Source organism: Quercus suber, unplaced genomic scaffold (genome assembly GCF_002906115.3).
Source record: "Quercus suber isolate HL8 unplaced genomic scaffold, Cork oak 2.0 scaffold_1, whole genome shotgun sequence".
Lineage (NCBI taxonomy): Eukaryota > Viridiplantae > Streptophyta > Magnoliopsida > Fagales > Fagaceae > Quercus > Quercus suber.
Genome location: NW_027069468.1, coordinates 2,627,132 through 2,750,338, shown reverse-complemented (window position 1 = coordinate 2,750,338; position 123,207 = coordinate 2,627,132). Strand labels below are relative to the sequence as shown.

The 123,207-nt window shown below is 35.3% G+C and overlaps 8 protein-coding genes, 1 long non-coding RNA gene, 1 other non-coding gene and 1 pseudogene across 13 annotated transcripts; 4 read left to right on the top strand and 7 right to left on the bottom strand.

Annotated features, from left to right (window-relative positions):
- Positions 1–9,005: 9,005 nt before the first annotated feature.
- Positions 9,006–15,877, bottom strand: LOC112022151 (uncharacterized). The gene is made up of 7 exons (XM_024054731.2): positions 14,210–15,877; positions 13,041–13,096; positions 11,593–11,862; positions 11,267–11,503; positions 10,654–10,773; positions 10,285–10,413; positions 9,006–9,286 (listed from the first exon to the last, which is right to left on the bottom strand). The coding sequence occupies exons 1-7, from the start codon at positions 15,813–15,815 to the stop codon at positions 9,266–9,268; spliced, it is 2,439 nt and encodes an 812-aa protein (XP_023910499.1). The 5' UTR covers positions 15,816–15,877; the 3' UTR covers positions 9,006–9,265.
- Positions 15,878–21,502: 5,625 nt separating this feature from the next.
- On the bottom strand, positions 21,503–25,063 carry LOC112021945 (dolichol-phosphate mannose synthase subunit 3). Its single transcript, XM_024054513.2, has 4 exons — positions 24,849–25,063; positions 24,031–24,166; positions 23,822–23,929; positions 21,503–21,824 (listed from the first exon to the last, which is right to left on the bottom strand). Exons 2-4 carry the CDS (start codon positions 24,127–24,129, stop codon positions 21,765–21,767), a joined length of 267 nt encoding a protein of 88 aa, XP_023910281.1. The 5' UTR covers positions 24,130–24,166; positions 24,849–25,063; the 3' UTR covers positions 21,503–21,764.
- Positions 25,064–26,493: 1,430 nt separating this feature from the next.
- On the top strand, positions 26,494–30,305 carry LOC112022159 (uncharacterized). Its single transcript, XM_024054739.2, has 5 exons — positions 26,494–26,628; positions 27,106–27,266; positions 27,886–27,937; positions 29,112–29,178; positions 29,993–30,305. The coding sequence occupies exons 2-5, from the start codon at positions 27,111–27,113 to the stop codon at positions 30,081–30,083; spliced, it is 366 nt and encodes a 121-aa protein (XP_023910507.1). The 5' UTR covers positions 26,494–26,628; positions 27,106–27,110; the 3' UTR covers positions 30,084–30,305.
- Positions 30,306–34,768: 4,463 nt separating this feature from the next.
- LOC112022190 (pentatricopeptide repeat-containing protein At1g77360, mitochondrial) lies at positions 34,769–39,560 on the bottom strand. 3 transcript variants are annotated; one of them, XM_024054771.2, is made up of 4 exons: positions 39,366–39,560; positions 36,329–37,927; positions 35,947–36,145; positions 34,769–35,128 (listed from the first exon to the last, which is right to left on the bottom strand). In XM_024054771.2, the coding sequence occupies exon 2, from the start codon at positions 37,893–37,895 to the stop codon at positions 36,453–36,455; it is 1,443 nt and encodes a 480-aa protein (XP_023910539.2). In that variant the 5' UTR covers positions 37,896–37,927; positions 39,366–39,560; the 3' UTR covers positions 34,769–35,128; positions 35,947–36,145; positions 36,329–36,452. The 3 variants fall into 3 exon arrangements, with proteins under 3 accessions (XP_023910539.2, XP_023910545.2, XP_065631165.1); XM_024054777.2 differs by lacking the exon at positions 35,947–36,145; XM_065775093.1 differs by lacking the exon at positions 34,769–35,128 and having other exon boundaries at positions 35,863–36,145.
- A 4,387-nt stretch (positions 39,561–43,947) lies between these two features.
- Positions 43,948–48,753, bottom strand: LOC112022180 (wall-associated receptor kinase 3). Its single transcript, XM_024054761.2, has 3 exons — positions 47,664–48,753; positions 47,401–47,571; positions 43,948–45,250 (listed from the first exon to the last, which is right to left on the bottom strand). Exons 1-3 carry the CDS (start codon positions 48,514–48,516, stop codon positions 44,172–44,174), a joined length of 2,103 nt encoding a protein of 700 aa, XP_023910529.2. The 5' UTR covers positions 48,517–48,753; the 3' UTR covers positions 43,948–44,171.
- A 9,875-nt stretch (positions 48,754–58,628) lies between these two features.
- On the bottom strand, positions 58,629–58,793 carry LOC112022464 (U1 spliceosomal RNA). The gene has a single exon (XR_002883883.2). It is a non-coding gene; the product is annotated as a U1 spliceosomal RNA (small nuclear RNA).
- A 2,785-nt stretch (positions 58,794–61,578) lies between these two features.
- Positions 61,579–62,465, top strand: LOC112028199 (late embryogenesis abundant protein At1g64065). The gene has a single exon (XM_024060866.2). It carries the CDS (start codon positions 61,687–61,689, stop codon positions 62,335–62,337), a length of 651 nt encoding a protein of 216 aa, XP_023916634.2. The 5' UTR covers positions 61,579–61,686; the 3' UTR covers positions 62,338–62,465.
- A 6,472-nt stretch (positions 62,466–68,937) lies between these two features.
- LOC112028312 (histidine--tRNA ligase, cytoplasmic) lies at positions 68,938–75,028 on the bottom strand. The gene is made up of 7 exons (XM_065774927.1): positions 73,486–75,028; positions 72,827–73,006; positions 72,336–72,593; positions 71,758–71,892; positions 71,144–71,425; positions 69,673–69,813; positions 68,938–69,535 (listed from the first exon to the last, which is right to left on the bottom strand). Exons 1-7 carry the CDS (start codon positions 74,650–74,652, stop codon positions 69,236–69,238), a joined length of 2,463 nt encoding a protein of 820 aa, XP_065630999.1. The 5' UTR covers positions 74,653–75,028; the 3' UTR covers positions 68,938–69,235.
- Positions 75,029–82,059: 7,031 nt separating this feature from the next.
- LOC136068774 (probable LRR receptor-like serine/threonine-protein kinase At5g48740) lies at positions 82,060–83,293 on the top strand. Its single transcript, XM_065776428.1, has 3 exons — positions 82,060–82,187; positions 82,293–82,425; positions 82,848–83,293. The coding sequence occupies exons 1-3, from the start codon at positions 82,075–82,077 to the stop codon at positions 83,064–83,066; spliced, it is 465 nt and encodes a 154-aa protein (XP_065632500.1). The 5' UTR covers positions 82,060–82,074; the 3' UTR covers positions 83,067–83,293.
- Positions 83,294–89,237: 5,944 nt separating this feature from the next.
- LOC112022267 (dimethylnonatriene synthase-like) lies at positions 89,238–103,067 on the top strand (annotated as a pseudogene).
- Positions 103,068–113,956: 10,889 nt separating this feature from the next.
- LOC136068761 (uncharacterized) lies at positions 113,957–116,353 on the bottom strand. 2 transcript variants are annotated; one of them, XR_010630073.1, is made up of 3 exons: positions 116,294–116,353; positions 114,249–114,425; positions 113,957–114,166 (listed from the first exon to the last, which is right to left on the bottom strand). It is a non-coding gene; the product is annotated as an uncharacterized LOC136068761 (long non-coding RNA). The 2 variants fall into 2 exon arrangements; XR_010630076.1 differs by lacking the exon at positions 116,294–116,353 and adding an exon at positions 114,518–114,840.
- Between the last annotated feature and the right edge of the window lie 6,854 nt (positions 116,354–123,207).

Below are 123,207 nucleotides of genomic sequence, written 5' to 3'. Positions count from 1 at the left end.
TAATATAATTTCTATCTTTTATCTCCAAAAAAAAACCAAAAAAAAAAAAAAAAACAATCAACATGATAGTGATTAACAAAATAAACAAGCTGATCTACAATTATTTTATTTTAAGATGACAGATACAAAGAAACTTATAAAGAAATCATAGAGCAAGACCTAGTTATTTTAAAATCATCAAAAAGAATACAAACAAGTCTACTATTGATACTAAACAATCAACATGATAATGATTAACACAATAAACAACAAAATCTACAATTACTTAAAATTTCATAAGTAAGAAAACAAAATGAAAATATATAACATATATACCTTCCTAGGGGATTCGATGGTTGAAAGCTGAAGAAAAAGAACTGGTGAAGCTGTGAAGTCGTGAAGGAGAACAAAAAGTAGAAAGGGCAGCCACGGTTTTGAGGTAAAGAGAGGGTAGAGGGTTAAGAGACATGAGGTGGCTAGGGTTTTGATTTTATTGTGTAGATTGTAGAACCTGTATCTGTAGGAAAGGCTGGAGTCTTGAGGAGAAGAAGAAGAGTCGGAGGAGACAGAGTAATGACTGTTGATGAAAACGAAGAGACACAAGGTTCAGCAAAGAGGTGTTAGGTCTGGTTTTGAAGAGAATAAATCATAGCTAAGCTTATATACCTAGGTTTTAAGGATGAAATTGTAAAATTCCCTTTATAAGCTAATCAGGTCAAACAGGTTCAATAGGTTGAACACGAACACAAACCGTTTAATAAACGAGTTAGCTATGTCAACCCAAATTTGACCCGAACCCGTTTAGTCTCAACCCATGACCTGTTTATAAACAAGTTAGCCATGTCGAGTTTGTGGGTCGTGTCAGATTTTGCCACCCCTAGCACTGAGGCTGTCATACTGGTAGAAGTAGGACTAACGAGTTACCGAGTCAAAACATATGAAGACCAGAAAAATCAGTAGGAGCTTAACAGCAATCTGGACCTAGTTGATGAAGCTAGAGAAGAAGCTATGAAGCCAATGGCCAAGCATAAGGAAGCAATGGCCAGATATTATAACAGAAAGGTTAAGGTGAGAAGGTTCAACACTGGAGACCTCATCCTGAGGAAGGTGTCACAAGCAATAAAGAATCCATCCTAAGGAAAACTTGGACCAAGCTGGGAAGGCCCCTATGAGGTAATCCGTCATTCCAGAGAAGGCTTTTACTACTTGAAGTCTTTAGACAGCCAGGAACTACCTCGACCATAGAACATAAAACACTTGAAGAAGTACTACCAGTAAGAAACGCTTTACATTTCAAGTTGCCTAACTTTCATATCAGTATGTATGACAACCATTACTTTCGTCATTCATAAAGTCAATAATACATGAAAGCATTATCCATGCATATTTGTCAATAATTAGCCATGATCTGCCATGTGCAATACATACTTATCAACAGTCACCCATGATCTATCACTATCAAAATGTGTGCAACGCTTAGGAGTCATCCTTGGGAGACGTCTCAAGGATCTCCATCACCAAAAAGCTATTCACGCACAGTCAATGGTATCATAGCCATTAAATTTGTTGGTACACAACTACCAAAGTCGACTAAATCAGAGTTGTTCGAATACAACCAACATAATCGTCATTCAAGATGAAACAAAAATGGTTAACCTAAAAAATGCTCCTATACCACGACTCTAAGTCACGAGTACAGCACAACATCGTCATTCAAACATGACTCAATAAAACATTGTTCAAACACAGCTTAAAAATACTAAATTGTTCAAATACAACTAACATCATCATTCAAACATGACTCAATAAAATGTTGTTCAAACATATCTAAAAAATACTAAGTTGTTCAAACACAACTAACATCGTCATTCAAACATGACCTAATAAAACGCTATTCAAACACAGTTAAAAAATACTAAGTTGTTCAAACACAACTAACATCATCATTCTAACATGACTCAACAAAAGGCTGCTCAAACACAGCTAAAAATACTAAGTTGTTCAGACACAACTACCATCGTCATTCAAACATGACTCAACTAAAAATTGTTCAAACACAGCTAAAAAATGTTAAGTTGTTCAAACACAAATAACATCATCATTCAAACGTGACTCAAGCATAGCTAAAAAAAATGTTAAGTTGTTCAAACACAACTAACATAGTCATTCAAACACGACTCAGTAAAAAGCTGTTCAAATGCAGGTTAAGTATGAGAAAGTTGTTCAAATACGAGCTAAAACTAAAAGTTGTCTCAGCACAACTAACATTGTCACACAAGGTTTCCAAAGCATAAAAGAGTTGGCTACTACAACTAAAAGCAAGAAAACTGTAACCTAGTCTATCATCATCAAAGAAATTGTTTAGTTACCCAAAACAACGAGGCCAAAATAACTGTTTAGTTGCCTAAAACAACAGGCCTAGAAAGAAATATTGTTCTTGCCTTGCAAGGAAATGAAAAGAAAAAGGAAAAGTTACTATTTGTCAGGGACAGAATTTGTAGGGGTTATAACAGTGGCCTTCTTTATTCCCTTGGCAACGTTTATCGTTTCCTCCATCACATTCTCCACGGCGGCCTCAGCAAACAGGAGCTCTTTCTCAACGTCATCCATGGCTAGACCAAAAAAGGTCTAAGCCAAGGTGGTGTTTTGCCATCCATTTCATGAGAAGGTCAAAGCCCTCTACGTAGTACTTGCACAATTCATCAGAATACTTGTCAGAGTCTTTGAAATCCTGTATTGTCATGGCCCCAGCGTTCTCCAGCTTCAGCTCCAGGTCACCAATTTGCTTGTCTTTCAGTTTGCAGAAATCCTTCTCCACTTGTAGGCTCTTCTCCAAGGTTACCATGCGCTCTTTGTCATTCTTAGCCTCGGCAATAAGGATAGCAACCCTGTTCTTAAGCGTCTCATTTTCAGCAGATAAAGACTTGACAAAAGGCTCAGATGTAGCCACCTTCTTTTCTAAATCCAAGAGCTTCCCAAAAACGAATAGGGACTCCCCCCAAGGCCTACAAAGAAATTTTCTTTTAACAGAAGAAAAATAAAAGAAAAAAGAAGAAGCAGAAACGACCAACAACACATACCTGCACAAGCTTTTGGATGTGAGACAACATCACCTTATCAAATGACTTCACCATTAGAGGGTTCAAATCGTCCACAAAAAGTGCCTTGTGGGCCTTCAAAGCTGCTGTGTTAGCATCATTCCAAAAGGTAGGAAGGAAGGATTTACCACTAGCCTTTTTCTTCTTCTTAATCTCCTCCCCACCAGAGGCAATCATCTCCAATGACGAAGTAGTAGAGGTAGGGTGCTTAGCAAGCAAGTAAGCAAGAGGAATTGACGTCACAAGGTCTTTCTTAGAAACATCACCAGTCTTCTTCTTAGACAAGAGACCACTAACGGTTCCACCCTTGGCCTTCTTCTCTTGAACCTTGGCTAATTTCTGTTTGCTAAACCTAGTTGTCATTTCTGAAAGGACGAAACAAAAGTTAAAAAAAAAATTAAAATAAGAAAAGAAAAGAATGAAGAAGGAAGAAACACGCACTCTTTTTCACAATTTCCAAACTTTTCCGAACCTTAGTAGATGGTTCCGAACCTAGAAAGTTCAATGACAAGTTCTGAGGAGAAATGAGCTCGTCAAAATCCTTGACGAACTCGAGATACTCCTTTACTTTCTCAACACGATGCTGGTACCTCTTCTTTAGACGAGGACGCTAGGAAACTGCAAAACAAAGGCACCAATGAGCCATCTATCATCGTCACTAATAAAGAAAGAGGAAAGCAATCAAAAAGATGAGAAAGACACACCAGACACAGGAACACTCCAACTACGAAAAAACTTGAGGGCTTCGTCCAGATCCTCACCAGTGACGAACTCCTAATCACTTCTATGGATAAAAAAGAAGTTTGGCTTCTGATTTTGGAGAGAAGATGGGTAATCAAGGATTAACCTAGAAGCCTCATCCTTCCCTGTGAGAAAACACGAGATAGTCCAAGTTTTATAGAGTGTGGGAACAAAAGTAGCTTCCAAGATCACACAATCATTAAACGAAGATAACCCTGTCTCGAGACCACTAAACCTCACTTCAGACATCTTTAATAACCTAGCTACCTGAGCAGAACGAGAAACTAGAGGGAATAACAAAGAAAGAACGGAAGTGTACGGATAGTCCGCCCCTACAAAGAAACTAACTCTCTCAAGACATTCCCCTCCACAAACTCGAGCAAACAGCCTAAATGAGCAAAAAAGAAAGCTATCAAAGGACAAGCTACCCTAACAGTGGAATAAATCTACCATGGAAGAACCAAAAAATAAACAGAAACACGAAGGACTTACCAGGTAACGTAGGATAGAGAAAGGGAGCTTGGAGAAGAAATAAACCTTAAAACGGAAACTGAATAAAGGAAAAATACAAGGAAAAGAAAAGAGGAGGGAAAAATGCAAAATAACTGGCCAAAACACATGTGGGAAAACCAAGGCATGTCCGCACGACGAGCACATCCTGGACATACATGTGGCATTCAACTACTCAAACATCAAAATCATCATAAATGCATAGCACACGGAATATGAAGTGTCAAACGGATTTGTTCTTATCTCGTCTAAAAGAAGAGGAAACGAACAAAAGGGGCAGCTGATGAACCAGAAATTTATGATCGTCATTACATGAAGATCGTCGTTCACCTAGTGAAGACGTTACGCATTTATTACGCACATTGATGATGAAACATAACGGACGGAGCAACGGTCACAAAATGAGTTGTTAATCACCAGATAAAGATTTTGTAATACATTAGCCGTTGAGCATGAATGCAGCACATCATTGCCCATTAATAAGGCACGTAACTATAAAAGAGAAGACAACAGAAGTTAAAGGTACACACAAATAATCTACGAAATCACTCTTAACTCATTTTTCTCTCTAGAATCATTCTCCCTTACTGACTTAAGCATCAGAGGCAGTTTGGCTAACGCCACAACAGCATGTTACTCTTCCTCTTAGTTCATTTTGCAGGATTCTCATCCACGGAGATGACCCCATTCACAGCATCGTAAAATAAATCAATCTTGAACATATAATTTTATTTGGCGATGAGCATAAGCGGTAGGGGGGGCTGGATTTTCCAAAAACGCCCCCTCCCCCTCTATTTAATGTTAACAATTTTAAATATTTAGTATATTTTAGGTGATGGCCCCCTTAAAAAAAAAAAAAAATTTAAGTATAAATTCTCTTTAATTCATTGTTGTCTACTTTATTTTCCTTTTAATATTGACTTTTTTGTCATATATAAGTCATTAATTTTAGGAGCATTTAAAGTATAAGTTAATAAAAATATATAAGTAAATTTCTTTGGCAAAAGATTTTACACTATGTTTGGAAATGGGAGAAGGGAAGAGAAAAGAAAGGAAAAGGAAGAAAGGGGTATCATTTCTCCTATTTGGTTGTATTATGGAAGAGAAAAGTAAATAAGGTGGAGTGGTGATATTTCTGTGGGGCCCATTGTTTAGGTATCAACCCAATTTAGGTGAAAATGGAGGAAAGGAGAGTATTAATTACATGGGGTCCATCGCTTTATATTATAAAATGACTAATATATTTTTAACGTTTTTAAGAAATTACCAATGGTCTAATGTATGAATTTTCACATCATTAATAAGGGCACAAAGGTAAAAGCGTGCATTTTTTTTCTTTCTCTTCCCCTTACAAACAAACAAGGGAAAGATAAAACTCGCACATTTTCTTCTTTCCTTTCTTTCTTATATCCAAACACATCAAAAGAAATTCTTTTCTTTTCTTTTTTCTTTTTCCTTTTTCTTTCTCTTCCCTTCCTCTTTTCCTTTCTATTCCCTTTCCATAGCTACAACCAAACAGAGTGTTAATTCTTTTCCAAAAATAAAGTTTTATGCATTTATATAGAGAGTTAAAACTACCAGGATACAATAATATATTTGGCTTGGCTCCCCTTGAGAAAATTTTCTTGCTCCACCACTAGGTGATGAGCTGACTCAGCTCCTAATCAAAATAAAATTAAATAAAAAAAACTGAAATTTTAATACTGAACTCGACTAGTTCAGGATGGAGAATGGAAGTGTAATTTACTATTTTATATGGACTTAGTATTCCAGAAGTCCTCACCAATAAAGTCACACGAAGAAGGGAGGCCAAGTAATCATCTAGAAGATTGACACTACGTGTAATTTAAATACGAAATGGGTACGCCACATAAGTAACACATGGCCGTCCGTGCAATTTCGTTCATCGGAAGCATAATGGGATAACGGTCTAGTCAGCTCAGCAGTATTGGAAGGATCTAACTATGTTTTGGTTTTACTAGTCAGGTCTCCCATGAGAAAGTTCAAGGCTATTATATATGACTCTCTATCGAAGATACGAATATATATACAATCCATCACTTTCTTCTGGATGGTCCAGGTCATGGATGACTTTTTGGGTTTGGTCTCAAAATGTCTCTCATTATTCTGCAGCTCATGTGTATTATACCCCAAATAAATCTTAATTTTTTTTTTGGAGTAGATTTATTCTAATTTTTTAAATTAAAAAGGCCATCGATGATATCAATCCAATTTTTTTTAATATATATTATTGCATATTACGTACACGACATTCCATTAAATTTACAAAATTAAAAAATAAAAATAAAAATAAAAAAAACCTCAAAAACCAATTGGACTAACTAATGGATGGTCAAGTTTATTTTTGAAACTTTTTTTTCTTGAATGGGTGAGTAAAAGGATAATGTCTGGCAACAAACTTTGATTGTAGCCCATGGTTATAATTCTTACTCAAAAGTTGACATAGTTATATATTTTAAAAATCTAACCGTTAACTTGCATATTTTTTATTTTCTTAGTACATATGTCAAATTTCTTGTCAATCATATGCTATTTATTATTTAATCTATAAACTTATTTTATTCAGAATATTAATATATATTTATATATATATATATATAAGTGAAGCTGAGAGAAACTCAAATTAGAATTCCAAATTAGAGTTCTAATTTTGCATCATGTGTCCTAATTATTTATTCTTAAAGATTTTTATTTCTTAATTTTAGAATCAAATGTGAGACCACATCATAAATATTCATCCAAATGTGTTATTAAGTACAAAAACCAAAGAGTCTAGAATAAATGAATCGTAAAAAAAAATGTTTCACAATAATTTTTTTTTTTTTTAAAACATAAACAATTTACATTTTATATTAAATCATTTCCTTACAAAATTTTTTAAAGAGTTAACAAAATATAAAAATGAATATCAATAGTATTTAAATTATATATGTATATATATACGAATTATATTATGCATCTTATTGTATATTTTTAAGTGTATCCATACATATGTTTTTAATGTCTGTGAGTCTATTTCTTTGTCTTTAAATGCTATAGGTATAGCTCTATTAGTTGCTTTTGAATTATCTAAAAAGATGTCTTTTTTGCATGGTTTTCAGACCCGGACCGTTTATTGAACCGTAAAAGAGAGAGGTTTAAGGTTTTTGAGGTCGAACCGAGGTTGAACCGGGGTTGAACCGTGATGATGTCATAATTAATTTAATAATTAATTAAAGCCTACATATAGATATTAAATTTATAAAACTAGCAAAATTGACTAATATATCTATATATGTGAGGGAACTTTTAAAATTTTCAGGCATATATTTAGTAATTAAATAAGATAGTTAATAAAATAAAATAATAATCATAAAAACATTAAAATTTATGATTAATTTTTGAAGTAAAGTTTGTGTTAAATTGTTTATATATATATATATAAAAAAAAAAAAAAAGAACCGGGGTTGGACCACTAAAGAAAAAACTTAGGCACAGTACTTTAGGTACTGTTTTTTAGATTTTCTCTTAAAATTCAGTTATGTGGCTACTTAACTAAAAAAAACACTTTCATTCAATGTGAAAAAATCTACATAGCTAAATCTTTAAACTGGAAACTTGAGGAACAGTACGTCTTACTCTAATAATAATAACAACTATATTTTTTAGAGTATTATAAATATAATATGAACCAAAAGATAATGAAAAAAAAGAAAGAAAAAGAAAAGGGTCAGGAATACGTTGATAACAAAATATCATTATCACGTGGGGAGGGATTCAAAATTGAAAAGATGGTCTGACACTTTCAACTCCCACCATTCATTTTCCACTATCCTTTGTCATTTCCAATGCTAGTCACATGCTTGGGTTCATAAAACTTAAAATCAGTACAAACGAAAACAAAAAAAAAAAAAAAAAGCAAAAGAGAATTAAGTCATCTGGAGGAGAGAACGAAACAAAGAAGAAGAAGAGAAGAGCAAGAAGAATGGGTTCGTTCAGGTGACCTACGGCATGATGAAGGCTGCCTGCTGTGAGGGTTGAGTTCTTCATTTGTGCTTTCTTCTTCTTCTTTGTTGTCTTCTTCTTTCTCTGCTTCTTCTTCTTTGTTTTTTTTTTTTTTCCCCCTTTCATTTGGTTCCAAATCTAAAAAACCCCAAGGTACACTAAAATTTTGGCCGGTATTGGCCGAAACTTTTCCAAAATAAAAGGAACCGTGCGAACCATGAAAACCGGCCACGGTTCTCAGAACCGTACGGTCCGATCGCGGTTCAAGCGGTTCTGTGCTTTTTTCGTATGGAGGGGTTCTTATAGTTAAAAGAACCGCAAAGATGAGCGGTTCGAGGTTTTTCCGGTCGGACCGTACGGTCCGGTCCGGGTTTCAAAACCTTGGGTTAGAAAACTACATTCAATGTACCAAGATGTCCAATCATCTTATTAACAGTTTAGTTTGGTATCAGTCTTTAAGCATACATCAGCCTTTACACTATATTGTTATATTCAACATAAATTTTGTGTTGAATGAACAACTATTTTCATGTTATACATCCCATTTACAAAATGAGGGGTTTTTTTTTTTTTTTTTCCTTTTTTTTTTTAATGTGTTTCGCTTGTGGAATTTCAACATCGGGTATTATACAACTATTTTCATGTTATACATCCCATTTACAAAATGAGGGGTTTTTTTTTTTTTTTTTCCTTTTTTTTTTTAATGTGTTTCGCTTGTGGAATTTCAACATCGGGTATTATGCCAAAAAACACAAGTTCTCTCAGTCAGCTTTCAGCAACATCTTCCAAGTTTGAAGTGATATGAAAGGATTCACAAATTCAGCATTACTTTGACATCGCACAATTCAACAAGCAGTGAAGACCTAGGGCTTCCAAAGTACTTAATCCACATAAAAAGAAATGAAACAACAGCACACCAAGTAATACAAGGATCACTTTCCATAAAAATACACCTGGTGCAATCAAAGTCATTACTAGTCAGCATCTAATATATACCAGTAAAAACAAAAGTAAAAAGACAATAGAATGGCTATTGGAGTGTTTACCAATGAACTAAAAATTATTGGAATGAAAAAGTTTTAAACATTTTCTTTTTAATTTATTTTCCCCTTGGCTTGAACTATCAGAACCTAGATATGAAATGAATCAGTTTCCTACCATGAAGCCATGAACTAAAAATACATGCTCAAGGTATGCCATTTTCATCTCTATTATCATATCTAGTAAACCTTCATCCCTCCCTCCCTCCTGTTTCCTTCAGAAGGTTAAAGTTTCTAAAGACTTCATTTTGAACATATAATTAATCAAAATGGAAAGTTTCTGTTTATGCTGTATCAAAGCCACTGTACTTTATAGCAGAATAAAAACCAGGACATAAGTAATAAAAAAAGAATAAGAAAACTTCAAAGTGTATAGAGTTGAGTAACTTGAGTTCAAACTTAAACTGATCGGTCATGTCATGAGCTTGATCAAATAAATGTAACATATTAACCATTTTCTAAAAAACTCATTCCTAGTATGTATAGTCATCTAGGAAAAAATACACACATAAAAGCGACCCAACTTCCCCAATTCAAGATCTTCTAGATGGGACCCATAAAATGGATGGTTCAGATTGATTATGTAAACAATACCTCGTGCGTAGGGATCCAGAGCTGCCAGATATATATATAGGGCAAACAAGCATGCATGCAAGTGAAATGAATAAATATAAATAGGAAGGTATATAAAATCAGTTTCAGATAAATGATGTATCTTTATCAAATGAGGAAAGAGTTTCAAGTGGAAGTGGAAGTGGAAGTGATGTCAACCATAACAAAAAATGCTTAATGACAACAGAAGATTAGTGTTCATTTTCACACAAACATCATAGCATCACATGCACCAAGATTGAAAGGACGCCTATGATGTGAATCTCTCATCAATTTATATAGCATATCGAAAATCATACCTTGATAGACCTATCGGCATAGCCCACTATAAGCTTTCCTTGCCAGCACAACAAAGCTGTTATGACAGAACCACAAGGGATTGATCCAGTTGGTGTGATATCTATTTGGAACTCATCATCTAACAACTCCTACAAGTCAATAGCTAAGTTAATGAGTCAATAAAAAATGGGAAATAACTCAAATTGAGGGGGAAAAACATCAACTGAACAATGGGTCATCCATGCATCGAAGTTTAAATTAGATTCAGAGCTGAAAGAAATTCCAGAAGCCACTAAGCAATACAGCATGAACTCTCAAATGGGCTAACATGAAAATTTCCCAATTCTCATTGTTCACACACAAACAAATACCATATTTTGTATGTGTACCTGTACTTTTAGAATTTTGTCCCAACCTCCAGTAAATAGCCATTTACCCTCCATACCAGTTGTAAAAATGGCACCTTGATGCAATTTCACAGATTTCATTAGCACATCATTCCTCCAGACCTGAAGGAAGTGGGAAAAGCATATGGTTACTTAAAATGAAGTCCATCATAAAAAACAATAACAAACAGCCAATCCTAATTGGCTTTGAGACTCAAGCATGACCAAATGAACAAAATGCTAGTTCTTATATTTTAGGTTCTCGGAAGTTGCTGTCTGTTCATTTCTGTTTGGGAAGTTCAAAGAAGAAAGCTTCTACTTTGTCTCACCATTCAGCTATGATTTTGAACACCTTATAGCATTTAAATGAGGCTGCCTTCTTTTGAATGTGTGCAAAGCAGTTTCAATATATATATATATATATATTGAAACTGAAAAAATTATGGTAAATGCTCAGCCTAAAATGAAAAAATTATTTCCGGCATTTTTTTTTTTAATAGTTTGGCAGGCTATTAATATCACTAACTTGAGAGTATCTTATCATTTCATATCTAAGTGGTGTCAAAACCCCTTGACTAATTGAACCAAGCTCAAGCAAGGTAAAAGAATACAATACCTTGATACATCCATTTTCAAAAGATGCAATGAGCATATCCCCATCAGCAGTAAGGGACAAGACAGATGTCACATTTCCAGGCATGTCCTCCCCCAAAACTGCCAATGCACTATGATCATTAAGACTCCATAATCGAATTGTTCCATCCCAGCTGCCACTGTAAAGAACCCCGTCGCAAACTGCTAGAGTGGAAACTACTGACTTATGTCCATTCATTGTGCAATAAAGTGCCCCATCCTGGGAAAAAAAATCTAGTCTATGTATCATCACATAAAATTGGAAAATATGTGAGAAAAAATAACATCTGTGATAATAATAGCAATTACCTTCAATGACCATGCTTTTATTGATTTGTCTCCACTGCCTGTATAGAGATAGCCATTTCCTGAAATGGTCAGGGCATGGATACCACTATAGCGCCAATCTTTCTCTTCATACCATTTCTTTATAGGATCTTGCCCAAAAGGGACCCTAATGGCCCAAACAAATATGCCACCACTATTATCACCACTTATGCACAGCTGTTCTTCATCCACATAAACTAGAGCCGTGACTCTATGCTCATGACCTCTAAAAGTGTGTACGTGAGAGAAGTCCTGCATGATATAGGCACCAAAGAAATTAATTGGAAAGGATTATCAGAGAAACCATACGATCCCAAAAATAAGCAAAATAAATAAATAAAATGAGAGTAAATCCCTAGACCTTCAAATTATCTTCAAGGAAACTTTATGACATCATACAATCAGTTTCTATCTATCTTCAGTGTTCTAATCATGCTAATGCAAAATTACAAATGCTGTAGTGAAACAATATGCACACTATAGATGACAGCAAACAGGTACACACAACAAGGCTTGCTAATACATTTCAGGGATGATTGTTTAGAATGCAGAACAATACAGAATAAATTATCATTACTACAAGCAATCTTTATCAATCTTTACTACATGTAATCCTGCTATTATACAAGGTTTCCAAAAAGCTAATGACAACAATTGCAACTCACTGCAAAAGGATCTCACTGAAATGTTCAAGCAATCTTTCAAATTATAAATAAAAAAGCAATCAACACTGATGTATTAAGGCTTTTGGCCAGGTTCAGGCCCATTCTGGTACTACAAAAAACTATCCAGGAAAAAATGGTTATAAAAGTCACATTTTTTTGCTAGGTAAATAACTCACTCGTCCAAGGGGATTCATTCCCATACCCTCATCCACCATCCCGTACCTATGGGGAGGGGGAGGGGTTGGAAGTGAAGTGCCATTTGGCCTAAACGCCATTGGCTGGTTCTAAAAGCTACACTGTTCTGTTCTGATATCCCAGATAGCAACTCCCTCTTACATTCTGGATAGGCAATATTCCTATCAATACGCTTGTGTGTGCATGAATGTATCACAGCATGCAAGTATACAAACATAACAATTAAGGTGTGCATGCTTCATGCATAACTTTTATACATCATTTTCTTAAAACTTTTCTTTTATAGAGTTATACTAACTGAATCAACTACACAGAGGGATGTGAAATCGTGCATGTCTAAGGCATTTCAAAAAATTTGCTCAATAGAAGATGTTGAAACTACGCAGATTGGTGCACTTCATCAGTTTGAAATTATCATCAGCAATGATGGAAGCAAAAGACTTGTGAAAAATTGAATTGCTTAACATATTCCTCTTCTTATTTTTTAGGCATTAAATTACTAAACTCCTTACTAATTGAACTAGTTGTAAAACATATAACTTCAAAAAATTGTGACTTTAGAGTGTGTACCTGCAATGACCAAACTTGAACGGTTTTATCAAATGAGGAGCTAAACAGAAAACCCCCTACAAGAAAGAAGAAACGTTGTCATTTGAAAGCAATATGCTTTTTAAAAAAATGAAAGTTACACACACCCAATAGCCAATGAGTTCTAGTTTAATTGCCACTTCCTTCCCTTATAAGATTAAGGTGGAGGGTGAGATCATGGGTTCAAAACCCATTGCAATAACTAAACAATGATGAGCAAATCAGTCAACCCTAAGCTCTACATTTGCAGGCGAAATCCCCCAAGAAAGGATCCAACTGTATCTTAATAATAAGAAAAGTTACGCACGCAGCCAATGGGTTTTCAACTCATGACATTACCCTCCAACCATTCTTATTGGAAGAGGAAGTGACATTTGAGCTAGAGCTAATTGGCATTTGAAAGCAACATAGTCATAAGCTAAAAGAACCAAAGCTCCCCAAAAACGTATTATATTTTTTATATAAGGGGAGGAACAAGAGGAGACTTGAACTATTGACCTCCATTTCTAATGTGTGGTCCCCGGTCGATTGTTACCTTATGGGCTGTGGCCTGTGGGGTAACAACATTTTATTTTAATCATGTTCCTTGATCTTGGGGAGCATAAAAGTTTTGCAAACCGCAAATCAGAATTTCTACACTTTAATAGGAATATTTATATGGGTTAAAAGAAGAATATTCTGATTATGCTCAAAAACCAATCTCACAGCTTGCATACAAAGCCATGTGACAGTGAATACCAAAGAAGTTTCAAAGCTCTGAATACATGCTAATTAATAAAGAACAGAGCATAATCTCCAACTTACAAGCCTCAGTTTTGTATTGTTTTTCAATTATTATTATTGATAAATTCTACACACACTCAGTGGGTCTTGAACCCACAACCTGACCTCCATGCAATTATGATGGGAGGAGGAAGTGCCAGTTGAGCTATAGCTCATTGGCCAACTTACAAGTTACAAGCCGTTCATATGTTCCCAATCAAAGAGAGCTGGATCATGGTAAGGCTTAAACAATTCTCATTAGTAGACATCTTAATCTTCAAGTTTCGGCATTTTGACAGTCTTACACCTGAATAACCAAATGGCCATGCATGGATTATTATTGCGTATGGTGAACAATTATTGACATCACACCATATTTGGAATCATACCTCCAACTGCTAATTCTGTAATACAATCAAGATGGCCCTGAAGATCTTTACATTTGATCACTCCCTCTGAAAGGCCTTCAACAAAGCTTTTGTCAACCCTCTTATCAACTTGATCAAAATCTGCTCCGCCATCTTCTTCCTGTATTTCTGCACTTTCAGTGGGCAACTGACACAGCTTCCCAAAAATCAAGCAATGATATGTGTTATTCTCCTTAATTTCCTGCTCAAAACCACCTGTGATATCAAACTTAGGTTTGATTAACAACTCCCTTATGCATCTCCACATATCAGTTGCAAGCGGGCGACTTCCCTGATCAAAATTCAAACATTTGCAGAGAATCTGACTCAATGAAGCATATTCTGAACCCAAGTTAGTTTCCAACAAAGAACGAACTTTCTCCACCCAACCCGTATTCAAAGTAGAATAATCAGAACCTTTTTCTGCACATATTTCCAAAGTCTCTTCAGTGAATGTTTTTCCAATAATAAGCCTCATTAGCACACAAGCTAATGACCAAACATCCGAGCTACAATCAACCGAACATCTTGAACTTCCACATTCCACTGCAATCCCCTGTTTCTGCAACAACTCAAGCAAAAGCTGAGGGCTCAAAAAAGCCTCATTTTTCAATAAACCACTGAAAATCACTCCCATCTCATTGTCATCAATTCTTAACTTACCAGAAACAGCTTCCACAACATTCTTTCGAAGCTTCCTTCCAGCCACCAATACCGCACTCAAATCAACACAAACACGACCAAAATCATCAAAACTAAAGCACGAAAGATCCAAACACCCAATAACCAATCCTTCAAAATGCAAAGCAATCACAGCCTCACAAATTCCCGCACCAATCATCGCAAAACCAGAAATCCCATCTTTACTCAAACCCTCTTCATCTTCACCAAAAAACCTATCTCCCAAATCACCAAATTTCTCCAACAAACTCCCATTCTGCCTCTCACACACTAAACTCAAAAACCCACCTTCCAAATCACCCCACAAGCCAAAAACTTTACACACAAACTTCTTCTGAGCTCTCAGAATCAAACCCAGTTCCTCTCTCTCCTCCTCTCTCATCCCACTCAAACAATTCATAACCTTCACAACATAGCTATAACGAAACACAGAAGAATCATCATCAGCATGTAAAGAAACAAGGCGTAAAACACTCACCCTTTGGTTCTCATACAAGCCAACACGAATCATCTCAGCTTCCTCTCCTTCTCCTTCAATCAAAACAGCATCGTTGGGTAGAACCCATTGTTTCCAGAGAGAGAAGAACTCGTGAGACCAGAACTGAGGCAAGAAATGGTGGGATTGGGAATGGCAAGGGTCGTAATTCGGAGGAGTTTTATCGGGTTTATGGGAATTTCCGGAGAGGCGGAGGAGGTCGATGTTTTTGGGGAGAGCGGTGGGGCCTTGTGAAGGGTAGTTGACAAGTTGGTTACATTCTGGGCAGCGAATGGTGTGAGAATACCGTTGGGGAAGGTTTAGGAGGCAGGCTTCGCAGGCGGTGTGACCACAAGCGAGTACGCGGGGGATTACGGTGTCGCCGTCGTAGTTCTGGAGGCACACCGGGCACTCCGGCGACTCTATCTCCATCACCCAAATATTATTATTATTCAAAAACCAGTATCAACGTTTTTGTTTTTCGTTACATGGCGCTCCGTTCTGTTGTTTTTAACTTCTTCTTGAACGCAACGTTTTTTTCTTTTTCTTTTTTTTGGATAAATTGAACGCAACGTTTTGGTAACGAAAGAGAAAAAAATTTTATTTGAAAGTGGGTTGTGTCCTCTAAATATAATAGATTCTAATATTGTCATATCTAAAATTAAAAATTTTGTTAAAAAACACATTGTTTATTAAAGTTGAAAAGTGGATTGGAGTGAGCACAAGAGACGGTTTATTGCAAGCAGTTCCCAAATACACTAAAAACACGAAAAAAAAAAAATATATTTGTCCTTAATTTACAAACTATGTAATAAAATGCTCATGTTTTGAAAATATTTAACAAAATATTCTCTTTTTTAAAATTGAATTTAACAAAATCGAGGTATGTGTAAAACTTGATATCCTTAAAATCGAGTTATATGTATATTTTTAAGTGGAACTTGACATTAGCAATGTCAAGTTTCACTTAAATTTTCAAAAAAAAAAAAGAAATTTAAGTAACAAAATATGCACAGAACTCAACATTGCTAATGTTGAGTTCCACCTGTAACTCGATTTTGTTAAAATCAAGTTTAAAAAATAAGGATATTTTGCTAAATAATTTCAAAACATAGGCATTTTGCAACATAGTTTGTAAATTATGGGGCAAATGCCCATTTTATCTGTTAAAAACACTTTAAAAGTTTTCATTTTTAGTGTAATCTTGCAGTGTTTAAAACACATTGTGCGCACAACTCTTTTTTTTTTTTTTTTTTTTTCATCACAATCCCTATATAATGTTTAAAAGACTGTTTCAAACCCAGTTCCTCTCTCTCCTCCTCTCTCATCCCACTCAAACAATTCATAACCTTCACAACATAGCTATAACGAAACACAGAAGAATCATCATCAGCATGTAAAGAAACAAGGCGTAAAACACTCACCCTTTGGTTCTCATACAAGCCAACACGAATCATCTCAGCTTCCTCTCCTTCTCCTTCAATCAAAACAGCATCGTTGGGTAGAACCCATTGTTTCCAGAGAGAGAAGAACTCGTGAGACCAGAACTGAGGCAAGAAATGGTGGGATTGGGAATTGCAAGGGTCGTAATTCGGAGGAGTTTTATCGGGTTTATGGGAATTTCCGGAGAGGCGGAGGAGGTCGATGTTTTTGGGGAGAGCGGTGGGGCCTTGTGAAGGGTAGTTGACAAGTTGGTTACATTCTGGGCAGCGAATGGTGTGAGAATACCGTTGAGGAAGGTTTAGGAGGCAGGCTTCGCAGGCGGTGTGGCCACAAGCGAGTACGCGGGGGATTACGGTGTCGCCGTCGTAGTTCTGGAGGCACACCGGGCACTCCGGCGACTCTATCTCCATCACCCAAATATTATTATTATTCAAAAACCAGTTTCAACGTTTTTGTTTTTCGTTACATGGCGCTCCGTTCCGTTGTTCGACTTCCTTCTTCTTGAACGCAACGTTTTTTTCTGTTTTGATAAATTGAACGCAACGTTTTGGTAACGAAAGAGAAAAAAATTTGTTCTATTTTGTAACCCACCACCTGTAGTGGAGCCGATAAAGCTAATATATTTTGTAAAAGACTTGTGAATTCTTAATTTAATGTCATCCCATGCTTTATCCCAAAAAAAAAAAAAAAAAAGAGAAAATTTTGATTTGAAAAGTGGGTTGTGTCCCCTTCTAAATATAATAGATTCTAATATTGTCATATCTAAAATTAAAAATTTTGTTAAAAAATACATTGTTTATTAAAGTTGAAAAGTGGGTTGGACTGAGCACACCGGACGGGACTAGGACTGAGCATAGACCTAGCTAATCCGACTCACCCAACCCGACCCGAAGGGTCTTGGGTAGGTTGAATGGATGCTTGGGTTGGGTTCAGGTCCAATATTCGGGTCTGCCTTGGGTTCGGGTTGGTTTATGGTCCAACCCAACCTGATCAATCTTAAAAAAATTAAAAACAACTAATGTATCAGACAAGTGAAACCGATCCAATGCCCCCATTATGAACTATTTCAAATAAACTAAAATACATTAAGATTCACCGTAATCAAAAAGTAAAACACTAAAATATTTTCAATTAACACAAAGGAAATTAGCTAATATTGCATTAAAATAGCAAAGATAAACCATAAATCAAACACTCTACGAACCCAGGAAAAGAAAAAGACTGATATTTGCACCGAGTTTCGCAAGATTCCAAGAAAAATGGAGGAACAAGTCAACAAAGTACAGCAAACTCCCAAAAAAAATGAAATTTGAGAAAATAAACCCTAAAATCTCAAGCTAGAGAGAGTGAAAGACAGACCTAGACATGGCAACGTCGTGAGAGAGAGAACGAGAATGAGAATCTTAAAAGGAGTGGTACGTGCTAACGTGCGCAGGTGGTGAATGGTCGTAGCTGTTGCTATTGCTATTGTTGTTGTTGTTGTTGAAAGCATTTTTTCGTTGGAGACTCAGCCTTGTTCATCGTCTAGGGTTTTACCTTTCAGCCACCATAGCAGAGAGAGAGAGAGAGAGAGAGAGAGAGAGAGAGAGAGAGAGAATTTTATTATAGAAACGGTGCGTTCAACCCGAGACCCATACTTTTCGGGTTGGATCGGGTTTCTCCCTGATAAACCCAATTGTTATCAGGTCGGGTTACGGGTGGCAATAAAACCAACCCAACCCGACCTGATATCAATCCTAGATGGGACAGTTTATTGCACGCAATTTCCAAATACATTAAAAAATTTGGGATTGTTTACCTCTAACATTTTGTGTATTCTTGCAGTACACTCAAAACACTTTAAAAAAATTTCATTTTCAATGTATTCTTGCAGTACACTGTGTGCACTCCTTTTTTTTTTTTTTTTTTCCATTACAATCCCTATATAATGTTTTAAAGGACTGTTTACCTCCAACATTTTGTTTAATATCAAAACAACCTACTTAGAAGGCGTTTGGATATGGATGAAAAAGGCAAGCGTTTGGCTTTTATATATATATATATATATTTTTTAAATTGAGAAGCACGTGAAGATGTTGTTTGTCACTGTTCACGGGACAATGACAGACATTTGACTAGAGAATAAGCGGTGGACAATGCACACTAATGGGTCCCGTGCATTATTTACGAGACCCACAAACCTCTCTTTTCAGCAAATTTTTCATTAAAAATGGGTCTCACAATATTATTCACACATTTAAAAATTATTTTGTTACAGTATTTTCAATTTTCACTTTTCAGCAAAATTAACGGTATCCAAACGCATCCTTATTATGGATTTTTAAGGTTCCAAAAGTGGCCAAATTGGACCCTAGAGTAACAAGTAGTAAAAGTCTAAGGAAGTATTAAAAGAGAAGGGGATCTATCATCTATCTTAAGGGGTACAACTACAAGTTTGTGGTTTGATTATAAATACAGTCTCTCTCTCTCTCTCTCTCTCTCTCTCTCTCTCTCTCATAACACCCCGTCTGTTTTGATGTAAAATATTTTCAAATGTTATTGAAAATATTTTCATTTTACCGTGTTTGGTTATCTACATAAAAATGGCAAGAAATCAGTGGCGGCTTTAGGTATATTTTTCAGGGTAGTCATTATGACCAAAAATTAATAAAAAGAGAGCTTCATATATTGACCAAAACACACACACACACACACACACGCACACACACACACAAAAACACAAAGTTTGACACTTTTATGAATTTTCTTTTTTTGAAATTTTTACATAATAGTCTCATTATCAATGTTGCAAGTTACATCTCTTTCAAAATTTTAGTTAAATAAAAAATTTATTGGGTTTTTTTTTTGTTTGCAAGGACCTAATATATTGTTAAAGGGGCCAAAATTTAAAGATAAAGTTTGACTACATGCTTAGTTGTAATCTAAGATAACAACTCTCACTAAACAAATTAACATGGCTATATATTTTGAAAATCTAACCGTTAAATTGTATGTTCTATATGTTTTTAAAACATGTCAAATTTCATGTCAATTGGATATTATTAATTATAAACTTAAATTTTTATGTAATTTTAGACTATAAAAAACTCAAAATTTAAAGATTTGATTGATAACATAACTATTGATCTTTGATCTTTTTGAAATTTTGTAAGTATAGAAGATATAAGAAAAAAAATGTTATCTACTGGCGAATTTTTCATAATTCACATCTAATAAAAAAAATATTAAGTGAAGTTGTAGTTTTAGTCTATAATTAAGTTTTTTGCCAAATTTTGTCCAAAAGTTAATTATATCGAGCCTAAAAAATTTTAGCGTGGTCACAAATATTTTTTAAGATAATAAAATCATAAATTTTTTAAAATTTATAATGATTAATTTTTTTTACCAGGTCAGGGTGGTCCTATGACCACTTTGAACTCCATGTGGAGTCACCAATGCAAGAAATTATTTGCAAGTATTTATTTCATGGTAAAATGAAATAAATTCCTAATCTCACGATCAATCAAATCCAAGCAACCACCACCATATTGGCACAAACCCAACCACCACTACTCCACTGACCACTTAAACCCACATCCACTAACCACTCAAACCCACAACACAGCCGCCACCATAACCCTCCACTGACCACTTAAACCCACATCCACTAACCACTCAAACCCGCAACATAGTCACCACCACAACTAAGCCACAACCACCACCACAACCCACAACACAACCACAGCCACAACTACAACACAGCCACCACAACATAGCCACCACCACAACCCACAAAGCATTTCAGCTGCCCACCATAATTCATAAACTATTTCAACTACCCACTGCAACCCTCAACCCAGCCACCATGATGACCCACAAACCATCCTAGCCATCCACCATCACTCACAAACCCAGCCACCCATGACCCATAAACTATTCAAAAACCTAGATCTGTAAACCACACGACAGTACAAGGGAAAAAGAACCCCCCCAAAACTAAGAACCAATGGATGAATCGACGATGGTGTAGGTGGCCAAGAATCGGTGGAGCCAATGACGACAATTAAGAATAACAAAAACAAAAAACAAAAACTCAAGTGGAGCTAGTGATGGGTGGCACCAATAAAGGGTTAAGCCAGTGATAATTGGTGTTGAGGAAGGTGGAGCTAGTGATTAGTGGGAGAGAAGGATTAATGGTGGACTGGGTTTGTGGGTGCAAAATTAAGAGAGCATGAGAGGGAGAGAGAGGCAGATGTGTGTATCGGGGGCACTGAGAGTGCAAATGTAAAATATTTTATCAATATTTCAAGTGTAAAAGATTTTATACTTGTTTGCCTTAGTTGTTTTAGTTGACTAAAAATATTTTACTTTGAAACAAACACAATAAAATGTGAAAATATTTTCCTGAAAATATTTTACTTCAAAACAAATGGAGCATAAAAGAAATTAACAAATTTGAGTGTGTTGGATCTTAGATCACATACTACTTCAGTAGGTCCTCGAGAAGAAAAAAATATCTTACTAGACGGTTTAATGAGACTTCTCCCATAGCATGTGTGGATGCTATGAGTTGTCATGAGTCCATCTCATTAGATTCCAGCTACTTGTTGAATAGGGGCAACTTATTCTTTGATGATGCCCATATCAGTGGGTCACAACTAATAATGTCCACCATTTTCTTCTTTACCCAAACAAAGTTAAACAAATTGGTAGTAAATTTCTCTTTAATAAACATCATATGCAAGTTATAATAACTTTTACATATGTTCATCCAACATATTCTGCGTCTATAGTTTCAAATACCGAACCAATTTTAGAGAGCTGTAAGAAAACTCTACCTCATTGAACTCAACACTCACACAACTTATCATCCAATTTGTACCTCAAGCTGTGATCATATAAAATTGAAACTGTCTTAAAATCACCCTGGTTCTTCAAAAGCGCCATAAGAGAGAGCCTTCAATCATAGTCCACATCAACTCCTCTTTGCTTCAAGAATTCTTTGGCCTCTGTAATGTCCTGTGCAAAAAGAATTTACGATGGTTATGCATACCGGAACCCCCTTGAACAGATTTAACCCAATACAAGTGCCATTCGACCTAATATATTGCACAAATATAATAGGAGAAAATTAAGGGTAGAGTGACAGAGAACACACAACAAAAGAAAAAAAGCTTCTGTCCAGGGGTGAAAATGCTAAGTTGTGCATATTGGATAATGATAAGAATCCAGTCAGTTCCAAATTCTATTTTTCAAATATTTCAATTATAAGAGCATTATTATGGACCAAGAAACTAAGACTACACAAAATAGTTAAATCCATCACCAAATACATGTAGCATTAGAGATATATTACTGAACAGCACATTTTTCAAATCTTGATCTGGACAAACATTAGGATTAAACTCAAAACACTCTGGAAACACTTTGATTAGTTATCAAACTAGAAATCCTAACCATCACTTTGTTGCCTTATCCTCTGACCAAAAATCCTAACAATGCTAGAGATCCACAGTTTAAGTAATGTAAAATCCTAAGCTCGACACACTTATGTTCCACAACATAGTGATCCAACACGCTTTAGAGTCACTTATAAGTCAGTAAGCAAGCCAATTAAGTATAAGGGAAACATAACAGAACAAAGACCAGGGCAATTGAGTTGCAAGGAGAAAAAGAAACTCAACTTTGATAGCCTTGTTCAAATTGACTAAGAGAGCTTTTTTTCCCCTTGAAAATGGGTAAGGGAGGGCAATTGCCTCCTTTACCCCTCCAAAAAGGCTTATCCTTCCCCAAAAAGAAGAATTCTCTTCCCCCCAATATCAACTTTTTTTTTTTTTCTTCAATTATTTCCACAATTTTGTAATAGCTCTTTTAGGATTTTTACAATAAACATAGATTTTGAATAATTGGAAACATCAGCCAAGACAAAAAGAAAAAATGCTAAATACTATTTAAATGGAAAAAAATGATTTTGTTGATGAGGATTGTAACTTCTGTGCCATTTGAATCTGTAAACAGACAAGAGTTTGACATTATAGATAAAATTCCATAGGTAGGTTAAATTAGATCAGATTGTTTGCTCAGTAAAAACTAGAAATTAACAATTAGAAGACATTTAAGATTTTAATGCATATTACTTTTAAAAAAAATTCTAATGCAAATCTTCCCCAGTTCCACTATTTAAGCTAGCTCTTGACACATGCAGTGTATATACACAAATAAAAATTTCCTTAGACAATCAAAGAAAACACAACTAGCCAATTACAAGAGAGAATGAGAGCTATTTCTGGGAAGGGGAGAGGAAAAAGAAAACTGGAAGTGGAGAGCTAGTGGAAAGATGGTTACCAAAATTTTAGAATTTTTATAATAAAATAACCATAATTATTTAAGTTAAATAGAAAAAATCATCATTGAAAACAATATAAGGGTTTTCTTAATAAATAATGGAATTATATCATAGTAAATACTATTAACACATCGGTATCCACACTGCTGACCATGATTTGCTTTACCAGTCCAAAGAAAAGAACATGGTTGGAAAGTATGCCTTGAATTTTATGGTCTGATAATCACAGCATTGGCATTCAAAGCAAAGCATATTCAAATACAGCAAGACTCTCTAGGAACTTATTATCCATTGGTGGGGACTGTATAAGTTGAAAGTCAAGTACATACAGTGTAGTCCTAACTTTTGAACAATTGCAACCACAGAGAAACTTGGGAGAAGACACATTAGATTTCTTTTTCCAACAGTCTGGACAGTCTTAATGAATTTGGAAATCCAATTCATCAAAGATATTTCAGATAATATGCCCAAAGAAAGGTGGAAATCATCTTACTATATAGATGACCATTAAAGTGCACTATTGCCCATGAGTTTTTTTTTTTTTTTTTTTTAACATTAAGCAGTCATTACGTTAACATGACGTTTTGTTTCTTGCACAAATACAATTGACTGACATAAATTTACTAATAACAAAAAGGTTAATAATTTACTAGGGTAAAGGATTGAGAACCTTTTGTAGCAACACTGCTTCCTGAGGACATGTTGGAAAGTGCATCAAACCAACCCCAACCATCAAAAGACCGTAGCACCCAAGTGACACAACGAAATATACTGGCAACTGGAAAGTAACAAGACAAGACATATAATCAAAACTAAGCAAAGGTGAGAAATACCACAGGCCTTCAACTGCTAGACAGATCATAAGGATGAAATTCTCACCAACCAAGCATAAGAATGTGGGACCACGGTCTCAAGAAGACCGATCCAAAAGGCAGATACTGCCACCAGCAATATCAGAAGCTTCACGATGTGCTTCATATGGATGTTCAATTAGACAATGCTTCTTAATTCCTCCCTATATGAAACAATACCATACAGTAAATGGAAAAAAAAAATTGTATATTTCCATAATTTATGAAAAACAAGGCAGGTGAATATATGTTTTAAGTTTGATAGCCATTTCGGCTTATGTTACATAGATAGGTAACCCAAGATGCCAAGTGTCTATGTATTACATTATGTCACATAGAAGCACGGCCACTTCATTTGGGTTATCGAACTGGTGTCGTACCCATTATGTCATGTTATAATTTTTCAGAAATTACTCATGTCAGCGTGTTGTACCTGTACCGTGTCTTGTCATCCTAGTTCTGAAGTTGCAATCCATCATTCAGAATAGGGCTTATAGAGAAAATGAAACTCTTAACCCAAACTAATGGTCAAGGCACTATTACAGTTTAAGGGTTTTAGCTCAAACTGTATTTATAGAGAAGAAAATTGTAAATTTCACGTCTTTTAACTAATTTCCTTGAGCATAAGCAGTACAAGATAGTATCTCATTGAACATATTTCTAAGGACAAAACACAATTCATATCTTGAAAAGTTGTTTTATTGTTAAATTACATACCCACAAATACAATGCAACAATCATAACAAAAAGTCAGGAGTCAGCTATACCTGAACTGAAGCAACCTTGAACAGAATAGGGTTCCAAGTTTCTAGGGAAAAAAAAAAAAAAAGCAACAGAGGTATTTACCTTTGTGAAAAGAATTCGGCGCCGTCTGGTATTTGCTAGTAAGCTTTGAAATCGGGATTCGAATGTGGTGTGGACTGAATCAACGACCAAAATCGGCGAGAGAGAGAGAGAGAGAGAGAGAGAGAGACTGGACAATCTGTAAAAGAACCGCTATGCCCCCAATTGAGACAGAATATCAAAGAGAGAGAGAGAGAGAGAGAGTTGAAGAGAGAAAATATTTCTTACTAGTTAATTGCAATTTAAGTTCCTAAAAAAATTGCAATTTACACCTGAGTAATTTTGATTCTGTGCTTTTTAAAGTTTTAAAATTTACATCCGTACCTCTAACATTATATATCATTTGCACTTAAGTTCTAAAGAGTTGTCTGTAAACCATTAAAAAAAAAAAAAAGAGTTGTCTGTTAACGTAGTTTTATTTTATGATCTAAAATTTGAAACTTGAAGAAATATTAAAATTGTCCCAAATTGATGATTCATGTAAATTGCAATTGAGTGAAAATAATATCTTTCTTGACTTTAAATTCATACCCTTAAATTTATGTATAGTTTTGAATTTTTTTTTTTTTAATACCAAAAATAGGGTTCAAACTACAAAAGATTCAAAACTATACATAAATTTTAGGGTATGAATTTAAATTTTGAAATTTTAAGATACAGTCAAAAAAATTTCAAAATTATCCCAAACTATAAGGTTCAAATTGCAAATTTTGTCTAATTTCTATCTATAAATGACGTCGTTTCCACAACACTTTACACTATTTTTACAATAAATTTTAGGTAGTGTACTATCACTTGTCACCAATAACGTGTCATCTAAGATTTGTTGCGAATTCTATGAGGGAATGTGCAGACTAGCATAGTGAGGAGAAAGAATATCATAAGTTAAGATGCGTTTGAAAGAATATAGCAAACTAGCATCTCGAGTTTTATAGACTCGATTTCAATCTAAAACTCGAGAGTTAAAGACTCGATTCTCACTTGGTGAGTTAGCTGTATGATGCCACATAGATCTCGAGTCTTAGGTACTCGAGTTCCAAAAAGCAAAACTAAGTCTCTAAGACTCGATTTTTGTACTTGAAGAACATCAGATCTGAAGAAGAACAGAGGAAGAACAAAGAGACGATATGGTCGATTGGACGATTGAACGCTGGGTGAGCCAATCTAGTTGATTCGATGATTGAACGCTAGGTGAGCGATTGGATGATCTAGTCTTCCGATCTGTAGCTTCAAAGAACGAAGAAGAAGAAGGAAAAAATAAAACGCAAGGAAGAAGAACGTGTAGGAAAAAATAAAACGGTAAAACTCAAGTTCTAAAAACTCAAGTTCCATGTGGATATATTTCTACCTCAAATGTCACCGCTTACAAATCAAGACTTAAAAACTCGAGTTTTATCTTAGAATTTGAGTTTTAGATACTCGAGATACTAGTTTCTCACATTATTTTGAAACATGACAATTAATGAAATTATTTGATATTTAAAGTTATTTGAAAAAAAAAATTCCAAATTTTATTTATTTTTTTAAAAAAGATTTGTTGTGATGATACCGTGACAGCGTCTGTAGTTTAAGTTATATTAGTCAATTTGTTTTCACAAAAAGACGGGTTTGCCCCTAACAGATTGCTATAATGTCGAAACAGCTTTATTATTAAAGTCGTGGGCTGGGGCGAGTCGGGTCGGGGAGTACCCTAGTACTTAGTCTGACTGACGAAACGAACGGACTTTCAACTTGGAAGTTGGAGGAGAAGGGGATCTACAGCTTTGCTTGCTACGAGTCTCAGGTATTCTCTCTCTCTCTCTCTCTCTCTAAATTTACGAATTGAAGAATCGAATAGGAAGAAGAAATAAATAAGTGTGTTGGATCTTTAGATCAAGTAAATAGTTAGGGCAAATGAATTTTTATTATGATTTGATGAATCCAGTAAATCTATTATCGCAGACAATTTCGGATGATGCCTTTCGATTTTGAATGTGAAAAAAATATTGCATAATGCTCCTCAAATCTGTGTCCAATTGTATTTCAATTTCGTGTCTTTGGCTCTTAATATGCATTTGAATGTAGCTTTTTTTGTTAAAAGATTATATTCTTATTTTGCTGCAAAAGCCAAAAAGCTAGAAGAAAAATAAAAAAATGTTGCGAAATAGACTAATGTTGATTTTATTTTCTGTTTGGTGTTTTTATTTTTATGGGATTTGTTGTTTGTGAAATTTTGGGTTGTTCTTTCCAATGTATGTCTGATTGTCTTTGCAATTTGAAGTGTCGATGGCAGGGCCAGGGAGTTCCATGCTTTATTCTTTTCTTCTATTCATAGTCATCCTCTCGCTTCAAGAAGTGTATAGAGGGAAGTTAGCATCGTCGGAGCTATTCACCATACTCGGGGGGTTCACCAGTTCTCTTATATTTCTTGTGCTGCTGACTGTGAGTTCTAATAGCTTTGCATTGATTTTTTAATTTTCTTGTGTGACAATCACATTGATATGTGAGTCTCTCTCGTGCCACGTTTATTGTTTCTTCTATTATATAGTATAATATGGTAGTATACTCATACCTAAATGAAACCAACTTTATATAATCTCGAGAAAAAGGGAAATTTATTCACTTTTATCACTATTAACATGGTTCTTTCCACCATTCACATAATTTTTTGTAGTGCTTTTTTCTGCAATTCCGAATATATTTTATGTTATGATGTCTATCTTTCTTAATGTATCTCTCCGAGAATAGCTGTAATGCAGCATCTTGTACATATTATTACATAAGAATTATTCTGTGTAGTTCACAGCATTTTTGCATTTTGAACCTGAAGCTTCTTCTGTCATGAATAATTAAAATATGTAAAAAAGGGGGGAGGGGTGGGGGTGGTGGGGGGTGGGGGACTTCACATACACAAAATATATACAAGTCAGAAAAGCGGTTTCTTTATAGTCTGCCACAAATCAACAAGCTGAGATTGCATTTGATTTTATCCTTTATAGTGCATGACTCATACAATTGGTTGAACATCTTTATTTGCATTTGACTGGTGCTTTTCTTGCAGTTCATTGGAAATTTCCAGGAAACATGTGGCACGAGGACTGGGTGGGGTGCTGGTGAGTGTGCCTTTAGATTCATATATTGTTTGCTTACTTATTGTTATTAAGAAGAATATTATTAAAGTCCATCTGAATGATATAGATTAAAACCCTTTTCAGTATTCCTACTCTTTACACTGTATTTTCTCCAATCAAAGGCATTATGTGCACATGGCATTGCTCAAGTAAGGATCTTAATTTGCTTATCTATGGAGCATCACACATGCTTTTCTTCTTGCGTGGTGTTACCATATCTGCCAAGCCCACAGCTCGATTAGATGCCAATTTTTAATGCTTGTATGTACACAGTGAAGCCACCATCCATAAGCTTGCTTTTAAGCGCCTGTGTGCATAGGTCTACCTATCTGGTCAATGAAACCAGACTCGCTCTCTTATGTTTATGTTTAGCATGGGCATTTGTGACACTCATTTAGTCTGTTTTCACCATCCTATTAACTTTTGTGCACTTGCATTAAGGCTAAATAAGAGCCTCCATTGTCATTAAATGCAAATGTTTCTTATGGAGGATTTTTGTTTTTGGGTTGGGCGGGGTGTTAAAGAAGAAGAAGAAGAGATATAGACTACTAAGATTCTTCTAAAGGAGGAAATGCTTTTATATTAGGGTTTTCAAGTTTGACCCACTCTATAAAAAGAGGAAAGCAAATAGAGGATATGTGTTGCAGGATTAAAATTTTTCCATAACTGAAAAAGGCTGACAACCAGTGTTGTCATCCCTTTTTAATAATTGTTTTTGTGATTAAGAATGAGCTCTATCTCAAATAGAAACTTTTCTGTTGTAAGGGCAAGGTGGAGGGTGAGTCGTGGATTCAAAACCCACCAAGTGTGTTCAAGTTACCAATAAAAAACATATTGATTTGTAATTAATGGTCTTTCTGCTAATATGCATTGCACATTGACATTCAGTAGCAACTGGATGTCTTCTGAAAAGGAAGATGAAAATTATAGGGGTTTCATCATTGAAAATGCTGTATTTGTGTACTTAATAGCTTCAGAAACATATAGGACTTTTGCTTTTCACAACTTTAATAATCATGTAAAGATTCAAGGGGACATTGGAACTCTAGGCTTCCTATTTAAGTGTCATTGTGTAAAACAATTATGATTGTAGGCTTCTCATAAATTGCTACATGATTATTTTTTTGAAGCACTATTGTTTACATCTCTTTTGCAGTCATAATAGCAGAAGCAGTGGCTCTGATTGCTGCTAGCACTGTCCATCGAGTTTGTATAACAACATGGTATGCAATATAATGATCATTGAATTTTATTATTTTTTTTTTTGTAGTTCACATGAGTGCATGCTACAAGGGATATAGTTGAAAGCATTAGCAACACCAGTTAGTTTGAAATGACTTCTGTATTTGTTAGAAAACATTTTGGGAAAGTGCCATTAATGATTGTCAAGTTGTTTGGAATGGGGCATCAACAGACACAAAGGCCACAAACGTATCATGTAGACTTCAGTTATTTTCAAAAAGAATGAAAGAGCCCTTGCGAAGAAGTAAAATCAATGTTTAAATGAATAGGAAAAGTATTGATTGGCGATTGTCATAATCACAATTTATATGCGTTGTATTTGTTGTAGGTTGTAACTAGTGCACAAGGTGCCCTCTTATGTGATTTACATGCATTTGTATGCATAATAGAAAGATTTGTTTTTCGCTCTGGCAATTGAAAAACAGGACTCATTATGAACGTATTGGACATAGAGATAATCAGTTCCTTATAAATATAATATCTATGGTATGTGAATTGGGAAAAATTAGGGCGTGTATATACTGTATTAAAACAAGTTGGAGTGGTGGTTTGGGATATGATCCTCAATTGAACTATAATTTTTTTTTTTTTTAAAATAATAATTTTTGGGCCCAATGGCAATACAACTGCAATGGAACAGTAGAAACGTTTTGACCGGCAGATTTACAAGACTTTTTAACATTAGAAAATAGATAATTTTGGATCCAATCAATTGATTGCTCACTTTTATCTTTCAAGTGTCTTGAGAATTTATATAATAATGACATTTTTTGTGTTCTTATATTTTGGTTGCAGTTTCCTATTCTCAGTTGGATTGCTATATGAGCTCAACAAGCTTTCTGGGATGATACTATTGAAAAGTGATTCTAAAACGAAGAGGCTCTGAGTGGGGAAATAAACTTATTATGAGCTGCCATTTGAGCTTTGTTGTTACTCTTCGTTTCTAAGTATCATATAGACATTGCCCAAAAGGACAAATGAGTATTACTTAGAGTTGTATGAGATATTTGTCAACAATGATCGCTATTGGCTCATTGCTGCCAGGAGATTTTGGGACAAAACTTTACCATTGGTGGTAGAAATATAGATCCTTTGATGAGGTTGATAATGGAGTTGCTTATTATAGGCTTATTAATAACTTAATTAACCTTTGTAACCAGCATGCTTGACATGTGAGTTTTTTATTTTTATTTTTATTTTTATAATTCAATAGCTAGGGGTGGGAGAATGTGGAGAAATTATAAGATGCATATGGTGGACAAGTGATGTGATTCACCATTTCTATTAAAAAACTTCCATCTGTTTAAAATTGTTAGTTAGAAATTTTTTTTAAAATAAAAATTAATTACTAACTCAGCAATTTTAAACAAGTGAAAGTTTTTTAGTGGAATAGTAGACCACATCACTTATCCACCAGAGAACTCTATAATTTCTCAAGAATGTGAACCCTGAATGTTTGAGTTGACCTTGGGTGTTTTTATTTTTCCGACGTGTGTGCATTCATTGCTACAATTTGTAGTTATAGGAAGTTGCTCTTCGCCTCTTCCATTTCAATCAATAAATGAGAAAAATATGAGTGCTTGGTTAAAATATGCCAATGAACCTGAAATTCACATTCGTACGTGTAATTTTCTCAATAAATCATGAGTAACCAAAAAGGACAAGCAGCTTAACATCAATACTCGGAACCTGGATGAAGCATAGCAGAAGCATCTTGTTTATTTTGTTAAAAGATAGAACTCAACTAATTTCAGCTCAAGATGTGAGTGGAATGATCCAAGGATGTATCTGCAGAAGACACAAGTTTTTTACTGCCTAATGCATAGTACAGAATCTCTCTCGCTGGACAAGTAAGCCAGGAAGATCAAAACAATAAGGTTTAAAACATGGTGCTGCTTTTATTTTGAGGTCACTCTTTCACTGGATACCTATAGATAGTAGTAGCCCTTTTTGTTGGGTGGAGGGGGGGATTTTGATTATTTAAAAAAGCAATTGTGGAGTAGAGATTATGGAGTTGTTTGTCTTTTGGATTTCCCCGTTGTCTCTGCCATGATCCCCTTAGAGAACAAATGAACCATCTTGTTACCATAAGGTAATCCCATGGGGAATTGCTGAGAGGGCTCCGATGGTTATATAAAGATTTCTATGTAAAATTCAATAATATTCACAACCTTGATCAACATGAAATATATAGTTCAATCAAAATATAACCAAAAAGGTAAAGAGCAAAACACATTAGGAATGAAATCCACTTCTTTAGTATATAAGGAGCATTCTCTTTAAGCATAAAACTATCGTCATTGTCATCTTAATTTGTGTAACCCTTATTATCTTTGTCATCAACTTCATTTAAATTAACTCTCTTTTTCGTTAAAAATATGTTGTGAACTTGAACCCATTGCCCTTCCTAGTCAACCCATTCTCATGTTGAACCGTTCTTTTTCAACTTCAGCAGCCCTATTAGCATGCTGCTACCACACCTAGTCAACCACTCTATTGCACATGAGATTGGTCATTGGATAACAAATCAGGGGCAGATATCCCAAGTAATAGTATTAAGATATAAAACTATGGTCCTTAAAGTTTATATGTTGAGTGCAATTAGTCCTTAAAGTTTCAAATGAGCATTTTTAGTTCCTAAAATTTAAAATTTAAGCATTATTGGTCCCTTTGTTAAGTTCTTTTAGTTTTTTTATTTGTGTTTAACAGAATTATGATGTGACAAATTTTTTAATGACATGACAACTTAGTTGTAGGTCTAATCACAATCCTAGTCCAATTTAAAAAAAAAAAAAAAAAAAAAAAAAAAAAAAAAAACTGTGTTGCTAGCTAAGCTATCAAATCATCAATACTAGTACCATCTTCCAAATGTTGCCGTTTCTCACCACACCAGAATGACCAAATTGTTCATAAGTCATAACAAACAAAAAAGGCTTGCCATTGGGGTAGATGACTCAAATCCAGTATCATTGTTAACAAGATCTTTGGTGAGAATCTTGGAAGAAAGATGTACGGGGCAGGCCCTAAGCCCATTGGGCCTTAGGAACTGGCCTTACGGTACGGTCCATAACCCCGACCCTGTTGGACCCATGGCCTTGATTTAGACACACTCTAAGGCCCAATTTGAGCCCAAAAACCATAATGAGTCCATCCTATCTCGAATATGTTAAAAGCAAACCTCTGCCGACCATCTTTAACTTGGTCGGGAGTGTGTTTGCTTAGGGGTACCCAAGTTCTCGGTAGCTCGGTTATTTCCTTGGGGATATCGCTGCTGAGCAAACTTTTGGAGGCTGGAGTCAGTTCCAATGCCATTACCATTGTTTTAATCAAAGCATATTTTCATCAGGAATAATTAAGTTGGACCCAACCCGCACGAGTGAACTGAGGGAATAATCATGACGCCTCCACCAACATAAGGCTATAAAAAGGAGAAGAGAACGAGAAATAAGGGGTTGGCAATTCTAGTGAGAAAAATAAGAAAGAGTGAGTAAGAGCAAACAGGCGAGACCCAGAAGTGAGTAACCTAGAGAAGGAAGGGTGTGCATTGAGATTTAGGGAAACTACAGAGGAATTTAAGGCGGAATTGCCCATAGTAGGAAATACTAGGCCCACTATACAAGTAGATTGTGAGCCCAAATTCCAAGCTCGGTCCACATAGTAGAAATTGGGTACGCACAAAAGAGTTGATCCTCATTGGGCTGAAGTCGGAGGAGATAGTTCAGGAGTGGGCTCAGATCCACTATGGAGGAAGAACAAAACCCATACTAGCACACCCAATGCAAAATTTGAGTCAAATGCACCATCTTTGTGGCTTACAAATCAATTGACCAAAAATGAAAAGTGATTGGCACAAATATTAGTAAGGTGCAACAATGACAGTCATAACCATAAGCCCATAACTTTTCTTCAAGCTCACTTTTCTACATTTTTAGTTAAGTAATTTCAAAACTCAAGCAAAATAGACGATTGATCTAAAGGCTCTAGACCTATATATAGTGTGGCCGAAGTATGGGCAATATGGTCTTGGGTTGCTAGCAAGTCTTTATCATTTGTTATGAGCCATGGTCTTGGGTTGTCGGATCTTTTGCTAGTGTGTTGAGAAATGCAGGAGTTTGGGAGGGACAATGGTGGTGATGGTTATTATGGCTGTGAATTTTTTATATATTTTTAAATGACTAGAATTAATTAGACCTAACAACTACGCGCCACAACATTAGAAAATTGACACATCATTATTCTATTAGACACAGACAACAGATTAACAAATCTTAATGGAGGGACCAATATTTCTCACTTTTAAAACTTTAGGGACTAAAATCGCTCATTTGAAACTTCAGGGACTATAGTACTCAGTAAGCAAATTTTAGGGACCAACAATGTATTTTCGCCTTAAATTTAATAAGTGATTTGGGGAAGGGAAAAACAAAAACCATTTTTTTTTCACAGACAAACTTTACTCCAAACCTGGTTGAAAGAATCTCCTCCAATCGATCATTTGGCAATTCATAAGACCATGTACATGTGGTAATTACATGATTCATTAAATTATTTAAATAAGTAACATGACTATTAAGTAAGTCAAATAACTAAATGTATATGTGAATACTCATTTAACTTGCTACATAGTGGTTGAATGAACTTGTGGTTGACACAATCAATGAGTTGAGTTGTAGCTTGGAATTGAAAAGTGCAAACAATCATTGTCACGTTTTAGAGGTTTTTAGATATGTTTATGTGAAGTCATTTTATGGTTGGTGGATGACAATAAATAAGTTTAAGGCAAGCAAAGGCTAATGGGCTATTTGGATTTCATGTTTTCCATCACCCATCACTTTGTTTTCATCACCCCTAACTCAAAACTGGTGGGTCCCATGGTAGAAGGGTGTGTTTGGATTTGTCTTCAGTTTTTGTTTCCATCATTCAATTCTTTGATTTTTGAGTGATAAGTTTGCAAAACTAAAAATAACTTTTGGGTGTTTTCAAGTTATGGAAACTAAGTTATGTTGGCATTTTGGTAAATATACACACATTTCTAAGACCCACGGTCAAAGAGAAGTCACACCAAGGCGCAACTTTTGATGGCAAAACCAATAGCTCTCTTCATCAGGTTTTAGCAAGATCACTCCAACTTCATATCACCACAACTCCAAACACAAAGAAGCCTCTGCCCCGCCCTCACCTCCTCACGCACGCACTCATTGAGCCCATCTCAAAACCACCCTATACAATTACAGGATCTCCATACCATTACAAATAGAACCACCCTATACTCTAATACACATTATCACAGCACATCGAAATATATAAACCTTAAACCATTGTCTTCTTGGTAAAAAGAAGACAATCATCTATAATACTATTGTTCAAACAAGATTGAGCTATTTTCTTTTAATATTACTTCAGCAATTAAAAATTCCAACAAAATATAAACAACACAGAAAATCTTTAATAGATTCAAAGCCTCTAATATTATCCAAACAGGAAAAAATCATCAAATTCAAGCTAAACCAACATATGGGTAAGCATAATAATATAATATAAACAAAAAACAAACCAAAAAAATTTCTCCTTTATTATTTTCTCAGTAACCAAACAATAGGGAAAAATAAAAGCAAACACAGTTTCAAGCTAAAAGCTAACAGTTTTCTCAAAACCCAAATGCCAAAAACATAAATCAGATCCATTTTCCAATTCAAACTTAGAAAGTAGCACCGTTACAGGTCGGAGGAGATCGTCCGTGACAAATCAAGGAAATTGGTCATGTTTCCATAGATTTCATCAGCGCTGCTGGGTCATGATGGAAGAGATTGGGGTCGCCGCTACACGTCAGAAGAGATCAAGTGGCGCTGGTGACAGTGGAGATCGGCGTCACAAGTCCGAGCTTCTTTTATTTTAGCTGGGTTCGTCTCTAGTTTTGGGAGAGTAACAGGGCTGAAAGGGAAAAGCAAAATGAAATGAGCAGTGAAAAAAATGAAATGAAATGAGTGTGTGGTGGGTAGGCTAACAGAACTCACTAACATGGTGCTCAGGCATGGATCCCACAAAAAGTACACTTTTTTGAGTTATTAGAAGTTGGAAACAATGTACCAAACATGCCACCTTTAGGAAGTTGGAATATTTTAAGTGATGAGTAAAGGGATAGTGGACATCCAAATAGGGCCTAAGCTTCTAGCCAAATGGGTACATAGTCTATGCACCTTTGGCATCCCCTAATCCCTTTCTTTTTCTCTAATAAATTCTTACTAATAAAACAATTTATTTTGATATTTCATTAAATTGCTATGCCATAGAAGGAATTAAACATGTTTTTTTATTCGCAAGTAAAACACGCCACTGTAATTTTCAGTCCCTCCTTGTGTTAATTTTCAATTAGGCCTTGCCACCAGATTTATAGCTCCATACCATGAATGTGGCGTCATCATAGTCCATAATTTCATTTTCCGTATTTTGAAAGTTACATATTCCTCGATGAATTTTCCTCACTTCATTTCGCATGAAGAAATAAATTTGGCTCCTAATTTCAGTTGAAAATAGAGGCAGCAAATATGAAAAATTAACTCCATTTGTTTGGTTACATATGGGAATCATAGTTCCAGAGGCATTATAGACAAGAAAAATAAGTTAAGGCTATCCACTTGTTCTTCTCAAAAAAGAAAAAAAGAAAAGAAAAGAAAAAGGCTATCCACTAGTTTATTTCATTTAATTGTTTCATCCAAGTATGGATTTACATAGTTCATACAAACACATACCAAGTTTGAGTGAGTTACTTGTCACCTTCCTTTTGTCACTTACAAAAACCAACCCAAAGGCATTTTGAAATTCATTTTTTTTCTTTCCCAACATTTTTCAGAATCTGCTGTACTTCTAGCAGCCTAGTCGAAGATATGACTGACTGCCCCTTTCAATTTGATTAGATTTCTGTAATTACTTAGTGCCATCAACAAAGATCTGCTCAAGGAAGCATATATTGTTAGTAAGGATAAATTTTATTACTCAAAACATAGATTACACAAAACGAACTTTGAATCAATTTTTAAATTAAAGAAAAAAAAAAGCATTAAACTAAGAAATCTAATGAAGTTGATTAATAAATCCAGAGTGTGGCTTGAATAAAAAGGAAAGACAACTGACCTGCAAAAGATGATCTTTGCTCTAATTACACCGTGAAGTATCCAGGATTACAGCTCCAAATCACGTACTTGCTAATCAACAATATAAGCAGCTCTAGCGTTGATATGTTGCTAGCCATGGCTTCTCAATCACATAAAGGCTCCTTGACCAGGAGATTCATTTTCTCCTGAAGAAATTTGAGTACATCTTCTCTTCCTTCATTTAGAAGCAACTGTCGTAACCTCCCAAATGTCACACCTGATGGTCGAATACCCTTCTCTATCATCTCTTCCAATAAGACACAAGCTTTGGAAACATTCCCCTTCTCACAATATCCATTTATAAGGACTGAAAATGTGTGCATGCTTGGGATAAACCGCTTCAACCTCATATACTTCCACACTTTAAGAGCCATCTCTAGCTCGTCCCTCTCACAAAACATCTTTATCATCATTGTATACGTGTCTGCATCTGGTTCACATACCTTGATCATCCTGCGAAAGATTCTAAATGCCTCATCAGTCTCTCCACGGAGAATCAAGCTATTTAGAATAATGTTGCAGGTCCTTGAATTCGGTGTAACACCCTTGGAATCCATGTCATTTAAGACCCTATACACATTCTTTAACTTGTTTGTTTTACAGAAAGCACTAATCAAGGCATTATACACTGCCACATCAGGCTTGATTCCATTTCTTTCCATCTCTAAGAATGTATCTACAGCATCTTCAATCCGGTTTTCTATCCCATACGTATGAACTAAAACACTATAAATGAAAGATGTTGGCTTGCATGTCCTAGTATCCATGTTCTTAACAATTCCAAGAGCTTCATCAACTCTCCCTGCCTTGCAAAGGATGTCAACCATAATGCCATAGGTCACTATATCAGGATTACAACCCATGTCAACCATTTCTCGGAAAATCTCCCTTGCCCTGGGCAGATTTGGAGACTTTCCCCATCCCTCAAGCAATATACTGTAAGTCTTTGGGTCAGGAACAAACCTATCCTTCATACTGTCAAAGATCTCCTGAGCCTTCCTCACATTCCTGGACTTGCACAAAGCACTTAGAAGACCATTGAATGCTGCTAGATTTGGGGTGGTATCATATTTCTCCATGATGTTAAATGTGTAAATTGCCTCCTCCACCTTCTGAGCCCGGGAATACTTTCTCATTATAATGCAAAATGTCTCAACATTAAGCATGCTTTTGTTCCTCATAGTATTCACAAGATCCCACATGATCTGATATTGCCTAATCTTTGCCAGAGACTCAATCATGCTGTGATAAGCCCTGACACTGTGCACATAATTTCGTTGTTTTCCAGCCCATTCAAAGAATCGATATGCCAACATACCAGCATTCTCAAATCTCTTGAGTACATCCTCAACTACATCTGGAGAAACTCTTATTCCACTTTGGTTAAGAGCAGTATCAAGAGCTAATGCTGGGCAAGATATCATAATTTCACAAATTCTTTTCCTTGGATCTAAAACCTCTGTTGTTAGTTCACTAGAACTGTACATCCTAACAAACATCATCCCTTTAAAAAATAATTTGTTGCGGTGGTTACAAATTCTAATCATATTGTTGAACTGAAGAGAGAATCACAATTTACCTGACACAGAAAATAAAATAAATCATATTAAATATCACTGTTGAATGACCCTCACCATCTTGGGACATTTTTTCACCATTATGTGCATTACAACAGAATAGAGGAAATACCTTAAATCATTGTAGAATAACAAGTTGAGATTTTGATATTGCTAATTATTTGTAGAAAAAGGACCCACATCCCAAACACTTAAACACTCTATTATTATATAGATTGGAAAGCAATCCTACACTGAAATGCAAAGCTATAGCTGAAGCAACACATTATTGGTCTCTCAAACAGAAAGAATCATTCTAAACCACTTAAGAGAATAACATGTTCAAGCCAGCAACATATAATTACCAATCAACTATCAATATCATATGCAAGTTTTGACTAGGCTATTTGGGATGATGAGCTGTGGGAAAAGACACAAGGTTAGTATTAATATCTTCAAATCACTATGAAAACTATCATAACTCATGTTTTTATTGTGATTGACAGTTCTCTCTCTCTCTTTCTCCACAATGTGATAGGACTACTTCTGAAGCAACAGAAAACTATAACTGATTTAAAATAAGTCTAGCCTCTGCTACAATTGAAGAAGAAATTAATTTCCAATGACACAGCAAACAGATTACATTCATTTAAACTTTATAGAAACATGAGCGCAAAGTCAGTTAAGGAAAATGAAAGCAACTTCTTAGCATTATATCCTGGACCTTAAATTTTATATATTCATAAACCAATCAAATTCAGACAAAATAACCACCATGTTTCCATTGTTTGATTTCAGAAAATCAACATAACAACATAAACAGTAGTGTTTAATGCCCAAATATAAATATATAACACCAACCCAACACAATCATAAGACAATATACAATAGTAATTCAAAGTTGGTAAATCAACAACCATAAATAATGTGATCCTAAGACTCTAGCTAGCTCCATAACTATAAGTTTACCTAGTACATAATAGTTGATCCCTTAAATTTATTCCTGTAGCTTACAAAACCCGTTGTAAACTGGAGCTATAAAAAGGGTACAAATATTCTGCACAAATAATTTTATACTAGTTCAAATTTTTTTTTTTTTTTTGGGTTTATGATGGTTCCAAGATATCATTCAGCAATGAAGATAAAATTAAACTCAATTTTCTATCTTTGTTCAAGTTAATTTTGCAATAAAACCAAAGCAAATAATATTGCTTTGACTGTACAGTTATCACTACAGACCAGCACAAACATTTTCACAAACACCTACCGTGAATAACTATAAACTATCACAGAAAGTACTAAGTTTCAGATAATTTACCACCCATATAAACAAAAAACATCTTCCCAAATAATATGAATTCAATTTTAACAGCCAAGAAGAGAAACCCAAAAACCACACCCCAAATGTCATTGAAAAAATCAACACAGATTACGAATATGACTATGAATATTTATACACACCTCTCTAGCAATGAAACCACGAAATAGGGCAAAGATTTTTCAATTTCGTTCCTTCAAATTCAACCGTGTTAATTTACTCTTGTGTTGGTGGTGGAAATGGGATGCCACGATTTTCCTCTTCGGTGAGTAGACTGTGGTGTCTCTGACTGTCTACTGTCAAGCCGTGCGTTTTGGGCACCAAGGATGATGGATCATGTTTTCTCACGTGTGAGCTAAAATGACATGTCGTTTTTTACTTTTTAACGGTTGAGAGTTGAGACTTTTTTATTTTTTTATTTTTTAATTAACAATGGTTGAGACTTTGATGTGGCTGGATTTTTTCATGGAACATTCCTCTCATATCGGCAGATCATACATACAAAATAATAAAGAGTCCGATTAATAGATTGGTTAGGGTATTTGTTAATGATATGGAAGAATTATGACTGGTACCATGAGCTTAACCCGTCAGCTTCTGCTCTGGCTGACGGGTCAAGTTGTGACGTAAGCTAAACAATGAAATGCATGCTGACTAAAACCAAGACAAAACCGACGGGCTGAAGTCCCAAGTCTAACTGACGGCAATTGGAAGACCCTAGGCTACTGAACGAAGTGTGAAGCTGACACTAAGCTGAAAGGAAGTGCAGGCTGACGGTTTTAGAAGCTGACGGCTCCACGCAGACCATAACTTGGTCACCACGCATTGGTTTTAGGGAGATTGCTTGCATTCCACGCCCAGTATCAGAGTCCTATAAGGAAAGGATTCCGCAATCTACGCGCATAAGGATTCCTATAAGGAAAAGACTTCTACTCCAAAGAAGAAAGGTCCACCCTTTACTACTATAAAAGCCCCAATACCCTCATAGGCCGAGGTACGCATAATTAACCCCTCTCTAGCACTCTAGAGTTGAAAGAAGTTCTAACTTGACCTTCGGAGGGTATTTGGCCGGCACCACACCGGTGCNGTTTGTGAGAAACAACACACCCACGCCACCACCGATCACATCTATCACCACTACAACCATTGCCACCACAAATCACAACCCACAACCATCACAAATTAAGGCAAACCCAAAAATCCTAAAATAAACACCCAAAAATCATGGAAAACCCAAAAATCCACCTCCACCACTCTGATTAAAAAAAAAAAAAAAAAAACAACAACAACAACAACAACAACCACTTTTTTATATATAGGTTTCTCATTTTCATTTTTTTTTTTTTTTTTTTTTTTTTTCCTATAAATAGTTTCTAAACAAGTTGGGTTAGTTGAGTAGGTCGAGCTGACATGTATTTTCTCACATAATTATTTTTTAAACATGTATTTGTCACTTGGTAAGTCATGTAGTAAATTACTTGTTGTAAAATGCATTACTTTGAAATAACTGGATTTGGCTTATCTGCGGTACTTTTTTAGCTGGACATGTCCTTTTATTTTAAATATACAATGACAAATGGTAGTAGGTTTTAGTCTCCACATTTTATTTAGTTAGTGGGTAACATAGTAGTTTCTTATTAAAATAAAAAGAGATTCCAGTTAAAAAAGTACTTGAGGTAAGCCAAACCAGAAATCACCACCCATATCAAGAAAGCGCTCAATAAATTGAGACTTGTTCAAATAATTATAAATTTATTCAAATGCAAACATTGCTAACTAAAATAAAATAGAACAAACACGAAGGAGTCTAGGCTCTAGTCTACTATTTGAAAATCTAATTAAAACAAACACACATGTTTTACTTCTACACAATATCAAAATCTCAAAACATTAAAAAATAATAATAAATAAAAATTACAAGCCAAACTCAAATTTAATAATGTGAATGCGAATAAGCTTGCAAGCATGACACTAGATTTAATTATGTATAATATTATATTTTCATATGTATAGTTGTCTATAAATATATTTAGGCAAAAAGTGGAAATTATACCCTCTAAATTTGACTAAAATTCATTTCAGTTCTCTAACTTTACTTTCATTCAATTGAATTTTCGAAGTCTCGTTAAAAAATTACCATTTTTTTTTTCTCACATGAAAAACATCAATAAAATTAATAAAAATATTTTATAGATTTTTTATATACGATTTTTTTTTCAATTTTTTTCATTAGTAAATTGTATGCTTAGTTGCAATTTTTTAAACAGAATTGGACAAAATGCTTGAATTGAATAAATTTGAAACTAAGAAAACTCAATTGAATGAAAGTAAAGTTAGATGATTAAAATGAATTTCAGTCAAACTTAGATGATGTAGTTTGCATTTTATCCATATATTTATATAGACTTAAGATTGTGTTATATAAGTTTGTAAATAGCTTCATGTAATATCAAATTATTATTTATAATTTATTGATAATATAAACAATATATTCATAGCAAAATTTCATGGATTTGTAAAGGGGTAAAACAATTTTGTCATGTTGTTACTATATTTAGGAAAAGAATAAATTAATTAAGTAACTCGTGAACAATTCAAGCTTATTTGATAATAAAATGAACTAGGCATAAACATATAACCTTTTTTGGTAATAAACTCGAGCATGACTCGTGTTCAAAATACAATAAAATGTATAATTCTTAACTTTTAATACTCAACTCATATTCAAACTAGTTTTATATTACACTAAAAAACCTTAAGGGTTAAGTGTTGCATAATTAATGAGTTACCTATAAAATGAACTAGGCATAAGCATGTAACCTTGTTTGGTAATAAACTTGAGCTTGACTCGCGTTCAAAATAAAATTAAATAAACAAGTCCTAACTTTTAATACTCAACTCGCATACCTAGTTTTATATTACACTAAAAAACCTTAGGGGTTAAGTGTTGCATTAACAAGTTACCTATAAAATAGTAAAACATAAGAGTTAAAGTGTTGGATAAAACATAGGGGCCGTTTGGTATGGCATTTTAAGCAACAATTTTCAGTTTATAAATAATATTACACGTATTTCCACACAATTTTTTACCTACATGTATTTCCAAAAAATACAAACAACATTATTAGAATAACGTTACTAAACGGACCCATAAATACAGTACATTAGATTCCCCAATTATATTTAAACACAAAGTTATATTGAATTTAATTTTCCTTGAAAAATGAACACTATTTGCTTTATGATGCAACAACGTGTTTGAATTTGATTGAAGAATGTAATATATGCTTAAGTTTTGCCCTAAGTATTACACTCAAAATCTAAAAAAGTTCCATATTTTACGGGTGATTTTTGGATATTTTTAAAAAGAAAAAGAATCAAAACAAGACAAGAACTTAAAAAGGTGTTGGGCTATATGAAATCTAGTTTGTGTTTGATCCAAATTATAACTCGACCTGATGTAAAAATGTTTTAGTTTTTAATGAGAGATTTTCTAAGGCTTAGTCCATGCATGGTGACAATTTTTTGGCCTGTTTTTAGGCCATTGAGAATCTTTTGTATGGGATATATATAGTGAAATTACTGCAACTTTGTGACATAGGCAAATTGCTAAATCACATAATTTATTGTATCATGTGATTGCATTGAGTGTATTGGTATGTCATTTTTACCATGTACTCTCATATTCAAACTAGTTTTATATTACACTAAAAAACCTTAAGGGTTAAGTGTTGCATAATTAATGAGTTACCTATAAAATGAACTAGGCATAAGCATGTAACCTTGTTTGGTAATAAACTTGAGCTTGACTCGCGTTCAAAATAAAATTAAATAAACAAGTCCTAACTTTTAATACTCAACTCGCATACCTAGTTTTATATTACACTAAAAAACCTTAGGGGTTAAGTGTTGCATTAACAAGTTACCTATAAAATAGTAAAACATAAGAGTTAAAGTGTTGGATAAAACATAGGGGCCGTTTGGTATGGCATTTTAAGCAACAATTTTCAGTTTATAAATAATATTACACGTATTTCCACACAATTTTTTACCTACATGTATTTCCAAAAAATACAAACAACATTATTAGAATAACGTTACTAAACGGACCCATAAATACAGTACATTAGATTCCCCAATTATATTTAAACACAAAGTTATATTGAATTTAATTTTCCTTGAAAAATGAACACTATTTGCTTTATGATGCAACAACGTGTTTGAATTTGATTGAAGAATGTAATATATGCTTAAGTTTTGCCCTAAGTATTACACTCAAAATCTAAAAAAGTTCCATATTTTACGGGTGATTTTTGGATATTTTTAAAAAGAAAAAGAATCAAAACAAGACAAGAACTTAAAAAGGTGTTGGGCTATATGAAATCTAGTTTGTGTTTGATCCAAATTATAACTCGACCTGATGTAAAAATGTTTTAGTTTTTAATGAGAGATTTTCTAAGGCTTAGTCCATGCATGGTGACAATTTTTTGGCCTGTTTTTAGGCCATTGAGAATCTTTTGTATGGGATATATATAGTGAAATTACTGCAACTTTGTGACATAGGCAAATTGCTAAATCACATAATTTATTGTATCATGTGATTGCATTGAGTGTATTGGTATGTCATTTTTACCATGTACGGGTCAGGGATGTTCAACAACGGAAATAATGCAAAGCTTGGCATGATGGCATATACCAGTACCAGATTTCTACATGGACCAATAATAAAGAGAACACACTAAGGTTATCAAAAAACGATAATAAAAGATAGTTGCATGACATCGTGGGAGATGTTCATCTACCTCTCAAAGCTCACTAATTATACATAGGATTACATGCTATCAATCCAAATAGTTTCATTATACTATGATAGAGTTGATCTCGATATTTTTAATCGCCAAATGTCTCACTGTTCAACATTCACCAATCAATGGCCCGGTCACCTCCGTTCAATTTGATTCAACATTATCCCACGGATGCTTCTCCATCTTTCTCAGTCCATCTAACTCAATTGCAACTTCCTTCATAGTAGGCCTCTCATCTCCTTTTAACTCTAAGCACTTCGCTGCAAGCTTCGCAAATTCCTTGACTCGCTCCATGTTACTCTGTTCCACTATATCATCTTCAAGAATTTCAAACAACTGATTCTCTTTCAATGAGTAAAGAAAGTACATAGCTAGACTTCTTTGTTCTTCAAGCCTAGCAAATGAAAGTGCCTTCTGTCCTGTTAGTAGCTCCACAAGGACCACTCCAAAGCTATAAACATCACTTTTTTCTGTCAATTGATTTGTTTGCATGAATTCAGGATCCAAATATCCAAGAGTTCCTTGTACTACAGTAACTAATTGCTTTTGATCTCGTGGAACCAATCTTGAAGTTCCAAAGTCAGCGACTTTTGCAGTAAAATTATCATCGAGCAGTATGTTTGTAGACTTGACATCTCTATGAATTATAGGTATAGAAGCTGCGGAGTGCAAATATGATAGTGCGTCTGCTATTTCTATAGCTATCCTCAAACGAGTATTCCATGATAATGATATGGTGGATGTGATGCTTTCTTTATGTATGTGATTGAAGAGGGCACCATTAGGGACATATTCATAGACTAATAAAGGAACTCGTGTCTCTAAACAACAACCTAATAATTTGACTACATTCCTATGGTTGATTTGGGAGAGAACAACCACTTCGTTAATGAACTGCTCTATTTGGTTTTCATCTACGGTTTTGGACTTCTTAATTGCAACAATCCTATTATCTGGTAAAAATCCTTTATAAACTGTGCCATAACCTCCTCTGCCAATGATCTTGCTCTTATCATAGTAGCCAGTAGCCTTTTTTAGCTCTTTAGCAGTGAACATTTTGAATGTTTTACTAGATCCTTCTTCACTAGATGGTTGTTGTTGCAAAATCAATCCTCCATTTTGTCGAAAATATTTTTCTTTAAGCTTGACTAGCCTTCTTTTCTTGATTGCAAAGTACAACCAAGAGCAAACCACAACTATAGCAATTAAGCTTATTCCAGCAACTGCATATATAAAATTAAGAAGTTGATCCATTATTCATTTTGTTGCAAATCAAAAATACTAATTCTATCTATAGAATAAGGTAAATATTTAAATTTCTATTATTCTTAAATTTGATGGAGAAAAATTAAAAATAGAATTAATTTTTGGAACTTCAGATATCAATCTAATTTTTTTTTTTAAATTCTACTAGGATACTAATAGCATGCTAGTTGGTTGAGGTGGCTTATCACGGGAAGACAGAAACACACACACAGAGGATTTTTAGGGATAACTTTACCATTGGAGTTATGAAATTTTAAATATTTATTATGAAATGAGTAAATTAGAATTTTCACGCCACCAACATTTAACCAAAAATTGTCTAGCATTATATTGATATTTGTTTAAATTATTAATAATGTGACAAAATCTAATAAACTCATTTTATAATGGATAGATACAATACTTAATGATTTTAGAGGACACTACTTCAAAAAAAAAAAAAATTTGTTGGTATCTGTTATTTATTTTGTTAAATATTGCCTTATATTCCTAATTAGTTTTGGTTTGAATTTCCTTGAAGCAGAAGAAAAGGTTTGATGCTATGTAAATAGCCATTGTTGTAAAGTGTTTGGTTGGTTTTGTCCATGGTTCCTCCCACATGGGGAGAGGAGAAAAAGCTCATAGAAGAACATGAGTGAGTTTCTTTGAAGAGTAGTTAGTAGATTATTTGGACTTGAAAGATTACTTGTGGTCATGGTTTTCAGATTCGGACCGTTTAACGAACCAGAAAAGGGATATGTTTAAAGTTTTTAAGGTCTGTGATGATGTCATAATTAATTTAATAATAATAAAATACAAATAAAGGTATTAAAATGGAAAAAAATTAACAATTTTTTTTACTAAAAATATGTCTAAAAAATTAAACAACTTTCAAATGAATATTCACCATTTTTATAAGGTTAATAGAAACTAACAAAGCATAAACAAGTTTAAAAAATTGTGTTTAGTAATCTTTCCAATAAAAAAATTATCTAAAATAAAATCATTTTCAACATAAATATAAATTGTATATTCACATGTAAAAAGCATAAATCTTCAATCTCTAATAAAATTATCAAATAATAATAGATTGAGAGGGGCTAATATAATAAATTGGAAAAATATAATCTAAATTGGAAATAAATAAAATATTAAAGCCAGGAATGACACATCAAAGGAGCATAGCCTATTGGTTATTGTAGGAGTATTTGACCTACTAATCACTGGTTCTAACAACCTTGCTGGATTTATACTCAGTCTAACAACCTTGCTTGCGGTACGTGTTGATAATTTGTTTATTTTGTAAGTGTGAGAGAGTTATTGGGTGTATTAGAGTTTTGGGTTTGTGCGTTTTGTGAGTGTTGTTTGTGTGAGTTATGTGAGTGTTGATTAATGTTGTTGTAATACATATTATTGATAGTAGATATTTTGGTTGGTATTGGTTGTGGATATAGGCATGACGTTGGCCGAAGCACATTAAATATTGTTGTATTTTGTGAATGTTTTATTTTCTTGTTTATATAAATAACATGCTTCTACTAGCCCCAAATCATAATAAATGATGTTAGAACTTCTACTTTTGCACAAAACATTTCAAAATGTACAATTCAAATAGTAAATTTAATGGTTTTCAGCGTTTGAAATGTTCTAAGTTCTAATATTTACATCAAGAATTGTGCAAATGTGGTAGTGTAGTATGGATGTGTCCTTATATTTATTGAAGCATGAACCCTATTGGGAATTGGGATGTACCATTAAATGTAGATTGGGGTTATTAATGTAAAAAGTAGTGGGTGGAAATTGTCCAATACTCTAAGTTGATCACTAGTGAAATTAGATGTGTTCCTAGGTTTATTTTAAATTTAATGCCAAATGGAATTAAAGTTAATTTATATCCTTTAAAATTTAGAAGGATGAAATTGCAACTTTTTAAATTTAGACAAAAATCCAATTTGAACCAATTTTAGGGACAAAATAGTTTTCTTTTTAGTCTATATATAAAATTTTGGACACAATATATTTTTTTTAAAAAAAATTTATGAACTAAAAACCTTTATTTCAAGGAAAGAAAATTACAACACAGCGGGCAACTCAGGCAAAAGAAGTAAATATCCATAAATATACTTACCAAAGGCAATCTTAGGCACGAGTAGGGGATCCGCAATACAACCTTCACCATTTTTTCTTCCATCCCCATGGTGCCATTTTGGACAACCACATGTATAACCCCCTTTTTTGTTGACACAATGTTTTGCTTTTGTGCAATCATTGAGAGTTGGATTCTCACACTCGTCAATGTCTGCGAATCAAGTCAAAAATAAGAACCCCATAGTACTATAATCATGAGAGCAGACACATACATCCAAACCAAACTTATGGAGTAATACAAACCTTGGCAACCTTGGGAAAGGTATGGGTTCCCTCTGTAACCCGACTTGCAGTTGCATCGGTATCCTGAAAAGTTAGCGTTGTCTGTGCATTCGCTATTTCCCTCACATACGATTTTCCTTTTTTTTTTAGCTGCTTCTTGACATTTCTCATTCCCAACTGCCCATTTAAGCACCATAGGGAGCTTGTCATTTGATATGTTACGGAGCCAATGATGGGAGAAATTGAACTTTCCTCGTTCCACCACAAAAGCATAGCCGCAGGGATTGAAGTTTGATACAATTGTATGATTTTTAAAACTTTTTACTTCTACTGATATAGAATCTGATCCATCAGGAATTTCTACCTCGCAACACCCAACACCGGAGCATGACCCATCGACCACATTGCGGAGGCTATTACATACAGACGTGCACCCGATCGTGTACCGTTCTCCTTTCTGGAACCCATGAAGGTATGCAGAAGTGTCACATCCAACAACGGTGAACTTATTTTTGACCTTGGAAATGGTGTACGTGGCTGTAGAGAGGGAGGCATTAATCTGTTCCTGAACTTCACCTGTCTTTTTGTAACAGTCTCGGGCTACAAATTGCATGATATGCAAGTCGTGAGCCTCAATGGATATGTTTGTAACAGTGAGAGTACCTGTTTTTGCTACTTTATTGCTGCAATTGATGAGGAATGTGTCATCCAGGGAACAACCTTTGGTCAAGCCAAATGGATATGGAATTTCTACGTCTCCACACTTGTTGGGGCAGCCATCAGGCGGATTGACTAGAGATGCTGCTGCCACCAGTACTGGTGATACTATCAGCCATATCAGTGATATCCGGACGAGCATCCCATGTAAGCCCATCTCCTCCAACTTTGCTTCTCAGCAAAAATAGTCTTTTATTTTCTATTTTGTGTTTGGATGTGCTGAAACTTTCTAGCAGTCCTGCACCTTTGGAAAATATTATATCCTGTAGCGGGACTAGGAAACCAAAAATTTGTCCTCCGTCGTCATAGAAGGGACCAAGGGACACAACCCAACTATCGAAGATGCAGTGGGGGTGCCACGTTGACTGCAGGGTGTTTCCAGGAACACCTTGAACTGAAAAAAAAAAAAATATATATATATATATATAATTAAATTTGGGCTTTGGGCAGTGGGCTTGCTCTGTTACAATTTTTTTTTTTTGAGCTTTTTTTTTATTTTATTGAAAGTAGACAGATAATTTTTTTTTTTTTAGGATGTTCTTGATTTTGCTTGAGGGTATTCCTATTTTCTTTTGTTAAGGGTAAACAAATAAAAAAAAANAGCCAATCAAATAAAGTCTTTAGTCTTAAAGAGAGAGAGACTCTCATTTCAATTAAATCACTTTCAAACTTCAGTCTTCAGATAAAAAGGAGAAGACAAAGAGAAGTAAGAGTCTAAGAGAGAAAACCCATTAGAGAAAAAGAAAGAGTCAGAGAAGAAGAAAAGATAAATAGCTTGAGGTTGAGGGAGCAGGGAGGCTTAGGCTGAGGGGCGACGCCGTCGGGTTGGGTAGCACGCGAGGCGACTGGCGAGGTTCGCAGGAAGGAATCTCCAATCTGGTCTATGCTATTCCAATCTCTGATCCGACTAGCGAGTGGCGAGGCCAGATGACCGATCCCGATCTGACTAGCAATGACCGATAAGCTTGTGCTCAAGTTTAAGGTAGAGGCACTGTCCGTTGGTCTTGATGACTGATGAGATTTTTCTTTACGTTAGGTTTCTCCTTTTTTTATTCAGTTTTTGCTTTACTTGATGAATCGGCAGACCATATATTTTTTTTTTTTTTTTTTTGAGAATCTGTGGGTGCACACATCATATTGGGTTTGGGCCATATGTTTTGTTGTTGTTGTTTGTTGTTGTTTTTTTTTTTTTTTTTTTTTTTTTTTTTTTTTCTTTATATTGGGTTTGCTTCCATCTATGTTTAGGATTTATGTTGGCTTTGGGCAGTGGGCTTGCTCTGTTACAATTTTTTTTTTTTGAGCTTTTTTTTTTTTTATTGAAAGTAGACAGATAATTTTTTTTTTTTTAGGATGTTCTTGATTTTGCTTGAGGGTATTCCTATTTTCTTTTGTTAAGGGTAAACAAATAAAAAAATTTAATTATATATATATATATATATAAGACTAAAGACTTTATTTGATTGGCTTTTTTTTTTTTTTTTTTCTTTTTTTTTTGTGGGTGAAATTGATTAGCTGAATTGTAATTTCTTAGCTTTATTTTAACTTTATTAATATTTGTCCTGTTTTGACTTTATCCGTTGGTGTTGGTGTACTTTATTAATATTTGTCTTGTTTTGACTTTATCCGTTGGTGTTGGTGTTGGTGTTGGTGAGTTATTGAGTTTGTCTTTTAGTGTATTGTGTATTGTGATTTGTGATTGTGATTTTATCATTTGATTTAGGAATGGCAATGGGTCAGGTTCGGGTCAGGTTTCTTTATACCCGAACCTGACCCGCGGGCTTGAACACATTACCCAGACCCGCCTCGATTAATAAATGGATTTTTTTTCCAATCCCAAACCTGCCCCGCAGGCCCCACGGGCCCCGTTTGTCATGCCCAGCCCTAAATCACAACACAAACACAAACACAGATATTAAAAACACAAGTTTCAGATTTATGGATTTCCCTTTCAAAATCACAAACACAAACACAAATCCTAACACAAATACAAACGCAGATTTCATAAACACAAAAATTTCAGATTTTCCCTTTCAAAATCACAAACACAAATACAGATCCTAACACAAACATAAACACAGATTTCACAAACACAAAATTTTTAGATTTTCCTTTTCAAAATCACAATTACAAACACAAACACAGATTTCACAAACACAAATTTTAGATTTTCCCTTTCAAAATCACAAACACAAACACATAAACCCTAACACAAACACAAACAAAGAGATCACAAACACAAAAATTTTAGATTTATGATTTTCCTTTTCAAAATAAAAAACACAAACACAAACAAAGAAAAAACAATGAAAGATGAAATGAACCAAAAAAGAAAAAAGAAAAATCACGGGCATGGGGCTGAACAAATAGAGCTATGAGGTTGAGTGAAGCCATGGGGCCGTGAGGTTGAGCGAGCCCGTGAGGCTGTGAAAGAATAGTTGAGCGAGGCTATGAGGGGGTGTCGGTGGCAATGCATGAGAGCTTGAGAGAGAGAGAGAGAGAGGGGCAGCTGAGTGAGAGAAGTGTATATGGGTAGGATTTGATATAAGTGGCATATATATAGTCAAGTATTTTAGTAATTTTACTTAAAGTTTTAAACGGGTTGGGTTGGGTCTAGGTTTGGGCCAGATTTTTAATAAAATTTGAACCCAACTCAGACCCGCTTCGGGTTTAAAAAAAAAAAAAAAAACCCAAAACCGGCCCTATTCTTTATCGAGCTAGGTAAAACCCTACCCATTAGGGTTGAGCTAGGCTGGGTATCTGTGGGTCTGGCAAAAATTGCCAACCCTAATCTGATTGGCTCTTGTGATTGGGGCTTGTCTTTTGAGTGGGGGGAGGGGTAGATGGGGGCATAGGGCCATGGGGCCAGGTGAGAAGTAAAGGCATGAGAGGCAAGCAGTGGGTTGGCAGTGGATAGTGCACATGGGGTATGTGCTAGTGCACAGTAAGATGTGTGCTAATAGGTAGTAAAGAAAAATAATGAAGCAACTAATAAATAATAAATAATAATTTAATTAACCAATACATTATAAAAAACAAACAAATTAAATTATGTTAGGCTAAACAACAATTAATAATTTTATAATTAATGGAACAACAATATAACAAATTATAATTTTTAAAAGACAAATAAATTAATGAAACAACTAAACAAAAATAATTAATAATTTTATTAATATTTCAAATAAACTTATAGTTTATTGTTTATTCTTTTGCAAGAATTATGGAAAAATATTTGATAAAAAAATCACAATATTTTATTATTGTTGTTGTCAATATATAATTTTTTTTTATTAAATTATATAATTTATACTTGTTGAGAAATATTCTAAAAAAAATTTATGGAGCCGCCGCTCCGAAGATGCTAGGACTATCCTTGTTTAAGTTGAATTTTGAACCCCTTTACTGTCAAAACTCACAGGTGCAATTGCGTCTTAATTTGTTTTCAAGTGTCTACTCAATGTTATATTATGTGCCCAAACGACACACCAAACAATTTTTATGTGCAAAAAAGGATAAAAATGTACACGTGTGAACCTAGTGCTAGGGGCTTTGAGCAGTTTACATTGAAGTCGTTTACAGTGCATAGTAGCATTCATCATCATCTGTTGTGATGCTAATACGTTTATCTTATGTCAACGTCTCAACAGTCTCAGTGCTCATGTGCACTGAATCCAATCGTTTAATAAGTAAAAAGAAAGTCTCAAAAGAAAAAGGAAAGTGGTCTACTGTTCCAAGCTAAAGAGGCTTTAATAGATAGCGGCTAGCTGATTACGATTAACAATTGGCCACCAAACTATTGTGAAAATTTTTGTTGCTTTTGATATTTTATTTGTGATGGAAGCCATATTTTGTTGTTTAGTGGTTGCAATCTGATTAAGCGGGGGCAAAAGTAAAAGTGGCAAAGCACTCAAACAACAAAAAAGAATTCAATGGCTCATTGTGTCTGCATTTGTTGCAATCAAAGTCCGTGAGTGTGCAACACATTATCTAGAGTTGATCGATTAAAATCTCATAAAAAAAAAAAACAAAGAAAAGAGAGAGAGAGAGAGTTGATCGATTCAGAATATTGGAGGGTGTTTGGATTGAAGTATTTTGAGTTATATAACTCAAAACTCATCACTCAAAACCCAAAATTCGTGAGACCTACTAAGTGAAAATTTGTTTGGTTGAGTTTTTAGTTTTTGTTTCCATAACTTATATCTCAAATTTTTGAGTAATGAGAATGAAAACTAAGAACTGCTCTGAAGGTGATTTTAATTTTTAAAGAAATGAGTTTAATAGCATTTTCGTAAATAAGTGTAATCGTGTAGGGCTCCTGTCAGTGACTTGTCACCTCTCTACTCAGTACCGTTGCAAGCTTTACTCTTCCTTGGCTTTAGCTCTACTTTGGCTTTAGCTCTAGCTTCACAATGAAGGTCAGGATGTACATGCACCCACTGTTCCCCTTTGTTTTTTTTTTTTTTTTTTTTTACTGGAGCCATTACTACAATTCCAATTCCCCATTCACTCATCTCACCCACCTCTCTGAACCTAACATAAATTTCTTCCTTTACTTTCTTTTCCTTCTTATATCACACGCGGGAGGGAGCAGTGATTGTTCTGAACATGCAGGCTATGGCTCCACCAAAAAAAAAAAAAAAAAAAAAAGGTGTAAAGTTGAGTTATGAGAATGAGAAACACAGTTTTGAGTTAAGAACCAAACAAAAAGTTTTAGTTTTGGGATTTTGATGAGATAGAGTTTTGTGATACGAGGGATAAGTTTAGTGATGAATTATAAATTATGAATTTTGAGTAGCCTCAAAACCAAGCATGCTCTCACTATTCACTCTCCTCACTCTTCCCATACTTGCAGCGTTTCTTTTGAGTTAGCAGCCTTGGTTTTATAATTCACGTTGAGGTCAGTTTGTCTTGGATGTGGTGACAACTCCTGCCATTCTTGGTCCCGCCATTGACTCTCCTTGTGCAGAGAACTTTTTTGCTCCTATTGGATATTCATCGGCCGGCGACCTAAACATTTTGGACACGAGAACTAAAATGGTTTTTTTTTTATATAAATATTTATGTATTTATTAAATTAATATTTATTTAATATTTTATATTATAATATATTACATTTAAAATATTTTTCTTTCTACTAATAAACCTCTTAATTTTGTGTCAATATTTTTCCAATTACCTAGATTATAAATATTTGAAGGAATATAATTCAACATGTCATTATTATTTTCATTTTCTTCTAGTTGAATTTCATTATGGTGAACTTGTTTATTTGTGACATTTTCATCATTATTTTTTTTTCTTCTAAATTTTTTGAAGTTTATTATCAAGATTTGTTGTATTGCAAAATTGAACATCATTTTATCTTGCAATTTTATCATTTCATTATCTTTTAATTCTTTTGGTGAATTTCTTGCTTGTTTGTAATATTTTCATCTAAATTTGTGTTATATTTTATTATTACTAATAACAAATTTATCTATTGATCATTTTTTAGACTCAATTAATTTTTTTTCTTTTTTTAAGTTNTATTCACCTCCTCACCTCCCATACTTGCAGCTTTTCTTTTGATAGCAGCCTTTGGTTTTATAATTCACGTTGAGGTCAGTTGTCTTGGAGGTGGTGACAACTCCTGCCATTCTTGGTCCCGCCATTGACTCTCCTTGTGCAGAGAACTTTTTTGCTCCTATTGGATATTCATCGGCCGGACCTAAACATTTTGGACGACGAGAACTAAAATGGTTTTTTTTTTTATATAAATATTTATGTATTTATTAAATTAATATTTATTTAATATTTTATATTATAATATATTACATTTAAAATCTATTTTTCTTTCTACTAATAAACCTCTTAATTTTGTGTCAATATTTTCCAATTACCTAGATTATAAATATTTGAAGGAATATAATTCAACATGTCATTATTATTTCATTTTCTTCTAGTTGAATTTCATTATGGTGAACTTGTTTATTTGTGACATTTTCATCATTATTTTCTTTTTCTTCTAAATTTTTGAAGTTTATTATCAAGATTTGTTGTATTGCAAAATTGAACATCATTGTTATCTTGCAATTTTATCATTCATTATCTTTTAATTCTTTTTGGTGAATTTCTTGCTTGTTTGTAATATTTTCATCTAAATTTGTGTTATATTTATTTATTACTAATAACAAATTTATCTATTGATCATTTTTTAGACTCAATTAATTTTTTTCTTTTTTTAAGTTTTCACATTTAGATGCATATTTCTAATAGACATTTTTAAGCAAACAATATATTTATAAAGACTAAAATAAAAAATAACTTTAAAGTATAAAGCAAATGAGAAATAGAACCTGATTTATATAAAAAGTATTGTTATAGTTCCACCGAATAATAACAACTTTTTAGCAATCTCAACCTGCATAAATAAAAATTTATTCATTATATTACCAATAACTAATATATATAATATATATAAACACAAGATTAAAAAAAAAACACAACACTGTACAAGCCCAGCGCCTCAGCCCAGCCAAGAAGATGCCTGCCAAGATGGCACCCACAAAAAAACATAAAACAAATCCTATTGCACCTATAACAAAAATAAAAAAACAAAAAAAAAGCTTGAAGGCCCAAACGTGGTGAAACGTCCAGTACACTGCCCAGAGAAAATTAAGTCTTTAACAAATATAAAGAAGAGTCTAGAGAAAGGCAGAAAGGCAAAAAATCAGAAATCCAACTACCTTAAAAGTCAAAAGTCAAAACCCATTCAGCCATTCTTCAGTTCTGCAGAATCAAAACCCAAACGCAACAGCGAAAAAAAAAGATGAGATCGGAGGAAGCTTGGTCTAGGGCCGGCACTGACAATGGGAGTGGAGAGAAAGAATGAGAGAGGCGGAGAGCAAGAGTTGAGAGAAAAAAGCAGAGTAAGAATGAGAAAAAGAAAGGTAAATTTTTTTTTTATTTGTTTTGATTATTGATTGTACTGTAGTTAATTTTTTAGGAGAGATGCTACATTTACAACAATTCTATAATATTTTTACAATAAATCACAAGTGGTTAGTTGTTATTGGTTCAAATTTGAAACTAACACAAAACTTATTTTTTTGTCCCAACAATAATAACTAGTAACAACCTGCCACTTAGGATTTGTTGTAAAAATGTTGTAGACATATAATTTCTCATTTTTTAGACCAAATTTGTAGTTTATTTTGTTAAATTTTAATTTATCTAAAGGATAATGATGTTATTTTTGGTATAATTGATTTTATTTTGGCTAAAAAAATTTTTTGTGCTACCCATGCTTATTCGGGTATAATAGAAATTTTATTTTTTGGTTAAAATGATGTACCAGATTTTTTTTTTATTCATCTGAAACCAATATTTTTTTCTCTTACCATCCCCTACTTTTCTAAAATTTTGGGGCCTCTCTTCCACTTGGAGGCCTTAGGCAAGGGGAAGGGCCCACCCTGCCTCTATTGTGTTCTTATCAATAACATTTTATCGTATTATGCAGCACGTGTTATGCAGCACGTATCACGAGTAAAGTCAACGGGTCTGTTTGGATAGCATTTATTGTTGTTGAAAGTTGATAAAAACTGATTGTTACTGAAAATACTGTAGCAAAATAATTTTTAAATGTGTGAATAGTGTTGTGGGACCCACTTTTAATATTAAATATTGCGTGAACCGTTTGTGAACAGTACACACATAGTAAATTTTGTCCCCAAAGTCAAAAAAGCCGGCCAAAAAAAAAAAAAAAAAAAGAGAAAACGCAACGCAACTTTACTAGCTATCCAAACTGGCACAATGTAGCTGTCGGTAGCATGGTGAGTCATACAATGGTTTTGCTACTCCCACGAACTTAGCTGAGAGAAATGGGGGTTGTATGGCATAGCATTTTAGCAATATTTTTAGTTTTTAAACAATATCACATATTTTTTTACACATATATATATATATATATAATACAAATAATATTACTCAAATTCCTTTACCAAACGGCCCTAGATTTCTACCAATATTGTATACTTTAGTTTTTCAAATTCAATAAAGTTCTATCTGTCACATTAAAAAAAAATACGGAATACCTCAAATTTGTAGTATTAGTTTGACGTTAACTTATTCAATTTTCGCTAAAAGTACGTAAAAGTATGCTTGTATTTTTTTTAAAATGAGAAAATATTAAGTTTTAAAAAGTTATATATAAAAAAGACAAAGGTTAAAAGTTTAGAGAAAAAGATAATGACAAATGGACAAGTAACATCATGTGATATCATGATTTTAAAGTTACCATATTAAATGTAATATATTCGTACAATCAATAAGGAGTGAGAAAAATTTTCTAAGGAGGCCAAGCTAAATATAAAAAAAGTAGGTGGAGTTACATTTTTTGTCCCTACATTTTAGTCTCGTTCTCATTTTGATACATATTTTTTATTTTGCTATTTTTAGTCTCTAGAATATTTTTGTTTTTAATTTTTTTATTTAGTTAAAATTGATATATTGATTTTTTAAATTTAGATTCTGATGTGGCATTTTTTAAATGCCAAATAAAATTATTATTATTATTATTTTAATGGCCATGTCAACATTTAGTGTGCCAATAGTACACCTGGTCTATCACGTAGACAATTTCCATTAGTAAGATGATAGTAGGGACCAAAAATAAAATGTGTTTTCATTTTAAGGACTAAAAGTGGTAAAATAAAAAAGTAAGGATCAAAATGGGAATGAAGCCAAAATGTAGAGATGAAAAAGGATTTCCACCAAAAAAGTATTAAGTAAAAAAAAAAAATCATAATCTAAAATAAACACTTTATTTATTAAATTAACTATAACTCAATAAAATTGTGCTTTATGTTCCTTCATTGTCCTATAATTATATAGAGGATAACATTTAAAATTTCAACATTTAGAAGAATGAGAATGAGGGATAACCCAAATCATTACTATCAGCAAATATAAATAGATAAATTAAAGGGTTTGGCTTATCTCTGGTATTTTTTCAACTAGACATTCATTTAATATCTCTTTGAGATAAAATGATGTAGTAGTAGGTTTTAATTTCTATATTTTAAAAGAGATTTCAGTTTAAAAGATACTAGAGGTAAGCCAAATCCTAAACTAATAGTCTAACACAATAAATAAGCATGCGATGAGGCTTTTTATTTATTTATTTATTTATTGGTGTAATGTCATAATTTTCAATTCATAATCAAATTTTTCATAACATCTTTTATGTAGTTCACGTATCACAGAATGTCATAGAGTTATAAAATAACAAAATAGGTAGTTGAGAAAGTACGATACAAATATAATTAAATTGAAAAAGTAGTATATAAATTTTGTTCAAAGGCTTACCAATTTTGACAGGAAAATCCTTGACCATTGTGAAAAATTCAGTATATGAAACAATAAGTGGGGAAGAAAATAGTGTCGGTTAGAATAGAATGAAATGAGAAACTGAAGGAATATTATGGGTTTGGAGTTTGTGGGATCTAATGTAACTAGAATTTTTTGGATTCCACAACGTCGAAAATGGAAAAAATGAACAAATGAAAGGATAAGTTATTTCCTAAAAGTGGTAATTGGTTTTTTTTTTTTTTTAATTTATTTTTTTTTAACCGAATGGGATAGTTTTTTCTTGATAGGAACCGTGCATAGTGGAAACTAAATTTGTGGGTTTTTTTTTTTTTTTTAGAACGTGGGTGGGATGGTGTTTTTTTTAGAATGTGGGGGCAGTGGGAACTAAAGAAGTAGGAATTTTTTTTTCCAATGATTGATGGAAAGGTTTTTATATTTTCATTTGTCTATTTACAATTTTAACCTATTTTGTATATCTATACCATTATTTAAGGGGATTTTCCTATTTGGATTCCTCATTTTTTTAGTTTAAATATGCTCCTACACCCCTATGTTTAAGTAGAGACAAAACTAAAGGNAAGAGTACTTTTAAAAAAAAAAAAAAAAAAAAAAAAGCAATAAAGACAAAAAAAAAAAAAAGCAATAAAGACAAACAACAGGAGTAATGCAAACAATTTCTGAAAATTTATATAAATAGCTATTTTTGAAAAATTATAACATCATTTTCTAAAAAATAAACTTATCACATAAGTAATTTCTAAAAAATAAAATTATTAAATCATCACATGACTTGACTAAGGTGCCACTAAATCCCTTCCTTCCTAACTCAGCCATTTGTTAGATACTGCCTATCCAATCCATAATTCCATATGTTAGGTAATGAACTACCCAAATTATAGCCAAATTATAGTTTAAAATTAGGCAGGGGCCGCGCGAACGCAGGCCCCCAGTGCAACAAATAATGACGTAGGATCTTCCGCTTGGGAAGACCTTAGGCTGGCACCCCTCCTTTTTATGTGCAATGAAGGTCACCAACCTAGGCCATGAGCCTTTTTGATCACCCATTGACCCCGTCCAGGTAAGTATGTTGCTACGCGTCCCTTGCGCCTGGTTTATACAATGCGTTGGGTTCTCTTGTCTTGTCTCCAATCGATGTGGTACTCTAACAACGATTCTCAAAGATAACAAACCTGTCAAACCCCAATTGGACGCACAATGTAATGATTTAGAAACTAAGATAGTATTTTATAGAATATGATAATCATAAAAAAAAAAAAAAAAATTATAGAATCTTTTTATAATTTTTTTTTTATAATTTTTATATTATAGAATATGATGCTGGCTGAGTACCTACACCATATAACATTGCATTTCTTAAAGGGTCCTCCAAGGCTCCAGGAAATTAATTACTCGAACGTAGTTAAGGACGAACTTGAAGTTTAAGCCAACCAAAATATAGGTCTTTCATTTAATTTAAGTTTTATAAGTTGTGATAACTGATAATTAAGGTCACCATAATAAAGGGAGAGACAATAGTCACACACTCATATGCATAGAATTTTAATTTGTAGGCACAAAAGGCATTTTTTTTATATAACTTGTGATGTTGTACAATTAAAAATAATCACAGTTACACACATCATATATAATATATATGTTTCTATTTAGTTAGTAACAGACCATACATATTTATAATATTACACAAATGATTTATAAATTTGAATTATTTTTATTTACACAAAAAAATGGCTAATAAAAGTAAAATCATTCAAACTCTCTATTCTTTTAATTTTATATATAGAGTTATATATATGATTAGATTTTTTTATGGTTTATTTATATTGGACTACTCATTTTTTACACGAAAAAATTCACTTAGCACACAAATTAAAAAACTTTAATGAAACACGTGGTGCAAAATTTGACTTTATATATATATATATAATTGAAAATTACAGAAGAATTGAAGTTGAGAGGGTCCAGAGTTCAGACCATAAATGAAAATGAAAATGAAAAGGAGGGGAAAGGACAAAAATAGCTGCGTCTTGTAGCCATTTCTTGGTATGAATTCATTTTAAGCTGTGTGAGTATATAGAACTTCTTTGTCAATTCTGTAGTCTCATATTAGATTTTGTGATGAAACAGGATTTGGGGTATAGGATGCAACTTTTGGTTATATAATCTCAATTATGCTTCATCAGTGAACAACACATTGAAAGCCACAGATTTAAAGTCAAAAGGATGGAAATAAGTGAGGCAGCATTTATGTGATACTTCTTCTGATAGTTCAAAACTCACTATATGGGTCTCTTGTTGGACTTTAGAAAAGCTTAAGATCAGCAAAATATTTTTGAATAACATATTTGTGAATAGCATAAGAAGGGCTATGGATAAATGATGTGGGAAATTTTATATAGAAAATTTTAAATATGAATAACTATGTAGTGAGCACTAAGACTTGTCAAACATTTCATTAGACCTGATAAATTAGATTTTTAACTTGGAGTAAACCCGGGTTGACCCAACCCAACCTGAAGTCTTTTTTTAAACTATTTTTTAAGGATAATGGGATATGTAGGGCTATGGGTAAATGGTGTTGGAAAATTTATTTGGCAAATAGTAAATTTCAAATATGAATATGAATATTTCTAGCGCTTGATCTACTATTAACATTGAACAGATTGGAGTGCAATTCATATTAAATATTTATTTATTCTTCTTTAGCTATAGGTGCACTTAAGACGTATTCTTTACTTGATATTTAGTGTTTTTTTTTTCTTTTATGATGATAATATTAGTAGTGAACTTTGAGAATATTTGTATTATTTAACTTTTATTTTTGAGTATTTTGTTATTTTTGCCGTCTAGTATTTTTTCTGCTTTTATTTATTTTACATGTGAAAAAATTCATGTTACTTATAACCCGACCCGACTAATCCTGTTTGCTAAGTCTGCATTTCATGGTTGCCGTGTAAAGAGTGCTACATGCCGTACGTTGTTCCCTTAATTAAAAAGACCAAGACTTCAAATTTGTCATCCAGAAGCAGACACGTCTTTTAGCAAAAAGAATAGGAGTCCAAATCTTTTGTACCACTTTTTGTGTATCACTTTATGTTCCACCAATCACTACTTGTCATATTTCCATTTTACTTTCCATTTTAAACTTCAGTTCTTTTATAAAGAAAGTAAAATGAAAACATAGCAAATAGTGATTGGTGAAATATAAGTGGTATATAAAAAGTGATACAGAAGACTTGGACTCATTATGGGTTGAGTGCTTCTTGGTTAAGGTTACTTAACAAGGTATATTTTTCTTCAGTCATAGAACGCGTGTTGGTTGTTATATTTCACTTCTAGATGGTCTAGCAAGTAAGAATCTATATTTATTGAAAATTTGAAAGAGGAGACAGTTCTATTCTTTGAATCCAAATTTTCTGTACTACTTTTTGTATACTATTTTATATTCCACCAATCACTATTTGCTATGTTTTCATTTTACTTTCCTTATAAAATAACTGAAGTTTAAAATGGAAAGTAAAATGGAAACATAGCAAGTAGTAATTGGTGGAACATAAAGTGGTACACAAAAAGTAGTACAAAAGATCTGGACTCCTATTTTTTTTGTTAAAAGACATATCTGCTTCTGGATGATAGATTTGAAGTCTTGGTCTTCTAGATTCTTACTTGCTAGACCATCTAGAAGTGAAATATAACAACCAACACGCGTTCTATGACTGAAGAAAAATATACCTTGTTAAGTAACCTTAACCAGGAAGCACTCAACCCATAATTCACTCCATCACATACATTTTTCAAACCTATATATAGCAAATATATCTCCCTACAATTTCCACACACACACCAAAAAAAAAAAAAAAAAAATCCTTTCCATTTTAAATTCCTTTCACCGGAAGGAACTATAACATAAAGAGACAGAAAAACACTCTTGATAGTTCACTGTTTCCAAGAGAATTAGAAAATGGCACAGAAAACAAACCAACAAGTGTACCCTTTGGGACCAGAAAGTAAGGAGCCTAGAAGTGATGAAGAGTCTGGCTCTAAAACATCTGTGGAGGAGCTCAAGCGAAAGAGAAGGATCAAATTGGCCGTATATATTGCTACTTTCGCGGTGTTTCAAACCGTAGTCATCTTGGTTTTTGCACTCATTGTAATGCGTGTTAAGACTCCAAAAGTCAGGTTGGGCAATAATGTCAAATTCCACAACGTGACCACTGGTAATTCAACATCACCTTCCTTTGATATAAACTTCAAAGCCCAATTGTGGGTTAAGAACACAAATTTTGGTCCTTACAAATATGATGGCACCATTGCCACATTCATGTACAAGGGTGTGTCAGTGGGGCAAGTCACTATTCCTAAGGGTAAGGCTGGGCTGCGTTCGACCAAAAAAGTTGGTGTCACAGTAAATGTGAATTCAAAGGACTTGCCAACTTCTGCCAATCTTGCAGGTGACTTGGATAGTGGGTTGTTGATGCTAAACAGCCATGCAAAGCTTAATGGGAAAGTGGAATTGATGTTTATAATGAAGAAGAAGAAGTCTGTTGAAATGAACTGCACCATGACTATCAATTTGTCATCAAACGAGATCCACTCTATGATTTGCGATTGACCATAAAGCTGTTTATCTTCCTTAATTAGCTTTTATTTTTCGAATTCATTGTAGCTGGATTTTTTTTTTGGCTGTTCATATTATAATTTTTTAGCAATAAATATGTTAGACCTCAATTTACCTCGCTAGTGCACTCCTCCCACCCGCCCTCCACCTAACAGACTAAAAAGAAAGAATGAAATGCTAATTGTCATTTCTTACAAAATGGTTATGTACAAATATTACAACCTATAGACAAATGTAGTTGCCTTATAAAAAGACAAACTAAAAAAATAAGAATTATTGCGTTGAGGCTTTTTTTAATTTTTTAATTTTTTAATTTTAAGTTTAATGTCATAATTTTTCAATTTGAATTTTTTTACTATTAGTTAGGTTGCACGGGATACAATTTTTTAAGAAGTTAAAATTTAGGATTTCAAAAATGAGTAAATTGCTTAGTTTGGTATGTGCTATTTAATTTTTAGGAGAAAATGTATTAAATGTGTGTGAGACATATTTAAATAGAGAGTATGTGCTAATTTTCAAGAAAAAATTTTCTTTGGTAGTTTTTTGTTTTTGAATTTTGTTAAATTATAATTTTAACCATATATATATATTTTTATTTTTTAGGAATAAGGATTATCTAATTAGATTGATGCATTTTTGACATTTTTTGAAGTCAAAACTAGCTTTTTGAATTTTCTTAATATATAGAAATTTTTTTATTTTTTAGGAATAAGGATTATATAATTAGATTGATGCATTTTTGACATTTTTTGAAGTCAAAACTAACTTTTTGAATTTTCTTAATATATAGAAATTTTTATATATATATATATATTATATAATTATTACGTGCCATAAACTAAAACAATTTTAGAAAGAAAAACTATTAATATTCCTAATACTATATATGTGAAATGTTATTCAACTGTTTAACACTTTACTCTCAATTACACTTAAGTTTATTCGGCCGCATTAGGGAATGGAAACTGCTTTACTGCAGACTGCAGTGTGAATAAACGATCACAGATCTTGAAAGAACGAAAGAGGGAGAAAGTAAGATGCTTTGAGAGAGGTTTGTACAATCAAACCTTAGATGCAAAGGCGTAGCTCTCAAAGAGTCTAGACCTCTAGGTTTACTTATATAGTCTTCCTCTATAGTGGCACAATAATCCTAATAACTTTTAGTCTACTTTCTTACTATATAGCTTAATTGTAGATGCATCTGTTATTGGATGAGGACAAAAATATTTTGTTAAATTCTTTTAAATGTTTAGGTTGTTTTCTTTGGATAAAATTAGTTGATTGAATTTAATTAATTTTAAGTTTGTTATTTGTCATTTTTATTGTTAGGCTAATTTTTTATTGTCGTATTGGATACTGTTTCAAATTTTCTCAATCCAAAGGGCAATTTTTGTTTTCAGAATAAGATTAGAATTTACTTATTCGGCAGATAAACCAATGAGATAGAGACACGTAATGTGCGTGAGTGAGAGAGTACAGGTTGCGGTCCTAGTGGAATATTACCCCATTGGAGAACTGAGATATCCTTTTCTTGACAAGGGGTGGGGTGGGGAACAGGACAACCCACAATAGTTTAATGTGGTTAGAGTAGAATAGTTTTTTGATAAGCTCACAAATTTTTGTTGGCAATTTTCTGTATTGCTCAAATTTTGGAAAGATTTATGAACAATGTTTTGGAAATTTATAGCATTCAATTACCATAAATTATGGATTCTAGTTAGTTTAATCGGTAAATTAACTGCATAAAAAAGAAACTAATGGTTGTGAATCAAGTTTTGAAGAGAGAAGTTAACTACCAAAACTGAAAATTCCTGTCCAAATAATCAAAGATGCTAATATATTCCATACAATAATTAGTTGTTTTGTAAATTTGTTTGATGATGGCTTGCATATAGAGAAATACATCTCTATAACGATTTTGCAACAAATTGTAGGTGAGAAGTCGTATTAACTGTTATAGGTAGGCAAAAAAAAAAAATTTAATAGTTGACAAAAAATAGTAATAATCTGTCATCTATGATTTGTTATGAAATCGTTGTAAAAGTGCGATAGACGCAACATTATTCTCATATAAAAGTCCATTTTGTACTATTATAATATTACTTATTAGGTTGTTTTGTTGGATTTTGTGGGCAGCTTTGGCATCTAGGTACTTCTCTTCCTTCGTTGGAATCAACTTCTAATATTCTATTTTTTGATCTGCCAAGAATAAGGGTCGTCAATGGGCCGAGTCAGGCCGGCCCGACCCATTTTTACTTGGCCCATGAGCACAATAGGTTGGGTATAATACGCTATTAATTAGTTAACGGGTTAGGTTGAGCTGGGCCAAAAGAGAAAATCTCAGCCCATGACCCTACCTATGGGCAATGCCCATTTTGTATTTAGTGAGTTGGGCTATCAGGTTGGGCCTAATGGGCTACTCATAGGCTTGTGTTAGCATATTATTTTATTATTTTATAAGGAAAGAATCAATTTTTTATAAGGGAATAGTCAATCTATTTTTTAAAAGGAAAGAATTAAAGAATTTAATACATAATTACAAATTTTTTTATAGTCAAATCTATTTTATTTTTTTTGTTTTGTTGATGGAAACCTATTTAAATTTTTTATTTATTTATTAAGGCTTTAAATAGTTTTTTATTTTTATCTTTAATAAAAAAAATGTCAAATGGTTAATTCAAATGTGCTAGATTACTAGAAAAATATATATTTAGTAAACTAAGTTTAGCACAATTACTTTGAGTATTTTAGTGGTTAAGGGAGTTTTATTAAGAAATTCCTCTATAATATCTCAAGATCAATCCGTCATATACTTCCTATATATTTTTGTTATGAATTATGAGTTATTAGGCTAAGCCAACAGATTAGGCCAGTGGGCTGGGCAATGAGTTGGGCTACTGGGCTAGCACACTGGGTATCCATGGGCATAAAAACTAGCCTACGGCCTCACCCACTGGGCTAGTGGACTATCCATGGGTCTCAATAACAACAAGCTGGGCCACCCATTAGCCCTATGGGCTGTCAGGTTTCTGGGTTAGGTTATGCGCCGTGGGCTATTTGATGACCCTTAGCAAGGAATGATTTTTCAAATTAGTAGATTTTTTTTTTCCTTTCTGTTTTCACCTAACTATTTTCATCGATCAGTTGAAAAGGGACCAAACTCTGCACAAAATTTAACTAACAAATGGTATTATATTAACTACCAAACTATGCACAAAACTTAACTAACAAATGGTATTACATTAACTTAAATTAGTGTTGTTGAAAATTTAGCACAGCCCTTTTGGCATCTTTATTTTAATGCGTTTCATTATTTTCGTCATCAATACCGAATTTCATGATTTTGAAGTGTCAAGAAATTGAGGCCGTACAGAGACTGGTCGAACTAGACCCCACCCCTAGATTCCCAATAAACTATCACCATAAAATGAAACTCAAGGGGAGAATTGCAATTAAACATTCAAAAATTTCATGTATGGCCATCATAGTATTTCATTGGCATGGCACTGTAAAATCGAAAGCACCAGGTAAAATTACAATAAGCTATAACAAAAATAAATCCTGGTGTTCTATAGACCTTTTATATGACACCTATCATCTTCAATTCCAGTACTAAGAAATAACGAGTACAAACAATGAAAAGCATGTCTAAAAAAAAACAGGGTGTTTTACCAAGTTAGAATGGGAATCTGGCTTGGAGTTGTGCCTTTCGGCCAAATATTAATTTCATGGGTTCAACCGTCTTTTAAGTTCTTCGACAAGACTACTTCTTGGAATTTTATCTTCTTTAGCAGCCTCAATGTCTTTTAATATAACAATCCCTTCATTCATTTCCCGTTCACCCACAATAACCATCCACGGGATCCTCGACTCTCTAGCACGGTCAATGTGCTTCATCACCCTTTTATTAACAAAATATTCGGCTTTCACTTTGGCATTCCACAGCTCACTTACCAGCTCTGCAGCTTGAGTCAAGTCATCCACTTAATATATAGAAATTTATATATATATATATATATTATATAATTATTACGTGCCATAAACTAAAACAATTTTAGAAAGAAAAACTATTAATATTCCTAATATTATATATGTGAAATGTTATTCAACTGTTTAACACTTTACTCTCAATTACACTTAAGTTTATTCGGTCGCATTAGGGAATGGAAACTGCTTTACTGCAGACTGCAGTGTGAATAAACGATCACAGATCTTGAAAGAACGAAAGAGGGAGAAAGTAAGATGCTTTGAGAGAGGTTTGTACAATCAAACCTTAGATGCAAAGGCGTCTCAAAGAGTCTAGACCTCTAGGTTTACTTTTATAGTCTTCCTCTATAGTGGCACAATAATCCTAATAACTTTTAGTCTACTTTCTTACTATATAGCTTAATTGTAGATGCATCTGTTATTGGATGAGGACAAAAATATTTTGTTAAATTCTTTTAAATGTTTAGGTTGTTTTCTTTGGATAAAATTAGTTGATTGAACTTAATTAATTTTAATTTTGTTATTTGTCATTTTTATTGTTAGGCTAATTTTTTATTGCCGTATTGGATACTGTTTCAGATTTTCTCAATCCAAAGGGCAATTTTTGTTTTCAGAATAAGATTAGAATTTACTTATTTGGCAGATAAACCAATGAGATAGAGACACGTAATGTGCGTGAGTGAGAGAGTACAGGTTGCGGTCCTAGTGGAATATTACCCCATTGGAGAACTGAGATATCCTTTTCTTGACAAGGGGTGGGGTGAGGAACAGGACAACCCACAATAGTCTAATGTGGTTAGAGTAGAATAGTTTTTTGATAAGCTCACAAATTTTTGTTGGCAATTTTCTGTATTGCTCAAATTTTGGAAAGATTTATGAACAATGTTTTGGAAATTTATAGCATTCAATTACCATAAATTATGGATTCTAGTTAGTTTAATCGGTAAATTAACCGCACAAAAAAGAAACTAATGGTTGTGAATCAAGTTTTGAAGAGAGAAGTTAACTACCAAAACTGAAAATTCCTGTCCAAAGAATCAAAGATGCTAATATATTCCATACAATAATTAGTTGTTTTGTAAATTTGTTTGATGATGGCTTGCATAAAGAGAAATACATCTCTATAACGATTTTGCAACAAATTGTAGGTGAGAAGTCGTATTAACTGTTATAGGTAGGCAAAAAAAAATTTTAATGGTTGACAAAAAATAGTAATAATTTGTCATCTATGATTTGTTATGAAATCGTTGTAAAAGTCCATTTTGTACTATTATAATATTACTTATTAGGTTGTTTTGTTGGATTTTGTGGGCAGCTTTGGCGTCTAGGTACTTCTCTTCCCTCGTTGGAATCAACTTCTAAAATTCTATTTTTCGATCTACCAAGAATAAGGGTCGTCAATGGGCCGAGCTAGGCCGGCTCGGCCCATTTTTACTTGGCCCATGAGCACAATGGGTTGGGTATAATAGGCTATTAATTAGTTAACGGGTCGGGTTGAGCTGGGCCAAAAGAGAAAATCTCAGCCCATGACCCTGCCTATGGGTAATGCCCATTTTGTATTTAGCGAGTTGGGCTATCAGGTTGGGCCTAATGGGCTACTCATAGGCTTGTGTTAGCATATTATTTTATTATTTTATAAGGAAAGAATCAATTTTTTATAAGAGAATAGTCAATCTATTTTTTAAAAGGAAAGAATTAAAGAATTTAATACATAATTACAAATTTTTTTATAGTCAAATCTATTTAATTTTTTTTGTTTTGTTGATGGAAACCTATTTAAATTTTTATTTATTTATTAAGGCTTTAAATAGTTTTTTATTTTTATCTTTAATAAAAAAAAAATGTCAAATGGTTAATTCAAATGTGCTAGATTACTAGAAAAATATATATTTAGTAAACTAAGTTTAGCACAATTACTTTGAGTATTTTAGTGGTTAAGAGAGTTTTATTAAGAAATTCTTCTATAATATCTCAAGATCAATCCGTCATATACTTCCTATATATTTTTGTTATGAATTATGAGTTATTAGACTAGGCCAACAGATTAGGCCAATGGGCTGGGCAATGGGTTGGGCTACTGGACTAGCACACCGGGTACCCATGGGCATAAAAACTAGCCTACGGCCTCACCCACTGGGCTAGTGGACTATCCATGGGTCTCAATAACAACAGGCTGGGCCGCCCATTAGCCCTATGGGCCGTCGGGTTTCTGGGTCAGGCTGTGCGCCGTGGGCTATTTGATGACCCTTAGCAAGGAATGATTTTTCAAATTGGTAGATTTTTTTTTCCTTTCTGTTTTCACCTAACTATTTTCATCGATCAGTTGAAAAGGGACCAAACTCTGCACAAAATTTAACTAACAAATGGTATTATATTAACTACCAAACTATGCACAAAACTTAACTAACAAATGGTATTACATTAACTTAAAATAGTGTTGTTGAAAATTTAGCACAGCCCTTTTGGCATCTTTATTTTAATGCGTTTCATTATTTTCATCATCAATACCGAATTTCATGATTTTGAAGTGTCAAGAAATTGAGGCCGTAAAGAGACTGGTCGAACTAGACCCCACCCCTAGATTCCCAATAAACTATCACCATAAAATGAAACTCAAGGGGAGAATTGCAATTAAACATTCAAATATTTCATGTATGGCCATCATAGTATTTCATTGGCATGGCACTGTAAAATCGAAAGCACCAGGTAAAATTACAATAAGCTATAACAAAAATAAATCCTGGTGTTCTATAGACCTTTTATATGACACCTATCATCTTCAATTCCAGTACTAAGAAATAACGAGTACAAACAATGAAAAGCATGTCTAAAAAAAAACAGGGTGTTTTACCAAGTTAGAATGGAAATCTGGCTTGGAGTTGTGCCTTTCGGCCAAATATTAATTTCATGGGTTCAACCGTCTTTTAAGTTCTTCGACAAGACTACTTCTTGGAATTTTATCTTCTTTAGCAGCCTCAATGTCTTTTAATATAACAATCCCTTCATTCATTTCCCGTTCACCCACAATAACCATCCACGGGATCCTCGACTCTCTAGCACGGTCAATGTGCTTCATCACCCTTTTATTAACAAAATATTCGGCTTTCACTTTGGCATTCCACAGCTCACTTACCAGCTCTGCAGCTTGAGTCAAGTCATCCCCCAGTATACTAACTAGGACTTCAGTCTTTGTTGCACGTGGTGCCTGCCAAAACACCCAAAAGGAATGAAAGAACTCATCAGCCTCACCACAAGGGTGCTAGATTATTAAACTTTGAGTTGCTAGCCAAAATATTAGAAAGTTGAGGATCATATAGGTAAATTATTAAGCATTATTATCACCTGGCTCTGGTCTTTCTGTAGCTGCTCCATTATAGCAAATACCCGCTCGATTCCAAGACTAACACCAACTGCTGGAACCTGCTTTGCACCAAACATACCAATAAGGTTGTCATAACGTCCACCGGCAGCAATTGAACCAACCTGAGGACATGCACAAGCAAATCACATCATCAGTACTTAAAACACGCGCGCGCACACACGTTTTCTTGGAAACACATGAAGCAAATGAAATGCACCAATTAATAGATCACACAAGAAACAAATAAAATGCACCCATTATTGAAAATGAACTGAAAAATGAAATTTTCAAATTTAAATTTTAAATCAGTTCTGATGTTAGCTATGGATTTTTGTTTCCTCATCTCCACTACCAAGGCAGAACTTAGTAACTTCAGTTGGCTTTAGATTCGAAAAATCTCAACTAGCTACTGCGTTGGCTGTTCTACACAATTGTTATCACTCTATCTTTCGTCCCTCTATACCACATGATGAAAACTTAAATCAAACCAAAAAGAATTATGAAAAATTAATTATTGACATTCGCTTTTAATGACAACTCTAAGACTTAAAATTTCAAGTTTCTTAAATTTATTTTTCACACTTCATAAAAACTTTTGACATTTTTTTGAATAAGTTCATAAAGACTTTTTCATTTCATGACTCAATTTCTCTCTTTTCTTTCCACAATCCTTTTCCAACCTCCTCCTTCATCATAGTTGTCACCCCACAAAACTCATGTAAACAAAAACAGTAACATGAAGCTTCTTTATGGAGAAATCATCTTTCCTACCCCCAAAAATCAGACAACACTGGCTGAAATTATCAAAACTCTAGAGACTGGAAATGATCCACGTCATAGAACTATATGATTGTCACAGGATCATAAAATACAGAGGAGTAAAGACAAACCAAATTAAGAACAATAATTCATAAGCTTCTACAGCAGCACTAGGATCTTTAAACATACCAGATATAAATGGACATTCAACATTACCGCCATCCAAACTTCGTCACACAAGTTTCAATAATAAAGGAAAAAAAAGAATTGAGAAAAGACATCTATACGAAAGGATTACCAATGACCTACTATCATGAAAAGCTAACATATAATGCCACCAATACAAAACCAGCCACACATATATCAACAGCAATCTGATAGGATGGAATGTGTTGTTCAAGCGTGCTCTTTAAATTAGATCATAGGCACATGTCACTGCCATGTCAAATTATCACAATAATTCAATGTCCATTTGTTCTTCTAGAGTTTTGGCCAGTCAATTTTACCAGTTCAGATCACAACTAATATGATAATAAACCATTAAAAAAAAATTCTCCCAGTTCAATAAGAGAAAAGATTCTTGGGCATGATTATAAAAGGATCAGCTATTAAAGTGTCATCAAAAACAATAATGATTCACAAGGAAGAAAAAATAAATGAAATGAAAAATACAGATGTTTCTTAAAAAATTACCTGTGTACCGCCTTTAAAAACAGCCTCAAATATGACTCCAGTATAATAATCAAGGCCTCTGGCAAGACTCAAGTCAAAAACCACTTTGTCAATACACTTTGACACTTCAAGAGCTTTAAATAAAATCTCTAGGTCATTCAGTGCATCAGCAGATCCATTGTGTCCTAAGAACTTGCTGCCCTGCTGCTTAAGCTTAGATAATAGTTCCAAAGGCTGTCCCCTTTCCTTCACAAAAGTGCCAATTTCATCTGCTGTCTCAACAGATAAGCCCTTCTCCTCCACCTAACAATAATTAACAAGAAACATATAACCAAACATACTAAAATTCATGCAATGATATAAATGGAATACACAATTAAATTATTAATCCAACATTTCATTTCTAAATATTATTGCAAAGAGAAAAGCTCAAGTAAGAAGAATGTATATGCAAGCTTCCCTATAAAATTACAATAGAGTAAAAATTAGGCTCTAAATTACTAATCCAACATATTTACAAAAAGATGATCACAGAATTATCCTTATATTAATGAAATGCTAACAACTAGATAGGCTATTGCTCCTAGTAATAATAACCAAGTAAGACAACAGTATTTGCATACAAGTGTTCTTACCATTTCCTTTTTTATCTGCTCAAAAGGTTGCTTATCTAACTTGTCAATACTTGAACATATGGTTCTGAATTTTTCCGGTGGCACTCCACATATGTCCAACATTCCATCAAGTAACTTCCGATGATTCAATTTTATCTGTAGAAGAATAGGAAATTAATTAAAATAATAATAATAACTATTATTATTATTATTATTATAGAACACACTTTGAAGAAGGTCTTTATCGCAAAATCAATAAATCGGTTCATTTCAACTAGGCCTTGCTCATTTGCTCATTCTTTATCGAATCATATTTATTTATTGTCTTAAACCACAATATGTGATGAAACATATTGAATTAGCACCGTTGTCCAGGTAATGTTTCCAACTTCCAAGACGAACTCAGTGACATTGCTGCCATCAGATGGCAATAAATAGCATCTATGAGGATAGGAGGCATACACCCAATACAAGTGACAGATGCATAGCAAGTCAATACTAATATCAAAGACGAAATACAGTATAGTATATAATCCATAACAAATTTAAATGTCAAACTTTCTACTAACAAGGGTAGGTGGGTAAAAAAATGAGGTTACCTCATAATCTCCAATTTGCAGTTCATCAAGGAGTTCTGTCAAAATTTTAACAATCTCAAAATCTGGCCCCATTTTTTCATATTGGCCTGCAATGTCTAAATCGCACTGGTAAAATTCACGGTATCTTCCCTTAGATGGGTTGTCCCTCCTGTAAACCTTAGCTATCTGGTACCTTTTAAATGATGTGAGACCGTTCATAGCCACATACCTAGCAAATGGTACGGTTAAGTCGTATCTCAAAGAACAAAGTTCTCCACCCTGCCCACAGATTGAACATTAAATTACATCACTACGAGTACAGCAAACAATAATAAATTACAGGTTAGTTGGGGAAAAAAAGAAAACAGTCCTTATGTAAGTCTTCTTTGATAGCCAGGTGACTAAGATATCAACTACATGAAGTAACAACTTGATTGAACAGGTGAAAATTCCTAAAATTAAAAATAGCATAGAAGGAAATTACTTAAATGAATCTAATATGAAATAACTACCTGGTCAGCAAGATCATATACCAACTTTGAATCTTCCCCATACTTTCCCATGAGAGTTTCTCTCAGTTCAAACGCTGGAGTATCCAACGCGGTAGCACCATGCCTCTCAAAAACATCCTCAATAATTGAAAATGCTCTCTTTCTTATTGTCATTTGTTCTTTCGCAAAATCACGAGTACCCTAATTTGTACCATAATATGGTTACAGTCAGCATGCTAGTGATGCATTCAAGGGGCAGAAATAAAATAATTTCTTAAATAAGAATATTAACACAATAGTATGTTCATAAAATAAAACAAAATAAGTAAGTATTGAAATTTTGATTGATTAAAAAGAGTATAAAATTGCAAACAGCTCCTTGCAATATGCCATTTTTTTGGTCCATAAATTAGAAGTATATTAACTAAATACTGTATAAAAGTACAAACAGCTCCAAAGAGCACCTATATCAACAATAAACTCAACATATTTAAACAATTCTCCACTTCTAGCACTAAATTCTAAAAACATTTTTTATGCAACATTCTCCAAGAATTGCTCTAATGTTGACACAAGTATAAAATGTTTTTCCCATCTTTATACAGAGCACATAAAAGATAATAATAACGCACACATCATTCAATGAGAATTAAGTGATAAAATTTCAAGAATGTCATCACCTTTGGAAGCTTGGGCAATCTTCTACTTTCATTGGTTTCTACAATCTCCTTTAGTTTCTTTAACAAGCTATCAAACTCCCTGTCCTTTGGGTCCAAAAACAACAAAAGATCCTCGACCCATTTCTCAATCCCATCACCTGCCTTACCCTGCAACTTATCCTTAATCAATTGCACAATCACACTAGTCCCTTTCCCCAACAACACTTTCTTCTTCTTCTCACCCTTCTTATCCCCCTTCACATTCCCTCCTCCTACTCCTCCATTCACCTCAACACTACTCCCACTCTTTTCACTCCACTCCACGCCCTCAAGGGCGATAAATCCCGTCATTGCCTCCCATGCCACAATCTTCCACACCATCCCCAACAACACATTCACTTGGTGCACAAACTTTTCGTACTCCTTTTCGAAACCCAGCTCCAAAACCAACTTAAACCCATTTCTCAAGCTCTCACCACTATCCGAACCCAAATCCTTCGAATTCAGCTCAATTCTTGTCTTGGAATGCACCAACTTCACAATCTCCCTCAAACTCCCATGAACTTTAGCTATTTTCGACACCGAATCAATCTCAACCTTCCCTACCAACTTCGACCCATTCAGCAAAACCTTCATATCACTCGCAACCCCAACCTCCTCCTTCGCCGAGAACCCATCACCGGAATCCATCGAATTGAACACCGCTGCCACGTCGGCCTTAATGGCCTCGCACGACAATGCAGCCACCGCATCGGAAACCGCCGACAACGCCGCCGATTCGTGATCCAACACAGCGCAAACTCCAAACAAACCCGACGGATACAATTTTTCAACCAATGACGCTTCCTCTTCGCTCAATTCGATCAAACCCAATTCGTCGAGTTGGGAATTCTTGAATTTGTTGAGGGCTTCGGAGATTCGGATCGGGAGGAGCGTGGAGTGATCGGAGCGAAGGAGCTTGTAGAGGAGGACGGTGAGGAATGCTCGGAGTTCGAGATGTGCTAGGGTTTTGGGGATGGGGAATTGGGATTGGAAAGGTGGCGAGGCGGGTGAAAGTCTATCAAGTGCGGAGGAGTCGAGTCGTAGCGAAGCGAAGCCGGTGGCAACGGCGTAGAGTGAAGATGAAGAGAGAGATGAGCCCTTGCCTCCTAATGTAATTACAGAGAGTTTGGAGTTGTCTGAAGCCATTTCAGCAGAGAATATGGAGAGGAAACTTATCTGGGAAAATGAAAATTCTTCTGAAGCTTGAAACTTTCCGGAAAAAAAAACTGCAGAGAAAGTTTGTGGGAAAATGGGACGTGAGGAATGGAAGGAAAGACCGACCAATGTTCGTTGGTTTGGCGTTCTGTAATGTACAAATGTGTAAGATTTTCACAGCTTGACGTAAACGCCACAAAAAGCACTGAAATATCTGATTACTTTAAAATTTTCTGACTTCTTTTAGTGTTTTGAGCTTATTGAGAGAGAGAGAGAGAGAGAGAGAGAGAATTGAATGAAGGAGCGGCTGAACTAAAGCGAGAAGGGTACAAAGAGACACAGAAAAAATTCAGAGAAAGAGTTGGGGAAGGCGGCGGCTGAAGAAAAGAAAAGAGAAGAATAAAATAGGGGTATTTCCGTAATTTACATCATTGGGTTTTAAAAAATTAAATAGCAAAAAACCAACTTCCCACACGAAAGTTCGAACCAAACCACAAGGAGCATACCACAAAGCCACCAATCAGTAAATAAATAAATAAATAAATATATAAATAAATAAATACATTGATTGGTTCGGTCAGTTTTGAATCCAGCATCGAAATCAAAACCAAACCGAAATTTTGGCAATGGTTTGGTCGGTTTTGCACGGTTTTTTCAGTTCTTCGGTTTTTTGCACACCCCTATGAGAAAGAATAACAAAACACAGCAGAAATAAAATCCAAACCTAAAGAACACGGTTCACAAGTCACAACCACAATCCAAAACTAGTAAAATCAAATAACACCAAAAAGACCACAAACCCAAATCTGAGATTGAAACCAAATAGCAAAAAAAAAAAACACCACAAACCCAAATCTAAGACGGAAAGAAAGAGAGAGAAATGAGACTTGGATCTAAGATGAAAGAGAGAGAAAGATGACACCCAAATCTAAGATTGAAAGAAAGAGAGAAAGAAAAGAAATTATCACCAAACGGCACCACCACCACTCCTCCTCCCAGTTCCCACCATCACTGCATGCATCACAATATCAGTACATCCACCATCAAATTTCACAAGATCAAAGCAGATTAGAGGTGGCTTTAGCTCTACAAGGAAGCAGGTCTAGGGCTAATGATTTGAGAGAAGCACGTCTATGGCAGCAAGAAGGCAAAGGCAAGAGCTAGGATTTGAGAGAGAGAGATGAAACTTGAAAGAGAGAGTGTGAAAATAGAGAGGCAGGTTAGCTTGAAAAATAGAAAAAGGTAGAAAGACTCAGAAGGTTTCCTTTTAAATTTAAGAGCAGTCGGGTCGATTTCTACAGGCTTTAAATTCATTAACCCGCAACCCGACCTGAAATTTCAGTTTTTAAAAGCACGGGACTTGAATTCAACCAACCATGCTATTTGGGCCTACCCGTTAGGCCTCGAGTTGGGCGAGTCCAGTCGCTTTGGTCGGGTCACAAGGCCTACTGGATAACCCTAAAGTATATGTTGTTTCAGGAACTCCATGTTAGCATCTACATGGTGTTTCTAAGTCCAATGAAAAAGTGACATCTGTACCAAAGAAAACACATCAACACTTCAACCTTTTGTATAACCAAAAGACAAATTTGTCCTTAAAATTTCAAAATCTGCCACACTCTCTTTCTTCTCTCTGAAATCCCATTTCTCCAAAATCAAATTTCTCTCTCTTTCTAGTTTCTTCTCCCTAGAATCTGAAACCCATTTGTTCCAATTTTCAATTCAAACCTCCACCATGCTCTCACACACATTCCTTTTCACTCCAAACCTGCACCAGCCAACTACGCCGTTGCACCACTTATCCTCTCTTTCTTTCTTTCACCCTCACCTCCACTGTACTACCGTAATACCTAAGTATCCTTGGTCCATAACCATAAAGAGCCACCCTCATCTCATATTTCACACTAATATATATATATATATATATATATATATAGTTAAGTAGAAAAGGCCATGGAAGAGAGTGCTCTTTAAGTATCGAAGAATGCAGCACAACAGCATAGTAAGTCGATCGTGGAGCAGACAAGATACTAGCTCACCTGATGAACAGCATAGGAAATATCTGGACAAGTAACTGTGAGATAAACTAAGCTGCCAACCAATCTCTATAAAGAGAAGGATTAGACAATGGTTCCCCTCCCCCCCTCCCCGAGGGTGTCAAATACGCATTAAGTTCAACTGGAGTGTCAACAGTCTTGCTGTCAGTGAGTCCAGCTCGAGACAAAAGATCAGAAGCATACTTGGCTTGAGTAATATAAAGACCATCGGTGGAATGAGTGATTTCAAGACCCAAGAAATAGCTGAGATGTCCAAGATCTTTCATCTCAAACTGCTGACTGAGAAAATCCTTGAGTTCTTGAATGTCATTGAGGTCATCACCAGTTATGATCATATCATCCACATATAAGAGAAGCAAAATGGTGCCTTTATCATTGCGACGAAGAAATAAGATAGAATCATAAGGATTGGCAGTGTAACCTAAGCTAAAGATGGTAGAGCTAAACTTGGCAAACCAAGGTCGTGGAACTTGTTTAAGGCCATAAAGTGCACGTTGAAAGCGACAAACCTTATTTGATTCAACAGATAGACTAAGAGGAGGTTGCATATAGACTTCTTCATTCAGATCCCCATTAAGGAAGGCATTTTTAACATCCATCTGAAAAATGTCCATTTACTAGCAGCGGCAACAGTTAGGAGGGCACGAACAGATGAGATACGAGCAACTAGGGCAAAAGTCTCTTCATAATCAATCTCATACTCCTATGTAAAACCTTTTGCAACCAGACGAGCCTTGTAGTGCTCAATGGACCCATCAGAGCGAGTCTTGATCTTATAGATCCACTTACAACCAACCACAGAATGTCTAGGAGGGAGAGTAACCAGATCCCAAGTATGGTTTTTGGTTAATGCATCAAGTTTCCCTTTCATTGCAATCTACATAAAGGGTCAGTGGAGGCCTTACGAAAGGTTTGAGGCTCGTGGAGTGTAGCAAGGGCAGTGTAACAATGATAGTCAAGTAAATGTGTAGGAATGGATCTTACTTGGGTTGAGTGGTGAGGTGGAATGTCTTGTGGAGGATCTTCAGGCAAAGCAGGAGCGGAGACCCAGGCTCAAGGTGAGGTAGCTCTCATCAACCTGTTCATCTTCAACCTGTCTAGGAGAAGCATCAAAAATATCTAGAGAGAAGTCCAAAGGAGGATCAAGATTATTTGTAGAAGGAACATGAGACTCATCTAAAAATATTTCTAAAACAGAGGAGTTAGTCAAGGAAGAACGAAAATGAGAGAGTTCAACAAATAAGCGGTGTTCCCAAAACAACATTAAGAAACTCGGAGACGATGAGAGACAGGATCATAACACCAATACCCTTTTTGAGTTTGCCATAACCAAGGAAACAACAAAGTCTAGATCGAGGCTCAAGTTTGTTATGTCATGAGGCTGAAGGAGAACAAAACAAGCAGATCCGAAGGAGCGAAGGTAATGATATCAGGGGGTGACCTAAAAAGACGCTCATCCTCATATGGAGTTTGATTATGGATGACAGCGCTTGGAAGGCGATTAATAGCATGAACAGCATGAAGAGCGCTTCACCCAAAATGGGGAGGAACTTTGGCAGAAAGAAAAAGAGCACGAACAGTGTCAAGAATATGACGAAGTTTTCTTTCGGCTTAACCATTTTGCTAAGAGGTACCTGGACAAGTTAGATGATGTACAGTGCCATAGGAATGTAACAGAGCTTGAAAAGCATATTGAGTATATTCAAGAATTATCAGATCGAAAGGTTTTGATACATTTGGAGAATTGTGTTTCAACCATTTTTGCAAAGTCACTGTATATTGGTAAGATTTCAGAACGGGATTTCATAGGAAAAATCCAACTATGACGAGAATAAATCAATAAAAACAAAAACAAAAATATCGAGATCACCAATACTATAACACGAGAAGGTTCCCAAACATCAGAATGAATTAACTCAAAAATACTATTAAAGATAGAGTCACTATTATTGAAAGGTAAAACTGGCTGTTTTCCTAACTGGCAAGAAGTACAATCAAAATTTCTTTGGACACAGAACCCAACAGACCTTGAGAAGCTAACTGTTGTACCCGAGAAGATGGGTCATGACCAAGAGAGAATGCCAAAGTGCAAGAGAAGGTAAGGAGGAAATGAGCAGCTGCAGTAGTAACAGAAACAGGACAACAGGTGGAAGATGAAGATTGTCCACAGGAAACATACACCTAACTCTAGAACCATTCCAAGCTCTTTCCCATCCTCGGATCTTGCACAATATACTTAGAATAGTAAAAAATAAGGCGATATCCTAGTTCAGCTAATTGTCCCACAGAGCACAAATTATAGGATAGGTCAGGTACATGAAAAACCCCAGGAATAGAGAGGTTGGAGGTCGAAACAAAACCTAGACTATTCCCATGCATGGTGGAACCATCAGCTATATGAATATTAAAAGGATTTGTGCAGGGTCAAGTTTGAAAAATAAGGACGAGTAAGGTGTCATGTGATTGCAACAAGAGAATCAAAAAGACAAGTTTAGACTTACCGGGTAGAACTGAGAGAGTAGTGGAAAAAGATGCATTACCAGCCATACGAACAGCCTGAACTATGATATCCTGTAGTTCAGTGGGGGAGGTTGATAGTGGATCCAAAAGACTAGGACTCAACTGAAATGAAGGCATCGCAAGTAGGCTAGTATTAGCAACAGCAGCAGTAGATTTGTTCGAAAGTAACAAGTCTCAATGGTGTGGCCAGGACGCTTGCAATAGTTGCAAAACTTTTTATGGTCTGCTTGGTCGATTGCTAAAGCCAAGGAATCACCTGATTGCTAGGTTGCTCTATAGGAGGAGCAAAAGGAGTAATAGCCAGAACATTTACTTATTCTGAGTTTGAAGTGTTGCAAGGGAGCTTCTTCTCTGACCAACTCATTTACAGCATATCAATAAAGGAGGAGGATGCGATTAAGAAGTTACCTCGGATGGGCTCAAAGTCCTTGTGCAGTGACATCAGGAATTCATAGAGATGAAATTCATCTCTAATGGTTGCATATTGCTGAGCATCCTTTAAGCATGCCCAAGTTGGATCAGAAATGTCAATTTGGTCTAAATGAAACAAGCTGATCATAGTAGTCATTGATGAATTGCCTGGTTCTTCTTGAGTTGATGCAATTCAACCACTAACTGATATTTCATGGATCCATGAGTAGTGGAGTACCTTTTGGCCAACACAACATATCCCATGCTGATTTTGCATCATCAAAGCTGCCCAATAGATTAGCGATGGAGGGAATGGAAGTGTTTCGAATCCATGTGAGAATCATGTGGTTGTGATTATCCCATTCAATCATGTGATTAGGGAAGGCAGCATCTTCTTCACTTGCCCCTTTGAGAGAATAGTGATTGCACCGGTACAATAATGTCAAAGCATGCGACCCTTAAAAAAACTCGTATAGCTTGAAACCAAGATAAGTAATTCCTATTCCCCTCCAATATAGTATTGATGAGGTGAGGAAGAAAAATATCCTTTATATCCATTTAGAGACACAATATGCAAAAACAGACTGCAAAAATGAAATCTAGCGAAAAACTTGGTAAGGAGAACCTGGACTGAAAAAGTCAACCCTGAATAAGTCAACGGTCAAAGGCAGTCAACGCGTCAAGTCAACGTCAACGAAGATGACGTCAACAGGATGACATAGCGCTGACGTCAGCAGATGACTGGATGTTGACGTAAGCTAGGGCTGACGTGGCACTAATGACATCATGGGTGGCGTCAGCCTGAAGCTTAAGACGGCCATGGGACCGTGTGGCCGTGGCTCTGAAGAAGAACCTTTGGGCAGCGCATGAGGGGTGTGACGACTCCGATGGCTAGAGGCTTCCACCAGTGTGTAGATCGGAGAAGACGATCTTAGTGATACCTGTAGAAATGTGATCGGAGCAATCTTCAAGGCGGTGACGGTACGTACAGTGGTCTTACGGTGTGGGACTCCTCAATGGCAGCGTTGCAGGTCGGAACCCAAAGACAACTGATGGAAGACGTCAGAGGTTCAACGGCAAAAGGCTGCGCGACTGTTGTGACGGCGAAAGCATAGTTAAGAATGGAGTAACACTAATAAAGACAAGACTGCTAAAAAAGGTAGAGCAGTAGCTCTGATACCGTGTTAGAAATACTGAATGTATTGTATTATATTTCTTACTCAAAGAATATACATGGATGCTTTTATATAGGAGGCATATAAGTGCGGTACAAGCAAAGTGTAGTACAAAACTGTGTGCTATACAAGTAATCTAACTGGCCTAAAGCCTACAATATTATACACGTTAACAGTAATGATGGATATTAAGAACGAAAAAGGACTTCTACAGATATCTATTAATTAACAGGAATAAAGTTAATTTGCTATGATATTCTAATCTCTTGTTTTCCATGGTAATGCTTATGGTCTACTTATTATCAAACAGTTAGTTACTATGTAAATGATGAAGAATATTGCATAAGTGATCCAAAGAAGCACAAAGTTGTCCTAAAAACCATAATATAGTTGCCCACATATCTGTTCATAATGTAGAACTACACGACTGCTATAAAGTACAATTTGACTATATGGTCTAAGCATTTTGTATTCAACATATCTCTATCAGTTAAAGTTATATTATTTTATACGTAGATCCAGAAATTATTATATTCTAATTTATCATATAACTATAGAAACTCAAACTTTCATGTTTCTTCCATCAACCCCAAACTTTCTGAATAAAGTGGGAATTTATCCTTCAAATTCACTCAATATAATCTACCATTACCAATCATCATCAAAACCAAGTTCAAAGCACATCTTTAGCAATTCCACAAGCTGGAGTAACCCAAAGCACCCTTCCTAATCACATATAACAGATGATAGGTAAAGTCACAATTTACAAAACCATTCCATGATTCCACCCATCCCATCCTATCCACAAAGATAAAACCAAATCAAATTGGGATGGGATGGAATTGTGTGTGAGCTTGGGGCTTGTCTTTGTAATGTACCTAATATTACAAACAAAAACAGGTATGAGCAACAAATAGACCAAGGAAATAAAATAGGTTTGAAATTGAAAAAAAAAAAAATTGAAAGGAACTCACCTACATGCACTTGGATATTGATTTCCTTAATTCTCTCAGTTGCAAACAGAAAAAAAAAAATNACTCATATGCCTCCTATATAAAGGCATCCATGTATATTCTTTGAGTAAGAAATATAATACAATAGCATTTAGTATTTCTAACAATTACTATTGAAGGGGATAAATGGTTCCATTTCTGAGCCTTGTTTCTTTTAAAGGATTGGACTATTTACACAATGGTAGTGAACCCCGAATCATACACCGAGATGTGAAATGTAGTAATATCCTTTTGGACATGGAAATGAATGCGAAGGTCTGTGACTTTGGCCTCTCTAAACAAATAACCCAGGTAGTTGCAACTCATGTGACAACTATTGTCAAGGGCACTGCTGGCTATCTAGATCCTGAGTAAGTTTTCAAAAAAAAAAAAAAAAAAAAGAAAAAAACCAAAGATAGAAAGGATATTTATCGGTTCTTGATGATTTTGATGCTTAAAACAAATGTCATGTGCAGATATTATTCTACCCAACAGTTGACTGAGAAAAGTGATGTTTACAGCTTTGGGGTCGTTCTTTTGGAGCTCATTTGTGGTAGGGAACCATTGAGCCACTCAGGAACTCCAGACTCATTCAATTTGGTCTTATGGGTAAACTGAAGCTCATCTTGTACTCTATGCTCAGTAATATTTGTCAATTTTCTGCCCCTGCAAGAACAAATGGTTACGATTTCTGAAGTAGCCTTGTTTGCTTACATTAGTAGTAATTCTTGGACTATAGGCTTAAAAGGACATGAAAACAAGCAGTTTAATATCTAAAATTTTCGCTAAACATTGCTTGTTTGAACCATAAGGAAACAATGATATGTGCTTCCTCATCAAAGATTAGGAAACGAGACCAACTCCAACTAAATCATGTCTAGGTCCTTAGCATAGATATTGATCTTCTATAGTCAGTCTTTGTATCTGCATAATCTTAAATCTAAAAGTTAAGTAGTGAGTACTCCATTCAGAGTATGATACTGATGATTGCAACATTGACATTGTGGTGTTTTTGGATTTGCCAACTGCAGGCCAAGCCCTATTTACAAGCAGGTGCATTTGAGATAGTGGACGAGAGCTTAACAGGAACATTTGAAGTAGAGAGCATGAGAAAGGCAGCCTTCGTTGCTGTGAAGTCAGTAGAGAGAGATGCATCACAAAGGCCAACTATTGCAGAGGTATTGGCAGAGTTGATAGGAGCCTATAGCATTCAGCTCTCCTATCTAGCATCTTTCGAGCATGGCAGCTGATTACCAGTCAATAGACTCAATACAACTTCTGAAATATTTATCCTGAAACTAAGACTTTTATATATTTTTTCTTTTCATTTCCTTTTTGAGTATGTAAATAGAATGAAGTCTTCTCAAAGTCAAATCAAGCAGAACTGCCTTGAATGCCAATATTAATAGAGATGTAATAAGGTTTACTATTAATTACTTTTTTGGACAATGTTAAGAAGAGACTATTTCCCTGATAATAGCGGCAACGAAAACTTTTTTTTTTCCTGCGAGTTATCCTAGGTTCGACATAGCGGTTAACTGATTTGGCAGGACACAACAATCATTGGCCTGAGATATTAACATATTAAGAAACACACACATGATGACAAGAATACATGACTCAGTTAAAAAGACAATAATGCACTCCTACACTCACAAGCTCAACAACCATTATCCACTGGTGTCAGCCAGTCTGAGTGTAAAGCATTGTGTTATAAATTCACTCTGTTCTCTGCAAAACCGCAAGCCCTTACCTGCTTGTGAGGCCATAAGGTTGCATGTATATGTATAACTACCTGTCTATGTGCCAGTTATCCATAGTGTGTAATGTACCAAACAACTAAAAATTCCATGACCTCAAAATAAAGTACAGTACCGTAAGTTGATCATGTTTGTTGCCCCCATGAAGATGAAAATGGTAAGTCCCTTACTGTTCTTCAATTAGTACAATGATCTGTTCTCCAAGAAACTGAATTATATTAAGAAAATCTAAAAGAGAGAATACTGACAATGACACGCATCAATTAGTTGTATGCTAACTTTTTGCTTACAACAAGTGGAGTTAGGGGATTCGAACCCAGGTTCTCCCCACTCAAAGAACTAGATTGTGTTCTTGATCGAGAAACAACTATGAGAACTAGGAGGAGTAGCGGCATCACAGGAAAAGGAATAATGCCGTTGAAGCAGCCACAGCATATGGGAAAACAGTCCAAACTCGCTATATAGTTATAGAGGTTACATCAATTTATTTGTATAATAAGAACTTTTCAATGCAAACAGAAATCTGCTTACCACTGCTGTTGCAACTGTAGCAAGGGCAGCCACAGGACGCTCCCTCAACAAGAATCCAATCCCTAACTGGGCTCAGAATGCCAAGAGTGAAAAATGCATTAGCTACTGAACTAAAAGCTTGCTATTGTGTTACTTTCATGTTAATTTTAACTGTCATTAATAGTTACAAAATGAAGGGAAGATTAAATCCTGAAAATTTGAAACTTGAGCATGTCTGATTTAACAGTGAGGGACTGTGCTTGAGTTAAAATAAGCATGCACTCAGCAGGAAAACCTTCACACAGAATGATAGACATGAAACCTATAAAAATTGACTTTTTTTTTTTGAAGTTTTAGTCATTTCAGCAAGTGTCAGAAGTTGAGGCAATGATGGCATCTAAGATGTGATTATATCTCCCTTGTTAAACATTCATGAAACGTCATATGCATTAATGATACAAATTTTAGCCATAGGTGTTAGTGTGTATATTTTGCTCTAGGATCCAACTTTCAATCAAGAAAACTCTAGAATGCAAATTACAAATGAAAACCTCTAATTCTAAAAGAAAAGCAATAGAAATACAAGAATAGATTGAAAGCATAAGACATTACACACATTAATGACAGTTTCTGATGTATTGATTTTGATAAATTCTAAGATCAAATTTAACGAATGCAATGAAAAGGACATTGAGAACAGAATAGAAAAGTTTTTTCTTTTCTCCAAAGCTGCCCCCATAAATCTTTTAGTCTTCTTCAACCAATGAGACTTCTGGAAAGACCAGCAGAAACTCTTCTTCTCTGAAAAGATTTCAGCAGAGTTTTAGCTCTTTCTGCCGGGACGCACCTGTTTATATAGAGGAAGCTATGAGAGTGTTTTGATTTAACTTTGAATTTTAATAGTCCAATCATAGAGATCCAGCAACACTTCTATCTTTATCTATAAATCAATCTCTTCTGCAACTACTTCTCTTCTATAGGCAGTGATTATTTCTATATAATAAAAAATCTTCTTGCTTAAAATTTGAGTGTCAGAATATTATCTTTATCAGTCTATTTTGAAGTGGGGAAGGAATGGAGTAGAATGGAATAGATTCAAAGGAATTTTTTTTTAATAACATTCAATCTATTCTTTATTTGGAAGTTTTTTTTTTGATAAGTTTGTTTGGAAGTTAAGTAGGAAGGAATGGAATGGCAGAAAGAAATTCTAATTCCCAAAAGTAGGAGGAACACCCATATTCCTTCACTGAAATTGAGGTGAAATATTGATTTTCCTTCTATTTTGAAGAGAAAAAAAAAAGTAAAATATGGAGGTTAAAGTGAAACCTTTTTTTTTTAATTTCATTTCCATTCTATGTTTTATAAAATCCCATACACAATGGAGAAAACACATCATATTCCATTCCATTTCACTCCCTTTTTTTTCCAAACATAGTGTAAATGATTTGCGGGCCCATTTTCCATTGACAATGGTTACAGGACTTTTTTAATTCTCAGATTAATCCAACATGTCCTTAACATGCAAAATTTTGGTCAGGCAAAATCTATTTAAACTTAATCAGCACATGACCTTGGTGTACTGAGTTTTACTTCCCATGTCATTTTAAGAATAGTAGTCGCCAACGAACTTACTTTATTTCTTGAAATTTTTTAGCCAGGGACCTGAAATTTGACCCATATTCAGCTCCAATTTGATAATATTTTTGGCATTATTTTACCTCCCTTTAAAAGCACAAAATTGTTACTTATAAAGCTGCGTTTTTAAGTCTAGGCCCCTTTCATTTTTCAAAGGTTATTTGGACTTTCTAAAGCTTTAAAGATATTTATCTCAATTATAAAACTCTGCGTCCAACATGTACAAAGAAATGTTTATTTAGTATGTAAAGCCTTGTCAATCTCGATGGGGGTCTCACCCTTTTTTTTTTTAAATATCTATTTTTGTGATTTAAAAAAAAAAAGATATTAAATTAGAAGGATTTTATATGAGATAAAAAAGTCAAAATATATTAGTCTCCTTTTATGATGCTCTATTCTTCTAGGCTAGCCCATATATTCATTGCTTTTTCACCACGTAAATTCAAGTCAAGAAGTTTGTTTTTTTCAGAATCATTAAGCAATCCATTTTTGAATTGATTGAAGGAATTATTTATGATTCATCAAGATCAGAAAATTCACCCATCCAATAAAAAAAAAAAAAAAACTTTTTGATTAGATGGGAATGAATTAAGAATAAATTATTAGGGTTCACTATGAGTAAAATTTAGAAGATGTATAGGTCTGATCTTCAACTTTAAATAATCTTATCAATGTATAGAAAATCAATGAAACCCTTCATTGTTTATCCCTGTGTATATAGCCACAGGTTCACCAACAGAATTTAACTCATCTGAAGGGGAAGAGTGATCAAGCCACCACAACAGACTCCAGCAAAGAAGCACTCTAGAGAAATACCTTGCACTTAGATTAAGCACATCTTCCCCAAGATGATAATAGAATTTAACAGTCAGATACTGGTTGCATTCAATTCATACGTGTGTTTATGCTATCAAAAACAACAAACTTGTCAGTTATATCTAAGATTAGAGAATATGTTTGTTGAGGTCCAAAATTTCACAACAAAGCCCATTCCATAAAAAATAAAGAATGCCCAATTCGTACAGCAAGAAGAATCGACATCAAGGCCCTATGTATATTCATATTTCTAGCAAAAAAGGTCATTAAAAAATCCAGCAAATTCTAGTGAAAGAACTGGGCCGGGATCCCCAGAGGCTGCTAGAGGCTCAGGATCCTCAGGACGTGCAGCACAGCTAAAGTGGGATTAAAATAGCTTAAAAGGAGTACCACAAAATACAAGAAATGAAGAACAAATATGTCCCTTTCAAGCACCCAGTGGTGCAACAAAGAATTAGAAAGTTTGGAGAGTGACAATTTATGAACAAAAGGCCGGTACCTTGGGAAACCCAAAATAAAGAACTATAAAGGGAAGTGGCTAGAAAACCTTCAACCCAGCAGGAAATGATTCTGCTCACTTGGGAAAAATAACAGCAAGGAGGACAGCCAAAAAGCTAAGTCCAAGAGGTAAAAGGACTTGAAAGAAGAGAGGGTAAACGTCAGCTATCCAAAATGGAAAGTCAGTAAGTGGCTTTTAGAAAAACAGGGCTAAAAGATGAAAACTATGAGAAACAGAGAAAGAATCAATGGTCAGAATGGCTGGCATAACAGGGGCTCTAGTACCAAGGAGCTAAAGGGGAAGAATCAATGGTATCCAAACCCTAAAATGACACTATAAAAAGGGGGAAGCAGCCAACATTAAGGGGCATGATGCAGAATAGAAAAACTAGAAGAGAATCGTTAAGATAACTCTGTAAAACTCAAGAAAAACAGAGGAATATTTCTCGGTATTCCCGAGAATAGCCATTATAGCACATACTCGGATTCAAAAGGATTCAAACTTTGCAAGTCTAATTAGAGGCTTAGATAGCCATCTAAGTCTGTAATTTTTGAGCTTATTTGGACCTTATATCACATCTTAGTGAACATATTGTAGTCCATAATCAAGAAAAATAATGAAATACCTCATATTGATTTGAGGATCTCTAACAATTATTTCGTGTATTTCTTTATTACATTGTTTTCCTTTACTGTTTCTTGCTGCTCAATATATATATTCTTGCTTGCTATTTTTCCTTTTACTCAGCCAAAAGCTGAATCCTATTACTGGGGTCCTCACTTCAACTTGGGCTTTGGATACACTTAGCCTCCAAAGAAACATATATCAAAACATGCACACATCAGATGTTATTCTCTCCCACAAAAATCCTTCTCACCTAATTATCTTGGGAGGCAAAGCCCAAGCAAAGCCACTTGGACTTGAGTTCCAAATCCCGCAAGTCTTGTGCAAAAGCACTAAGTCTGTGAGAATTGGGGCTATGATCCTCTTGGTTGAATCATTCTCATGAAACTCATTTACATATACGTATATGTATTAAAATGTATATCCTAATCTAAGAAACTAACAATTATTTGAAGATACGTGTATTGTATAGTGTGTTTTTTATGTAGCACCCATAGAGGTAAAAGGAAATGACAAAACTCTATTGCATAATAAACATGGAAAAAGATCATATAGTTCAGAAAATTAGCATTCTGGGTTCTTACAGGCCTAGTATGCCTTGGGATTCCACGATAGTATGCCCGGGATCCCATGACAGTACGCCCCGGGTACCAAGTGAAGGAACTCTTTTAAATGTTTATACAATAAAAGATAAGCCTTAAATATTCTATTTCAATCTCTTTCTCATTGTGAATATTATGAACACTTATTTTACTTATTTCGTAAGAGTAAATGGTCATTTTACGAGACTAAAACACTTATAATGGTATTTTGTTGCTTAGGAGGAATTGCATTTTTTATCTTGAGGAGCTTTATATGACTTGCGCATAACTTGGTTTGTAATCAGCCTCATTTAGCTGCGGTAAACCAAGCCTAGTCCACCAAAACAACAAGTATTTGGGCCTGAGATCCTTGTCTCTACTTGGGCCTGTGTGCTAAGAAAAAAGCACTCTCACAACGTTCGATCAGGCTATGGCATAAAACACTGGTTTTACACCAGTCAATAGAATCATGCCACATCATCTTCTTTTAACTTATCACTTAAATCTCTCTCCAAACAGAAAACGAATTAAGAAATGTTCACTTAAATTCCCCACTTTCTTTCTTTTCTTTTCCTTACCTTTCTCTCAATAGTTATTGATCTTTAATTTTCTAGAAATTTTGCAAGTATAGAGGATACAAGAAAAAAATGTAATCCAATAGTAAATTTATCAAAATTCACTTCTAATAAAAAGATATTGAGTAAAGCTGTAACTTTATGCTAAAACAAAATTTGAAACTAAACTTTGTCCAAAAAACATAAGTTTGTATAAAGTCCCATAAAGTAAAGATGTACTAGGTTGAATTGGCTTATGTAAGCCATTACGATAAGTCTCAATTATAAATGGAATAGTCTTTTTGGCGTTTAGGTTGAGTCATGTGACACTTATACAGTTATACTAGACTACTAGTATACTACTATAAATTCAATCTCATATTCAATCTCATATTACTCTTCATCCTTGGATCTCAAGACCACAATGGAGTCTTTTTCTGATATGCAAACGATTTTAGGACTTCTTGCTTTCATAGCAATCTGTAGTGTCTTAAAAATCACATCAAAAACTGAGAGGGGTTACACCAGATGCGTGGGAATCCCTAAACCATCTGGGGCATTACCATTTATTGGCCACCTCCATCTTCTAGGAGGCGAAATGCCAATTGTCCGAACTCTTGGGGCCATGGCTGATAAACATGGCTCATTCTTCTCACTCAAAATGGGTCTCCATCGAATGTTGGTGGTGAGTAGTTGGGAGATGATAAAGGAATTCCTAGCTACCAATGATAGAACTATTGCTACGAGGCCAAGCAGAGCAATAGGAGAATACATGTTCTACAACAATGCTACTTTTGCACTTGCAGCATATGGGGAGTATTGGCGTGATGTGAGAAAGATGGCCACTCTTAAGCTTCTTTCAGACCATCGACTTGAAAAGCTAAAGCATGTACGGTTCTCAGAAGTGGAGTCCTTGATTAAAGACTTGTACTTGCTTTCTACAGAAAACAAAGTGGTGACTATTAGTGAGTTGTTTGAGCACATGACCTTCAATATCAGCCTCAGGATGATTGTTGGTAAGCGATTTTCCATTGTTGGTGAAAGAAACAATGAGGCTTCTCGTTTCCACAGCGCCATTAAAGATTCTCTATATCTTAGTGGCGTGTTTGTCTTGTCGAATGCCATTCCATACCTTGAATGGATGGACTACAAAGGGTATTTAGGTTCCATGAAGAGGACTGCTAAGGAACTTGACTCGGTGCTTGATATCTGGCTTGATGAACATCTCCAGAAACAATTAGAGCAGAAGAGTAATGGCAAAAGCGATTTCATGGACTTGATGCTATCAAGCCTTGATGAGGATGCTGTGATTTCTGGGCATACACGTGATGTTATCGTCAAGGCAACTGCACTGGTATGTAGGAAAACTAATTGGTATTCTTAGAGTACTATGACATAGTATTTTTTCTTTTCCTATAAATGGTGAATCTCCCATATGTGAGAAAAAGAAATACCACATCATGTTCTCATTACACTTCTTATCATTATTAGTAAGTAAAAGCCAAATTAATTTGGAGAAATATTCAAGACTCTACTAGTTCATGGAAAAGGATCCAGGCCATTTATGTCTTGCTTTCTATTTCATGATATGCAAATAATATATATACTTTGATTTTCCTTTAAGAAAATAAATCTACAAGCTATTTACCAGTAGCAACAGAACGACTTTCGTTAAAGAAAGCCAACTGATAAACTTTTTACCTTGCAATGCATCAGAAAGTTTAAATGTTTAATACAATTTTTTTTTATTGTTATTTTTAAATGTAAATTTTTTTTTAATTATGGTAGTTATTAATAGATGTGGGGCCAGGAAATCGTACAGCCACGGCCCACTCCAAGCTAGGCTCAAATGGCCCAGTCCGAGGAGGGATGACTACCCAAGGCCAATATGGGGAGCAAACCCTTCTTTGGCTCCGCGCCGAAGATCCCCTCGTCCTCGGCATACTAAGGATAACTATAGGGGAGGGGGGATAGACCTAGAGCCAGTTGTCACCTCAACACTTAATACGTTCACCTAACCCTTCTGGCCGCATTAATGGGGATGCAACCCCCGGGCAGGGCTACATCGATCAGGGTGAACCACTTGAGCACGGATACAACCTCTGATGGGACAGGTGGCCAGAGGAGAGGCCAATGAATGATCAACAGAAAGAGGAAGAGAGTAATATATAAGAGAGACAAGCAAAATGTAAATGGGAGGAAGAAAAGGGTTTTTTGAGTGAAAGGAGGAAAAAAGCCTCCTCGGCCATGGGCCGAGGAGCATCTCCTAGTTGTAAATTGTTCTAAGTGTTTCTTCAATAAAAGAAAAAGATGTTCAGGCTTCTAAGATGCTGGTCGGCGCCTAAACCTTCAACCCACTCTCTACAAATTCATTGTTTTGGGTTCGTTGGGCTTATAACCAATCTCTTTTGGGCTTAGGCTACAAAAATTGACCCTACAATTGGCGCCGTCTGTGGGAAGGATTAGTGCGCCGGCTGGCACAACAGGCGACGGTTCAAAATAATCATTCTATGAAAGATTGATGGTGATAAAAAAAAAAAAAAAAAATTTGAGACAGATGATTCAACAGCAAAGAAAAAGAGCTCGATATTATTTCATAAAAAAGAAAAGTTACAGATTACAATCAGAGGCTCAGGCAGGCGTGCTTCACAACTATTCCTACCAGCTAGTCCTACAATCAGAGGCCCAGGTGGACCCGCCCTAAAACTAGCTAGAGGGGAGTGTCAACCCGTGCTTTTATTGGCATCAAGAGAATGGGAGAACTTGACACTAAAAGCAGGGAAGGGGGAGGGCCAGCTTGTTTCAAGGCCACCAACAACCCCTTTTTCGGTGCGGCAGAGCTTGAACAAAGTGAGGAGCAGATGCAGGTGCACCGGGACACCCTCCCTCATGATGTTCCCTTGATTCTCTCCAGCCCTCATGAGCGCTGGCCGTTGGAGACGGCAGCGCTCGGGCACTATCCATGACGTGAATTCACACATCTCCTCCGTCGGGGGTGCGCTCCGAGGAGAGACATTAGGTACTCCAACGACATCCCTCCGGGCCACCATACGTGGCACCATCGGGGTTACGCCTAAACTCTGCCGCACCGGAAGCCCAATGGGGGCTGCGGCCACAATCGCTCTTGGCACGGATGTCCTCATACCCGCCCAAAACCGCCCAATATCTGCTGACTCCAGTCACAATTCCGGCGAGGTTATTAAAGGGGCTAGGGGAGCTGAAGGGGTGTGTTCTTTCTGTTTGTGTCGGGAGGTTCATAGTGTGTGAAGAAACCTTCCCCCCGAAGAGTCTTATATAGGGGATAAATGTTGGTGAGAATTAATTCACACAGAATTTGAAAAGAGAGTTGTCAACAGTGCTAGTTATGAGGCCACCAAATTCCAAGGGGACCGTAGACCGTTGGATTCGTGTTAATTCACAAGGACATTAATGAGGGCGCGTCTCGCGCACCGAAACGTCAAGCGCGGAACACGAACGGCCAAGGGACGCTTCGTAAGTGAGGAAATGGGGGCTCGAGCTGGAGGCGAGATCAGCGCCTCGTGTAAGATCAAAATCCGACTCAAGGAAGAATCATCTCCAGTAGAGCAATCCGAAGACAAACCCCTGCTTACAGAAAAATGAAAGCGTTAGACAGAACCAAGGCACTGCATGGTCCTCGGACTCAGGCCTGTGGGAAAACTACTCGCTCCTCTATGCCTGGGTACTAGACAGAACCAAGGTATTGCATGGTCTTCGGACTCAAACCTATGGGAAAACTAGATACTTACAGAAAAATGAAAGCGTTAGACAGAACCAAGGCACTGCATGGTCCTCGGACTCAGGCCTGTGAGAAAACTACTCGCTCCTCTATACCTGGGTACTAGACAGAACCAAGGTATTGCATGGTTTTCGGACTCAAACCTATGGGGAAACTAGATACTTACAGAAAAATGAAAGCGTTAGACAGAACCAAGGCACTGCATGATCCTCGGACTCAGGCCTATGGGGAAACTACTCGCTCCTCTATGCCTGGGTACTAGACAGAACCAAGGTATTGCATGGTCTTCAGACTCAAACCTATGGGGAAACTAGATACTTACAGAAAAATGAAAGCGTTAGACAGAACCAAGGCACTGCATGGTCCTCGGACTCAGGCCTATGGGGAAACTACTCGCTCCTGTATGCCTGGGTACTAGACAGAACCAAGGTATTGCATGGTCTTCGGACTCAAACCTATGAGGAAACTAGATACTTACAGAAAAATGAAAGCGTTAGATAGAACCAAGGCACGCATGGTCCTCGGACTCAGGCCTGTGGGAAAACTACTCGCTCTTCTATACCTGGGTACTAGACAGAACCAAGGTATTGCATGGTCCTCGGACTCAAACCTATGGAGAAGCTAGATACTTACAGAGAAATGAAAGCATTAGACAGAACCAAGGCACTGCATGGTCCTCGGACTCAGGCCTGTGGGAAAACTACTCGCTCCTCTATACCTGGGTACTAGACAGAACCAAGGTATTGCATGGTCCTCGGACTCAAAGCTATGGGGAAACTAGATACTTACAGAGAAATCAAAGCGTTAGACAGAACTAAGGCACTGCATGGTCCTCGGACTCAGGCCTATGGGGGAACTAACCGCTCAATCAGACCGTTGCGCCGAACAGAACAGAGGCGTCGCATGGCCCTCGGACTCAGGCCTACAGGGAGGCCAACTACAAAACATCCCAAGTTAGGAGAGGACCAAGCCCCATAGGGCCCCTGAGACGCGAGAGAGGTGCCCATGCATACGTTCTCTCTCCTTATCATCGTTACTGGCGCAACTAACCAACATGCAATTTAAGCTAAAGTCATACAGGTCTAAGGGAGAAAGAAAAAGTAGGCAGCGTGTACACAAATAAGCAATTCAAGTAAAGGGAAGTCAAATTCGCATTACAACGATGAGTTCGTAAAAATTGCATGGCAAGAGCCACAGTACATAAAAGAGAAGTATAACAAAATAAAATGACAACGTAAAAGCAGGACGAGCCGAGACGCCGGGGAGCCTACTCCTCTTGCTTCGGCTGGACAGAGGCAGCCCCTGACCCCTCCGAGCCTTGGCCTGAGGGGATAGTCTACGGGGGTACGGCAAGAGCAGCTGCTTCCTCAGTGGTGGGGGTTGGATCATCGGAAGGGATCTCCACTATCTCTGGGGGCACCTCCTCACTCGAATGCTCCCCCAATTCGGCTGCCCGCACTTCTTCAGTAATCTCCCCAACCTCAGGGTCCTCAGGGGCGGCCTTACGGATAGCGGGGGGATAATACACGTTCTCCGCCTTCCATAGGTCGGACGCAGCCTCCACCCCAGCTTGTTTGAGGGCCTCAGCCCAGACCTGGGAACAATATCGCCTACACACTCCCGGGACTTGAGCCTTGTAGTCGGCCTCTACTACAGCCACCCCATCAGCGTAGGCTGCGGCTTCGGCCTCCTCCTTGGAACGCTCGGCCATCTCCTTACCATGATCAGCCTCGTCCTTGGCCCGCAGGGCCTGGTCCCTGGCCCACTCCGCTGCCCTATGATTCCCCTCTGCCTTAGCCACGTCAGCCCGCAGGTCAGTAATCAGATCCCTCGCGATCCGCAGTTGCTCCTCCGCCTCGCGTAGGTGCCCCGTCTGCTCCGCAGCCTAGGTCTGGGCGCCTTTAAGACCAGACAGCGCATTATCCCGCTCACTGGTCACTTCCTTCAGAGCCTGTCAAGCCTTGACGAGGTCAGCTTCAGAATTTTTCAGAGTATTGGTGGCCTGGTATCGCCAGTCGCGCTCCTTTTTAAGGACCTCCTTCTGGTCGTTTGCCGCCCCCTCCAACGCAAAGATAGCTTTGACGGCCTGTCAAAATGACCAATGTGCGATGAGCCTCATAAGAGGAAAAGAGTGGGAGAAGAATTGAGGTTATAGCCCTTACCATCCCCACATATCGCTTAAGGCTAAGGAAGACCTGCTCGCTCGTCAAAGTGTTAAGCTCAGCCATGTCCGCTGGGAGCAGTAGGCTCCTCTCCAATGCGTCTGCCACGCGTGTACCCTCACCCTCGTTGAAATCCCTAAGAGAGGCGTTATCCCTCAATGGCTCCCCGCGGATCATCGGGGCCGGGAGCCAGGCGTCAGCCTCGGGCGCGGTGGTGTCAACGACCTGCCTATCCGGACTCCTTCCGCCTATCTTAAGCTGCTTGGACAGCCGTAGAGCAGTATCCTCCTCCTGTGAGGACACCGTCCTATCCCCCACGATTCTTTTGCCCTTATCCTTCTTCTTCTTAAGGCCAGCAGGCACGGACCCAGAGGGCGAGCGCGTCTGAGAAGGAGAAAGTGGAAGCTTCTGCCGAACAGAAGTTGACTTAGCTTTCTAAGGAGGAGTAGGAGTTTTCTGTTGGGACTCCCCCTGCTGGCCCTCAAGCAGGTCCAACAACTTGGTGGTGGGTTTCCTCTTGTAACCCATTGTCGGCCGAGGAGGGGTTTCTGAAGCGAGAAGGTCTGCTTCGCTCAAATTGGGATCACCCAAGTCCCCGGGAGGATCCTCGGACTGGTCAAGACGAGTGAAAACTTCAAACGCGTCCCCTTCCCCCTCTGGAGCTCCCTCGACGGCCTCGGCAAACAGTTGAGAAGAGGAGGGGACGGCTAATGTGACAGCTTCCTGGTCGGAGGGCCCCTTGGGGATCGAAAATCCGTGCTCGGTCACAGTAATCCTCTGGAGCCGAGGATCGTTGGCGAGGATGACGTGCTTCGGAACCGGGAACGATTTCTAGGTAGGTGTATAACCCAAAATTATGTGGGCGGCCCTAACCTGGTTGTCGTCCTCGTTCACATACACCGGCACCCTCAACACCTTTTGCAAGTCTTCTCGGTTGATCAAATGGAAGTGACGCTGGAAGGCGTGCGGGTCTGCAAACGGAAAGTACCAGGACGTTAGTAAAAAATAAAGGGGGGTGAAGAAAAGAGACGAGAGCTTGAAACCCTATCTGTCTCCCACCGCCCCACCTGGTGTGCCCTCTGTTGTTGGGTAGTGAAGGCCATCATGCCACTCCCCTGACACAATGAGGAAATCTTCATAGAACCCCTTGCTGGACTCGGGGAGGCACTGAATGAGCCGCACCCTGTCGTCCCTCGTTTTCAGGTAATACGAATGGCCCTTAAGAAGCTGAAGATTGTAACACCAGTTCACGTCATGGTGGGTCAACCTCAGCCCCATCTTCTCGTTCAGGGTGTCTACACAGCCCAGAATCCTAAAGACATTTATCCCACACTCGGTGGGGGCCAATCGAAAGTGCATGAGGTAATCCCTCATCACCGGCCCCATGGGGATCGTCATCCCCCCTTCAAGGAAGGCGACTACGGAAATTACCACCTCGCCCTCCTGCCTGTATATGCGCCACTCCCCATCCTCACAATGTCTCAGATTCACATTGCCAGGAATTTTATAGTCGGTGATGAATTTCTCCATCGCCTCCTCAGTATCAACGTATTTCTTAAACCTACCCATCCCAATAGACGCCTAAAAGAACTAAGAAAGAACAAGCGAAGCAGAAAAAAGGGTAACGAGAAAGAGGGGCCAAAGAGAGAGCGACTGACAGGAAAGAGAAAGGGCTCCTCGGACAGGCTTTTGTGCTAGAGGTGCTAGTAAGGGGGTGTCTGAACTCGGAAAGGGTGCACGAATATCCTCGATTACAAATGAGGAACATGAAGAAGCGGTTCGTACGGGTATTTATACCCCAAATCAAGGAGCCATGTGGTTTTTCGCTCATGAATGCCAGACAAATCTCCACCGTTCGATAGATAACTCCTCCTTGGACGTGGGGAGCACAGAGCCGCCTGGATTTAATGATGGACACGTTACGTGTTCCGAAGCGTCAGCGACGTGCCCTTGGCAGGTGAATGGGCCCCAACGCTAACGAGGGGTGGGGGGGGGGATGAGGCCGAGGATGTCAAAATCCTCCTCCCCGCCCAAGGATGCGTGTAGCAAGATTTTGAGGGGCTATTGTGGGGCCAGAAAATCGTACAGCCACGGCCCACTCCAAGCCAGGCCCAAATGGCCCAATCCGAGGAGGGATGACTACCCAAGGCCAATTTGGGGAGCAAACCCTTCTTTGGCTCCGCGCCGAAGATCCCCTCGTCCTCGGCATACTAAGGATAACTATAGGGGAGGGGGGACAGACCCAGAGCCAGTTGTCACCTTAGCACTTAATACGTTCACCTAACCCTTCTGGCCGCATTAATGGGGATGCAACCCCCGGGCAGGGCTACATCGATCAGGGTGAACCACTTGAGCACGGATACGACCTCTGATGGGACAGGTGGCCAGAGGAGAGGCCAATGAATGATCAACAGAAAGAGGAAGAGAGTAATATATAAGAGAGACAAGCAAAATGTAAATGGGAGGAAGAAAAGGGTTTTTTGAGTGAAAGGAGGAAAAAAGCCTCCTCGGCCATGGGCCGAGGAGCATCTCCTAGTTGTAAATTGTTCTAAGTGTTTCTTCAATAAAAGAAAAAGATGTTCAGGCTTCTAAGACGCTGGTCGGCGCCTAAACCTTCAACCCACTCTCTACAAATTCATTGTTTTGGGTTCGTTGGGCCTATAACCAATCTCTTTTGGGCTTAGGCTACAAAAATCGACCCTACAATAGACATATATTATATTTGTATATAAAATTACATATTATAAAATTAGACATTTACTAAGATTGTGTGTGTGTGTGTGTGTTTTTTTTTTTTTTTTGAGAAGTATTAAGATTATGTTTGTGTATGATACCATATGTTTTACCATTTAAAACTATTCTAATGGTGGGCTTACATATAGAATAGAATTTAAATAGAATTAATAAATATTAATGATGTGAAAAATGTAAAGCCTCAACTCCTTATGTGGAGTTTCTCTATTATATATAGTTATATATATTTATACCATACATGCACACATTCATACAAATAAGATTATAAAAAAAAAAAATAAATAATGCACACAATCAGTATCAAACACATACTTATACACATATAATAAATAGAAACACTTACAAACACTCATTTTTTTTACTTTTAGAGTTGAAAATACTGAGATAGTCAGATAGAGAAAAGAGATGAGAAGAGATTAATGAAAATGTGGTCAAAGATCAAAGAGAGAGAGAGGAGAGAGAGGGAGGTATGTGATCTGTGTTGTTGTTTGACTTTGGGCCATGTTGATATGTGATCAAGTGTGCAAGATTTAAGCTAGAGTGTGCAGAAATGTTTTTGAGGGTAAATAAACTAATAAAAAAAATATTAAATATATTAAAAAAATTTTTTGAAGTTACGGGTCAAGGAGTTTAATAGAACCCCTAGTTCCGCACCTGCTGTCATGGAAACTCACAAGAGAAATACTAGAAAATGGTTGAAATTCACTCTATAATTATCCTCACAAGGAGAAATTATTAGGTCCACCAGGAGGACTACTGACGTCTTCCTCTCTGACCTCCCAACCAATAAAATGCTGTTATTTATGCAAATGGACATCATTTGGTAATTTTTATTTTTTATTCCTTGTACTAATTAGGAAGCTCACATAGATGATATCACCTTATTGGTTAGAGAGGACCACATCAGTAATCCTCCGCTGTAAATAATAATTTCTCTCCCACAAGGACTAAGCTTTATATAACAATAAATAAAATCCTAAAAACAAAATTAAATGAGTTTATCTTGGAAATAATCCTTCTTTTTTTTTTTTTTTTTTTTTTTTTTTTTTTTTTTTACTCTAGGTCTAGGATACACTCAAACTTCATAATATTTATTATTTTGTGCCCAAACCCTTTTCTCTCTTCAATTTATTTATTTATACATACGTACGACGATAGATATACTAATATAAATATCAGAAGTTTGGTACCTTGATAATTCAATTAGTCTAGGAGGGTAAAATAAATAAGTAAGAGGCTGACAAGCCTGTGGCATGAGGTCCACCTAAAAAAAAAAAAATTCTATTTTTATGTTTGTGTGTGTGTTTTATATGCAACTAAAATCATTTAATAAACAAAAAATATTTTCCTCATAAGTAGAAAATTAATGACAAACTAAGAAATAAAAGTATAAGCCTTTAAGAAAAATTACCCATTTATTTTTATTTTGAATTAATTTCTTGCATATATGTGTACNCTCAACTCCTTATGTGGAGTTTCTCCACAAAAAAAAAAAAAACTTTTTATGTGGACCATCGCGAACCTTTGATGCGGTAGTTACTCTACAAGTATAAATGCTTGTGGGGTGTAGGGGGACAAGGGCCGAGATTCAAGTTTCTAAAAGGGAGTTTCATATACATATACACTTAAATTAGACTAGAATAGAAATTCTATCTTGTAAAAAAAATAATAATAATAAAAATAAAAAACTCCTTATGTGGCATAATAGTATGAGGCTATCAAAAATCAAAACACTACAGTTTTATATAGATTGTATATATAGTAGATTATGGATCCAATTAATGAACGTTGAATTATATTAGAGAAAGTTGATTTTTTTTTTTAATTGCAATCAACTATTTTTTGTCTTCTTTTTCACCCAAAAAAAAAAAAACTATTTTATCTTGGAGTCTCACACAACATTCAATTAAACAAAATTTTGATAATAATCAATTAAACAAATTTATTTTTTTAACTTTTATTACTTTTCAATACTGTGAAATCCACTTAATTCCTTTTCAATGATTGCAATCAAACACCTTTTAATATATTAGCCATACAAATACGGATAGGATAGACTTTCAAAGTTACAGAAGGTCATGAAATTATTGTCCATTGTTTTTCTTAGAGATATTTTTTATCCCACTTGAAATTATTGTCCTTTGCTTTTGGAATTTGAGCACATGGTTTAAGATTGTCATTGGGTAATTGGGCGGTTGATGAGAGAGAGCCGAAGCATGGGGACCCAAATAAAATACGAAATAACTATTAATTGATAATCTAAGGGAACAAAAAACACTAAAGATATATGATAGATTCTAGGAATTACTCACTTGAGGATAGAGAATTACATATTCTCAACGTGAATAAGAATGACTATTTTATTTTGTTAGGTTGATATAATATTTTATTTTGTTGCGGTTGTTATTATTTATTTGTCATTATTTCTATAAAAATATTTTAAACTAAAAGACAAAACTTAAGCATTGTACTAAATTAGCTCATACAGCCACACTCATCCGTACATAAATAATACATTAAGTGTTTACTTAATTAATTAAATACTTGAACAATTACGACATCTATGTTTTTTTTTTTTTTTTCTTGAATCACTAACTTTATAACATGGTAACAATGCACACACATGTAATAATATTTTTGTATTATTATATTATATATAGTTATATTATATTTATACCATACATGCACACATTCATACAAATAAGATTATAAAAAAAAAAAATAAATAATGCACACAATCAGTATCAAACACATACTTATACACATATAATAAATAGAAACACTTACAAACACTCATTTTTTTTACTTTTAGAGTTGAAAATACTGAGATAGTCAGATAGAGAAAAGAGATGAGAAGAGATTAATGAAAATGTGGTCAAAGATCAAAGAGAGAGAGAGGAGAGAGAGGGAGGTATGTGATCTGTGTTGTTGTTTGACTTTGGGCCATGTTGATATGTGATCAAGTGTGCAAGATTTAAGCTAGAGTGTGCAGAAATGTTTTTGAGGGTAAATAAACTAATAAAAAAATATTAAATATATTAAAAAAATTTTGAAGTTACGGGTCAAGGAGTTTAATAGAACCCCTAGTTCCGCACCTGCTGTCATGGAAACTCACAAGAGAAATACTAGAAAATGGTTGAAATTCACTCTATAATTATCTCACAAGGAGAAATTATTAGGTCCACCAGGAGGACTACTGACGTCTTCCTCTCTGACCTCCCAACCAATAAAATGCTGTTATTTATGCAAATGGACATCATTTGGTAATTTTTATTTTTTATTCCTTGTACTAATTAGGAAGCTCACATAGATGATATCACCTTATTGGTTAGAGAGGACCACATCAGTAATTCTCCGCTGTAAATAATAATTTCTCTCCACAAAGGACTAAGCTTTAATACATGTGTGCAGTGGTGAAGCAAAAAAATTTCTTTAGGGGGCCAATTTATATCTAACAAAATTATTAAAGGAAGAATTAGGGTTTTGTTAGCATTTGGAAGAGCCATGGATTGAGGAAATGGGCTAGATGAGATTTTTTATCATACTAAATTTATTATTTTTGGGTATTTTTTTTTATCAATCTAGCTTGATTGGGTTTGACTATTATTGGACTAGTTAAAAAATTTGTGCAGCCAATTCTAAAATCTTATTTTTCAAGGGGGGCTAGTGATAAATTTTTTGTCTAATTTGTGATTTTTTTTTAATAGTGTTATAGGAAATTTTAAAACGCCAGGGGGGCCATGGTTGCCCCAAGCCCCCCCTTGGCTTCGCCAGTGCATGTGTGTGTGTATATATATATCATATGAATTCTTATTATGCAAAATGTATTTGTAGTTACAGTAACAATGCAAATATACATAATTATTATCCATATGCAAATTTGTTTTTAATACTCTCTCTCTATCTCTCTCTCACACACACATAGACACAAATGATTTGGATGGGTAATAAAAAATTGATAAAGAAATAATGCATTAATGAAATTTAGTTTAAAATATATAATCTGATGTAGGTGTTTTTTGAAAAGTAGTTATGTAAAATAATAAAAAAGTAGGTTTATGCTAAAATATTCAGAATATTTGTACGAACTAATGAAAATATTCTAAGAAACTTAAATTAGACAAAATCTAATAAAAAGAGAACTTAAATATATTGACACTGCAATAACACACACACACACACGAATGTGTGAAGTTTACAATTTCCTTCTATTAAAATGAAAATTCAACTTAAGTTTTCAATTTTTGTTGTTGCTATATTTTTGTTGTGTGCATAGCATTACTCAATTAAAAATAATTTTTTTCTTAATACTATAATTTTTATTGTGTCCATAGCATTACTCCTATTAACAATTTAACTCAACTCAATTTTTTTGTTGTTGCATTTTTGTTGTTTCCATTGCATTATTTTTTTTTTTATTACTATAACTTTGTTTACACCTATTGGTCTTTGTAACTTTATTTTAGGGTGTTTATTTTTTTAGGGCATTCATTTTTTATTTGTGGTACACAAAAAAAAAAAAAAAAAATTATATATAACTCTTTTTTGAAGGTCAATGATCATTTGAATGTCAAGGACCTTGTAATTGAATTAGCATATCCTTATCCATAAAGTGCTTGGGGATATAGAGAGGAAAATGTTCGAGTTATGTGATTAGCAGTATGTTGTAATTATCTCTAAAAAATGGTTCATTTGAACACCTTAATCATAATGTAGTGTGCAATTGCCTAGAATTGAACCCATAAGAAAATGATAAATGCCAATAGATCATAATGTCAAGAAAAATGCTAAAACTAATAGTAATTTTACTACAAAAGGCTCAAGAGCCTAATATGATCATGAAAATTATTATTGTTCTTTCTATGCAAAGATACTATATTAGATTTGAGTAATTCCATTAGACTTTTTGTGTGTGCAGGTTCTCATAATTTCAGGCTCCGAAAGCACATCTATTACACTAAAGGCTGTCTCATAATTTCAGGTTCTCATACTGTCCCTACTTTTAAACCACCCATATGTGCTAAAGGCTGCCCAAGAAGAGCTAGACTTGCACGTTGGGAAAGATAAATGGGTGGAAGAATCTGATATTAGGAACTTAAACTACCTTCAAGCCATTATTAAGGAAACTTTACGCCTATACCCACTTGGTCCTGTCACAGGATTGCGTGAAGCTATGGAAGATTGTAATGTTGGTGGCTACTATGTTCCTAAGGGCACTCGTTTGATCATCAATATATGGAAGCTGCAACGAGACCCACGTGTGTGGTCGAACCCATCTGAGTTCGAACCAGAGAGGTTTATGACAACACATGCAAATGTTGATGTTAGGGGTCAAAATTTTGAGTATATTCCATTTAATTCTGGAAGAAGGTCATGCCCAGGACTTACATTCGGCATGCAAGTTGTTCATTTGGCACTGGCTTGTTTGCTTCAAGGATTTGATATCATGACTGTGGGTGGTGCAGAGGTGGATATGCGTGAAGGATCAGGAATGCATGTCTTCGTTGAAGTGTTGAATAAAGATTTGGCTATATCTTTATCCTTATCTAAACATATATATCCCTGTTGTTTAGGTTGCCATTACCAAATCTTTTCTTGAGAATACTAATTAAAAATAAATTTCAATAGTTCTTTTGTCTTTTAAATTTTTATTTTTTGTTTGAAAAAATATTTTGCTACCCACTCTTTTGAGATTGTATGAAATGATACTCCCCTTAAACAACAAACCTCGATGAAGGTTAAATATAATATAAAGACAACACATACATTCATCCACATCTATATTGTGGTTTCTCTGTGGAAACCCCATTAGGCTCCCTTAAATTGTTAGTTTTAATGCAACACGGGTATCTTCAAAATTACCACTTTACCATTTGTGATACTTGACTCGGATTGCTAAGAATCAAGACAATCAAGCACATTTATCCCTTTATATATAGATTTTAATTGAATTCTAAATTTTGCATCGCATGTTTTATTTAATTTTAATTTTGTGCCAAGTGAATTATTGAGGTAAAAATCGAAAAATTCAAATCCAATTAGATTATAAATTGGATTTCAATTGGAATCCAATTTTTTGCCGTGTGTTCATCTAAGTTTTTAATTTTTGTAGCAAGTAAATTATTGAGTGCAAAAATTGAAAAGTCTAAATCCATTTAAATTCTAAATCATATATATATAATGAAAAACTATTACATATTTTAGAAATGTATTATTTAAAATAAAATAAAGATTAATATCATGTATAATTTGAACCGTTTAATTGTGATTGTTTTTAATTATATCTGTACTTATACACGGAGCTACACACTAATAAGATGTAAAAGCCAAAATTTTCAAATTCCCATGATGAAATATAGTCAGTGGAAGTTTGTTTGTATATATGGAGAGGCCATTAAAAAAAAAAAAAAAAACAGTAAACATGATCACAATGGCTCAGCACCACACAATGCCTACGTCCTCCTAACGCCATACATTCATGCAACATGGGCCTAGGATCCACAATTTTCCATTTGTATGGCCCTAATTTATTTATTATTGGACAAGGTTACAAGAACTACATTCCAGATGTTGCTAAACCATTTTTTCCTTAGGCCTCAAGAGAACAAGCCTAGGGGCCCAGGTTAGCAAGCCGATGAAAACAGGCCGCAAACAATAAAACCCAATTCTGTAAAATAAATAAGCTACAGAAAATAGGGTCTGTAGTAGGAAAAAAGCTTAGAAGGACCCAAAATCTTCAAATCCAATGCAAAACAGTCCATATATGTCCTTATACGTTCACCCAAGCTCAACACCCAAATGAGCTAGTTAGAGCATCCGCGTTGGGCTAGCTTTATGCCAAATTTTGGCATACAAGCCCAAAAAAATGCCAGCAATAGAAAGGCCATATGCTAAAATGCTAAAAAAAATTTGAGATATAGCTACAATACCATCTCAAATGTAAGATGGTACTGTAGCTGAATTGCATGAAAAATAATAATTTTTTAATACTCTCATTTCTCTCTCCTCTCTCATTTTAACCCGGTAATTTCTCTCTCCTCTCTCATTTTTTCTCTTTCTTTTCTCTCTCTTTCTTTATGCTCTCTTCTTCTTGCTCTTTGATTCTTCACTCTCTAGATCATTTGCTAGTAATATCTTCACTCTATTCGGCAACTCTCTAGATCGACGTTGGGTTTCTAGATCGGCGGTGGGTTTCTAAATCAGTGGTGGGTGGGTCTCCGCTTTTTTCCTTCTCCGGCAACTCTCTCTCTCTTTCATTTTTCCTTCTTCGCGTGGGTCAACAAAATCAACTTCCTTCAAGCTTCCTCGCGGCGAATTTGCTTTCTTTGAGCTTTGGCGATGGTGGGTCTGGGTTTTGACAGTGGGTTGCTCAGTTTTTTTTTTTTTTTTTTTTTTTTTTTTTTTTTTTTTTTTGGTGGTGTTTGATGGACGAAGGGGTGTGGTGGTGGTGTTGACTATTTTTGACCGTGGTTGCAGGGTTTTTTTGTCCTGTTTTGGCTTGAATCCGCTTTCTTCGAGCTTCGGCGGTGGTGGGTCTGGTTTTTGATCGCGGGTTGCTCTAGTTTTTTTTTTTTTTTTTGGTGTTGATGGGCGGAGAGGGGGTGGTGGTGGTGGTGTGACTGTTTTTTGACCGTGGGTTGCAAGGTTTGCTTTTGACTGTTTGGTGTGTGAGACAAAAATATTGTGGGTTTTTTTTGTTTCTGTTTTGGTTTGGGTGTTGGGGGAAATTCTTGATATAATTGAAAATTTGTGTGAATTAATGTGAGTTGATTGATTTAGATTTGAGGGAATGAACCCAATGGGTTTGATTTGGATTTTATTTTGTTAATCTATGGGTTTCTGGGTTTCAAGGCCATGAGTTTTGGCTGGTGTTTATGGGGTTTCAAGAAAACAAAAATTTGGTATGTTCTTCGTGGTAGTGGTAGCAACAGGTGGTTGCAGAGGTTATTTGGTAATGGGTTTTATTTATTTATTTGGTTTTAGGATATATTATTTTATTGTGTAAAAATATTATTTTAATAAGTAGCATAGGAAAATAGAAGTTGGGATGTCGGATGTATTGAAAAATGGTATGATATAAGTGATAAAGTAGCTTTTTAGGATTGTAAAATAGGATGAGATATGAGATGCAGATGTTCTAAAGTCCTACATTAGCATTAATTGCCCCAGCACCCTCTTAGGGTTTTTTTTTTTTTTTTTTTAATACCCAATGAAAAAAGATTCCAAGTACATCAATATTCTTTTGTCCTCATATAAGTTTGTCATTCATTAAAAAAAAAAAAAAACAAAATAATAAACATCAATTGAAAACCTTACTTTACTAGTTTTATTGAGCATCAGTAGCGATTTCTCTAAGGTTTCTCAATATTTTAAAATAAAACTTATTTTTCTTCTTTTAGCTAATTACTTTTTAAATTTGACTCATATCATATTTCTTATTTTAAATTCTATTTCATTTAAGGTTCATGTTAATGGATATTTTTAGGACATTTGCTAATAGATTATTTTAGGAAAGTTTTAATATCACTTTTATGATAAATAAAAAAAATTGTTTAAAAAATTATTTACCTTTTTTTTTTCTTCTTTTTCCCAAAAAAAAGTTTCTAAATCAATGCTCTTAGGATATATGTTAACTTTTCCCTTCATTTAAATGTTATTTGTTCTTTCATTTTTATTTATTCATTTCACTTTTCAAAACACTTACTTTACATTATCACGGTTACAAAAACACAAAAATAATAAATAAACATTGAACAAAGTTTAGCTATAAACTTGATTGTAGTTAATGGTTAACATTTTCACTAAAAATATTAATATGACTACATATTTTGAAAATCTAACAGACAGATTGTATGTTCTTTTTGTTTTTAATATGCGTGTGTCAAATTTATGCCATAAACTTGATTTATAAACTTGTTTACTATCTGATTCATAAACTTGTTTTTTATGCATAATTTTAGACTATAAAAACTTAAAATTTAATTTGATTAACGACATAATTTTTTATTTTTTGGAAAATTTTTAAATATGAAAGATATAAAAAGAAAATGTAATTCAATAATAGATTTGTCAAAATTCACATTTGATAGAAATATATTAAGTGGAACTATATATATATATATATTATGCAAGATAGAAATTCTACTATATCATAATTTAAGTGTATAGATGTGTGAAGTCTCGTGGAGACTTAAACCCCAGTTCTTGCATCCCCCACCTCACAACTAAATTCGTAACTTTGTCCATAAATGTTTAGGGAATATACTCCTTGATAGCTAAAACCTAATTGCTATTAGTCATACTTTCTTTGTTTTTCTCCTTTTTCTCACCACTAAAGAAAGTAAGAAACCATCAAAAGTTCATATATTGTATACTTTGCTGTCCCTCAAGTTTCAGTACATCATGGAAATTACTTCTCATCTCCTTGCAATTGCAGGCGCTTTTATACTGGTACTATTGTACAATCTATGGAGGCTGAGAATTGGTAGTCACACAAGTAAGGGTATGATGGCCCCGGAGCCATTAGGTGGCTTGCCAATCATAGGTCACCTTCTCAAACTAAGCGGCCAATATCCAGTTGCTCGAACCTTGGCAGCTATGGGTGGTCAATATGGTCCCATATTCACGATCTGATTTGGTACGAAAAGTGCAATTGTTATTAGCAATCATGAGGCTGTCAAGGAGTGTTTCACTACAAATGACAAGGCTTTGGCTGGTCGTCCAAGGTCTAGCCAAGGAAAGTACCTTGGCTACAACTATGCAGCATTTGGGTTCATCAACTATGGTAAATTCTGGTTCAAGATGAGAAAGATAACCATGCTAGAACTCCTCTTTAGTCGCTGGCTTGAGACAATAAAGAATGTGCAAGTTATTGAGGTTGACACTTTGATTAAAGATTTGTACACTCTTTGCAAGAGCAACGAGCCCAACAACTAAGCTAAGGTGGTGATTAGTGAGTGCATTGAGCACTTAACCTTCAATATAATTACTAAATTGATTGCAGGGAAGAGATATTTTGGTAACTTGAATGATGGAAATGATGAAGAGATATATGATCGAAATGATGGAGTATCCAACGCGGTAGCACCATGCCTTTCAAAAACATCATCAATAATTGAAAATGCTCTCTTTCTTATTGTCATTTGTTCTTTCGCAAAATCACGAGTACCCTAATTTGTACCATAGTATGGTTAGAGTCAGCATGCTAGTGATGCATTCAAGGGGCAGAAATAAAATAATTTCTTAAATAAGAATATGAACACAATAGTATATTCACAAATTAAAACAAAATAAGTGAGTATTGAAATTTTGATTGATTAAAAATAGTATAAAATTGCAAACAGCTCCTTGCAATATGCCATTTTTTTGGTCCATGAATTAGAAGTATATTAACTAAATACTGTATAAAAGTACAAACAGCTTCAAAGAGCACCCATATCAACAATAAACTCAACAGGCTGCTCAAAAGAACGCAACAAAATTACAGGCAAATTACAATAAGCTGTCAACATATTTAAACAATTCTCCACTTCTAGCACTAAATTCTAAAAACATTTTTAATGCAAACATTCTCCAAGAATTGCACCAATGTTGACACAAGTATAAAATGTTTTTCCCACCTCTATACAGAGCACATAAAAGATAATAATAATGCACACATCATTCAATGAGAATTAAGTGATAAAATTTCAGGAATGTCATCACCTTTGGAAGCTTGGGCAATCTTCTACCACCGCCACGTCGGCCTTAATGGCCTTGCACGACAATGCAACCACCGCATCGGAAATCGCCGACAACGCTGTTGATTCGTGATCCAACACAGCGCAAACTCCAAACAAACCTGACAGATACAATTTTTCAACCAATGATGCTTCCTTTTTGCTCAATTCGATCGAACCCAATTCTAGGGTTTTGTCGAGTTGGGAATTCTAGAATTTGTTGAGGGCTTCGGAGATTCGGATCCAGAGTAGCGTGGAGTGATCGGAGCGGAGGAGCTTGTAGAGGAGGACGGTGAGGAATGCTAAGAGTTCGAGAGGGTCTAAGGTTTTGGGGATGGGGAATTGGGATTGGACAGGTGGTGAGGCCTGATTAGAGGAGGGGGGGTGAGAGTCTATTGAGTGCGGAGGAGTCGAGTCATAGCGAAGCGAAGCTGGTGGCAATGGCGTAGAGTGAAGATGAAGAGAGAGATGAGCCCTTGCCTCCTAATGTAATTACAGAGAGTTCGGAGTTGTCTGAAGCCATTTTTTGTTTTTTGATTTGGAAAAAAGAGAGAGAGCCAGCTTTGGCCCTTAGGCTGAAAAAGTATAACACAGTAGAAATAAAATCCAAAACATAAAGAACACGGTTCACAATTCACAACCACAACCCAAAACTAGTAAAAATCAAATAACACCAAAAAGACCACAAACTCAAATTTGAGATTGAAACCAAATAGCATCAAAAACACCACAAACCCAAATCTAAGACCAAAAGAAAGAGAGAGAAATGAGACTTGGATCTGAGATGAAAGAGAGAGAAAGATGAGACCCAGATTTGAGACTAAAAGAAAGAGAGAGAAAAGGAATTATCACCAAACGGCACCACCACCACTCCTCCTCCCAGTTCCCACCATCACTGCATGCATCACAATATCAGTACATCCACCATCAAATTTCACAATATCAAAACAGGTTAGAGGCGACTTTAGCTCTACAAGGAAGCAGGTTTAGGGCTAGTGCTTTGAGAGAAGCAGGTCTAGGGCTAGTGATTTGAGAGAAGCACGTCTATGGCGGCAAGAAGGCAAAGGCAAGAGCTGGGATTTGAGAGAGAGAGAGATGAAACTTGAAAGAGAGAGCGTGAAAATAGAGAGGCAGGTTAGCGTGAAAAATAGAAAAGGGTAGAGAGACTCAGAAGGTTTCCTTTTAAATTTAAGGGCGGTCGAAGACCCTTGTGAGGGGTAGGATTGTGAACGTTGCACAATTGACTAGCAATGCCTTGGCTTTCATATTTGGTGTTAGCAAGTTGCATTAAAATAGTGACTACTGAGTTCTTCTCTGCTTAATATCTGTGAACAAGTTGCAAATTGGAACTTTTGCTATTGTAAAATGCAAAATTCAAGTAGTGGAACCTTCGTACAATTGATCATATATTTTTCAATTGGATGCATGATTGATGCATATTTGTGAGGGAGAGTAAGAGGGACAGAGAGGACAAGCAAAGCAAACATTTCACATGCCCTGCCCAAGAATATGCAAGTGGGGGGATCCTTTAGCCCAAAAAAAAGAAAGAAAAAAAAAGGTGAAGATCTTTGGTATTTTATTCAATGAAACCATGTGAAACTATCCAAAAAGCTTCACATTTATATTCTTTTTCTATTGATTTTTCTTGTGCCAAACTGTTTAATTCCCTACCTGGTGTTTTCCTCTTCTGCAATAAGTTGAGGAAGGCAAACGTTGGATATGGCTCTCTTAAAGCAATACCAATGTACCTTCATTTCTATTTACCATTTAATTTCATAGCTTGCAAGGATAATGCCAATTGTTGATAATAATGTGCCAATTGCAAATTGCTAGGACAGTGCCAATTGGTGCAATGCAGTTGCTAATAAATAGCCTTTAACAAAACAATTGTGGCCTAATTGAACCCTTTTCCTAGAATCTATTAGGGCTGTTAATGTACACACGCGTCACTAGGAAATATAAATACATAACAGGAGGTCCCTAATTTATGTTAATCAATACAATTGAGCTAAAGTCATTATTACATCCTGAACCTGAAACATATACATTTTCGTTTCCTAGCTAGCTCTGCTCTTGGTCCCAAAATATTCCCTATTTCCCCTTCAAATTAGAATATTTTGGCTAGGATTTTATGAAAATAGCCAAAGCCCCTTATCAGATTTGGACCGATGACTTACACCTATTGATGCAAAATAAAGAGCTTAATACCAACATAGATGTACAAAATTGTCTAAAGAAATTTATAGGAAAAAACAAAACAGATATGTACGAATCAACACCTAGGGTTGCTTGAAATAGATACCAAGCATGATAGGAAACCTAGGAATCAACACAAGCATTAGATAAATTCAAATTGAAATTCTGTTGCCATTAGCTTGTCCGCGTAGAAGTACAATTGACTACTAAAGCTAAACCCTAATCTAATTGACATGGGTTAGAGCCTAATTATTGTATTATGAAAAAAATATTGACATTAGGAAATAAAATAAAATAATAAGACCTAAAACAAAATTCAATAGCTTGATAGTAAAAATACAATTAACTTTTAAAATTAAAGAAATTTCTTTGTGTTGGGTGTTTCTTGGGTAATGCCAGCTTCCTTGTTGGGATGTTGGAGTGTTGGAGGGGTGGTTTGGCAGGAGAAGTTTAGGAACAATTTGGAAAGCTTATTGTTTCATGTGATGTATTTGGTGGAACATAATGCTCACCGTTTTGATGACTGAGAAATTAACACTGCAAAGTTGAAGTTTTATTCTTGAAGATGCTATATGGGTGGATTGCTCTGCTTGTATCCTTCTCGCTGAGGGTTGCAAGATTTCATGAATTCTTTGTACATTAGCTAGTTTTATTTTCGATGCCTTATATTTTCTTCTTTTGTACTCCTTCGTGTCGTTTCAGTACAAACCATGTATTGGAATTGCCTTTTTTTTAATGAATTTTATTTAGCTATCAAAAAACAATAAAAAAAAAAAAAAAAATTTCTTCGTGCTCCTGAATCACACTTGTGGAATCATTTTAGTTTGATCATACTTTGGTCTCTTTCTATCTTCTTCCCTTTGTTATAAGGTACAGTATCCAAACTTTTTAAGTTCCTTTACTTTATCTTAGTGAATCTGGTAAAAAAGTGACCTATTAAAAATTTCTTTCTTTTTTTTTTTGACAAGTGACCTATTAAAAATTTCTGGTAGCAAAGTGATGTTCATATAATATCATTCATATTCTGAAAATTTTTATTCTACTTAGAATGACATGTAAATCCCTTAAGGAAAAGTTGAGGAACGTTGTATCTATGATATTACATTCGAGTTTCTCTTGGGGTTGTTAACTTCAAAAGATTTCTGGAAGACTATATTTACCCCTTATTTCCATCTAGTTCATTTACAAAGCTTTGTCGGCAAATATATCTTCAATTTTTGATATGATCACCTTACATACCTGATATTGATAGATCATAGACAAACAAACATCTTAACGGTCACTCATGTGATCTGGTTTTAGTTAGGCAGTTGAGGGTTAGGTTTTCTATAGAATGGAGGCATGGAGCTTATTAGAATGTTTTAGTTTTACCTACTTCTGTTTGAGGTGCCACTTCTTTTCAGGGGTTAAGGGTTAGTCATTTAGTGCTATCCCCAGGAACTTGTTAGTTTCTAGCCCTTCTAGGCTTATCTACAAATCCAACACAATCTCGTCGCCCCCACACCCCCTGCACGAAAAAAAAATGAAGGGAAAATAATTAGAAAATAGAAGAAACTTTCAAAACATGAAAAGAAATCCAGAACGGCTTGCTTAGGCTGATAACTGAGTTTTGGATGAAAACATCTTACTATTAGATAATTTATTCCCTAACTTTAAGATGAAAAAATCCATAGAAGGTGAATATATGTTGTCTCTGTTCATGTACAAAACATTAAAATTTAATTTTAATAAGTAGCTTTTGAAAACTGTCGTTACTTTATAATCCTTTTCTAATTGAAACATTGCAGGTTGCAGCAAAGGGATTGCCCTTGCAAGAAGTCATTATTGACATCCTAAAAGGGAAATGGGACCATGAGAGGACTAAGTTTCCTTGCCACCATTAATGACCCTAGTAAGAATTTTAATATTTACAATTTATTGCAACTTTATGTGTGTAAATGTATTTTCTTTCATGCTATGCTTGTGGCAGAGGACATTTATGTGTGTTTGTGGTGTGCTTAGGCTTTGGAGAATTTGAGGATCTATGGAAAATAACTTCAGAAAGAAGGATTAGGTTTTAAAGAACGGCTAGGGCTTTGGTAAAGCACAATACTTGAAAAGAATGATAAACCTTTTTAATGGCATGAAGATCAATATTTGTGGGAACATTGATTCTTCAATTAAAGTCAACTTTTATATGATTATTGTTGAATGATCCCATTTTTGGGCTCTAATGACAATCATTCTCTTTTAGATTTCATTGATTCTCAATCTTTCAAATTGTAACTGTCATTCTTTGTAATTCCTTAGGATTACATCATGTATACATCCTTTATACATGAGGTAGTGCCTCTTCATCAATAAATTTATAATTAAAAGAAAAAAGAAAACAGATCACTATGATACCAATGAAGCACTTTCACTTTCCTTAAAAATTTGTACTCTTAAGAAAACTTATCTTGGTTTTCAGAGGGACATTGAAGCACTTTCTGCTCCTACTGATGTGTCTTTTGTAAAACATAAGCATTCTTATTATGCATGGCACTTGTCTTACATTTCTTTGGTACAAGTTTTAAAGTTTAAACTCAACGCAACGAAAAGATTGCCTCTTCTTTAGATGACCAAAGCTGGAACTACTGAAGTTGGTTGAGATTAGAGCTGAATATACTAGCGGCAAAGCACATCCAATGATAAGATCTCGTAGACCAGGTTCTTAGAAAAGTCTCGGGTCTGTCACTGCAATGGCCCCAATGTCACGAAGAATAACCAAAGTTTGATGAACATCTCAAACCTTGAGCATCCCAAACCAAAGTTTGATCGGCTTATCAACCTAATGATAAGACAGGTGCCATTACCCTTGAGCATCACAAGCAACTAGATCATCACCTAAAAAAGTTTTGAAGGAAAAAAATCTCATTCAATTGCATATAAAGAAATAATGATACTGTCAATATGATTAATTCTTGACATTTCAATGGATATAACATATGCAAATCTAACAACTAAAATCTCCAAGTTGTATAGTTAGCAAGAATATAAACCGATGAAAATATTCCAAAGTGAAACATAGTATAATTAAAAGAACTAGTTATATATATTGCATAAGGGCTTGTCTTTTGCGTATATAAATGGTGTTTATCTAGAAGCTACTTNCCGCTGACGCTTCGCCTCTTCCAACTCCGCCCTCACGTCCTTCAACTCAACATTAAGAGTGCGCACCGCCCTTCTTTATACTGAGCCTGTTGGTTTCGCATAGTGGCGTTGTGACTGTTAACGCGAGTGACGACCCCCTCCTTGGCCACGCACCGATCCATGCAGCGCCTTCACACGAACCAAAGCCTAAAAAGTGACATAACCGTCAGTTAGTAAAGAGAAAGTTGGGCGACGGTTGAAGAGAAAGAAGTAAAACTGACGGCTTACCCGAGAAAGGTCGAACAAGGCTGACGACCCCAGTTCCTCCGTCCCTAGCTGATCGCAAGGATCCATGTCCGTCGGCTTTATGAGTGCTTGGATGGCCTCGACGGCAAAGTCCTTGTGCATCAGCAGGCTCTGAGGTCCCTGCAGGACGGGACCAGAAGAGGTCATGACGCCTTTCCAGCTCCATGACCCGACGTAGGGGGCGACTTCACAGGAGTGACGGTTTGTCTCTTCGGCGGACGGATGACCACTCCGTCAGTCTTCCTCTTCTGGGAGCCCTTAGCAACGGTCCTGGGGACAGATGTAGACGTCGCCCCACCCTTAGCTTTCTTCTCCTCCCGCTGACGGGCAGCAGCGGCCTTAATTCGTTCCTTAGCAGCATCCATTTCTGCAAAAGGCAAACAAAAGCAAACATAAGGGAAAGCCGACGACTAAAAGTTTTAAAAGCTGACGGATAGGTAAAGACTCACGGTGACGAGCAAAATCTTCCAACCTACGAGCTTCGGGCGTTGGTTCGGGACCCCCACAGTATGTGTAAAGAGTATCAAGGGTGATTAAGTCCCGGCACGATCGCTCTCCTATGGGTATCTCCAAAAGCCGACGGATGAAGTCTTCTTGCTCGTCAGTTATTGATGGACGAGCGAAAGCTGAAAAAAAAACTTGGCTGCGTTAGTATCTTTTCAAAAATAAAAAATATATACATGGCAAACTGACGGGGATAAAAGGTGACGGCTAAGACCTGACTCCTTAACAAACCCCCAAGTATTGTCAAAACAACCATGAGGAATTGTTTCCCATTCATCCTGACGGCACACCCAGTCCGTCCCCTCTACGAAAAAGAACCTACTCTTCCAGGCTCTATTGGAATCTGGCATTTCAGATACCAGCCTTAAATCCTTCTCCCTGACGGCGAAGTGATACATCCCTCTTGATGAAGAAAGGTGCCGAGGTCTATAACAATAGAAGAATTCGTCCAAGGTAAGCTGACGATGACCTCCGCTTAAACGACCCCACAACACCTCGGCACTTATAAAAATTCTCCAGGAGTTTGGGGCGATCTGACTAATTGAGATGCCGAGGTAATCAGCTAACTGACGGTGCAAAGCCGTCAGGGGCAATCTCAACCCGGCAGCAAACATGGCGTCATACATGCCAACGTCTGCAGTTCTTCCCGTGTAACACTTCTCGCCCTCCATAGGCAGACGGATGGGAATATGGTCAGGGATTTGGAAACGGGTAGTAGTTCACTAAAAATTTTGAGCGTCATCTTTGGAGAGAATTTATTCACAGCCCAGTCCTTGGGAAGGATGAAGGGACGGCTACCTTCAGGACCTACGGAATCCCCTTCGCTAGACTCCTCGACGCCTTCATCCCCGTCACCGTTCCCCCCTAATTCAACTTGACTCCCCTCGCCTACTTCTTCCTCCTGGCCGCCGTTTCCTTGGCTTTCCATTTCTTCGACGGCAACATGTGCTGACGTCTCCCTCTCTGACGACCAGGAGGAACTCTCAGACTCACTACTTGAGCCTGAACCAAACACCTCGTCGTAGCCCGCTCCTTCGCGGACCGACGACTGATCACTCGACATCTACCTACAAGTGACGGGTGTAAACTAAGCACCTAGGATGACGACCTCACTTTAAAAAAGAAGAAAAACTGAAAGCAGACGAGAAAGGAAGGAAAACTTACGAGTTCTGGATTGACGGTTGAAAAAGCAACAGCAGGAGCGATGGTAGAGCTGACGGAATCTGGGCGACGGATGTGCTCTCCAGAAATCAAGTGGATGAAATAGTGAAATGAGGAGAGGGGACCACGTATATATAAGCTAAAACGCACGGAAGACGAAGCGACGCCCGCGTATCCGACACGGAGCCAATCCCAGCATGCCACCTGTCCTAGCATTTAATGCTAAAAGAGTCAGCAGTAATGATTCTTGTCCTGAATCAAAGTGGCAGGAAGCGACGAATACAAACTCCATAACCCGTCAGGTAAAACCAACGGAGATATGGAGTAGGGGGCAACTGATATGGAAGAATTATAACAGGCACCATGAACTTAACCCGTCAGCTTTTGTTCTGGCTGACGGGTCAAGACATGACGTAAGGTAAATGTGATGAAATGCACGCCGACTAAATCAAGACGAAACTGACGGGCTGAAGTCCCCAAGTCCAACTGACGGCTTTTTTGAAGCCCTTAGGTTACTGAGCGAAGCTTGAAGGCCGACGGGAAGTACAGGCTGACGTCTCAAAAGGCTGACGGTTATATGAAGACTATAACTTGGTCATCACGCATGGGTTTTAGAAATTGCTTGTACTCCACGCCCAGTATCAGAGTCCTATAAGGAAAGGATTCCGCAATCTACGCGCATAAGGATTCCTACAAGGAAAAGACTTCTACTCCAAGGAAAAAAGATCCACCCACTACTACTATAAAAACCCCAATACCCTCATGAGCCGAGGTACGAATAATTAACCCCTCTCTAGCACTCTAGAGTTGAAAGAAGTTCTAACTTGACCTTCGGAGGGTATTTGGCCGGCACCACACCGGTGCTCTCTGCGAGGTCCTTTTCTTTTTTTTGTTGTGCAGGTGTTGTCTTTGAGCGTACAAGCGTCGTGCAATTCACTGGTGAGATTTTCGGCATCATCACCTTCCAAAGTCAAAATTTTGTAAGCTTTCACCTTGGATATGAGAGGTGTAAAATAAATAACTTGGACCGTGTGTTGAAATATAAATTTGGTAAAAAAAAAAAAAAAAATGCAAGAAGAAGATGATGACATACATTTTTTAAAGTACAACAGCATTTATGTATTGACATATTTGTGGATTATGTGGATAAAAAAATAAAAATGTACATGTGTTATTTCCCCATCTAATTCCCCTCAGCCTCATGTGCTAGGGACATTGAGCAATTTACATCAAAGTAGCGTTTACAAAACAAGTACAAAGAAAGTATCAAAAGAAAGGTTTCTTTTTTTTTTTTTTCTTTTTTTTTTGATAGTTTGAAAAGAAATTATATAATTTGAGAGAGCATGTTCTAAAAAATTAAGGACTCTCCTTAATTGAAGTAACATAGTACCCAACACTTTGAGCACATTTTGCTAACAAATGAGCAGATCAGTTTCCATTTTTACATATACTAGTCGCAGACCCGCGCGTTGCGCGTGATTATTTTTTATGGTGATCTCATTATTATTATTATTATTTTGTAATTTGAACTAATTTAATGAAAAGTAATGCATTTCATAATCATATTTATCACAAAATATTTTTTATTATTATTGTAGAATTGTTTTATTTAAAATTTGAAACCTTAATTCTACTGTAGTTGGTTGACTAATTTTTACATCTCTAAGTCAATTAAACACGTTTTGCATGCTACATGTAAACCTTCTTTTCTATAAGGGTTGAAATTATGTGCGTAATACTTTTTTTCTATGGAAGTTAAAAAGAATAAAATTCACCTTGTCTTGATGTTTTCTAAAAATTAAATTTGGAGATTCTCTTTCAATAATTGTGAAAATTCCAAGCAATAATTCAGAAGGTAATACATGTTACATGTTCATGCTTTGATTGTGTAATTGTATGATTGATTTGGGTTGTAATTTATAAGTTGAATATGGTGGTGTATATCTAAAATGGCCTAAATATGTTGTTTAGGATATTGAATATAGTGTTGTGTGTGATTTATAGAGTAGCGACGGTTGTAGTAATTAAAAATTGGTTTTTCATTGTCTTTTAAGTTAATAAAAACCTTACATATACTTTTTTTTTTCAAAAAACCTTTACATATTTTTTTAACGCGAATCTTTACATATACCTTAATAAGTAAACCCTATACATTTCATTTTCTTAGATGCATAAAAAAAGACATCTATTCCATAATAATAGTGGCTAATTAGTTTTTTCATGTTCTCATTTATAACGTTTCTTACTATTATCATATTTTACTGGCTGTTGATTTTCATAACATAATAGAGGCATTAAATGAGAGTTAAATTCTTAGAACTTTTCATTAGATTTTAAAAGTCATGGTGTGTGAAGAATATAAGCATTTAAAGACCTTTATATATATATATATATATTATTTATAAATAATGTTAAATGAAATGTCAAAAAAAAAATATATTTGAAAATTTTCATCTTTTTTCTTATATATTTCTATTATTACTGAAGAACTTTTTCCTTTTAGTTTTGATAATAAATATGATTTTCTAGATTAGAGTTTGATTAGTTTCAAGTTTCAAGTTTAAATTTTGTATGATTTTATTTAATTGTTGATTATATGATTTAATTAAGTGAATTTAACGATTTATTTTTTGCATTGTAAAGTTTATAATAACATTCATAAGGTCATCTTTAATTAATTTTTTACTCCTTTAGCCATTGGTCTCTTTGTTTTCCAATTAATGGTTACTAATTAATTTATTTAATTGACGTTTGATTTCTTTTACTAATATCTTTCTCTCCCTCTTTGTTAACATCCTATTGTTTTCCCAAATTTGATGATAATTCTAATGTACTAAATATGTAACGTTTATTTTTATTTATATTTTATTCTATTTTGCTGCCATGAAGTTAATACATCCATAACTATTAGTTTATTATTTTATGATATGTTTGGTTTGATATTATTATTATTATAAATTTAGTGCTTCTAAAATAGCATGTGTTTTGTGTTCTCTTTTTCTATTAATGCATTGTAACGTTTTATGGGAATACTTTATAAGAAAATTGTTTTTTCTTTTCTTTTTTTTTCTTTATTTTATTTTATTTTAAATTGAGTGTCTCTAAATTGATATTTATTTTGTATTTCATTTTTCCATTGATGCATTTTAACATTTCATGGGAAGACTTTATAAGAACAATTTTTATTTATTGAATAAAATATTATACGTTTAATTTTTAAAAAATGAGACAAAATATAAATAATTATGATATGGAGGATTTTGTTAAATTTAAATGTTGAATAAAATAAGATGAGAATAAAATAATAAAAATGAAATGTATAGCAATAAACACCATATTATTTTAGTTATGCTATGTAATAAAATAATATTATATTTTTATATACTATATTTATAATGCAATAATATAACATTTAACAACCAATGAGAATAAAAAAGATAACAACATAAAATATAAAACTAAATCATATCAAGCTGGATTACCTGTCAATTCCAATTTTAACAAACTAACTGACTTCTAGTAGTCTAAAACTGATTTCTACGATGAATTTGGTGGAGCTTTCAATACTGCATCAGTATGTTTTGATGGTCAACCTGTTACACTAAAATTAAAAAATATATATATACCGAAAATTGAAGGAATATATATATATATATATATATATATATATATAGAGAGAGAGAGAGAGAGAGAGAGAGAGAGAGAGAGAGAGAGAGAGAGAGAGTGAGAGGGGCTTTTGTGTGTGGAAGAATAGAAATTATGCATGGAATAAGAGGGAGAATGACAATTTTATAGCATGAGGATAAGAATAAGAAGAGTAAAAAATAAGGGAAGATAAAAAGATAGAATAATATTAATATTGAGAGTAGTGGGGATATGAAAAATTGAAATGGAATGAGAAAGGTTGAAGAAAGTTAAGGTAGAGAGTAGTGGGGATATGAAAAGTTAAAATGGAATTGAAAATTTAATAATAAATAAGAATAATTAAAAATAAGATAAATTAAATATGATATTTTGATTGTAATATAATAGAGTTTTTAATTCATTTTAAATGTTAAAAAATTGTATAAAAAAATTGGAAAAAAATTGATAATGACATGGCTGCTGATGTGGCTCAATGGTAGCGTAGCAACATTAAATGCTACGCTTCAGCTTTTAGTAATATATAGATGTGAAACACTAAGACCGCAAAACAATTGAACTCATGCATGGGATAGAGAAATGATTCCATAAACAATTGAGGCTATTGATGATATATAGAGGAGGAGACTTTCCTATGATTGCCTGAGAAACTACAAGAGAATCACATTCCAGGACAATTTCACCGACACCATTATCTCTCGTAAATTAATAACAAGCCCTCCTCAAAAGAAAAGGTTAAGTGATCTACTGTCACAAATCACGCCACACCCATAAATATTTTATAATAATAATAATAATAAGTGAAAGAAGAGATGAAAGTATGAAACTTGGAAGTCCCATATATTTATATATTCGTGATTAATGTTCTCTGCGTCCGTTGCTGTATTTTTTTGCTTCGTCTTTCTCTGTCTTTTCATTGAATCTGTGCTTCTGGAAATTCGGCAGTCTGCCTTTACATTGAATTTGTGTATCTTCCGTGTCTATCCATTCCAGATCTCAATCTTTGAATTTGTTTCCACTATCATAATATATCCTTTACACTATTATTTTCCTTCAGTATTTTAATTTCTGTACTGTTTTGCTATTATTAAAAAAGTGAGAACAGAAATAAATAATGTATTTACCGTTGAGATGTTTAAAAGAGACTGATGGCTGAAATTTAAGAGGTGAGGAACATTACCCAATGTACTGTATTTAAGTTTTGTCCTATTATATTTTCTCTACCTTTTTTTTTTTCTTTATCAAAGCACTCACATCAATGTGAGTAACATAACATAAGGTGTTAATTTTACACATTTAAGTTCAAAATTAACACTTTTTTTTTCACTTACAATATATGTTTCTAATAAATTGTGATAAAGCCGTAAAAATTGTGTTTTTAGAATTTATTATGTATTATTTCATTCACTCTTTGGTTAATTTCTTATATTTTATTTGAGAAAAAAGTATACAACTTTTGTATTGTAACTTTTAATTGGTCATGAATTTTAGCGAAAAAATAGTGAATTCATGTGAAAATGAAGTGTTTATTCAATACTCACAGACTAAAAATGGCTGAGAACTCAGCAACAAGAAACAATTCAATCTTTTTATGTGTGTCCGCCTTGAGCAATCAATCATTCCAATTGCTATGTGTGCCAACTGTAGTCTGTAAGTCCTTGAGCGGAACTTTTGGGATCACACCAGAATGATCAAACAAAAATCTTAGGAACACATAACTTTAACTTTTGTCATAGTTGTTCGCGCGGAAGATTGTGAGTGGCGGATCCATGTGAAACTTGTAGTGTTTTTTTGTTTTATGTAGTACTGAAAGTCTGGAACTACTCGTGATCAGGTTCTACCCCTCGCACCCACATATTTGGAATTACCTGTGATCAAATTCCCATTGGAACTTGGAAGTACAACTTTTACAGGGACTTGAGGTATGAGGCCAGGGGAAGTCTCTCGATCGGTGAAGGCACAGTTAACTCAAATCCACGTACGTTTGAATAGGTGATGAAAAAAATTGGATACAAAAGAAGCCATAATTCGTAATCTATTTCAAAATTGTTTAGCAATATTTAAAAAGGTGCAATCTTTTAAAAGAAGGTGAAGAATTTCAGTACCACTAGAGCACAAATGTTAGAATATTTTAGAACATTATACATATCACGCATTACATACCATTAATAAGGTACTTTTCATGGTTTTGTAGAATAACATGGGATACGCAACCGAATTCCCAAAGAAACACTTGTTGGCAGCACAGGTGCAAATTTGCCAGTCTTTGGTTCCAATTCTTCCAAATGTGAATCAGTGGCGCTGCTCAGGCTTGAACTAGCGGAAAGCAAAATACTACCAACATCCGGCTCCTGTTTAATTAAAAAAAAATTAAAACCTTGCTAGATTGAGTTCTTACATTTACAACTTACTGTAGCTAGGTTCTAAACTTAACATCGTTTATTTTATTCTCTCCTTTTGATGTAGAATAAACCGCTATGGCCTTTTTGGATTCTCAAGCGTGCCTGAAATCGCGCAAGGCAAAAAGGCATTAGTAGAAATCATGGGCGATGAAGTTGGAATCGCAAGAAATTTGGCAGGCTGAAGGGAAACGGTCTTTTGAGCAATAGTTGTCGCTTGGCCACGAGGTACCGCTTGATTTTGGCAAATTCCTCCATTTAGCCCTTGAAAACTATGATTTTGTGGTTTATAGTAATTTTGTTTCCTTAATAACTTTTTGCTTAGAAGTCATAATAAGGTTCTGCTTGTTTTTGGGATTACTCTTAAGGTCAGTAGTTTATGATTTTGCATTTAACTCAATTTTACCATTTTTGGTCAAATTCAGTACTTTGCCACCTAATCTTGTAATTAGTACGAATTAAGGTTTTAGACGTTTCCTAATTGTCCTAGGGTTTTATTTTCCTTGTAGATATATGTTTTGTAGGCATCAAAGGAAAAATATCTTATTATCAATAAAAATACAGATGTTTTGTCAAATTCTTTCTCTAGTGGATTCTAGTTTATCACATTGTAGATTCAAGGAACCCTTTGTGGATTCGAGGTTTACTACCAAAAACTAACAGTTTAGTTTGTCCATCAAAGAGAGCATCATGTGTGCTTTCTTCAGGCTTTTGCGACATTACCTTATCACTCTCTAAGTCTCTTCTCTCTATCTCAAATGTAAATCTGCACAATTTTGAATGAGTTGATGTGAGTGATTTTTGGTGTTGAATATGTAAAATCGACATTTTTTTCTATTTTAAATAGCTTGACTGATACGAGTGCTCTTAAAAAAACAAACAGTGAAGACACCATTAATCTCTAAAGCATTACTCAGTACGTTTGAAATGGAGCAAACCTTGATTTTAGATTTATCATATGAGGTCTAATATATTCTTATTACACTCTGCTTCAGGTTCAATGTAGCATAAGATTCAATCTAGAAAGAATTAGCTGTTTGAGACTACGGGCATGTGCCGTTAGGAAAATCATTTTATTTTGCTCGCTAGCTCCCTCTAACTCAAAATTTTTATTTGCTCTCTTTAACTCTCTCTCGCAAATCTTTTTTTTTTTTTTTTTTTTCCCTAAATCTATTTTAACATGGTATCAGACTCACAATCTACGTTCCTCATCAATTGTTGCTGTCACGACAGCTATCAACTAAAATTCCCACGGACCCACACCCTAGATCAAGATCCATTGGGATCTCATCTATTTCTATACTCCTTGGAACTACATCTGAGTCCGCTAAGAATTATTGTTTTGGACCTTCAAGCACCATCTTAGTCCTTATCATGCATTTCCTTGTGGTTGCACACACTACTTCCTGCTATGAAGACAAGGACGGAACCTTTTTTTTTTTTTTGGGGGGGGGTGGGGGTGGCGGGTGGAGGGCGCAGTGGGGACAAAGTATGAAAAAAAGATTTTCACTCTTTAATAATAAGAATATACAAGGATTCAAAAATAAATTTATACATAGAAATAAAACATATGTCTAACTCTAATAAATGTTAATAATATATAAATAGAAAGGATACAATAATTATTTTTAATGCATTTCAATAATTATCTTGATCTACTCTCCTTCTGGAATACACGTGCACCATCCTTTCCCGGAAAATG

Excerpts from the sequence above, each read along its gene's own strand:
- LOC112022159 (XM_024054739.2), top strand. The coding sequence starts at position 27,111 with ATGGCAGGGCCAGGGAGTTCCATGCTTTATTCTTTTCTTCTATTCATA. Across the intron at positions 27,267-27,885 it reads TATTTCTTGTGCTGCTGACT|TTCATTGGAAATTTCCAGGA; the intron begins GTGAGTTCTAAT and ends CTTTTCTTGCAG. Across the intron at positions 29,179-29,992 it reads CGAGTTTGTATAACAACATG|TTTCCTATTCTCAGTTGGAT; the intron begins GTATGCAATATA and ends TTTTGGTTGCAG.
- LOC112022190 (XM_024054771.2), bottom strand. The coding sequence starts at position 37,895 with ATGATTAGAATTTGTAACCACCGCAACAAATTATTTTTTAAAGGGATG.
- LOC112021945 (XM_024054513.2), bottom strand. The coding sequence starts at position 24,129 with ATGAAGCACATCGTGAAGCTTCTGATATTGCTGGTGGCAGTATCTGCC. Across the intron at positions 23,930-24,030 it reads CACATTCTTATGCTTGGTTG|TTGCCAGTATATTTCGTTGT; the intron begins GTGAGAATTTCA and ends GTTACTTTCCAG. Across the intron at positions 21,825-23,821 it reads AAGCAGTGTTGCTACAAAAG|GACATTACAGAGGCCAAAGA; the intron begins GTTCTCAATCCT and ends CTTTTTGCACAG.
- LOC112028199 (XM_024060866.2), top strand. The coding sequence starts at position 61,687 with ATGGCACAGAAAACAAACCAACAAGTGTACCCTTTGGGACCAGAAAGT.
- LOC112028312 (XM_065774927.1), bottom strand. The coding sequence starts at position 74,652 with ATGGCTTCAGACAACTCCAAACTCTCTGTAATTACATTAGGAGGCAAG. Across the intron at positions 73,007-73,485 it reads GATTGCCCAAGCTTCCAAAG|GGTACTCGTGATTTTGCGAA; the intron begins GTGATGACATTC and ends GGTACAAATTAG. Across the intron at positions 69,814-71,143 it reads TTTTTAAAGGCGGTACACAG|GTTGGTTCAATTGCTGCCGG; the intron begins GTAATTTTTTAA and ends GCATGTCCTCAG.
- LOC112022151 (XM_024054731.2), bottom strand. The coding sequence starts at position 15,815 with ATGGAGATAGAGTCGCCGGAGTGCCCGGTGTGCCTCCAGAACTACGAC. Across the intron at positions 13,097-14,209 it reads TACAGAATTAGCAGTTGGAG|GGGGTTTTCTGTTTAGCTCC; the intron begins GTATGATTCCAA and ends TCTTTCTTGTAG. Across the intron at positions 11,863-13,040 it reads TTCAAGTTTGGTCATTGCAG|GACTTCTCTCACGTACACAC; the intron begins GTACACACTCTA and ends TATATCATGCAG.
- LOC112022180 (XM_024054761.2), bottom strand. The coding sequence starts at position 48,516 with ATGGGCTTACATGGGATGCTCGTCCGGATATCACTGATATGGCTGATA. Across the intron at positions 47,572-47,663 it reads CCTTTCCCAAGGTTGCCAAG|ACATTGACGAGTGTGAGAAT; the intron begins GTTTGTATTACT and ends CTTGATTCGCAG. Across the intron at positions 45,251-47,400 it reads CGTGCCTAAGATTGCCTTTG|TTGCTGGAATAAGCTTAATT; the intron begins GTAAGTATATTT and ends TTATATATGCAG.
- LOC136068774 (XM_065776428.1), top strand. The coding sequence starts at position 82,075 with ATGGAAATGAATGCGAAGGTCTGTGACTTTGGCCTCTCTAAACAAATA. Across the intron at positions 82,188-82,292 it reads GCTGGCTATCTAGATCCTGA|ATATTATTCTACCCAACAGT; the intron begins GTAAGTTTTCAA and ends TGTCATGTGCAG. Across the intron at positions 82,426-82,847 it reads CATTCAATTTGGTCTTATGG|GCCAAGCCCTATTTACAAGC; the intron begins GTAAACTGAAGC and ends TGCCAACTGCAG.